This window comes from Rhinoderma darwinii, chromosome 1, assembly GCF_050947455.1.
Source record: "Rhinoderma darwinii isolate aRhiDar2 chromosome 1, aRhiDar2.hap1, whole genome shotgun sequence".
NCBI lineage: Eukaryota > Metazoa > Chordata > Amphibia > Anura > Rhinodermatidae > Rhinoderma > Rhinoderma darwinii.
Window position 1 is genome coordinate 48045870 of NC_134687.1, and position 137674 is coordinate 48183543.

General features: G+C 42.4%; 1 protein-coding gene across 3 annotated transcripts; it reads right to left on the reverse strand.

The window, feature by feature from the left end:
* Positions 1 to 4018: 4018 nt before the first annotated feature.
* FAM184B (family with sequence similarity 184 member B) lies at positions 4019 to 113162 on the reverse strand. 3 transcript variants are annotated; one of them, XM_075858455.1, is made up of 14 exons: positions 112725 to 113162; positions 63117 to 63881; positions 49886 to 50021; positions 49648 to 49796; positions 41085 to 41276; positions 40251 to 40361; positions 37016 to 37113; positions 33963 to 34021; positions 29499 to 29670; positions 26575 to 26718; positions 23109 to 23223; positions 20461 to 20568; positions 6197 to 6396; positions 4019 to 4205 (listed from the first exon to the last, which is right to left on the reverse strand). In XM_075858455.1, exons 1-14 carry the CDS (start codon positions 112845 to 112847, stop codon positions 4115 to 4117), a joined length of 2463 nt encoding a protein of 820 aa, XP_075714570.1. In that variant the 5' UTR covers positions 112848 to 113162; the 3' UTR covers positions 4019 to 4114. The 3 variants fall into 3 exon arrangements, with proteins under 3 accessions (XP_075714570.1, XP_075714579.1, XP_075714562.1); XM_075858464.1 differs by having other exon boundaries at positions 37016 to 37110; positions 49883 to 50021; XM_075858447.1 differs by having other exon boundaries at positions 4020 to 4205; positions 49883 to 50021.
* Between the last annotated feature and the right edge of the window lie 24512 nt (positions 113163 to 137674).

A 137674-nucleotide genomic window follows, 5' to 3' on the forward strand; every position in this document is an offset into this window, starting at 1 on the left:
CCAAGGAACACATTGACTGGCCCAAAGGGAAATGGCGCAACATTTTGTGGACTGATGAAAGCAAAATTGTTCTTTTGGGGTCTAGTGGCCGCAGACAGTATGTCAGATGACCCCGAGCACTGAATTCAAGCCACAGTACACTGTGAAGACAGAAAAGCCTGGTGGTGCAAAAATCATGATATGGGGATATTTCTCATACAATGGTGTTGGGCCTATTTATCGCATACAAGGGATCATGGATCAGTTTGAATATACCAAAATACTTGAGATCATGTTGCCCTTGAAATGGGTGTTTCAACACGACAATGACCAGTAACACACCAGTAAGCGAACAACATCTTGCTTACAAACAGGATTGAGGTAATGGAGTGGCCAGCCTAATATTCTGACCCCAATCCCATAGAGAACTTGTGAGGTGACATAAAAAATGCAGTTTATGAGGCATAACCCAACAATGCAGAGGAACTGTTGAATGTAGTCCAATCTTCCTGGACTGGAATACCTGTTCAGTGGTGCCAGAAGTTGGTCGACTCTATGCAACCCAGATGTCAAGCAGCTGTCAGAAACAATGGTTATGCCACTAAATATTAGTTCAGTAAAGTGAAATCTGAAACATTTTTTTCAGGTTATACATACATTTTTTTCGTTTTTAAAGAAAAATGCTGGCACTGCTATTTTTTTGAACAGCCTAATATTCCTTTTTCTTTACTTTCTTAAAAGGATTAAGACAAACTGAAAACTGTTTGTTATTGCTTTGATTTGGAATTGAATGAGTATTTCCAGTGCATTTGCATTTTGGCAAATAAAAGTTATAATGGTTTTGTTTTTATTTGTTTTTTTTTAAACTCACTGCTATTTTTTTTTAACACTAATGGATGTATACATTGGGATGTTTTTAAGGAAGAATCAGATAATTAGGGATAGATGTGTGTGGACAGGAACACCCTACTCTTCTTAGGTAAATGATTTATGGTTGATCTGTGGGAAAGGATATAAATGCAAGTTTGATGATCCCACTGTTTGTACGGCTGCCCGTGTAATCTGTGATATACCACAGTTTTCGCTGTAACTCATAATAGGTATATCCCCCAATCTAAGGGCCACTATACTATTGTAGATAGGGATAGGAGGATCCAAGCTTCCACCTTCAGGGGTTATCGGGTCCCATAGAGATAGAATAGTTGGATGCAGTATTTTGTCAAAAAGAGGGGAATTGTGAGAGTAATTTGTATAAATTGTATTTTCGTTATCAAAAGGCCTGCATGTTATTCAATTGTATAAGATATATTTTAAGATTCTCTTAAAAGGAGTAAACCCCAACACTGTGAAAGTTGCATTGAAAAGACATTACATCACACAACATTTACCATCACCCAGAGATATAAGATGTAGGTGACGTCATGAGACATTCCAGATAGATATTTTCCAGATGTTCTTGTAAGGTTTTAGCATGGTAAAAAAGCGTTGCCATATATAGAAGTAACATTGGACGTACATATTGTATACTTGGCATCATCTGATAGGCTGTGTGTTAACTGAATGTATACATGGTATACTTGTCATTATCTGATTGGTTGATGTGTATTAAGTGAAAGCATGAACCTATAAATAAAGGCTCCACTCACAGCCATTTTATATTTCTGGACATCAAACCACTGTATGTGCAATCTCTCCCGATCGGTAATTTTGGTAAATTGTATTAAATCCTGGACAAATTCTGTTATTGAGAAAAGGAGCTCAATAAGAGTGAAAATGATGATTACGCTAACAATTTGGAGGCACCAGCGAGATTCCCCAATCACCCCTGCCAGATCCGAACAAAGTGGGGAAAAACACTCTGAAGGACAAAAGAGAAAAACAAAAACCGCGGTGAGTAAGTGATTCTATTACTATTTTTGAATCTCTCCCTCAATGGGGTAAGTCCCGTTTGGGTCTGGTGGGCAGCATGGATTCTCGGTAAATATGTCTGGAATCGTGTACATGTTATATGTGTGTGCTTTATGTAGCTTAAGCGTGTGATTGAATGTATGATTGAAGCATGATCTGTGACCCATATGAGGCCAGAAATGAGAATAGGAAAATGACTGCTAGTCTTGTTACTGTCTTATTTGTGCTGTGCAAATCAATGATGCATAGGTGTAAGCTTCTGTGAATGCATGACAGGAGCCATATCTGAGTCAGTGGAATGGTCCTCTTCATTACGGTGTTAAAAGGGATTATCCCACCACAGATTCTACTTTCAAGCTCTCCAGAACTATTAGTAATCCTCACAGAAAGGGTTAACAGTAAATCTTGTTGTGGCAGCTGAACTTTAGAAAAGATGGAAGGGATCCAGTGGGAGCACATGTGATGGCATTATAAGCCCTGTAATGCCTTGCATGTACTACATCCTGATTGGTCCTCCCACAGCTGCCTTATCTCTGCTTGAAGTCTGCTAGATCTTGTTACACAGTTCATTCGGTTCTGTCCATTCTTATCCCCCTTCCCCCTCCCCTTTTTATAACCCTGAAAGTCTTTGTCCTGTATCTTTATTAGAAAGTAGTAGTCTTTAAGTGGGTATTGGCGTTTGTAGATTTAAATATTTTGGTTGAACGAAAACAAGGTCTTACTACATTCAGGCAAGTGTATGTAATATTTAATTGTCAATCAATTAATTGTCAATCAAACCATTGTATGTGCTATGTCTCCAGATCTGTCATTTTGGTAAATTGTAATGAATCCTGGCGAAATTCTGTTATTGAAAAAAGGAGCTCAATAAGAGTGATGATGATGATTACTCTGACAGCTGCAAGTCAACTCTCAAGATGGTTGTACTCTATAGGGCGCTATACTTCTCCCTCCTGATGGGGAGGAGAAATTAAGAAGGAGGTGGTGGGCTTCAGAGCCCACCTCAATCTACCTGACTGAACAGAATTGGACTGTATTGTATGCAGCGGGAGAGAACATGGGCTCATTCACTATTTTTACCCCTCATAAAGGTCTTGACTACTGATAAGAGTATGCTGCAGACTCCATAGTGCTTATAACCCCCCTAGATTATGTCCTGCCTTGACCACTAGTAAATTATACCCCATTCTCCAATAGAGCACCTAGCCCCTCGTAGATTATGCACCTTTTCCCACAAAACAAGAAATGAAACACATGCTGCAATTAAAGTCTACAGCCATGAAAATAAAATTCAAAATTAAAATTCTCAGGTAAATCCGGATTTATAAAATCCATCAGGATTTTACTGCAAAATATGCAGTGGATTTATTTTTCCTCATTAGCACAGTTTACATCAATAATCTACAACTCATCCGGATCAGAAAAGCATTGCAAATCTTTTGCAGAAAAATGAATATATTCACTTTTACTGAACTATATTTTGTCCAAAATTTTTGGTGCAGTATCCGGAACAGTAACCGGAATAGATATGCCTCTTTCACATGCCCTTATAGAGGTGGAGCGAAAGAGGGTGCATGATGAAGAACTTGTAATGTCGGAGGGCCCGACACTTTGGCTCTATGGAAGCCAGACATTACTGATGGCAACCCTGTCTGTAATATAAAGTGACTGTAGACACCTGTATGTAGTACTACTGTTAAGATAAAACAGTGGGTATGACCCCTTATGGTGAGAACCCTGTCAGACACCATCCACTATTCATCTACTATCAGTATTCCATTTCTATTTACAACCCTAGAGGTTTGTTTTTTCATTACACTCACCCCTCCCTGCACAAAGCCACACTGGCATGCCAGCTCGTTTATACCCTTCTATCTAGGTTGAGCTAGGCATGAACCACCTAGATTAAGGCATTCTCTATCAACTGATGGGATACACTGCTTCCAGTGTGCTGAAATACCAGAGCTGAATTTGTCAGTTGATGATGTACCCCAGAATAACTCACTGAATAAAATATTAGCTAGATATTTTTTTTACAAATTTAAAGCTTGTCTTTTATTTTAACATATTTATATTATTTTGTTAGCAATAAATGATTTCATTTTATATAATGAAAAAGTTCAAAGAATATTTTATTCATAAAATTAAACTTTACAACAAAGATCTTACGACATTGAAATGAGTGCAATCATGATGTAGCGACATATCATCGTGTCTTTTTTTTTTTTCAAAATGAAAAATACTTCGTGAACCATTCTGGACGTTTGGGTTCTTGATCTTTTGCTTCTGTCTTCAATGACACATTGCATGGATTACGCCTTAAAACAATAAACAGAATGCCATTACATTCACAAAATATACAAAAAGACAAGTCAATATATGATACTAAAGGGTTTGGTTCATGTGCCCTATTAGGGATATGACCCTTTATCAAGGGGAATGGTAACACCCAGTTGTCAATTTAGCCATACATTTCCAAAAGGAAGAACAGAGGAACGGCACAATGCAAAGTCCTTTAAAAAGATGCTACAAAATTGTTATTTATGGAGTATTTACTAAAACAGTCATGTCAGGAGAGCAGACAGATCCTCATTATATATAAAAAATGGCAGGGGTTACTCTCATGTCAGAAAAACATTCGTTAAATCAGTAAATTGATTTAAGGGTGGTCTACAAATCTGACTGCCAGATGTCTTTTAGTCACGTGTGAAATCCATCCCAGGGCACTTTTTAATTTCATATAATTTGTGTTTATAATTAGACATAAAAACTAAATTAAGGTGTTGTCCATGGGTATAACATAAAAACATGAAATACAGTAAAAAGTAGCAGCTGGGGCACATGAGACCCTCATGATAATGCATTTTCTCTTCCACCTATGAACAGGTTCATGGAGATTGGGAAAGCAATGTACGCTAGCAAATCAATTATCTGGTTAATTGCTATTAAACTTTACATACTAGAATTAAAAAACCCTCCTTTAAGAGAAAGCAAAGTATATCAAATTATGTGATAAACATGACCTATTTCTCCCTGGAGTATAATTTAGTATAGCAGATCCCCGAGGTGAACTTATTTGGGAGGTACAGTACTTATTTTGACTGTTCAACACCTCAGTTTAGTGAATCATCTGAGCTTGCCCTATCCTTCCAATAGGCCATCAGTAAGTTTCCCAGGCATCGGACCCCCACTGGTCACTCTTCGATGAGCAGAATAAACGGCTTCCAGAACTCTGGAGAAACTTTTTAGGCATTAGAGATCACAGAAGTTAGTAAAATGGTGTTCTTGCTATTTTAAGGGGGCACTGGTGCTGTCACTGTTATGGGAGCCCCTGCAGTTGTCACTGTTATGAAGGCACTGTGAATTTGGTGACACTCTGATTGGTAATTATGAATATACTTTTCCTAGCAATTATAATGTCACTGGGGCTGACACTTGTAAAGATTATGTAGTGTGATCTGACTGCCATTTATGGGGACAGTGACTGAAAATTTTAAGGGCTAAGGCTGGCATCTATGGGAACCTAAGCTGTAGCACAGTGGCTGGCACAATAGGGGACACTGTAGATGTCTTTATTATGTGGGGGTCTGAGGTTGCTACTACATAAAAGCTGCATATGATAAATCTGCCACAGTGTTTTTATATTTCAGAAGGTTGTACAGTATGGTGTGGCATAGTGAGATGAGATGAAAAGTTTTGCTATGGATGTGATGTAGACAGATAAGTACATACAAAGATAGGGACATCTGAATTGACCCCCCCTCCAGCCTCTCAGCCTGAGTCCTCCTCAGATAACAAGCAATGTGTGACTCCTGTTGTGAAAATTTGCATATGACTTTGAAGGCGATATTTATTGGTAAACAGGTGATTTTTAACTCAAAAGAGGGAAAGCTAAGAGGTAGTTCACACAGTTTTTTTGGGCGCTGATTTTGAAGCAGAAACAGAGTCAGAATCAGCCCCAAGAAATGCTTTAAATTGCAACCCATATATTTCTCAGGGATAGGCAGAGGCATTTTTTTTCTGGCTGGCTTTTGCCCACTTGCGGAAAAGAAAATGCGGCATGCTCTTTCTTTGAGCGGTTGCCACTTCTGACCTGCCATTGAGATCAATAGGAGGCAGAAAAAACCTGCGGTACTCATTTGGGGAGTTCTTAGCTGTGGGTTTTTTTTGCATTAGATTCAAACAGCTAAAAAGAAAACTCTGCCAAAAATGCAGTTAAAAACGCGGGAAAAAGCTTAAAAAAATGCTGGCACTTTAAAATTAATGTAATGTACACAACAAAAATTAGATGATATGCTCATATCATTACCTGTTAGGACGTATGATATCTAGAAGCTGTGCAGGTTGTCTAAAAGGGTATCCAGGCTTCACACTGTGGTCTAAACTAGGAGAATTCCGCACTGGATTCATTGTATTTTTGGTGGTAACATTATTACAGAAGCTTTTCTCATAAGCTGCTAAATTTGGAACACTGATAACACGAGTTGGTATCTCACCAATCTTCTTTTTCTGTAAAAACAATTTAATCAATATATTCACTATCTTAAAGGCTTTAATCAGTGGAGTTCTTACAAGGGCTTCCATGATGACCATTACAAGATTTCAGCACTTCTGAGAGTATATGACCTGTATTCTGCTGAGAGTGACACTGCTATAAAGCAAGTTTGTTAGATAATTTTTAAATAGCATTATACTTAAGCTTTATATTGTTCTTGTTGAACATATAGTCCCATGTATCCCAGATCGGACTGGCCCAAAAGAGAACCAGAGGATACTCCAGTAGGCCCAAACTCTGATTTGATACTGAGTTACAGCTAAAACTGGGCCCACGAGGTCAAGTTTAGCAGTGGACAACCTAAACCCTCATATTACAGTAAAGCTTGTTGTAGCGGGTCTTTCACTCTTTTACATACTGAACATATTAGTCCCCATTGATAGTATGGTTTGTGCATGCAGTATTAAAACAGAGGTTACATTTCAACTAAAAGTTGACATGCACATATACTGAATGCTACCAGTTGTTCATTCAATATACCTGTGTTCATCTATTTATAACCATTTCGCAATTGCGTATTTTAACTGTTTTGGATTCACTAATGGGATAGTGATGGGGTCATGTGGGGAGTTCTGTTATTTGAGGTGGGTTGTTCTGTTGACCATCAGGTATTCACCATCTTAAATACTCGTTTTCTCTCCGCTATAATCCTTTTAACAGTCTCTTATATACTCTCTTGATATTATGTATTGTTGATATTTATTGTCTAATAAAGATTTTCTATTTTTTGCAATATATAGGAGTTATTTATTTTTGGTGCTATGTTCCCTTTCCTTTTGCATATAGGTTGTTCAGCTTTACACTGATAGGCAAAAATGAACTGGAATACAGAAGTATTGCAGAGTATTATAAAAGCGATCAAATGATCAGATAGTGAAGTCTCCTAATGGGACTAAAAAAAGTTTAAAAAAGTTTAATAAAGTAATTAATAAACAAATATAAACCCCAAATAAATAAAAATGAAAACCCCACTTTTTTCCCTTACAAAATGCTTTATTATGAAAATGTTTAAATAATTACACATATTTTCTATTGCCGCATCCGTAACGACCCCAACTATAAAACTATTACATTATTTAAAATAAAAAACAATGCCAAAAAAATTATGGCTCTTAAAATATGGCAACACAAAAACAAATAATTTTGAAAAAAAAAAAGGGTTTTTAACTGTGTAAAAGCAGTAAAACATAATAAAACTATATAAATTTGGTATTGCCGCAATCATAATGACGCACTGAAAAAAAGTTATGTTATTTATACCACAGAGTAAGCAGTGGCAATTTAAGACGCAAAAAAGGTTGGTGAACTTTTTCCATTACCCTCCCTCCAAAAAAAAGTTTATAAAAGTTGATCAATAAATTATATATACCCCAAAATGGTGCTATTAAAAAATATAACTTGTTCTGCAAAAAACAAGTCCTTATACAGCTATGTGGAGGGAAAAATAAAAAAGTTATAGCTCTTTAAATGCGATGATGGAAAAACGTTAACAATTTCTTGGTCATTAAGATTTAAAATACCTTCGCTATTAAGGGGTTAATAAATGTGTTATTTTAGGGAGCAGATTTACCCAAACTGTGTAAAAGAAAAACTAATTGTTTTTCAACTAACAACTACTAATCACAGCACAGCTTTCATTTTACCAGAGCAGTTTAATTAGAGGAGAGCTGAGATCTGATTGGTTGCTAGGGCATGACAACATCACCTAGAGACAGACAGCAATGTAATAGAAGTACATACACATGCAGTAAATGAGCCATGGCAATAACAATAACAATAATTTCACTATTATTCCTATTCAGTTAGCCCACGGATGTCATGTAACCGTGAACTAAATGTCAAAGTTCACATGATGTGTGTGTGGGGGGGGGGGGTGAACGCGGTGAACGCACTGCAGACGACAACATTACTTTGATTCTATAAACAATGCAATGTCCAAAAATACAGTTAACGGAAGCAGAACAAGCTGATGCCAAACGCCTCTGAGTCAATTAAGATAGAACAAAGCGGCAACAACGAACTGCAGATGAAAGAAATGCGGAGAGGCGCATTGAGTAGTGAACTCTCCTTGCGTAGGTGTAAAGCGGGTTACGTTGCGCCATTAGAAGGGTATTGAGTAGGGGATCTATCACTATTTGGAGGTTATTGTGTGGATACGGTCATTATAATAGATATGGGGAAGGAAAAAAATAAACAAACTATGAAGCAACACGCAGAAGGGGTCCACGTCTCCTGCCCTGGGAGGATTGTAATACTGCAAATGCTTCCACATTTTGTATTTTAATGTTTCATGAAAAATGAAAAAACTGACCTACACGAGTTTTCTAGGGCCCATTGTATTTTTTGCACAATGGGCATACAGGAAGTAGAGTATTGACACACAGGGGACAGTGATAGCATACAGGGGACAGTGATAGCATACAGGGGACAGTGATAGCATACAGGGGACAGTGATAGCATACAGGGGACAGTGATGACATACCCAAGGGATATAGTGGTGGCATACAGGGAACAATGATGGCATTCAAGGGACAGAGTGGTGGCAGATTAGGGGGCAGACTTCTGTAGAGCCCGTTGTATTTTTTTTCACACAACGGGTTTTATTGCTTATTTATTTTAATCTATGTCCCCAGACTGGCATAAATGATAGCAAAAATCTACGCCAGATAAGAACTGGATTTCATTCCGCAGGACGTAGCAAGGTAGAGGCCCGTACTGGGTCTCATACCTTGCCCCACCCCAATCAGACTACCCCCCATCGGACAATAAGAAAAATATATATGTAAACATCACCTCATTGCTCCTCTTCATTTCTCCCCTCCGGGTCTCCTCAAGCTCCCTCTGCATCAGGTACCTTGTATGAGCTGCGGCCGATAGTGAGTGCATGAGGGGACCTGGAGGGGAGAAGTAAAGAGGAGATAGTGGAGGGAGAAGATGAAAAAAGCGGCACTCACCCAAATGGTACAAAATTCTTCTTTAATGTGGCAAAACAAGGGAGGACATAGACAGCCAACGTGGTAAGTATTTATTTTGGAAGGGGAAAGAAGGGAAAGACTTGTGGTTCAATTGAACAATAGAAAAAATAATAAACTTTATTTATAAACAAATATTATGAATATTTAAAATTATCCAACACAGGTCCAATTGTATTGTAGTGCAGATGACCCCCAATCAGGGGCGTAGCTAGGAAAGACTGGGCCCCATAGCAAACTTTTGACTGGGGCCCCCCCTCCCCTGGGTGTCACACAACCCCCCCTTGTAGATAGTGCCTTTTTTACAGCACCCCCTGTAGATAATGCCATACAGCCCCCCCTGTAGATAACGCCATACAGCCCCCCTGTAGAGAACACCATACAGCCCCCTCTGTAGATAACGCCATTCAGCCCCCCCTGTAGATAACGCCATACAGCCCCCCTGTAGAGAACTCCATACAGCCCCCTCTGTAGACACAAGACGACACGGGCCCCCTTATGCCGCGGGCCCCGTAGCAGCCGCTACGGCGGTAGTTACGCCACTGCCCCCAATCCTACTTAAAGGACACAATTTGCCTCATAAATTGTACGTTATTCAATGTTGCTATCTGGCAGTGAATTAGTGTAAAACAACCAATAAATATTTCTGTAAAAGTATCAGTGCAGGTTGCAAGGGAAGATAGTATCAATGTCTGAATGTCTCCCTTTTATATGAGTTGAAACATGCTTAGACCCTTATTTGTGGCTGTTATTATAGACACAAAGTGACATTGAGTTATAGAGTTGTAGGTCATGTCAAATTAAGCTGCCTGCTCCCTTATAGGAGCTGTGAGTTATCAGTGCCGCCGCCGTGCTGCAGACACGGAGTCAAATGTCAAATCCTCCACACCGCCAGAGACGGGAGGAGCGACAGGCAGCAAGAGAATGAAGTTCCCGGGCTTGGTAAGTGATATAAGCCGCTGACGTGATCCTGAGCCTCTCGTAGTGTGAGCGGGCTCTCAGCCGTCAGTGATGCACGATCACCTGACAGTTTCTCTTATTGCCGTCTATGTCTCTCACATCGCTCCCATCGCTGTCAGCAGAGGCAGCGTGTGAAGAGATATAGTGATTATATTAGATTGTACCACCGTAGCATTTGAAAGAAGTGATGGACATGTGCATTGGATTGTTAAGAACTATACACCCGATGCGCGTTTCGTCGGCATTCCGGCTTCCTCTAGAAATATTTATTGGTTGTTTTACCCTAATTCACTGCCAGATAGCAATATTGAATAACATACAATTTATGAGGCAAATTGTGTCCTTTAATAGTTTTGGATTGGGGGTCATCTGCACTACAATACAATTGGACCTGTGTTGGATAATTTTAAATATTCATAATATTTGTTTCTAAATAAAGTTTATTATTTTTTCTATTGTTCAATTGAACCACAAGTCTTTCCCTTTTTTCCCCTTCCAAAATAAATACTTACCTCGTTGGCTGTCTATGTCCTTTTTTCCCCTTCCAAAATAAATACTTGTACAATACTGGTGGTATACACCTTTGTGGTTCCCATTACCCACTCCATATAATATAAATGAGAGGGTATTTGCAAAATCTTCTATTTCAGCTAACGAGGTAAACCTCGTTGGCTGTCTATGTCCTCCCTTGCTTTGCCACATTAAAGAAGACTTTTGTACCATTTGGGTGAGTGCTGCTTTTTTCATCTTCTGCCTCCACTACTTCCAATGTGATGACTGCTTCTTTAATTGCTGTGCACCACAAGAAAAAAATGGTTATGGAACCCCTGTTGTAAAAATCTAGGGGCAAAAACGTAATCTCTTCCCTGCAGTAGTGCCAACTGCCAACTCATCTTATGTCCAATGGGGGGGGGGGGGGATAGACGGCTCACTTCTGCGGTCGTTGAGCCACAACTACGGCCAGCGGAAAGATGCGACAGATTTATTAAGAGGTGTGGTCCTCTTAATAAATCTGGCGCGCAACTTACTCCAGCTAAGTAGAAAGTGTAAGAGTGATTTGTATTTATTGTATATTCGTTATCAAAATAATCACAGTTTATTCAATTGTATGAGATATGTTTTACGATCCTCTTAAAAGGAGTAAACTCCCACCACTATGAAAGTTGTATTGAAAAGACATTAGATCCACCAAAATTTACCATCACCCAGACATAGGATGTAGGTGACGTCATGCGACATTCCAGATAGATATGTTCCAGATATTCTTGTAAATTTTCAGCTAGGAAGAAAAGCATTACTATATATAGAATAATATTGGACGTACATATTGTATACTTGGCATCATCTGATTGGTTAATGTGTGTTAACTGAATGTATACATGGTATACTTGTCATTATCTGATTGGTTGATGTGTATTAAGTGAAAGCATGAACCTATAAATAAAGGCTCCGTTCACCGCCATTTTAGATTTCTGTACATCAAATAATTGTATGTGCAATCTCTCCCGATCGGTCATTTTTGTGAATTTGAATGAATCCTGGATAAATTCGGATATTGAGAAAAGTAGCTCAATATAAGTGATGATTATAATTACTCTGACAAAAGCTAAGACTGGTGTATGAAACGCCAGTCTTAGTAAATCTGCCCCATATAATCCAAGGACGTGGCTCAAGGAAGACTCAGTTTTGTCCTATAATAAATAAATGGCAGTAAATTCTAGACAAGTACAAATACTTTGTATGGGAACACATGGAGACACTACATATCCATATTATGAACCACTAGGAACTCCTTGTGTTGCTAAATGGCGTTTCCAGAAACAAAACTTCTAGGAGAGAATACTTTCATAATATGGCATATGATGCTGCATGCTACTACTTTTTTTTTTATTATGCGCATCAATTTTGAAAAAATTTATTTTATTTTATTTGGCACATAGCGGATTTTATCACAGATTCCATTAGAATCTGTAACATCTGGAGACCAAATCCCAAAATAAAAGGGGAAATAGCTAAAAATGCCTTTAGTGACTACTATGGCCTTATACATATAGTATATTTGATACATGAATATTATACAGTGCCTTTAAGCGATATTGTCCCAATGCTATGTGCTCTTGTTGTTGCGATTGAATTCCTTTTTCCTGTAATACAGGTGGCACTTGTACATTGGTGAAACCGGCCATTGTCTGACAAAAAAAGGTTATGCTGCATGGGAGAAGAGGGTGATTAATCTGGTCACCCACCATAGATATCGTGTACATATTTCATCTTGTTGAGTTATTTAACATTTATTTGAGTTAAGGTAATGTGCTTGGCTTGTTCATACATTTAAATTTATGGCCCACATGCCATTTCGGGCTGTATTAGCTGCTTTGTAAAAGGGTGATGACATCATGTTCTAGGACAGTGTTTGGACTATAAAAGAACGGTTAACATGCCAGTTAATGTTCAGTGTTCGGAGGAAGTTGCCATGACTTGAGTTGTGTACTGTAGATAAAGGGAGAGGTGAAGTTGCACGAGGGGGAAGGTAGAAAGAGAAAGGGAAACCGACTACTTGGAGCTAGAACTAATTAGCCTGAAAGAGACTGGTGAGGAACAAACTAGTCAGTTTCCATCGTCTGGCCTGGGTGGCCACAGGTCCTAAAGAGCGAGCAGGGGTGGTGTGTGAGGCTTCATTGTACGGATAGCTGGGCTAGCGGGGAAGGGGACGTAGAAGAGACGTGGCCTCAAGTCACTCAGAGGAAAGCGTACCGTTCAGTGGCCAGTGGTAGTGCAAGACTAAGGGAACAGTCGGTTTATGTGAAGACCCGTAGGGCCTGTGTGCAGTGCAGCCAATAACCAGCACAATAACCAGCAATTAAAGGGGAACTAGGCCCGAAGTACACAGATGCAGCCATCCTAATGTCTATTAGGTCCAAGCAAATAGCCCTTGTATCAAGGAGTGGTGCCCTTGACCCAGAGTCCGCCAGTCACTTCAGAACAGGAAAACCAACTTGCCTGACTGAGCAGTAACTAAGCTGGTGCCTTTCAAGCCGTAACTAAGCTGGTTGAATTACAAAGGGAGGTAAACACTGAAAAAATGATTTATTGGTGTAATCTATAGACCCCCCCTCCCCCAATATATATGAGGAAATGGAAGGTCAGCTATATAAACAGATGGAGCGGGCTGCACAGGCTGGTACTGTAGTGATAATGGGGATTTTAATTACTCAGACATTAATTGGTGTCATGGTTCGGCTACAACTGCAAAGGGTAGAAATTTCCTCAACCTGTCGCAGGAAAATTTTATTGCCCAGTGTGTGGGAGAGCCAACTAGAGGAGATGCTCTGTTGAATCCGATCATTTCAAACAATGCAGAACTTGTTTTGAATGTCACTGTTCTTGAAAACCTTGGTAACAGTGCCCACAATATAGTTAAATTTTACCTATATTGTAAAAAACAAACAAACACAGGCTGGGAGGGCAAAAACACTTAATTTTATGAAGGCCAATTTCCCCTGTAACTCAGGACATGGACCGGGAACAACTAATGTCAAATAATGATACAAATGATAAATGGGAAATCTTAAAATCTACTTTGGGTAATTATAGTGTAAAATATATTCCTGTAGGTAACAAGTATAAACAACTAAAATTAAACCCTGCATGGCTTACACCTTCTGTAAAAAGGGCAATATATGACAAAAAAGGGCATTTGAAAAATACAAATCTGTGGGTACAGCTCTAGGCTTTGTAAATTACAAAAAGCTTAATAAAATCTGTGAGAAAGTAATAAAATCAGCAAAAATACAAAATAAAAGGCAGGTGGCCAAAGACAGCAAAACAAATAAAAAAAAATCTTCAAGTATATAAATGCAAGGAAGACAAAGTCTGAACATGTAGGACCCCTAAATATTGGCAATGGGGAGTTGGTCACAGGGGATCAAGAGAAGGCAGAGTTACTAGATGGGTTCTTTAGCTCTGTATATACAACAGAAGAAAGAGCAGCTGATGTAGCCGCTGCCAGTGCTGTTAATACATCAATTAATATACTGAATTGTCTGAATGTAGATATGGTCCAAGCTAAGTTAAAGAGGCTCTGTCACCAGATTATCAAATCCCTATCTCCTATTGCATGTGATCGGCGCTGCAATGTAGATAACAGTAACTTTTTTTTTTTTTTTAAATAATCATTTTTGGCCAAGTTATGAGCAATTTTATATTTATGCAAATGAGCCTTTACTAGCTGGGCGTTGTGAATAGAAGTGTTTGTCAGCATCATATGTCAGCATCATACACTTCTATTCACAACGCCCAGCTAGTAAAACAAGTAAACACGCCCAGATGTTACAAACACAATACACGCCCAGTTGGAAATAAGAGAAAACACACTCCCAGTTGTCCATTAGAAAGGCTCATTTGCATAAATATAAAATTGCTCATAACGTGGCCAAAAATGATCGTTTTTTTAAAAAAAAAACACGTTACTGTTATCTACATTGCAGCGCCGATCACATGCAATAGGAGATAGGGATTTGATAATCTGGTGACAGAGCCTCTTTAAGAAGGACGTTCAACATTATTAAGCAGGCCACAGGTTTCAAGCAATATGGGAAAGAAAAAGGATCTCTCTGCTGCCAAAAAGCGTGAAATTGTTCAAGGTATTGCACTAGGTATGAAAACATTGGATATTTCAAGAAAACGTAGGCGTGATCATCGTACTGTGAAAAGATTTGTGGCTGATTTAGAGCACAGACGGGTTCGTTCAGATAAAGGCATAATGAGGAAGGTTTCTGCCAGCTGCTAAAATGCCATTGCAAAGCAGCAAACAGGTATTTGAAGCCGCTGGTGCCTCTGGAGTCCCGCAAACCTCAAGGTGTAGGATCCTCCAGAGGTTTGGAAGTGTGCATAAAGCTATTATTCGGCCACTCCTAAACAATGCTCACAAGCAGAAACGGTTGCAGTGGGCTCAGAAATACATGAAGACTGATTTTCAAACCGTGTTGTTTACTGATGAGTGCCGTGCAACCCTGGATGGTCCAGATGGATGGAGTAGTGGATGGTTGGTGAATGGCCACCATGTCCCAACAAGGCTGCCACATCAGCAAGGAGGTGGCGGAGTCAAGTTTTGGGCTGGAATCATGGAGAGAGAGCTGTTAGGCCCCTTTAGGGTCCCTGACGGTGTGAAAATGACCTCTGCAAAGTACGTAGAGTTTATGACTGACCACTTTCTTCCTTGGTACAAAAAGAAGAACCGTGCCTTCCGTAGCAGAATTATCTTCATACATGACAATGCACCATCTAATGCTGCAAAGAATACTTCTGTGTCATTGGCTGCTATGGGCATAAAAGGAGAGAAACTCATGGTGTGGCCCCCATGTTCCCCTGACCTCAACACTATTGAGAACCTTTGGAGTATCCTCAAGCAAAATATCTATGAGTGTGGGAGGCAGTTCACATCAAAACAGAAGCTCTGGGAGGCTATTCTGACATCCTGCAAAGATATTCAAGCAGAAACTGTCCAAATACGCACAAATTCAATGGATGCAAGAATTGTGAAGGTGATATCAAAGAAGGGGTCCTATGTTAACATGTAACTTGGCCTGTTAAGTTTTTTTTGATTGAAAGAGCTTTTGATTTCTGTAAATATGACCTCCTGATGCTGCAAATTCAACAAATTACCATTTTAGCTCTCTTTACAACCTTTAAAATGTTTTGATCTCTGTCGTGCATAATAATTTGAGACAGTGCATTTTGAGTTTTATACTTCTAAAAAAAAAACTGTTATCATTAGGAGATTTGTTCAATAAAATTCGCATTATACTCCAACGGTTGATGGCTTGAAGATTATACTGACTGCCATTTGCATAGACTATTTAGGAAAATCAGCGAAAAATAACATTTGCATAATAATTTGGAATGCGGTGTATGGACTGAGACATCAGGGGCTCCCTCTAGGAGCGGAATCCCCGGCCAGAGAGCTCTGACTGGGGATTCCGTTCCTAAATGGAGCTTAGGTGGTGCTATCTACAGGGATGGGGGGTCTGGTGCTATCTACAGGGGGGGTGCAATCTACAGGGGTAGTGGTGCTACCTACAAGGGGGTGGCACCAGGGTCGGCCTTTGGGGTGTGCAACCCGTGCCATCGAACAGGGCGCATCACTCCAGCAGGTGGAAGGGAGCGCTGTGCTGGCTCCCTTCCCCTGCTTGCATTTGTGAAGCGCCCTGGCCCAGCAACTCTTTAGCTGCCTTTCCGTCCAGGCGCTCCTTCTATGCTCAGTGGCGTAACTACCACTGTAGCAGCCATAGCGTGAGCTAGTGGAGCCACTGGGCATGAGGGCGCCCGCACCACTCGCCGGGATGTACCCCCCATGCCTGTGGTGCCGCTAGCAGCCGCTCTGCCTGCTACAGTGGTAGCTACGCCACATTCACTAGTATCTGCGTCCTTAGGTCGTAGATACCATTGAATCCTCTGGCAGAGCAGGGAGGTATCTTCCTGCTCTGCTATTTACTAGGCTACAGGTCATGATGACGCAACTGGATTATGCCGGCCTATGCAAGGATCCCATCAGCGTTGAGGAGTAGCTCCTTTCGCCGCGGGAACGGGCCGAGCTAAGTAAAAGTTTTTTGTTTTATTTGTTTGGTGGGGGCACTGTCTACAAGGGGGAGGTGGGGGGCTGTATGGCACTATCTACAAAGGGGAGGTGGTGGGCACTGTCTTCAATGGTGAGGTGGGGGGCTGTGTGGCAGAATCTACAGGGGGGCTGTGTGGCAGAATCTACAGGGGGGCTGTATGGCAAAATCTACTGGGTAGCACTATATTCAAGGGGGGGCTGTGTGGCACCCAGGGGAGGGGGGACATTATACTGTGGCTGGTCCACTTATGTGGCATTATACAGTGATGGGGCACTACAGGGAGCAATAAACTGACGCTAACTACAGGGGATGGTGCTATCTACAGGGGGGATGATGCTATCTGCAGGGGGGCGCAGTTGCACTATCTACAGTGGGCAATGTGGCACTATCTACAGGGATATTGCGGCACTATCTACATGGGCACTGTGGTGTTTTCAGGTGACTGGGACAAAAAAACCTAACGAATAGAATGCATCCATTTTTTAACGGCAATGAAAAACGGATGGCAAATGGCGGTTAAAAACTGTCAGACAGCTGGGAAATGGATTAAAATTTTGAGACACACTGATGCAAAACAGCCATGAAAAACTGACAGTTGATCCGTTGTTAACTGTCCTTTTTTCCATGTCATGTGAATATAGCCTTATAGCCGTCTTATCCGCTCACAGCGATCCAGGCTGATGGAGAGAGAAGACTAAATGTTACAGAGTGGCAACAGCGTATGTATATGTATGTATATATAAATAAATATATACATACATATAATATAGACAAATATATTTTAAAAATACATAAATTGTGATTAGTCTGCTCATAATAAAATTTAAAAACATGGAATTAATTAAACTAATCTAGAAAGCCTCATACGTCTTGTAAAAAGAAAAAACGGCGTAAAAATAGTTGTGATATTCAAAGCGGTTGCAAAGATATTATCGCTTAAAGAAATGGAACATTTTACCTGAACACCGGGACATCAATGACCCTTGGTCATGAAAGGGTTAACATCCATCGCGGGAAAATTTTTCGAGGGGCTATTGGGGGACTATATACAGGCGTATTTGACAAAAAATAGTATTATAAGTGACAGCCAGCACAGTTTTACTAAGGACAGAAGTTGTCAAACCAACCTGATCTGTTTTTATGGAGAGGTGAGTAGAAGCCTAGACAGAGGGGCCGCTGTGGATATAGAGTTGCTGCTGCTGAATCATCTGTAGCCTCTGGTGCCGATGTGTCCTCGCTCGTCCGACACGATACAGGACCTGTGAGTGACGTCACAGCGTGATCTCTCGAGAACACGGCTGTGTCTGCACTGCCAGAAGCTGGGCGTTCTGAAGAGAAGTGGATGATACTTCTCGTCAGAACGCCCAGCTAGTAAAAGAAGTAAAAACGCCCCGATGTACGCACATAATACACGCCCAGTTGTACTTTTACTTTTCAACACGCCCAGTTGTACTTTTGCAAACCTCATTTGCATAAATACAAAAATGGTCATAACTTGGCCAAAAATTCTCGTTTTTTAAAAATAAAAACGTTACTGTAATCTACATTGCAGCGCCTATCTGCTGCAATAGCAGATAGGGGTTGCAAAATCTGGTGACAGAGCCTCTTTAAAAGAATTAAACCTATTTAGCCTTTAAAAGAGACAACTAAGGGAGGACATGATTAACTTATATAACTATATGACAAAAAAATATAGTGAAATCCTGTTCCATGTAAAACCCCCTCAAAAGACAAGGGGGCACTCCCTCCGTCTGGAGAAAAAAAGGTTCCATCTACAGAGGTGACAAGCCTTCTTTACTGTGAGAACTGTGAATCTATGGAATAGTCACCGCAGGAGCTGGTCACAGCAGGGACAGGAGATGGCTGAAAAAAAGGCTTAGATAATTCCCTAGAACGAAAATATATCAGCTCCTATGTCAATGTGTAGAATTTTTGTTTCATCTCTTCCCTTTCTCCCATCCCTTAGTTGAACTTGACGTACATATGTCTTTTTTCAACCATAATAACTATGTAATAGTGAGACGATTGTAAATATATCTATAGCTATAAATTTTTGTCATTCCCAGAGTGGGAAGAAATGTACATAATTTTTGTGGCCGTGTGTGCCATCAGCACTAGCAAAAGGATTGTATATATTTTTAAAAGCAGAGTTAAAGTTGGCATTCTAACTTCCTGCTTCGTTTCATCTATCCCCACGACATCCCTGCAGGGTATCCACCATCTTGCCTCACCCTCCACCACCTTACAGTTCTGTAGGAAAAAAAAAACTCCATTTGTCACTATATACAACCAGAGGCATGCAGAAGTATACAAAGGGCCTATAGCAGTCTATGTGAGTTGTAATTTCAGATCCGTACCACACAGCCTTACCATATCCTTTAATTCACTGACTTCAACATGTAAGAAATATTCAATTGCTAATGTTTTTCATCTTTTCCATTATCTTTACATAATCATGGCTTTGGAATGGTTTTAGTACTTTGGGTGTAAATTACCTAATACTTCTGTTAACCAATTGAGTTCAAAGGACATACTACATAGGTGAGTTCTGGGGTTTGCTCTATCTATTAGGAAGATGTGACAGTAGCCTAAATTTTTCTAGTGGACAAACAACTGATGACAAACTTTTTCAGCATGTACTATTATTGCAATTGACAACCAATATAGCGATTAATCGTTTTGTCACTTTTGGAAAAATGACCGCTACAAAAGAAAAGAAAACTGAAAATTTTTCTGTAATTAGAAATAAAAATGTATTAATATACTTGTTTATGTAACTGATGATTTATTAAGAAATAAATTGTTTTATATAGGCACTTCACTTTGCATAAATCAGTGGGACAAGCAAATATATTGAAAACTTTGTAATATATCTTATTAGAGAAAAATGCATCTTTCTCCGCTTATCAGACTCCCCCCTCCCTTCCTTTTCATAAAAAACTGTTCACTCACTCTAAATTTACTGCTATATTAGTCTCCTCAAGACAGACAGACTGACTGACGGAGAGATCAAGTTACAGGTAACCATAGAAGTCAATGGGGAGGGGTGTAGGAGCAGAAAGAGAGTTTGGCAGAGAGACACACTCAGATGCGGCTGCAGCTTCTGATAAGTGTTATATATCACCCCAATGCTGGATTCACAGCTATACTGCTCATTACTGCTGTATGATGTTCTCCACGTTGCTGATGTTTCTGAGGGTGTGCTACAAAGAGATAGAAGAGCAGGATTTTTTCTTCTCTATGTGCTGTGTATGGGGGACATGATAGCAGTTAGGCTTCACTCCCCATCTCAGAGAAAACTGAGAATTAGAGATAGAGCCTGCAGAGGCTAAAAGTGCTAAAAAAAATAAATAAACACAAGTAAGATAATGGCCGGAAACAGCATTATTCATTATGTACACAAATGGCAGCTTATTCTGAAAAGTCACCTAAATAACAATTACGCTTTAAGTTTTGGGTGGAGTCTTACCTTAAGTGTGGGTGTTAAGCTTCCAGCATTTGGGTTGCAGGAGAATGACTGACTTCTATGTGTTTCTTGATTAATTGGCATCATATCGTCATTAAAGGTCTGAATTTCCTGTAAGTCAATAAATGTTCAAAATATTTTCTTACTTCCCGAGAAATTTATTAACCAACAATGTTGGAGATTTATCAATACTAGTGTATAAGAAAAGTGGAACGGTTGTCCATAGCAACCAATCAGAGTGCTTCTTTCATTTTTAAAAAAGACCCCAGGAAAATAGGAGCTGGAATCTGATTGGTTGCCATGAACAACTGCTCCACTTTTTATTTGCCCAAATATTGATGAATTATTGATTAGGTATTGTTAGTATATTTCTTTCATTAGATTGTAAGCTTTTATAAGCAGGTTTACTTTTTACAACAGAAAGAATTTTTTTATATATATAATACTATAATCATATAAAGATACACAGAAATATGCAGGAGGGTGAAATCTTATCGACACATACAACTTTAGTTGCAGGGAAAATCTGTGAAGGCTGAAATAACTTTCCAGGTTCCCCCTCGCCTGAGCCTCCTTAGGGTATGGACACACACAGCGTAAGCACTGCAGATTTTCCGCTAAGAAACCGTTCACAAATAGTTTTATTTTTAATCCGCAACATGTGAATTTATTCTGTGGAATAGCTGCTCTCCTGTTGTGGATTTTTTAGATAAAAGCCAAAACAAATAGCATATGTTGCGATTTTTGCAGTGGAAAAAACGCGATTCTACCGTGAAAAACGTAAATCAGAAAAAAAGCTTTTTTTTTTGCTTAACAGCTTGGCACATAATCACGTATATGCACGGCATGGAAAGGCAACAACGCGCGCACTCCGCCATGTATGTAAGTGACTGTGATCGTGCAGGCACAGAAGCTATGCCTGCACGATCACCACGAGAGCCCGACTGTGACTGACAGCTGGGCTCCCACTGTAACGGGTAGGATTGGAGAAACCTCCAATCCCGGCCGTTTAACTCTTAAATGCCGTGGTCAATAGTGACCGCGGCATTTAAGTGGTTTGACAGAGGGAGGGGCTCCCTCTGTTACCGATCAGCAGCCCGCGAACACGATCTCTGGCCCGCCAACAGGTTACCATAGCAGCCCTGCCCTGGCTATATGCCTATTAGGCCATGCCAGACGCATGTCCTACTAGATTGCCTGTGATACCAAAAGTACTCATACCAAAGCATTATATCTGTAATCAGAAGATCGCATTGTAAAGTCCTCTAGTGGAACTAAAATAAAAGTTAACACATTAATTAAACCGCCGGATGAACGCCGCACAAAAAAAAACCACACAAAAACAACGGCGAAAATGCTTTATTTTTCCATTCCCCCACCAAAAAATAAAAGTTAATTAATAAGTCCCATGTACAAATGAAAATTACATCTTGCCCCTGCAAAAAAAAACAAGCCTACATACGGCTACATCGTCGGAAAAATAAAAAAGTTACGGCTCTTGGAAGCAGCAATGCAAATACAAATAATTTTTGTTTAAAAGTGTTTTCATCGTGCAAAAGTAGTCAAATATAAAAAACTTCTACATATGTGGTATTGTCGGAATCATACCGACCCATAGAATAAAGGCAACATGTTATTTACACAGCAAAGTGAACGGTGTCAATTTGAAGCGCGAAAAACAATGCTGGAATAGCTGGGATTTTTTTCAATTCCTTCTCAAATTTTTTTTATAAAGGTTAATCAATATAATTCTTACACCCAAAAAAGCTGCAATTGAAAAATACAACTCATCCTGCAAAAAACAATCACTCATATGACTATGTCGACATAAAAATAAAAAAGTTATGACTCTTGGAAGACGGGGAGGAAAAAACAAAAAGAATGCTTGGTCATTAAGGGCAAATAGGCCTGGTCCTTAAGGGGTTAAAAATAATAAAAAGGTTCATGCTTACAGCCCATCTGCTGCCATAGCAACGCTATCCTCTGTTCTGAGTCCAGCCTGGTCCGCTGGGATGGAGTTTCATCTCATGTGACTGCTGCAGCCAATCACAGGCTGCATCAGTCACATGGACTTCAGCGTCATCCCAGGAGGTCGGGCTGCGTTGCTATGACAACGTAGAACAGGGTAAGTATGATTTTTTTTTTCTAGCAGTATTTCCACAGCAGACATTCTGCCCGAAAAACTGCACCACAATTCGGTGCATTCTTTCCGGCAGAATTCCGTGCAGCTTCCAGGACGAATACGCTGTGTACTTTTATGCAGCGGATCCGCCCTGTGTGCAGGGAAAGTGCAAAACTGGACTGAACACACTGTTAATGTTGTGCTTGGCAAAATATAAAATATATACTGTATATTTATTACAAAATCTGAAGGACTCTTGAATGCATAAACAAGATGGGAGGCTCAGAGAATAATGTTCGAAAGCTATATATATATATATATATATATATATATATATATATATATATATATATATAAAAAATATAAGATTTTGGAAGAACACATCTAGAGCTCCCTTATATGAGTATCCAAAATAAGTCCCAGTTGATCCTGTAGAAACAAAACTACCATGGGGCTCTGACTTTATGATAATCTGCAGTGTAAGATATTCTAATACATAACTGAAGTTTTGGAATAAAAGTCGGCTTACCAGTAAATGTTTAATGATCTGATCTTTATCAGTCAGTTTATCCTGCAAGCAGTTTATGAGATGCAAATCCTCTGGACGGGGCAGTTTCTTTCCCTTATCTTCTATATCTTTAAGCCTGTGTTTTATAAAAATGGAATCAGCTTGTAATCAGAGTCTCAATTTTAATGTGACTACAATCGTATTAAACTGTATCGACATGCACAATAAAAGAATTACATGTAATCTAATAAACTGTATTAGGGCAGATACACACGAACGTTGCGTTTTTGCGCACGCAAACAACGCTGCGTTTTGCGCGCGCAAACAACGCTGCGTTTTGCGCGCGCAAAAACCATTTGACAGCTGCGTGTGTCATCCGTGTCTGATGCGCGGCTTCGTGATTTTCGCGCAGCCGCCATCATAGAGATGAGGCTAGTCGACGCCCGTCACTGTCCAAGGTGCTGAAAGAGCTAGCTCTTTCAGCATCCTCGACAGTGAATGCCGAACACAATATCGAAAAACCTGTTGAAAAAAAAGAAAAAGTTCGTACTTACCGAGAACTTCCCGGCCGTTGCCTTGGTGACGCGTCCTTGGTGACGCGTCCTTGGTGACGCGCCTCTCGACATCGGGCCCCACCTCCCTGGATGACGCGCCAGTCCATGTGACCGCTGCAGCCTGTGCTTGGCCTGTGATTGGCTGGAGCTGTCACTTGGACTGAATTGTCATCCCGGGAGGTCAGACTGGAGGAAGACGCCGGGAGTTATCGGTAAGTCAGAACTTCGTTTTTTTTCCTACAGGTTCATGTATATTGGGATCGGAAGTCACTGTCCATGGTGCTGAAACAGTTTAACTCTTTCAGCACCATGGACAGTGACTATCTCCTGACGTAGCGTACCGATAATTTTTTTGCCGGGTTCGGACAAAACTAGTTCGGCCGAACCCGGTGAAGTTCGGTTCGCTTGTCCGGCTTCGCTCATCGCAAAGACACTCCGTTTGGATGTTCGGAAACAGAAAAGCATGTGGTGCTTTTCTGTTTACATTCATCCTTTTGACAGCTGGTGCGCTGCTTCAGTCGGTTCGCAGGGAAGTGCTTCCGTGCAACCTGCGTGGTTTTCACGCACCCATTGACTTCAATGGGTGCGTGATGCGCGAAATACGCAGAGTTATTGAACCTGTCGCACTTTTTGCGCAGCAGACAAACGCTGCGCAAAAAGCACGGACTGTCTGTACTGCCCCATAGACTTGTATTGGTCCATGCGTGCCGCGTGAAAACCACGCGGCCCGCACGGACCGAATACACGCTCGTGTGAATCCCCCCTTAAAGTACATCTGTCATTATAATATTAAAGTTTTCTCATATGTTAGTACTTTTCCCAATGATACAGTTGAATATTATTTAATAAGGCTTCGTTCACATCTGCGTCAGGGCTCTGTTCCGACGGAGCTTTCCATCGGAATGGAGCACTGACTGACACAAACGGAAACCATAGGTTTGGTTTCCGTTTGTGTCAGTCAGGGCTCCATTCTGATGAAAAGCTCAGACGGAACGTCGGAACGGAGCCCTGACGCACATGTGAACATAGCCTTAGATGGACTATCCGTGTCTACTTTATGTACTGCCTTTAATTTAGAGCAAAAGGAAACATACAGTATCTCCCTAGTGATCCCCCATTAAAGGGAGACTTTAACTCTATTCTATATTGCAAGCAAGGTCACCATTACGGTCATAAACAAGGGTGACTGAATATGACATCACCTTATCTGTTCACAGGAGCACCCAGTTTTAAAGTCCAGAGGGCCCAGTAGGAGGATCTTTGGGAGTAGGGGAGCGTTTGAGTCCTTTGGAGAAAAGGGGTGAACATAACGGTCATAAGGGTAGAACTATAAGCCTCATTGAGGATAGCAGGGAGAGGAAGTTGTCTCATAAGCCTTAGAATAAGCATGGACTTTATATTATATTACATATGTTAAATTACACTATATATATATATATATATATATATATATATATATATATATATATATATATACACAAAGTGCTGGTTACCAGTGCTTTGTGCAAGTATATCTTATTCCTCTTCTTCTCTAGACCAGCACAGCGCATATATGCTAAAAATGAGAGGGGCTTTAAAATCTCCCAACTATTGTGTTAACTCTGAGGGTATGTTCACACGGCCAAATTTCAGACGTATACGAGGCGTATTATGCCTCGTTTTACGTCTGAAAATACGGCTCCAATACGTCGGCAAACATCTGCCCATTCATTTGAATGGGTTTGCCGACGTACTGTGCAGACGACCTGTTATTTACGCGTCGTCGTTTGACAGCTGTCAAACGACGACTCGTAAAAATACAGCCTCGTCAAAAGAAGTGCAGGACACTTCTTTCAGACGTTTTTGGTGCTGTTTTCTCATAGACTCCAATGAAAACAGCTCCAAAAACGGACGTAAAAAACGCCGCGAAAACGGCGCGAGAAGCGCCGCGAAAAATGCGAGTTGGTAAAAAAACGTCTGAAAAGCAGGGTCTGTTTTCCCTTGAAAACAGCTCTGGTTTTTCAGACGGTTTGGTTGACTACGTGTGAACATACCCTTACCTTGGCATTACTTTGCAATGTCATGGGTGTTGGGCATATAGGGGAAATACGGACTGTAGAGTTTCAATTATATAAAATGAGAGGGTTTCATGTTCAGGAATGGCCAGGTTATGAAGCTTGTTTATTTCTCCAGTCAAGGGTCTAACAAGCCACATCAGATTATGTCCAGCAGAGGGCCCCATTTATTTAATGCTTAGCCCAGACAGCTGGCAGAAGAGTCAGCTGTACTGCCCAAATGGTGACCCTGATTGCAAAAAAAGATAAATTCTCATAGTCCTGATCAACAGCACATATGTAATCAGATTTTTAGGCAAAAAAAACACATTAGTTAGACACTTCAGATGTTTGTATAAGGGCTTATTCAGACGAACGAGATATACGTCCATGCAACGGACCTATGCGCGTCGCACGGACCTATATTAGTCTATGGGGCCGTGCAGACAGGTGCGTGATTTTTACGCAGGGTGAGTCCGCTGCGAAAAAGTCACGACATGTCCGTTCTTTCTGCGTATTTTGCGCATCACGCACCCATTGAAGTCAATGGGTGCGTGAAAATCACGCGCACCACACGGAAGCACTTCCGTGGGACGCGCGTGATTCGCGCAACAGCAGTGAAAAGGATGAATGAAAACAGAAAAGCACCACGTGCTTTTCTGTTTACAAACATCCGAACGGAGTGTCATAATGATGCGGCTGTGCGAAAAGCACGCAGCCGCGCATCCTATGTGATGACTCACGGAGCTGCTAAGTGCCCTTTGCGCACGCAAAACGCCGCGTTTTTTGCATGCGCAAAACGCACAAGCTCGTGTGAATCCGGCCTAAATGTAACATGAGCGTATTCTGCTATTAAAATAACATCAACCAAAGAGAAATCATAGATGCGATTGAGCTCACTCGGCTTCTAATGCAACAATCTTCGTCTGAAGAAAAGACTGGGCATTGCTGAACTTGGACACCATGGCTTGGATTTCCTTTTGGTGGGTTTGTCTCAGAATCTCCAGTTCCATTTTTTGCTTCTGTTTCAGTTCTTCCTGATGTCTTTGCATATAACAAAATATTGAAAAAAAAAAATACAGGAAAATGACTTATAAAGAGGAAATAATAATATAATTGGCTGCCTTTTTATGCCACTGCCCCCATAACCATCATCCCCTCAGACATAAGCTACGGGACAACTAGCAGAGGCATTACTTACTACGTTAGTCCCTTTACAGCACCGATCTGAAATACTTTTTTCATTCCAGGGTGAAGATATCAATTATCAAAGAAAAAGACCCAAGTTCTTCATATGCTCAAGTCTTGCTTTCCCATGACAACTCATCTTGTTGACAGTTTACCTTTGTCATAGGGGCATTGGATCCAAATCACCATATATATCCAAGCTCATATGATAAATAGCATGAATATTGGCACTTTGGATGTGAACATTGTTGTGGATGGTGAGTTGGATCCTTTTAATGCTCCTATGACAAAACTGAACTGGCAGGACACAAGAGAGGAAATATTGCCATGAGGGCAGAGCAACTGGAGACTTCTGGACAGTCATGTTTTAAATCCTACTTGAGAACTAGTGGACATGAGAATTGTCAAGTGTAGTATTTGCGCCTTCTCTTTTTGCTGGGGAAGTGTGTGAGACCTGCTAATGGCTGGTCTCACACTTCTGAGAAATTATACTCTGTTCTAGCTTCTAAATGTAAAAATGTCTTATTTAAAGTCCACCTTGGAGCAAGACTTTTGCTCAATGTATGGGAATTTGCTTAAACAGCCCAATTATTTTATAGGGGCCATGTAGTGTGGACAATCGCTTTTTGTCAATGTAGCACTGCCATTCAGTTGTTATTATTAGTGGCATCTGCACATTTCCACTTCAGGTAAAATCTAGTATTACATGGTGCCCCTTCAAATAAATGGGCGATTGTAAAATATGGTTGTGCCGATTCCACCGGAGTGAGAGCAGCTCTTGGAAACATGTCTGCTGCTCTGGTTGATAGGAGTGCATGGTTGATAGACATGTCATAATCACTTACGTTAAAGAAGACTTCCAGTGGTGACACAACTTTCCATCCATGCACCCCCCACCTGACTGTATATAACACTCTACTCTTCTTTTATGTATACTGTACTTACTTACTGAACTGCTGCCTTGTCTGTGCTCTACAAAAGTCTCCATCTTGATTCTTAGATTTCCCCAGCTTTCTCTTCCTTTTTGCTTTGCTATCAATCCCATGATGCTTCAGCACAGCATCACATGACCAGCTAAAGACCATACCATTTCTGCATGCTGGGGGGACACTGTGATTATCATTCTCTCTATATTCTCTAAATAAGCTGAGAAACCATAAGTATACAGACAGGGAGGCTGCACTATATTCTTCTACATTATACCTGTGTGACAGGAACCTGTCTAAGTATGTGGTAGCTGATAATAGAAGTTTCTGTCCCTCCTGTGCAAAACTAGTGTGGTCCAGGAACTGCTGAAGCCTGTGAAGCGCGTCACCGAGCCGGATTCACAATGCTGCTAAGCAACCATCCCAGTCTGATATATAGAGATAGAAGCAGCAAGAAAATAACAGGTGAGAGACTGACACATGGATTATTATAATGGTACACATGGGAAAGTTTAGTTTTGGCCGGAGTGTCCCTTTAAATCTTCTTTATTTCAATATCAGTCAAAAAAGATAAAATACAAATACACGTCTATTTTTCTATATTAACACACTCCGCTCCAAATACCCATAATCACTTATGTTAACAGAGTGTTGGAGGTGTGATACCTTGAGAAGTAATTTCTCTTTGATTCTGTTAAATAAAGTGATTAACTAAAAGAAAATGCTGCTTAATAAAGTGTCTGTCCGATCTACTACAAATCTACTTCACCCGGTGTACTCTGCTGATGTCACTGAATCTCCTCCAACCTTCCGGTTTCCTGCAGATGAAATACGACTTTTGCCAAGAAATCATCTCTGTCCCTCCTTGCAGTAGTCTGGAGTACGCACACTGCCTGTGACATGTTTGCTGCTGCACAGTGCACGGTGTGTTGCCACTCCTGTGTATTTTCCTTTGCCTTAGGGAGGATTTACACGAGCGTGTGCGTTTTGCGCGCGCAAAAAACGCGGCATTTTGCGCGCGCAAAAGGCACTAGACAGCTCCGTGTGTCATCACCATATGATGCGCGGCTGCGTGATTTTCGCACATCATTATGACACTCTTTTTGTATTTTTGTAAACAGAAAAGCACATGGTGCTTTTCTGTTGTCAATCATACTTTTTACTGCTGTTGCGCAAATCACACGCGTCCCACGGAAGTGCTTCCGTGTGGTGTGCATGATTTTCACGCACCCATTGACGTCAATGGGTGCGTAATATGCGAACAGCCCAGAAATATAGGACATGTCGTGCGTTTCACGCAGCGGACACACGCTGCGTGAAAATCACAGACTGCACGGCCCCATAGGCTAACATAGGTCTGTGTGACGCTCGTGTAAATCCTCCCTTAGACTTGTATCTGTGACTCTCTAGCATGCTGCTCACAATTTGTAATGATCTATATAACTACAGGGATTGCTAGATGTGATCTGATTGGTCATCCCTATGTGTTGCCTGGGCAAGGCATCGTGAGATATGTAGTTATCTGAGCTACAGGCTGCAGAAAGTAATTTTCACAACCAAGGTGGTGGACACAGGCTGGGTTATTCTCTTAGAAAAAGCCAGTTAGAGGTGGCATGGAGAATGGTGGGAATTATTTCACGTGTCTGCTGGAGTTTCTCTTTAAGATATATATATTTAGTTTGACCGATGTCACAGCCGTTTTTACTGCACCTGGTTTGCTCTTCATTCAGCTGTAATGCCTCTTGTTGGGATATGGTAACCTCCTTGCTGAGAAGTTCTACTGAACCCCTTAAGACTGCATTCTCCTGTTCCAGTCTGGACATCTCCTTTTCAAACTTTTCCAATTTATTACTTAACTTTTTGAACTGATTCTGTGAATTTTCTTCCTAGAGATGTAAATAAAAAACTTTAAAAACTGTTACATCACATCTAACTTTTTCACACTAGAATATTATAAGACAAAATTGCACAATATTAATTTGCAAACTGTAAATATTTATTTGACTAAATATTCAAAAACAATAAACTTTATCACATACTCACCCAATTTTTTCCCACCCCACCGATTTCCTCAGTCAATCAGTTTCCCCGCCACGCCTTGTTGTCAATCATGCGTGATCACATGGTGTTCATACTATTATGTCACATGACCGCAGCTGCTGAACACTGCCTGCCACTGTGTTGTTTCATCAATAGTGACGTCACATCAGCAATTGGCCATTGGTAATGTGACGAAATTTGCTCATAATATTTTGGCCAGATTAGAGGGGCACTTATCCAACTCATGCAAATTGATGATCTTTATGTTCTTATAATTAAATATCAGAGTATTGAATATATGCAATATTCCTAGCAATTAAAAACCCTTTTAATATTCACAGCTTTTTGCTTCCTTGTGTTACATCAAGAATACCACCAAAGGCTCGGTTCACACTGTACTTGGAGTATACGTTCGGCATGCCTGTTTGAAGTGTGCCACAAAACATATGTGCTAGACATACTGTATGTTTGAGGGATGAGCACCAATGAAAAAAATATATATTTGCTTCTTCTTTGAATATCACACCCATTTAATATGATGTTTACTGCAAATACACAATGTCATACAATGGCAGTGGCACTATGCATAAAGAAAACTTCCGTAATGTACAAATTATTATTTGTGTGGAAGCTCATGTATGACATCTAGTCTTTCTCAGTGGTATTGCATATTTTTAATTAGTATTTTTTTTTCTGTGCCCATTTTTATTTTTTTTGCCGTGAATAACTAAATATTTTAACCATTCAATATTATGTATGAGTTCAGTTAGATGTACAAAGAATTGTGAGCAAAAATATGATTGAGGCTAGCTTTACATTGGCATTTGTCTTTATAGTTTTATTTTAGATTTAAAAGAAAAAAAAACCACAAATTAGTAGATCTATTTACGAGTAAAATTATACAGGAACCCATAGAATTTTTAGAATGTTTAGAAGATGCAAAATATTTTGTCCTAAGAGGTTGGATCATTTGTGCAGATAAAAAAAATGAAAATAATGACCCTAGCTAAATATTCTGTACTTATATAGAAAGCCTATGAGGGCCACAACATACTGAGAATATCCATATTCAGATTGTTTTATTTATCCAGATACACTCTTTTTACGGGTAATGCTGTCTAGGGTTAGGGTTACCCATACCTCCCAGCCGTCCAGTATTCCGCGGGACAGTCCCGGATTCCGGGCGGTGTCCCGCTGTCCCAGGCGGCCGGTGGTATGTCCTGGTGTCAACTGTACCTGTGTCCTCAGGACGCAGATATAGTTGAAGTCAATGCTGAAGCAAGGAACTGTCAGCTCCCTGCTCCAGCATTCACTGTGTGAAACGCCCGTGAGCCCCTTTCGGCACAGATAGGCATGATAAAGTGACTTCATTGCGCCTGTCTGTACTATGAGTGGCTCGATGCAGAGCAGAGAAGCAGAGGGAACGGGGCTAGGTAAGTATTTTTTAACTTTTTTTTTATTAGGCACTATGGGGACATTTTACGGTATGGTGGCAACTAAGAGGGCATTATACTGTAAGCAGGCAGCTAAGGGGGCATTATATCATGGAGGCAGGTAAGGGGGCATTTTACTGTAAGGGGCAGCTAAGTGGGCATTATACTGTATGGGGGCAGGTATTGGCGCATTATACTGTATGTGGGAAGCTATGGGGGCATTATACTGTATGGGGGCATTATAATGTATGGGGCAGCTATCGGGAATCATCTTTATGGTGGCGGCTACGGGGACATTATACTGTATGGGGGCATTATACTGTATGGGGAATTTGTGTTGGAATTATACTGTATGGGGGCATTTGTGTGGGCATTATATGGTATGCAGGCAGCTACGGGGGCATTACACGGTACACGGGCAGCTATGAGGGCATTATGCTGTATGGGGCAGCTAAGGGGGCAAGAATACTGTATGGGGCATCTAAGGCTGCATTATACAATATAGGGGCCGCTAAAAGGGCATTATACTGTATGAGGGCAGCTATAGAGCATTATACTATATGGGGGCTGCTATGGGGGCATTATATTGTATGGGGGCATTATGCTGTATGGGGGCAGCTATGGGGCATTATCTTTATGGTGGCGCTAAGGGGACATTATATTGTATGGGGCCAGCTATGGGGCACTATACATTATGGTGGCAGCTAAGGGGGTATTAAACTGTATTGTGCAGCTATCGGGGCATTATATTGTATGGGGCAGCTGTGGGGGGCATTATACTGTGTGGGGGCAGCTATGGGGCATTATGCAGTATGGAGGCAGCTATGGGGCATTATACAGTATGGGGCAGCTATGGGGGCATTATGCTGTATGGGGGAATTTGTGTGGGCATTATAAAATATGTGGAACATCTGGGTGGGCATTAAACTGTATGGCGGCAGCTAAGGGGGCATTATACTGTATGGGGGCAACTATTGGGGCATTATACTGTATGGGGGCAGCTATAGGGTCATTATGCTGTATGGGGGAAGCTATAGGGTATTATACTGTATGGGGAATTTGTGTGGGCATTATACTGTGTCTGGGCATCTGTGTTGGCGTTATACTGTATGGGTGCATCTATGTGGGCGGTAAACTGCCTATGGAGGCATTATACTGTGTGGAGACAGCTATAGGGGCATTATACTGTGTGTGGGGTTCTATGGGGGCATTATACTGTGTGGAGGCACTATTGGAGCATGATACTGTGTGGGCTAAACCGGGCGTGTTTGGATGGGAATTGGGCATGGTTAGAGGAGTGGCTTAGCAGGGAAAAAATTTACCGCATCAGTTTTCCCTCTTTGCGATATTTGAAAGTTGGGTGGTATAGGTTACCTTTTATTTTAATTTTATTATTTTTAAGTTTTCATTTTTGCCTTGTGGTGAAAAGTTATACTTAAAGGCAATGTAAACCTTTGCACACTGTTTTTTAAAATAAAACAATGTACTATGGAATTTTAAAAAACTTTTGAATTGGTTTTAATTTAAAAAAAAAAAAAATAATTATTTTGAGAAACAGCTTCTATGTATCCTGGATACATAGAAGCTGTATCTTGCGCTCAAACGCGAATCCGTCAGATCTGCAGAAATTTAGATATGACCAATAACAGGTGGATCCCGTGTGAGCCGCTGCCACCAAAGTTGTCAGTCCCGCTAACCTGACGGAAAATGGTTCTATGTATCCAGGATACAAAGAATCTGTATCTCAAAAAGTAAAAAATGTTTTAATAAAGAACAATTAGAACGTTTGAAATACCATGATACATTGTTTTATTTAAAAAAAAAACAAGGGTGCAAAGGTTTACATAGCCTTTAAGGAATATATAAGGAAATCAGTACACAGGTAGATGAAAGCAAGTGAACCTATGACATTTGTCAAAAATATAATATTACCATTTGTTATTAGTCGTTACTGAAAACGGTTCCATTTCTGAGCACAAAATGTTCCAGGAATGTAAATACCTTTGTAATTCTCTGCAAATTAAATATGATTGGCAATTATGTCTTAATGTCATAATGTTAATAGAATGGCACATTGCTTGGTGACAGCAGGAATTCTTAACCTTTTCAAGTACCCCAGTTAAGGCTGTCAGTTACTTCTTCAACTATCTGTGTTTTATTATGAGTCACACATGAGTCACACATGCTGTAAAAAGTCATTTTTGGGGTAGGGTTCCATGGCAACACAGCGTCTGTGAGTTGCGACTTGGAAAAAAATTTGCAAGGGACCTTGCGACATTCCAAAAAATCTGCAATTTCTCTGTGACTGGCAGGTGACGCCGTATCAACGTGGAGTTCTAGACTTGGATACTGAACTATAAATAATAGTATTATTACATTGTTAAAGAGGCTCTGTCACCAGATTAGAAGTGCCCTATCTCCTACATAATGTGATCGGCGCTGTAATGTAGATAACAACAGTGTTTTTTATTTTGAAAAACTTTCATTTTTGAGCAAGTTATGAGCTAGTTTAGATTTATGCTAATTAGTTTCTTAATAGACAACTGGGCGTGTTTTTATTTTTTACCAAGTGGGTGTTGTACAGAGGAGTGTATGACGCTGACCAATCAGTGACTAATCAGTGTCCTGCACTTCTCATTGTTCCCGCCCATTGTTACAGTGTGATTGTGCAGTGAAAGAAAGAAGGGAAAAAAAAGAAAACCTGCCTGTTGTCCAGATGCATTTTCTGACGACTCCTGTGATGAGGCTTGACATTCACATCTGGAAAGAAGAAAAGTTATAAAACATCACGTATTATTACCATTAAAGATAAGACTCAATCTTAATGTACATTGTGGCTCTCGGTATACTATATAATTATTTTCCTCTAGTAGACTTAACACTACTACTACTAAATAGACTTTTTTTTTTTTCGCAAAAGCCTTTTAAAAATGTAGCTAAAATGAAATCAGATTAAACATTTTTTATGTTCGAATCCCTCCAAGTAATTTTTTTTTGCAAATTTTTTTTTAAAACATGTCTACTAACTTGTGTACAATATACATCAAAGCATAAAAATATAGGCACGTATATAAATAAGAAACTCTGCCGAAGTTTTTCAGATTTCAAGTCCGGAAAAAGCAATGTCTCACCGGCTCATCTGAATCAAAGGACTTCATAATATGGGGTGAAAACTTTTTTGCACTTTTACACTATTGCCATAATGTTTTTGTACACCACTATGTTTATACAAAGAATATACCTTTTCGACTTTAAGGGTATGTGCACACGATAACGACCATTACGTCTGAAATTACGGAGCTGTTTTCAGGAGAAAACAGCTCCTGCATTTCAGACGTAATTGCTCGTACTCGCGTTTTGCGAGGCGTCAATTATGGGCGTAATTTTGAGCTGTTCTTCATTAAATTCAATGAAAAACGGCTCAAATTACGTCCCAAGAAGTGTCCTGCACTTCTTTGACGAGGCAGTCATTTTACGCGTCGTCTTTTGACAGCGACGCGTAAAATGACAGGTCGTCGGCACAGTACGTCGGCAAACTCATTCAAATGAATGGGCAGATGTTTGCCGATGTATTGGAGCCGTATTTTCAGACGTAAATCGAGGCATAAAACGCCTCGTTTACGTCTGAAAATAGGTCATGTGAGCCCAGCCTTACAGTTGTTGTTTCTGATTTGTATACCTTCCTATATGCTTATACTTTTACTATCTTTGAGATTATGTGAACCATCTCACTGGCACATAACACACCTATGTACTAAAAGGTCTAGTAACCATTCCTTATACAGTACTTTATACATCAACCATTTTTCATACAACAAGGTGCGTCGTAGCCTTGGACACAGTAAGGGATGTGCAGCAGTGTATGCAGTGCCACTCCTCCACAGGGAATGTTGGACTAGTCACCACTGTTCTCCAGATAGATGAAAGTCCAGCCATTCAAATCAGTGCCGTCAGCACCTGGCGAACCCGGTCAAGAGCCGGGGCCCATTACCCTTGGTGGGCCCACTCGGCCACCGGATGCTGATTCTGCTGTCATGGCTCCTCCAGGAGTGGATTCTCCGGCCAGAGTCTTGCCAGGGATTCTGCTTCTAGAGGGAGCCCCTGTCTAGGAGGAGGCGTAACTACCGCTATAGCAGCCATAGCGGCTGCCACGGGGCCCGCGGCATGAGTGGGCCCGTGCAACCTGCCGTCACAGCTCCCCCATGCCCAGTGGCCCCACTAGCAGCGACTATGGCAGCTACAGCGGTAGTGGACGCAGATACTATTGAACGCTATGGCAGAGCAGGGAGGTATCTCCCCGCTCCACCATTTACTAGGCTACAGACTCTCAAACAGAATGCTAGTAGATAATAGCGCTCTGCCCAGGACTTCGGCTCTGGGGTTGCCCCTGACATTACTGTCCATATATGGACAGTGATGTCAGGAGGAGAGAAGAAGTCTCAAGCAGAGCGCTAGAAGCGGCTCTGCTGCAGGACTCCATCTCAGGGGAAGGCCCTGACAGCACTGTCCATATATGGACAGTGATGTCAGGAGGAGAGAAGGAGTCCCAGGTATAGCGCTAGAAGCGGCTCTGCTCTAGGACTCCATCTCTGGGAAAGCTCCTGACATCACTGTCCATATATGGACAGTTATGTCAGGAGCAGAGTAGTGTTCCAGGCAGAGTGCTAGTAGCGCTCTGCCCTGGACTTTGGCACTGGGGTTGCCCCTGACATCACTATCCATATATAGACAGTGACGTCAGGGGCTTCACCTGAATCGGAATCCCCAGCCAGAGCATCGGCAATGCTCTGCCTGGAGATTCCACTCTTAGAGGGAGCCACAAAGGTGCTACCTACAGGGAAGGAGGCTGTGTGGCACTACCAGGGAAGGGGGTCTGTGTGACACTACCAGGGGGGGCTGTGTGGCACTACCAGGAACCAGGAGAGGGGGGTGTGGCAGTACCTGGGAAGAGGAGGCTCTGTGGCACTTGCTGGGAGGGGGCTGTGTGCCACTATCTACAGAGGGCACTAAATTTATGGGGGTACAAACTGGGGCCTAACTTCTATATGGGGGCATAAACAGGGCCCAATGTCTATATGGGGGTACAAAGTGAAGTTTTCTACCATTTTACTGCCGCAGTGAGTTCTCCCGCAAAGGGCCTACTACGTCTGTGTCACCCAAGGCCCATATAAACCTGGAGCCGGCCCTGATTCAAACATATATGACAAATCAAATTTTTATGCCATAAATGTCTTTCGTGGGGAAGTATGGGCACTGCGACGAGGGACATTTATGGCATATCCTGTGTTCCATATCAGTACTTTAAAGAGCAGAAGAGTACCAGAGATTCTGCCATGCATATTATCTATGGAGAGTAACGGAAACAGCTGTGCGAGAAAGGTTTCCGTTATTTCTAATAGACTTCAACAGAAACTGTGTGGCAAAATTGCTTGTCCCCACATCCAATTTTGACCTGGGTTTAGAAGAGTAACAGGTACATTGTACACCCATCTTCCAATTGGTGGAGTTTCAGCGACCAGCACTTACACTTATGGAGTAACCTATACATATATAACCTGTATATACACATACATTTTTCTTATCAGAATGCCCCTTTAAGAGTTTGGAAACCCAAAAAGACCCAATACTTCTCACAACAGCTAGAGCAGCTGTTTAATTGAGTATAATTGAAAGTTGACTAACTTCCTTATACATTTCATGAGGGATTTGCTAAGACAAGCGATTGGAATGACACCATTACAATAAGTGGTCTACCTCTTTCTTTCTTTTTTTCTCGAATCAGAGAATAGGTTCTCATTTTCTTTAGTTCCAGTACTGGAGGATTCACATTGCTGAAGAATAGCTTTATTCTGCTGAAAACATATACAGTATATATTATTTACATGCTGAACAATCCACTATCAAATACATTATACTGAGTATAATCTCAGCTATAGGGGCTGCAGAGGCAGCAGTCGCACCCAGGCCCTGGTGTCAGTGGGGGACTAAATGTCCTTCTGCTACATACAGATTTTGCAGTATCCAAGAGCTTTAAGTTACGCCTCTGAATTATTAATTTTTTGCCCCTGTTCTGTCGCCAGCGTGTTCTGTGGTGTCTATAAAAATCTACATAGACAGTTGAGAAAAATGTTCAAATACTTTACTTTACAGTTTTAGGATTTCATTTAGATTTTTTACTTTCCCAATCCATTGCTGCTTCCAAACTTCTACTGGGTGCCCATATAAACAGCCAGCAGAGTATCTGCGCTTTGTTGTTATGTGATACATGTGACCTAAATGCTTAGCTCTAAGGACTGATCCGTCCTTGTTGTATGGATCAGTAATAAAATATAAAAAAATAAATAAAAAAAATTCTCCATCGGATGCAATATTATGGAAGTATTCTCACCATATATATGGAGTACCTATCAATCAGTTATATGGATCTGTAGGGACTATGTGTGTCGCCGTACAGGTTCTGTGCACACAATTTTGCTGTGTGCATGAGGTTTAACCCCTTAAGGATTAAGCTATTTTGGCCTTAATGACCAAGCATTTATTTTCGTTTTTTCCTGCCCGCTTTCTAAGTGTGACAACTTATTTATTTTTATGTCGAAATAGCTATATTAGGGCTTGTTTTTTGTGGGACAAGTTTTATTTTTCAATTGCACCATTTGTGGGTGCATATATTATATTGATTAACGTTTATAAAAAAAAAATTGGGAGTGAATTGAAAAAAAAACTGCTATTCCAGCATTGTTTTTTGCATTTAAAATTTACTACTATGCAGTGTAAATAACATGTTCGATTTATTCTATGTCAGTACTATTACAGTGATACCAGATATATATATTTTTTTATGTTTTACTACTTTTGCACAATGAAAACACTTTTAACCCCTTAAGGACACTGGCAATTTTGGCCTTGAGGACAGAGCAATTTTTTTACATTTCCCTCTTTGCATCTCGACGCTCATAACTCTTTTATTTTTTGTACGACGTAGTTGTATGAGACTTTCTTTTTTGCGGGACGAGTTGTACTTTATGTAGGTACCATTTTGTTTGGTACAAATACATTATTGTTTAATTTTTATAAATTTTTATTTTTGCGAAAATGCAGAAAAAAAGCAGTTGCGCAGCATTTTTTATATTTTTTTTTTACACCATACACCGATCATCATAAATAATTTTATACATTTGTTGTACAGGTTGTTACGGTCATGGCGATAGCAAATATGTCTGTATTATTTCATGTTTTGGGACTTATATTTTAAAAAGTTTATTTATTATAAAAAATGTGTGTTTCTGTGTATTTTTTTAACTTTTTATTTATTTATTTGTCATTAATTTTTTTTACATTCATTTAACTTTTTTTTAAATCCCATAAAGGGATTTATCATTTTTATTTTTATTTTGTAACTGTAATGTACTAGCATAGATCTATATGCCAGTACATTAGCCTGTTACTGATCGTACACAGGCAGTTGTTAGGGAAGACCTCAGTATGCCCTAACAACAGGAAATATGTTCAGACAGCCCTGGGGTCCTTCAATGGACCCTGGGCTGTCTGGCCATACAAGTTATGGGCTTTGATCGCGTCACAGTTATTTTCTGTGACGCGATCAATGTGCAGTCCCCCTTCTTTGACGGCGTTAACGGCGGAGAGAAGATGTTTCTCTCCTCTCCGCTGTCAGAGCGGGGCCGTGGCTGTGTATTACAGCCGTTGCCCCGCTCTCGATCACGCACACAGACGGCTGTCACACAGGACGAGTATGCTCGTCCTAAAGCGCGAAGTGCTCGCCGCTCAGTACGAGCATACTCGTCCTGTGTCGGCAACCAGTTAAACAAAAATGATTTGTTTTTGCATCGCCACATTCCAAGGGCCGTAACTTTTGTATTTTTCCGTCAATGTAGCCATGTGTAGGTTTGTTTTTTGCGGGACGAGACGTAGTTGTCACAGGTGCTGTTTTTGAGTACATGGGAATTATTTATTAACGTTTATTTAATTTTTTGGGAGGCAGATTGGGGACAAAAAACAATTTAGATTTTTTTTTTGTGTTTTTGGTACGGCGTTCAACCGGTGGTTTAATTAATGTGTTAACTTTATTGCTGTGGTCGTTATGATTGCGGTGACACCAGATATGTGTGTTTTTTGTTGTTTTTTTACACTTCCAGTAAATAAAACCACTTTTTATGGGAAAACATTTCTTTAGTCCCACTAGGGGATTTTACAATACGATCTTCTGATCGCAGATATAATGCTTTGGTATAATTAGTAAACCAAAGCATTTAAACCAAAGCCATAGACAGGCAATCTATTAGCCCTCTTGCACACGACTGTGTGTGCCGCCCGAGCCCTGCCTGTTGTCCGTGGAAAGATAGGACATGTTCTATCTTTCCACGGGTCAGAAAGTTGAGTCCGTTTTTACGGACCCGATTCATCCACTGAAGTGCGTGGGTCAGTGAAAACGATCGGATGACACTCGGTTGCCGTGAAAAAGGCCTGAGTGGCACTTGGTCATGTGGAAGAGGCTTCCGGCCATGCCTCTGGCACAACCTAAAATGCATATAGCCAGGGCAGTCCTGGGGGCCTTTGTTAGGCTCCCGGCTGCCATGACAACATGTCGGCGACCGACAATCTTGTTCGTGGGCCTCCGATGTGTGATAGAGGGAGCCCCCTCCCTCTGTCAAACCACTTCAATGCCGTGGTCACTATTGACCAGGGCATTTAAGGGTTAAATGGCCGTGATTGGAGGTTTCTCTAATCCTAGCCGTTGCATTGCGTGCTCAGCTGTCATTCACAGCCGGGCTCCCGCGGTGATCGTGTGAGACCAGCTTCTGTGCCCGCACGATCACAATCACGTACATGCACGGCGGAATGCACAAATGGTTGCCTTTTCATGCTGTGCATGTAAGTAATTATGTGCCAAGGTGTTAACTGTGTAACTGTTATCTGAGCTCCCACAATGGAAGACATATTGGTTGTCATTCTGACACAGCCACTGACTCACCTTACATATGGAATCCTGAAGTTTAACATAAAGTGCATCTCTTTCTTCTACCAATTTTTTAATCTCAGATTCGTTATTCCTTTTCAACTCTTCTATGTGCATTTCGTGATCCTGTAATGATCGAAAAATAAGAAGTTGGCACTTAGTTGCATATATATATACACACACCAAAAAGACAAGTCACAATGGTATAAGGAGAAATTACATTTAAAGTAAAAATAGCAGAAATGGGAAAATTACTGTAGTGTTTATATTTGCCTTTTTCCACCATTGTTGGCATGTCTAGTGGGAACGACCTTACATAAGCCTGTGTATCATGCAGCAGCAATCTATTGTACAGCAGGTAGAAAGTTCTGTGACTACTTCAGTACATATAGCTAATTGTACTGAGATGGTGGTCACCCAGACAGGATGTCAAGTAGTGTCTAGGCAACTTGGTCTTATACGCCTTGCACAATACAATAAAGGGAAGTGACTATAAAATGAGCAATAAACATTTAATCTATGTATATTCGTTTTAACTCCAGAAGTAATGTTTTGCTTTAAGGGTACAGCGGTGTACATGAAACAAGACAGGGGCGTAAGTATTTTAAGTGCAGAGGATGCGGTCGCACCTGGGCCCTGAAGTTTGAGGGGGCCCAAATAGTCTTTGCCCCATGTGAGGAGACCAGTATTATTAATAACCCATGATGGTTTGGGGGCCCTGTTACAGATTTTGCACTGAGCCCAGAAGCCTGAGGTAATGCCTCTGTATAATTTAAACTGTAACTAAAACAAGAAAACTTTTATTTTTATCTCTGTGACAGCAGAACAAGGATGAAGATACTATAGTACTTTCTGCAGCCGCCTCTTCTCTTCCGCCATGGATGTCTGGATGGATTTAATCTCAGCTGCATGATTCTTTGCCAAGTCTTCTCGACTCTTCACTAGCTGCTCTTTTAGATGCTTTGTCTCTGTCTCTTTCTGCCGTTTTGTTTTACTGATGTCCTCTTTGTGTTGTTTTGGAACAGAGTGTTCTCTCAAGTACTAATGTATGACGAGAAAGACACATAGAAAGTTTAAATGGAGCTGTTATTCATTCTGATAGGACGACTAACTGTACTGTAGCTTGAAAATTAAATGAGCACTATTAGGTTATGTTCACACGCAGTGTTTTCAGACGTAATTCGGGCGTTTTACGCCTCGAATTACGCCTGAAAAAACACCCCTAATACGCCTACAAAAATCTGCCCATTGCTTGCAATGGGTTTTACGGTGTTCTGTCCCCACGAGGTGTAATTTTACGCGTCGCTGTCAAGATACGGCGCGTAAAAAGACGCCCGCGAAAAAGAAGTGCATGTCACTTCTTGGGACGTTTTTGGAGCCGTTTTAAATTGACTCCATTGAAAAACAGGTCCAATAACGTCTGTAAAATACAGCACGAAAAATGCGAGTTGCTACAAAAACGTCTAAAAATCAGGAGCTGTTTTAACCTGAAAACAGCTCCGTATTTTCAGACGTTTTTGGTCACTGCGTGTGAACATACCCTTAAGCCCATATTTACTATGCAGTTATTGCCAGTTTTTGGAGTCAACTGCTGAATAAAAGTCGGAATTCATGACGTGCGCCTATTTTATATAAAGAAAATTGTAACTTTTATCGTCACTCGTCAAAACTTAAAAGCTGGCGAGAAGAGTGTGCGTGGTCCCTAAGGAAACATAGTTTTAAACAAATTTATTAAGAATAAGACCAGAAAATATGCCAGTTTTAGCAAATGTGGGCCTATGTAAAGAAAAAACTCAAATTGATAAAACAATCCCAGGAATTTCTCCCTTAGAGTATGTTCACACCTTAAAAATATGCTATTTTTGTTCAACGGATTTGCAGATTTTCCATATGAAAAAAGGGTGATATAGTTTTGCAATTGTCACAAGGTCACTTGCAATTTTTTATGCTATTTTATGTGGATTCAATTGACTGTGAATTCCACCTCCTAATGGTGTAAGTGGCTGCAAGGAATTTGAAAAATGAAGCCACCACTAGAACAGAACCTTTGTGTCCATTTAAAGCAGACGTGCGCAGAAATCTTTTCTAATTATATGGAGAATATTTTTAATACACATATTGCAGCTAATTTCTTCAATAAGAGTATAACTGGAGGAATGACGTGAATGTCCACCTTGAACATAATTTAGTTTTTTTACTCTAAATAGGTCCAATATTCTCTGCTGATTAATTTCTTAATACAATCTCAGATTTTCTGATACAGATCTCCAAATCATTTTCAGTTAAATGATAAAATTCTAGCTGCCTGCAGTCACCACTAGAGGGAGCTTAGGAGCTTACTGCATACTATTTCTGCATTAAACGCAATAATAAAAAAGTATGCAACAAGTTCCTACACTCCCTCTAGTGGTGGCTGCAGGATTTGATTGTTTAACTCTGTTTATCCAGGGATTTGGAGCTCTATTTCAGAAAAATGGACCTCTAACCGCTATATTAAGAGATTAGCACAGATTGTACCTAAGAATTATACGGTGTTAAAAGAGCTTTCCTATAATCATTATTTATCACCTATCCACAGGCAGCCACATAGAAATTAATGGAGCGGTGGCCGAAAATGCGCACTATGGCTTCATTCCTTAGTTCCCAGAAACCTCAAAGTAAGCCGATTCTCATGAGCGGTGGGGGTTCCAGCAGTCAGACCCCCACCGATCAGATATTTATCACTAATCCTGTGGATAGGTGATAAAAATCGATTATCGGAAAACCCTTTTAAGAGAAGGTGTTCCTTTAAAATGAATTTTAAATATTTATCTGATAATAAGCTCCAAATTTGTAATGCAGTATAAGGCTATGTTCACACTGAGTTTTTTGCAGGCGGAATTTCTGCCTCAAAATTCCGTTTGGAAGTTTAAGGCATATTTTCCTCTCTCTGCACGCCGATTTTCGCAGCGTTTTTCGCCCACGGCCGTTGAGCGCCGCGGGCATAAAACGCCACGAAATATGCTTTCTCTGCCTCCCATTGAAATCAATGTAAACGGCCAAAGATAGGGCATGTCGCTTCTTTCTCCCGCGAGCCGATTTTACCGCTCCAGGGAGAAAACCGCCCCCGCCTCCCATTGAAATCAACGGGAGGCGTTTTCAGGCCGTTTTTGACGAGTTTTTTGGTGCGGTTTCCGCATCAAAAAACTCGTCAAAAAACTCAGTGTGAACCCAGCCTAATGGATCAGTAAAGTGGATCGGAAAGGACTGTTGCTGCAGATTGGTAAATTTGTCCATCTACATCCATCCATATAGCTGTCAGGATTCTGTTGTTGTACTGCAAAATTACCACTAGTGGCCGCTGTTTTACACTTTGAGGAATTGTGCTGCACCTTTACTCCTTACCACTGGAGGCTGCTGTTTTTTTGCCCTTAAACTTGCCCTTAACCAAGATGGCAAATGTTGCATCGTGTGAACCACCTTGTTTCCTGTTTGGGCCTACTTCAGACCACATGGAATACCAAACAGTGCTTGAGTATTGTGTCTTGTTCCAGTCTCCTGCTCCTGAGAACTGTCTTTGCCAGACTGTTCCTACTTCCTTGCTGCTACTACTACTACTCGTGTTCCACCCGCCAAGCACTGTTCCTGGGGACGTCTCACCGGGCTCTGCACTGTGCTCCGCTCGCTACTTCTGACCATAGGATTCCAGCAGTGTTCGCCAGTATCGTAACAGGATACTCAAGCCATTTCCATGGAATCCGCCAGAGAAGCAAGTTTGGAGGTTCGTGTGAACAATATGAACTGTTTGCTTACTAACATCTTTGCTGACATGCAAACTTTAAAGACTAAATATTTGGCGTTTGAAAATCAAACAACCCATGATGTTCAAGTTTATGGACAAGCTACACAGGGTTTACAAGGCATGGTGGCTCAGCAAGCAGAGCTGATCCGGGAACTTCAGAATCGAGTTGTGACCCCAGCCTCTTCATCTACCCTGCCGCTTCCACCATTCAGGTTTGGTGGGGATCGTGACAAATACCGTGGATTTATAAACCAATGCAAGTTATATTTTGGTGCACATCCTGCTCACTTCCCTACTGATAATTCAAAGGTGCTGTGTATTATTATGCTTCTGACACATAAGGCTGTAGCCTGGGCAAGCCCTCTTATTGAAACCAACGATGCTCGGCTTGATGACTTGGACGCCTTCCTAGCAGCCATGAGCCAAGTATTTGATGATCCTAAGCGGTGTACTACAGCAGAAGCAGCGTTGATGGCTCTACGTCAGGGCAGACGCTCTGTTGCCGAATATGCCACAGATTTCAGACAGTGGGTGATGGATACTGAGTGGAATAATGCTGCAAAATTAACATTCTTTAAAAAAGGACTATCTAGTGCACTTAAGGACGAGTTAGCACGGGCTGAAGCTCCCACAGAGTTTGATGATTTTGTACACCATTGTATTCGAATAGACACTCGGCTGTCAGAGCGTCGACAAGAAAAATGGGGTTCTACCTGGTCCCGTAATAATAACTATTACTCGTCTGCTTCAGCTCCCACTCCTAGAGACTCTGAAACAAAGAATTACCAAGAACACCAAGCTGAACCTATGCAAATTGACAGTATACAAAAGCGTGAAAGTGCCGACAGAAGAGAACGAAGGTTTAGAGAAAATCAATGCTTCTATTGTGGTAAAACTGATCACTTCCTTATCAATTGTCCATGTCGTCAACGCAAGATGGTGGCGGTAGTAGCAGATCATGACCTCTCTGATGTAGAATCTGTTTCTTCTGAACAAGTGCCACCAGTGCATGCACTCATTCATTCAGTCTCCTGCACAGCACCCAATATTAAAAAAGAACACAAAGACACTCATTGCTTTATTCCCATCAAGTTTAGAATTGATTCTCAATGGATATCCGCCTCTGCCATGGTGGACTCTGGAGCAAATGGGAATTTTATGGACATTTCTTTTGCTAATAAACATGGTGTAAAATTTCAAGAGAGACTGTCACCCATTCTTATGGAAACTGTAGATGGATCCCCTCTGAACTCAGGTCCAGTTGATCAAGAGACTGAACCATTGGAGATAATTATGAGACCTAATCACCATGAGGTTCTATCTTTCCTATTAATTTCATCCCCACATTTTCCAATTATTTTTGGACTACCATGGCTGCAGGCTCAGAACCCTACAATTGACTGGGAAACCAAAGAAGTGTCTTTTCCATCAGAGGTCCCCTCCTCAGAGTCTTTACCAGAACAATCTCACGAAAAGATTGAAGGGGAGCTTGAAGTATCTCCTAAATTACCTCCTCTATATGACGAATTTACCGATATATGTGACAAAGAGAATGCTAATAAACTCCCTCCACATCGACCTTACGATTGTCCGATTGAACTGTTGCCTGGAGCAGCTATACCTTTTGGATGCATCTACCCATTAGCAGAGCCGGAACTGAAGGCTCTTAAAGAATACATAGATGAAAATTTAGCTAAAGGTTTTATTCGTCCATCTTCATCGCCAGCAGGTGCACCTATATTTTTTGTTAAAAAGAAAGACGGCTCTTTGAGACCTTGCGTGGACTATAGAGAATTAAACAAAGTCACAATTAAAAACCGTTACCCTCTGCCATTGATTCCGGAGTTGCTGGATAGAGTTCGTCAAGCTAAAATATTCACCAAATTGGATCTTCGAGGTGCATATAATTTGGTTCGCATTAGACCAGGTGATGAATGGAAAACAGCGTTTAGATCACGTTATGGACATTATGAATACCTAGTCATGTCTTTTGGACTTTGCAATGCTCCTGCAACCTTTCAGCATTTTATTAACGATATCTTCAAGGACTTGTTAGATCAGTTCGTAGTCATCTATCTGGATGACATATTAATCTTTTCTAATTCTACAGAAGAACATCAGAATCATGTGAGAATGGTGTTGGAACGTCTGAAAGCATATCAACTCTATATCAAGTTGGAGAAATGTGAATTCCATCAAACAGAAATACAGTTCTTGGGTTATATCATTTCTCCCCTAGGGTTACACATGGATTCTAGCAAGATTCAAGCAATTAGAGACTGGCCAACTCCAAAAAATGTGAAAGAGGTCCAACGATTTGTAGGATTTGCTAATTTCTACAGACGTTTTATCAAGAATTTTTCGGGCATTATTACACCAATTACCCAATTAACAAAGAAAAGGATACCTTTTGTGTGGTCTCCTCAGACACAAGATGCTTTTTTCAATTTGAAAACAAAATTCACAACAGCCCCTATACTGGTTCATCCTAACCCTGAAAAAGCGTTTATTGTTGAAGTGGATGCTTCAGACTGTGCAATAGGGGCTATTCTATCACAGAGAACTGGAGAGAAAGAGTTGCTGCACCCTTGTGCTTACTTTTCTCGAAGTTTGACTGCTGCTGAAAAGAATTATGACGTGGGGAACAAGGAACTCCTAGCCATCATTGCTGCTTTCAAAGAATGGAGACATCATTTAGAAGGCACAGCTCAACAAATTGTGGTTCTAACTGATCATCGTAACCTTGAATTTGTTAGATCTGCCAAATGTTTGTCTCCCCGCCAAGCCCGGTGGAGTCTGTTTCTAAATCGTTTCAACTTTGATCTCTTACAGGCCTGGTTCCCGAAATGGTAAGGCCGATGCCTTATCTAGGTTGTTCTCCAATGACTCCTCCTCGACAGTACCACCAACAACTATTCTTTCCGAGTCCAATTTCCTGGGGGTGATCCATAGCAAGGACTTGCTTGATGAGATAAAGGAAGCCTATGAGACCGACCCAATTCTTTTGCACCCACCAGAGGAAGTGTCCCTAACTTTCAAAAATCAAGTATGGACTAACAAGCACTGCATTTACGTTCCAGAAACTGTAAGATTAAACGTGCTAAAATTAATGCATGACTCTAAACTAGCAGGTCACAAGGGGATTCAGAAAACACAAGAATTTCTTTCCCGCTTCTTTTGGTGGCCCAATTATCAAAAAGATGTGAAGAAATATGTTTCTTCTTGCAACACCTGTGCCATGTACAAAACTCCTCGTACCTCACCCATGGGATTATTGCAGCCTCTGCCAATTCCATCTCGCCCTTGGGGATCTATCTCTATGGACTTTATTGTCGACTTACCAGTCTCCAAAGGGAAGAATTCCATCTTAGTAGTGGTTGATCGGCTCACTAAAGCAGCCCATTTTATTCCTTGCCCTGGACTACCTTCTGCTAAAGAGACTGCTGATCTTATAATTCAGAATGTGTTTCGTCTTCATGGAATACCAGATGAAGTGGTTTCGGATCGCGGAGTACAATTCACATCAAGATTCTGGCGGAGTTTTTGCACAGCACTCGACATAAATGTCAGTTTGTCTTCTGCTTTTCATCCCCAGTCTAATGGTCAGACTGAGCGCACAAATCAAACGTTAGAACAGTATCTCCGATGCTACATCTGCCATTTACAGGATGACTGGGTCGATTTGCTTCCAATGGCGGAGTTCTCCTACAATAATTCTCAGAATGCCTCCACTAAACAAACACCGTTTTTTGCAAATTTGGGTTACCATCCCAGTATTCTTCCCAATCTTCCCAGAGAAACTTTTATTCCTGCAGTGACTGACAGAATACAATCACTTCAACAGAATCTGGAAATGCTAAAAATTACATTATCAATTGCCCAGGAGAAATATAAAGAAACAGCAGATAAATCTCGTAGACCTTCTCCAACCTTCAAAGTGGGAGATGAAGTATGGCTTTCCACCAAGAATCTGAAACTTCACTTACCTTCAGCAAAATTGGGCCAAAAATTTATTGGTCCTTTCAAGATTATTGGACAAGTAAACTCAGTGGCTTTTCGTCTCAAACTTCCCAGACCAATGAGAATACATCCAGTGTTCCATGTATCCCTACTGAAACCTGTTGTTTCAAATCCATTTCCAGGACGCCACCTGCCTCCCCCTGATCTTATCGAAGTTGATGGACAAGAACATTATACTGTTGAAAACATCCTGGACTCCAGGGTATTCAGAAATCGGTTGCAATATCTAATAAAATGGCAAGGATATGGCCCTGAGGATAATTCATGGGAACCCGTAGGCAATCTCAATGCTCCTCGACTGGTTAGGGAATTTCACCAAAGATATCCAGATAAACCAAGTCAAACATCGTCCTGAGGCCGCTGTCGAAAGGAGGGAGTAATGTCAGGATTCTGTTGTTGTACTGCAAAATTACCACTAGTGGCCGCTGTTTTACACTTTGAGGAATTGTGCTGCACCTTTACTCCTTACCACTGGAGGCTGCTGTTTTGCCCTTAAACTTGCCCTTAACCAAGATGGCAAATGTTGCATCGTGTGAACCATCTTGTTTCCTGTTTGGGCCTACTTCAGACCACATGGAATACCAAACAGTGCTTGAGTATTGTGTCTTGTTCCAGTCTCCTGCTCCTGAGAACTGTCTTTGCCAGACTGTTCCTACTTCCTTGCTGCTACTACTACTACTCGTGTTCCACCCGCCAAGCACTGTTCCTGGGGACGTCTCACCGGGTTCTGCACTGTGCTCCGCTCGCTACTTCTGACCATAGGATTCCAGCAGTGTTCGCCAGTATCGTAACAATAGCAGTGTATTAGGGCTAGTTCACACAGAGTTTTTTGGAGCTGTTTTTGACGCAGAAAACTGCATCGGAAACAGCGCCAAAAACCATTCAAAATCTCCTCCCATTGATTTTAATGGGAAGCAGTAGTGTTTTTTTCCCACGAGTGGAAAAATACGCTCGCAGGAAAAAAAACCTTCAAGCTCTTTATTCCCGCGTTTCCGTCTCTGACCTCCCATTGACAATGTCAATGGGAGGCAGAGAAAGCAGTATTCACTGCATATTTTGCCGCAGCGCTCAATGGCCGCGGAAAAGAACGTGCAGGCAGGTTTGTGTGAACATACCCTAAACGTATAGCTTCAGTGTTTATACATTTGCTAGAATACAGTTAGTGCACATTATCACCTGTAAAGCGGAATTTTTCCACTGCAAATGTTGGTGCAGATTTGGGGCAATTACGCAATGAATCTGCACCAACATTTGCATATTTGACAGGTAATTCAGACGTTGCAGAAAAAACAGCGGACTTGCCACAGATTTCAGTTTTTGCATTGCAACGTCTGAACTAAGTTTCCTAAAAATATATAGAAAGAAATCTAAAAAACGGCTGCTGCAGAATTCCACTGCGGACTGTCCGCACCGGAATTCAACAGCAATTCTGCCACGTGTGAACGTGCCCTAATTCTACAAGATGCCAGAGTTTCATTTTTGCAGATCTCAAATCTGGAGCGTATATTCTACCATCTCTGATAAATACAGACATATCATCATGTTCTTGATGATATAACAAAAAGTTCTTGGATTTTCAATTGTTTCGACTCTATGCGGTTATTACAATACCTGTTTTGAATTCACAACGTCCCCGCTGTCTCTCTTGCTTGCAGTTGTTTTACGTGCCGGTTTCTGCTGCTGTTGATCTATTTGACTTTTTAATTCAGCGAGTTCAGCGAGAGCTGCTTTATGTGCGCTTGAGATGCTCTTCATCTGTTCTGTCAGAACAAAGCAATGTATTATTGTTTTACCACATTGCGGACAGCACAATATACAGACTGCAGCACAAAGGGTTAACACTTACTACCTGTCATCTTCTGGATGTCACTTTCTTGCTGCGATAGTCTCTGTTTTGCCACTGAAAGCTCCTCCGCTGCATTTCTCTGAATGCTTCTGGACTCGACTAGCTCCTCTTCTTTCTGTCTCAGTTGGGCTTCTAAATCCTAACAAAAATAAAGGTCTAATTCTGTTACGATTACTTTTTTATATCAGTTTAATTGTACGTACTGTAGAGTGGTCGCATTTTAACGTTTCATTAGAGCGAATTTCCACGTACGCCATTTTAGGTTCTTGATATTCAGTTTTTTCTTAGTTACATTTTTTTTTGCCGATAACAATCGCATTTACAGTTCCTATAGTGGTTGTTACCTAGTTTTTCCAGAGCACTGAGTGCCAGTTATTAACATACAGTGATATAGTAGTGGGGAATGTGCGTATGTGTACGCTTCGGAAATACAAATCAAGAACGCCACGTGTGACTTAACCCTAACTGAGCTTTTTAAGAAATTTGCCCAATGATGTAGAAACTTTACAACGTATGCCTATGGGAAAAATATTCCGTAATGCAAGAACTAGAGAAATCTTCCTGAGTTGCAGAATATTTCCTATAGGCATACTGTACATTGAATTTTCCACAGATAGCATGACTGCACCATTAAATCACCTGCGGGAGCTGTACAAGCAGTCTTGTTGGTTTCCAACCAGATTTCAAAATCTTTGTTCACATCTCTATGCCGGTTTTCCATTGTACTGCTCCGTCACAGGAGTAAAACAACGGAAAAACAAAGTCGCCGGATCTGTCGCATGACGGAAACCCACGGCGCCTGCCGAAACCCATTGACTTAGTTCATTGGTCATTCGTCCAATTCATTCATCCCTGTTCACCCATTGACCTAGTTCATCATGGTGTTTCCGTCATGGTGTCCATTTTGTTTGCCTGACAAAATAGCGCAGCATGCAACTGAATCCTCACGGAGCCTCCGACCCATGTGTGTACAGAGCCTTAGAAAAAGCTGAAATAAATGTTTACCATGCACTTATGGGTCATATGGTCTGCAATAAAATTGTTTTTAGTTTAAATCCTTCCTAGTTCTAACCCACAAGGCTACATGCACACGTTGCAGAAGTTAACGTGGAAAATCTGCATAAAACCGCAGATAAATGCTGGTAATTTCGTAGGTGAAATCCGCACATAATTTTGCGTTTTTTATATTTTGATGCAGAAACAGCTGTGGATTTTGCTGCGTCTTCTATAAAATTGTCCGACACAATTCTGAGACAGAAACACAAGATACATTGGCATGCTGTGGACGTTAAAATCCGCACCGCAGGTCAATTTACTGGCAAGAAAATTCTGAAACGTGTAGATGAGATAACTTCAAATCTTATTTACTTTGCTGGTACTGTATTACGCTGCGGCAATCCTGCAAGTAATACACATCGTGTACAGGGGGATCTCTCATAAGGGAAATCTCTGTCCATATGCATATTGGCGCACAATAGAAGAGTCAGAATGGAGGGCAGAGCAGTAAGATGTGCTCCTGCTCTGGCAGACCTAAGCTGTCCATGTAGGGGACATGTCTGGCTTGCGGTGGCTTCAACGTCAAAATCAGCTGTTTGCTGATGGTGCCAGGAGCAGAACCCATGACAACTAGCTGATCTCCACAGCATCTCCTATGTAAAACGGATAAGACGACCTCTTCAAGTTGCACATAAGCTGAAAACACTCTGTGAAAGGGTGAATCTGAATCCCCTGAATGCAGTAAGGGGTTTCTCTTACTTCTATATGCTATCACAGTGCGATCGGTGGGGGTCTGACTGATGTGACCCAACAAAATTGCTAGAATGAGAAAAACACTGCGCCGCCGTGTCTCCTGTCAACTCCGTTCAGCATTTTTTGTGGTCAATGGTCAACCATGCTGCGTCTGGAAAAAGGAGGCTGCACGATAAATCGCTACACTTTATGACATGACTTGAATTGTCTTTCAAGTGACTTTTTTGGGTGACTTTTTAGTATACTCTGTCATGTGTACATGATAAATAGAAATATTTTTTGCCATTTTATATGGCATTTTAGAGCAGCTTTTCCTTTTCTGCAGGCTCCATATTTATTTATTTTTTAAAAAAGCACAAAAAGATGATAGCACAATTTTCCTGGTATAAAATATAGAGAAAATATCGTAATAGTGATCCATGTCCAATGAAAAAAACCAAATAGGCCCAAAAAAACGAAACAATATTATGAGCGATTAAGGCTAAGCACTCAAGCTGGGATTATCTCAGCTTGAGTGCTTAGCTTTAATTGTCCATAATATTGTTCAGTGTTTTTTTTATCCATATCAAATTGTCAGTTTTCCAGAATCCAGCACTAGTGTGAGATAGCAGGACCAGCATCTGTGTGTCTGTGTCTCTGTCTCTCTCTGCAGCTGCTCCCTCCTCCTCCCTACAACACTGAGGAAATTAAAATGTGCAACATCTTACCCCTGAAGTGATTACAATTTTTCAATGGACCGTGTGAAGGGTCCATTGAAAAATAGAACCTGTCCTATTATCTTCCGTTTTCACGGATCCCTCCATAGGCTCAAGTCTATGGGGATTCGTGAAAGTGGGACCCAGACGGGGGCACCTCGGACATGAGAAACGTCACTTTTTCACGTCTGAGTTTCCCCACGCTAGTGTGAATCTAGCCTTAGTTGACATAGGTGGACAGAGAATCAGGTATAAGCCTCATGAGTGCTAATATGGAAGTAGCGAATTGTATAGTTTTAATGGATGCTATAGATTTTAGGTGGAAATATTCTTTAAGGCCTTTTTCACACATGATGTAGTTTTTGGTGTTTTTTTATTCGAATGATCAAATCAGCAAGTGTGAATCCAGACTAAAGATGTATTTGTTGTTTTTTATTTAGAAACAGCTACCATACATATAAGATTTTTTTGGGAACACTAGTGTATCGCAGCCTCACCTTGGCCCAGGCAGACACATCTATTCAAGCCATTCATTATTTGTGTTAAGTGTGACCCTTTTTCTCTATTTAGTAGGTGCTGAACTACAGATGAAAACCATCAAGTCCTATTTAAATAGAGCATGAATTTTTACCCGGAGCTGAATGCTTTTTTCTCTTATTTTTCGGCATTGATGGTGTACCGCATCATGCTGTAGTCAAAGTATCTTAAAGGGAATACCTTTTAAATGGAAGAGGATATGTTAGGAAGCAGGTTCATGTCTGGACACCTACATAGTATTAAATACCATAGCTTAGTACACCACAATTTAACCTAGCCTTGAAGGGGTTGATCAACGAAAAACATTTGTCATCTGTGGATAGGTAATCAATGTTTTCCATGGGCCAACTTCTTTAAGGGTGTATTCACACTGTGCGTTTTTGCTAGGTTTTTTTTTAAGAGCTTTTGCAATGCATCTGAAAAATGCATTCGATTTTACCGCGATTTACAAAATCGTGACAAATCACTGTAAAAACGCATGCATTTTTCTCTGTTTTTTGGATGCATGCCTAGAAACGCAGCAAAAACGCAATACATCCTAAGGTTCACACCATGTTGGTTTGTACGTTCAGTGTATGTGCTTGTAAATGGGTCCTTTTGAGTGTCTTTTACATTGGTATTTTTGTTTTTTAGGGTATGTTCACACGCCATATTCACGGACGTAATTCAGGTGTTTTACGCCTCGAATCACGCCCAAAAAAACGGCTCCAAACCGTCTGCAAACATCTGCCCATTGAATTCAATGGGTCTTACGGTGTTCTGTGCAGACTGGCTTTTTTTTTTACGCACCGCTGTCAAAAGTAGGGATGTAATTGGAGCCGTTTTTCATTGATTCCAATGAAAACCAGCTCCAATTACGTCCGTAAAAGACGCCGTTAAAAACACGTGCACTTGTCAAAACATCTGAAATTCAGGAGCTGTTTTCGCCTGATCTAAGGCCGGATTCACACGAGCGTGTGCGTTTTGCGTGCGCAAAAAACGCAGCGTTTTGCGAGTGCAAACAGTCCGCAAAAGGTTTGTGTGTCATCGGCATATGATGCGTGGCTGCGTGATTTTTGCGCAGCCGCCATCATTATGACACTCTGTTTTTATGTTTGTAAACAGAAAAGCACGTGGTGCTTTTCTGTTTTCATTCATAGTTTTGACTACTGTAGCGCGCATCACGCGCGGCACACGGAAGTCCATCCGTGTGCCGTGCGGGGTTTTCAAGTATCCATTGACTTCAATGGGTGCGTGCAGCACGAAACACGGTCAAATATAGGACATGTCATGCGTTTCACGCAGCGGACATACGCTGCATGAAATTCACTGACAGTCAGAACGGCCCCATTCAGTAACATAGGTCCGTGCTACGGCGGTAGTTACGCTACTGGGTGGCAAGTTTGCTGTAAGTAAAAAAAATATCCATTTCCATTCACACAGAATGTGTTTTTGTTTCCCTAGGAGCGACTTTTTTTTATGGTGTTTGGCCCACATAGACCTCCATTTTGCGAAAAAAAATTTGTACAAAAATAATCCTGCATGAAGGAACCCTTAGGGCATGTTCAGACGTGGCAGAATTCTGCAGACACTGTCCGCATCAATGCCGCACATAATCTGTGTTGCAGATTCTGTTGCGCCTTTGCCTAAAATGTACAGTAAAATGCTGCGGATTAGTCGTTCTGGATTCAGATGAAGAGTACTTCCTGCTCTCTTTTAAAACATTCCATCTCAGTCTAGCTATAGACCTCGAAACACATAGATCCAGTCAGAATGATGAAATATCCTGTTCGCGAAAGCAATCCGCAACGCAACACACATAACATCTGCGGATTTCATTGCATAATCTTTCAACTCCATTGAAGTCAACTGAGAAATTACGCCACAAGTACGCATCAAGTCCGCAACAGCCAGTGTATGCTGCGGACACCAAATTCCGCACCGCAGCCTATGGTCTGCAGCGGAGTTGTCCGCAACGTCTGCACGAAGATAACTAAAAAGGTGTGGAAACCAATGGACAGACTGTCTGCTGCGGATTTCCAGTGCGGACTGTCCGCAGCGGAATTCAACAGCAATTCCGCCACGTGTGAACATGCCCTTAGGGCACATTCAGACGTGGCGGAATTGCTGTGGAATTCCGCTGCGCACAGTCCGCAGTGGAATTCTGCAGCAGCCGTTTTTTACATTTGTTTCTATACATTTTTAGGTAACTTAGTTCAGATGTTGCAGAAAATAACTGTGCGGAAATAAGGCTGCGGTGCAGAATTTTCCCTCCGCAGCATGCTCATTACATTGCGGAGAAGCAGCAGAATTTCACTGCGGATCTCAGCATTTGCATTGCAAAGGCTGAAATCTGCAGCAAGTCCGCTGTGATATCTGCAATGTCTGAATTACCTGTCAAATATTACAATGTTGCTGCAAATTCGCAAAGAATCTGCAGCAACATTTTCAGCGGAAAAATTCTGCCACGTCTAAACATGGCCTTAATGTTATTTTCATGCATAATTTTTAAGCCGAGGTTTGATTAAAGTGAAAGTCCCACGACGCTGCATTCACACAGCTGTGATGCGGCTGACAAATGTGCCAGTGTGATGTTCAGCACTTTTCAAATTGCTTGTTAATGGCTGCACGGTGTTGTGGGTAAAGCAGCTGTTTACCTGTAAAATCGTGCAGCCATAAAGTTCAATTCATTAACCCCTTCTCGCACCTTGGCGTACATGAACTCCCAGGTGAGCAGTAACTTTGCGCACCTGGGCGTGCAGTTACATCCGCGCTTTAACAGTTAACCGCCGCGCGGCGCTACACCGCAGCAACGGTTAACTGTGCAGGATGTCTGCCCTACTCTCCCCGTTGCCGATCAGTGGCCTGTTGTCGCTGAAATCGTCAATTAACCCCTTCGATGCGGTGGTCGATTGCGATCGCAACATTGAAGAGGTTTAGAGAAGATCGGCAGCCCCCCACATGCATTTGAGGGGGCTGGCGATCCTTATCACGGCAACCAGAGGCCAAAGAATGGCCTCCGGGCTGCCATGTATGGAAGCCTCGGAGGAGCAGCCTCCGGCCGGTTCACCGAGGCTTCCTGTCAGTGTGACTGTCACGTCACAATGACAGTTAGAACACATTACACTAGATATGTAGTGTAATGTGTTCCAGCAGCGATCAGAGCTGCAAGTCTAAGTGTCCCCTAGTGGGACAAGTAAAAAAAAGATAATAAAAATGTTTTTAAAAAGTGTAAAAATAAAAGTTATAAGTGACATAAACAAGAACTGCTTTTTTTCCTAAAATAAGTCTTTTATTATAGGAAAAAAAATAACACGTTAAAAAAAGTATATATATTTGGTATCACCGCGTTCGTAACGACCCCAAATATAAAACTGTAATATTATATTTCCCGCACGGTGAACACCGCGAAAAAAATAAATGAAAAACAATGCCAGAATCACAATTTTTTGGTAACCACCCCTTCCAAAATATACAATAAAAAGTGATCAAAAAGTCGCATGTACGCCAAAATGGTACCAATACAAACTACAACCTGTCCCGCAAAAAACAAGCTCTTACACAGCTTTTTTGACTGAAAAATAAAAAAGTTATCGCTCTCAGAATATGGTGACACAAATTTTTTTTTATTTTATAAATAAGTGATTTTATTGCAAAAACGCTGCAAAACATAAAACAATTATATACATCTGGTATCGCCATAATCGTACCGACCCGCAGAATAAAGTAAAATTGTCATTTATAGCCCAGGGTGAACGCCATAAATAAAAGAATAAAAAACATTGTCAGAATTGATGGTTTTTGGTCACCTTGCCTGCCAAAAAATGGAATAAAAAGTGATCAAAAAAATTTCTGGTACCCCAAAAAAACTACAGATTGTCCCACAAAGAATAAGCCCTCATTCCAGGGGAGAAAAAAGAAAAAAGTTTTGGCTCTCAGAATATGGCGATGCAAAATGTGCAGAGTGTTCCAAAAGCGTATAAGATTGGGCACCATTTATCAGTGCGACACCGGCCACATATCTGCGAATTATTATTTATTTACCCCATTATTATACCCTCTTATTATTCCCTGATGTACTACGCACAGTTTACATATACCCTGATGTTCTCCACACAGCTTACATATACCCCCACATTATAAACTGAAATACCAGTAAAACGCCAAACAGACCTAACAAGCTAAATCTGCACGCCAAATGCCGCTCCCTCCCTTCTGAGCCCTACAGCGTGCCCAAACAGCAGTCTACGTCCACTGATATGGCATCGCCATACCCGGGAGAACCCTGTTAATATTTTATGAGGTATTTGTCTTCAGTATCACAAACTGGACATAACATGTAGTGCACTAAAATGTCATATCATTGGAAAATTTTAATTTTCACTCTGCACCATCCACTGCACATTAACCCCTTCGCACACCACGACATAGCATGTCGTATTGTGGGGGGTGATGTATGGAGCGTCTCACGTGAAAAATAAAGAATTTAAAACTGCAAAATCGCTGTTTTTTGGTCACCTTGGCTCTACCAAAAAATGTAATAAAAAGTGCTCAAAAAGTTGTATGTACCAAAAAATGGTACATACAACTCTACACCACTCTATTGACGGTAAAATAAAAAAGTTATGGCTCTTGGAAAGCGGGGAGGGAAAAACTAAAAAGGAAAAGAAAAAAAATGGTTCAGTCCGGAAAGGGTTAATTACTTTCTCATGAAAAAAACATTTATGACCACATGTGAGGTGTAGCCGTACTCGGGAGAAATTGCTTTACAAATGTTGGGCGGCTTTTTTCTCCTTTATCCTTTGTGAAATTGAAAAAATGCTGATTTTAAGTGGAATGAATGTTGATATGTATTTTCACGGGCTAATTCTAATAAATCCTGCAAAAGACTTGTGGGCTCTAAATGCTCACTATATCCCTAGGTAGATTCTTTAAGTGGTGTAATTTCCAAAATGGGGGTCATTTTTGGGGGGTTTCAACTGTTTTGGCCTCTCAGGGGCTTTGCAAATGCGACATGGCACCCAAAAACCATTTCAGCTAAATTTGAGCTCCAAAAGCCAAATAGCGCTCCTTCCCTTCTAAGCCCTGTTGTGGGTCCAAACAGAAGTTTATTACCACATATGGCATATTTCCGTAATCGGGAGAAATTGTTTTACAAATGTTGGGGTGCTTTTTCTCCTTTATTCCTTGTAAAAATTAAAAATGGCTACCTTTTTTCAGAAAAAAAGTAGATTTTTACCTTTACAGAATAATTCCAATGAATTCAGCAAAACAACTGTGGGGTCAAAATGCTAACTTTACCCCTAGAAAAATTCCTTGATGAGTGTAGCTTACAAAATCAGGTCACTTTTCGGGGGTTTCCACTATTTTGTTCCCTCCAGTGCATTGCAAACGCGACACGGCACTGAAAACAATTCCAGCAAAATCAGAAATCCAAAATCCAAATGGTGCTCCTTCTCTTCTGAGTCCTGCTGTGGGTCCAAACAGCAGTTTATTACCACATATGGGGTATTGCTATAATCGGGAGAAATTGCTTTACATATGATGGGGTGTTTTTTCTCTTTTACTCCTTGAAAAAATTAAAATTTTTCAGAAAAAAGTAGATTTTCATCTTCACATACTAATTCAAATAAATTTAGCAAAAAAACTGTGGGTTCAAAATGCTAACTGTACCCCTAGATAAATTCCCTGAGGGGTGCAGTTTCCAAAATGAGGTCACTTTTGGGGGTCTTTATTGTTTTGGCCCCACAAGACCTCTTCAAACCTGACATGGTACCTAAAATATATTCTAAAAAAAAGGAGGCCCCAAAATCCACTAGGTGCTCCTTTGCTTCTGAGGCCTGTATTTCAGTAAATTAGCGCACTAGAGTCACATGTGGGATATTTCTAAAAACTGCAGAATCTGTGCAATAAATAATGAGTTACATTTCTCGGGTAAAACTTTCTGTGGTATAGAAAAAAATGTATTACAAATGAATTTTGTAAAAAAAAAATGAAATTTGTAAATTTCACCTCTACTTTGCTTTAATCCCTGTGAAACGCCTAAAGGGTTAAAACACTTTCTGAATGCTGTTTTGAATATTTTGAGGGGTGCATTTCGCAAAATGGGGTGATTTATGGGGACTTTCTAATATATAAGGTCCTCAAAGCCACTTGAGAACTGAACTGGTCCTTGTAAAAATGGCCTTTTGAAATTTTCTTAAAAATATGAGAAATTGCTGCTAAAGTTCTAAGTCTTCCAACGTCCTAGAAGAATAAAAGAATGTTCAAAAAACAATGCAAACATAAAGTAGTCATATGGGAAATGTAAACTAGTAACTATTTTTTGTGGTATTACTATCTGTTTTACATGCAGATACATTTAAATTTAGAAAATGCTAATTTTTGCAAATTTTCTTTAAATCTTGGTGTTTTTTACAAATAAATATTGAATTTATTGACCAAATTTTTTCCCTAACATAAAGTACAACATGTCACGAGAAAACAATCTCAGAATCACTTGGATAGGTGACAGCATTCCCAAGTTATTACCACATAAAGTGACACGTCAGATTTGAAAAATCGTCTTCGTCCTGAAGGCCAAAACAGGCTCAGTCCTGAAGGGGTTAATGTCCGCATGATTTTGTAAGTAAACAGGTGTTTTATCCGAAACACTGCGCAGCTATTAACCAGCAACTTGAAAACCGCGCTGAACAGCATTCCGTCGTGGTTTTCGGCTGCATCGCAGGCGAGTAAATATCTTGCCCCTAGAAGATAAATGTCACACAGGGCTGAGCCTGTTTTATCTATCTTTGACAATGAACCTGTCATTTCCAACCGTCGTTGATTCTGCAGCAGCATCAGCGTTTGCAGGTAAGTAGCTACATCGACTTACCTGCAAACGCTGATGCTGCTGCAGAATCAACTGTAGCCTCTGGTGCCGGTGTCCTCGCTCGTCTGACACGATGCAGGACCTGTGAGTGACGACACAGCGTGATCTCTCGAGAACACGGCTGTGTCTGCACTGCCAGAAGCTGGGCGTTCTGAAGAGAAGTGGATGATACTTCTCATAAGAGCGCCCAGCTAGAAAAAGTATTAAAAACGCCCCGATGTACGCACATAATACACGCCCACTTGGACTTTTACTTTAAACACGCAAACTTGGACTTTTGCTAGCCTCATTTGCATAACTACAAAAATGGTCATAACTTGGCCAAAAATGCTCGTTTTTTAAAAATAAAAACGTTACTGTAATCTACATTGCAGCGCCTATCTGCTGCAATAGCAGATAGGGGTTGCAAAATCTGGTGACAGAGCCTCTTTAATGACCAACCCATTTTTCTCGTTTTTCCATCGTCTCATTCTAAGAACTATAACGTTTTTATTTTTGCGTCGACATAGAAAAAAAACAGCAATTTCGGCACACTTTTTTGCGTCCTAAATTTACGCCATTTACCGTGTGGTATAAATAACACAATAACTTTATTCAGTGGTTTGTTGCGATTGCAACGATACCAAATTTGTATAGTTTTTGTATGTTTTACTACTTTTACACAGTGAAAACACTTTTTTTTCAAAATTATTAGTTTTTGTGTTTCCATATTTGAAGAGCTGTAAGGTTTTTATTTTTTCGCCAATGCAATTGTAGGAGGGCTTTTTTTTGCGGGACGACTTGTAGTTTTTATCGGTACCATTTTGGAGTAGATGCGACTTTTTGATCACTTTTTATCACATTTTTTTTAAGGCTGGATTCTAAGAAAACAGCAATTTTTGCATGTTTTTTTATTTTATTTTTTACGACGTTCCCCGTGCGGGTTAAATGATGTAATAAATTTATAGTTGGGGTCGTTACGGACGCGGCAATACCAAATATGTGTAACTTTTTTACTTTATTTTGTTTGTTAATAATAAAGCAGTTTGTAAGGGGGAAAAGTGGGTTTTTCATTTTTTTTTTTCACTTTTTATTAAACTTTTTTTTTTTCACTTTTTTACTAGTCTCACTAGGGGACTTCACTATACGATTATCCGATCTCATTTATAATACACTGCAATACTTTTGTATTGCAGTGTATTATGCCTGTCCGTGTAAAACGGACAGACATCTGCTAGGTCATGCCAGAGGCATGACCTGGCAGGCATTCACTACAGGCAGACCTGGGGGCCTTTATTAGGCCCCCGGCTGCCATCGGAGACACAGACACTCAGCGATCTTATCACAGGGTGTCAGTGGGATGAGAGGGAGCTCCATCCCTCTCTTCAAAACCACTCAGATGCGGTGCACGCTATTGAGCACCGCATCTGAAGGGTTAAACGGGTGAGATCGATACTATATCGATCTCACACGTTCGAACAGGGATGCCCCCAGCCCAGGAGATTTGACAGCTCCCTGCTCTGTTTATTTATTCCGATGCAGCAACGTAAAAAGTCTATTGCATCGGAATAAAGCCCTATTAGTGACCGACGTAAAAACACTATGGGCAGTCACTAGCGGGTTAAAGTAGATCCTCACTTTTGTGGAGCTTCAAGAGACCATATTGTATAGCTCCTGTGGTCTGTTTGAAGTTAGGGCTACACCTAGCACTTTTGTAGTAAGACTTTTTTCTTTCCATGTGATTTTCATATTACTCAGAGCAGAAGGAACAACACTTATTAAATCCCAGTATGTAGCGATTAAAAAAAGTAAACGCTAGTCACCCATTTGACTGGAGCGATTTTTATGAGATTTTCCAGCTACTGAATGTATTTTTATGGACAGCGATTTTTCCACGGATAGTGAACAGTAACATTTCTAGGTGTAGCACTAGCCTAAAATACTACCCCAATGAAATAACAATGCAGGAGCATCTTTTTTTTAGAATTCCACTTTGTGACTTTTCTTTTATCCTCCTGGAAATGTATAAATAATTTGATGGCTCAGTGTTGTTATTCCCATTGTTAATGGGGCGTGTTCCTACATTTTGACACTGTCCAATCTCTGCAGGGACACCCCCCAATAACAAGGGGAACGGCAAGACCCAGTTGTCAATTTATTTAGAGGAATGTCACAATTATTTTTTTTCGGTGCTCCAGAATTGTTATATCATGGAGAATGCAAGTATTTACAAAACCAGTCATGTCAGGAGAGGTGACACAGAGAGATGAGACAGTAAGGGTATGTGCACACACACTAATTACGTCCGTAATTGACGGACGTATTTCGGCCGCAAGTCCCGGACCGAACACAGTGCAGGGAGCCGGGCTCCTAGCATCATAGTTATATACGATGCTAGGAGTCCCTGCCTCTCTGCAGGACAACTCTCCCGTACTGTAATCATGTTTTCAGTACAGGACAGTAGTTCCACGGAGAGGCAGGGACTCCTAGCATCGTATATAACTATGATGCTAGGAGCCCGGCTCCCTGCAGTGGGTTCGGTCCGGTACTTGCGGCCGAAATACGTCCGTCAATTACGGACGTAATTAGTGTGTGTGCACATACCCTAACACTAGGGGTCAGTTCACACTGAGTTTTTTGGTGATGATTTTTTTTTCATTTTATCTTACTGGGAGGCAGAGGAATTTTTTTTCCAGGACGGTTTGGGACGCTTGTGGGGGAAAAAAGTGGCAAGTACCTTTTTTCCCGCTTCTGACCTCCCATTGAAATCAATAGGAGGCAGAGAAAACCTGAGTGTTTTTTGTGTCATTTTTTGCCCGTGGTCCTCGCATTAACTACAATGGCTGCCAGCAAAAAACACTGCAAAAAAATGTGGAAAAATAAGTGCAAGAAGTTCCAAATCTGCCTCAAAATTTCTGAAGGAATTCTGAGGCAGATTTTTCCTGTGTGAACCGGGCCTTTAAATGATAACATGTGTGAATAGTCTGATCTACAGCCTGCTACGGATATCTCACCCTCAAGCCCTTTTTAAGGCCAGGATCACACACACAGTTTTGATGCAGTTTTTGTGGTCGTTTTTGGCTCCATCTTTAGCCAAACACAGAAGTGGACACAAAGAAAGAAGATGTAAAAGTATTTTCTTTATACCTTTCCTTCCTTTTGGATCCACTTCTAGCTTTGGTTAAAAAAAGTGAGCCAAAAACAGCATCAAAACTGTGTGTGTGACCCCGGCCTAAGCAGGACTGTGGAAATGGTTTACAATGGGCACTTGCTCACTCATTTAACCCTTTATAGGCATCTCATACATGCCCTTATTTAAAACACCTGCTGATAGTGGCTCTTTTAAGTATCGTGAGCAGGAAGGAAACATTGGACAGTGGCAATAATCACTACTCCACCCTCCTCAGGAGATTTCCCGCTTTACCTGTACCAGGTCTTTCATGTTATTAGAATGTTGTTTGACTTCGAGCATTTCAAGCTCCTTTGCCTCCAGATCATCTTTCAGCTGTTGCAGTTCCTGTAGTGTCGCAGCTTCCTTAGCTTGGCTCCCCTTCTTCTGCTCTTGCTCCTTCTGCTGAAGCTGTTTTATCATTTCCGTAACGGACTGCTGCAGAGTTTTTCTTAAGTTTTCCTTCTCTTTGATATAAGTGCTGTGGAGTTTGCTCGTCTTAAGTGTATAGTCCTCGGTTAATTTGCGATTCTGCGTTATTAGAGTCTCTATTTCTTTGCTTAGCACCTGGATTTCTTTTTTAAGTTTCTCATTTAGTTTTTCTACAGACGTCTCTTGGTCACTTGAGGCACGTTCTTTTCTTAGGGCATCGGCCGCCTCCGTGAGTTGCTTCAGACGGTCTTCATAATCAGTCTTCATAGAGAGCATTTCCTTGGACAAGGCAGCAATCCTTTCCGCTTGCTCACACTGGCTCTTCAGTTCCCTCTCTTCTGATTGTTTTTTATACATGGCAAGATCAGCTAAGCTTTGTTCTTTTATCACATTATTTTTCTCCAGGGACTCCTCAAGGTTCTTTATCTGTAGTCGTAGGTTCTTCTCCTCCTCTACCATGTTCTCGTATTGGAAAACTTTTTCTTTTGTCTCGTTCGAAATTAGGTCAATATCATTTTGATGGGATTCTTTCAGAGTGAAAATATTCCCTTCATATTCATCAATCTTGAGATTCAAAGAGTAAATTACCTATAGAAAAAGAATACAGGATAAAAACTGCATTCACTTAATAATACCATGAATATGGTGTGACATCATAGTGCAGTCAGCATGATATAACATCTAAACTCTTTTACCAACTCTTATCGAATCACTATTCTTATGTGGTAGGGTGGTCTATGCCCCCCTACCAGCATTGGGTTGCAGTTGTGATTGCTACCCCTACAACCTCTATAGCTATGTTACTGTGCTGGCCAGACCAAAAAGTTCATACAGACTTCAAATTCCCATTAACATTTTTATGGGTTTGACTCGACATTTTGCAACGTTGTTAGGAGCTACAAACAATTGTCATTTACTCATATGAAGGACCTTAAATGAAAATGAGACAACCCCTTTAACCTTTGTCTATTAGGGCATATAGATATCATGTAGGGAGGTAGCTCGCTGGGGAACCCCTCTCTATGAACCAGAACAGAGAAAGGCTCCCAGGCCCATCCAAGCATTAGGTGCATGCCATGAAATGCTACATTTCACCTGCAGCGTTCTCACACATGGTTTTCCCCTTCGATACCAGCTGATTAATTGGGGTTAGAGAAGCCGGCACTCCCTAAAAAGACACCCACTTTAATCACATCTTATGCAAAAAGCTGACTGCGGCCACAATGATTTTAGAAATCGATTGGTCAAGACTTATTTTGTCATTCTCATTGTCCATTGATCTCAGTGAATCCTCCAGTGCTTATTCGATATGATTCCAACCTTTCTTCTTAGGAGGTTTTTATGTTTTTAAACATATGACACATAGTGAGGGATTATCTGTAACAAAAATTCCTCAACACTGGTAAGAGTTAATTGAAGCATTGCTTAACTTGGATCAGTATTATTATGAGTAATATTGGTGCTCATCTAAGGTACAAACATGGCGATTAGCAATGTTGAATTACAAGTAAAAGTGTAATTTTTACATAGCATTTGCATATTTAAAGGTTACGTCTAATTTTGAAGGAAACATTTTTATAAATTTTTTTAATAAATCAATGTTCTATTTGAATTTTGAACACCTTCTGAATTGGTTTATTTAAAAAAATAGTTTTTAAGATACAACTTTAAAACCAGATTCGTCAAGTCAGCAGGACTGACAGCTTCGGTGAACGCTGGTACTGACTTGTCGGATCCAGCTATTATCGATCACATCTATGATCATAAACTTAGATGTGATCAATAACGGCAGGATCCTGAATGTATAGTGTTCACTAAAGCCGTCAGTCCTGCTGACCTGATGGATTCAGCTTTGACCGCAAGGTATAGCTTCTATGTATACACGATTCATAGAAGATGTATCTCGAAAAGTAAAAACTTTTTTTTAATAAGAACCAATTCAAAAATTGTTCTAAATAAAATAAAACTATCATTTATCAAAAAAAAACAACAATAATAATAATTTGCCTTCAAAAGTGTACATACCCCATTGCTTATTCTTTCTTATGTGCTTGGTATTTCCAATTCATTTCATAATTCATTTAATCTTTTAAGACAGACACAATATCAATCAGTAACATCATAATTTACGAGTGCAGTCGTATAAATACATTGAAACATAATATAGATTTGTACAATATAGATTTGTACAAATTTAGACAAGGGCATACATAGTGCAAAGAGCACCAACAATTTTAAGGCCGGGTCCACATGGGGATTTTGCTGCAGATTCACCGCAGATCTTACCCCTGCTACATTCAACAGAAATTGAAGATTTTACCTGCGCAAATCCAGAGGTTAAATCTGCAGGTTAAATGGACATCTGTGTTATCGGCGACATCTCCCTCCTGGGAGACGCCGGTACTCACTTCCGGGTCCTGGGACTGTGTCCCGCAGGGCGGGCGCGCCCGCGCGTGCACGGCCTTAAAGGGCCAGTATGCATCCAACTGTCATCACTCAAAGAGTGCTGCTGGACTATAAAATGGGCTCTGCCCACTTGATCCTTGCCTGAGTGTTGTTGTCTACCTTAAGTTTGTCTTGCAAATGGTCTCCCAGTGTTTTCTAATTCCCAGTGTTACCAGTTCCTGCTGCCTGTACCCTGCATCCCGTGCTATCATATCTACAGAGAGAGTCAAGTCGTGTCTTCCGCTGCATCTACTGTGCCAGCTACAGTGAGAGTCAAGTCGTGTCTTCTGCTGCATCTACTAGCCTTCTACAGTGAAAGTCAAGTTGTGCCTCCGCTACTATCTACATTGCTTCAGGTAACCATTCTGGACTATAGACATTGTTTTGTACCTAGTTGGCCAGCTGCTTCCCTGCTACGCGGTACGGCCCAGTGGGTCCACACCCCACTCCGTGACATCCTGTCAGCTGATTGTGGTGGTGGCTTGCATTGAGACAACCCATTTAATGCTTACAATGTTTACTGTCAGTCATACCTCAAAATTAGGGCATAGTTCTGCAACAGACCAATATATCCCTCTTTACGAAATGCAGCATGCTGACGGTATAGCGTTTTTTCTAGACTTTTCAATATAACTTAAAAAAATGCATTTACAAAAAAAGACACTGAAAAAATAAAACTTCACTAAAAACGCATATAAAAAAACAATACAAAAATCACACTTCAAACTATCGTACAGGCGTTTTTGGTGCCTTTTTAACCCTTTAGTGACCACTCACTAGTGTTCTTACGGCGGCCACTAACAGGCTTTATTTCTATGCAATTTTCTTTTTACGGCACTGCATCGGAATAAATGAACACCGACATGAGCAGTTAAATCTCCCTGCCTAGCTATCTCCGGTAGCTAAGGGCTGGGAGCAGACCTGCTCGAATGTGCGAGATCGAAATAAGTATCGATCTCGACCGTTTAACCCCTCAGCACATCTGAGTGGTTTTGACTGGGCTCCCTCTCACCCCACCGGCACACTGCGATAAGATCGCAGGGTGCCGGTGTCTTCTATGGCAGGCGTGGGCCTAATAAAGGCCCCCAGGTCTGCCTCTAGTTAATGTCTGCTAGGCCAGAGACATGGCCTAGCAGATGCCTGTCCGTTTTACACGGACAGGCAGTAATACACATTGCAATACAGAAGTATTGTAGTGTATTATAAAAGCAATCAGATAGTGAAGTTCCCGTAGTGGGACTAGTAAAAACATTTTTGAATAAAGTTAATAATAAATAAATAAAAATCCAAAGTGAAAAAAAATGAAAAACCCACTTTTTTCCCTTACAAAATGCTTTGTTATTAAAAAACAAAAAAAGTTACATATATTCGGTATCGCCACGTCCGTAAAGACCCCAACTATAAAGTTATTACATTATTTAACCCAATCGATGAATGCCGTAAAAAACAAAATAGAAAACAATGCATGCATCATATGTCCTAGGGCAGGGGTCTCAAACTCGGCCGGGTAAGTGGGCCGCATATAGAAAAAATGGGAAGTTGACGGGCCGCATTACTTTCAAATTTGATACAATACAAAATTATTGTTAATCAATTAGTTATTTGAACTACTATAACACTATATTACTAGAATAATAATACTACATTACTATAATAATAGCGCTAGGTTTAAAATTTGAGATATTTCTCCACGTGCTTATTTCAACAATCCAGCTTTCCAGTTTAAGTGTCGCTAAATGCAGTCCGGCGGCTCAGTTAGCACACATGTCAAGATTGGGCAGCCCCTTGTTAGATAGTGCCGCAGTGCCCTCTGTGGATGCTGCCACAGTGCCCTCTGTATAATGCAACACACCCCTAGATAAGGCCACAGTGCCCTCTGTAGATAAGGCCACAGTGCCCTCTGTAGATAAGGCCACAGTGCCCTCTGTAGATAAGGCCACAGTGCCCTCTGTAGATAAGGCCACAGTGCCCTCTGTAGATAAGGCCACAGTGCCCTCTGTAGATAAGGCCACAGTGCCCTCTGTAGATAAGGCCACAGTGCCCTCTGTAGATAAGGCCACAGTGCCCTCTGTAGATAAGGCCACAGTGCCCTCTGTAGATAATGCAACACAGTGCCCTCTGTAGATAATGCCAGTGTCCTCTTCAGAGGCTATCACACACCCACTTGTAGATAATGCCACAGTGCCCTCTGTAGAGGCTGCCACAGTGCCCTCTGTAGAGGCTGCCACAGTGCCCTCTGTAGAGGCTGCTCCAGTGCCCTCTGTAGAGGCTGCCCCAGTGCCCTCTGTAGAGGCTGCCCCAGTGCCCTCTGTAGAGGCTGCCCCAGTGCCCTCTGTAGAGGCTGCCCCAGTGATGTCAGGGGCTTGCCCAGAGCTGGAGTCCCAGGCAGAGCGCTAGTAGGCTCTTCCTGGGACTCCAGCTGTGCTCCTGACATCACTGGGACTCCTGCTCTGGGGAAGCCCCTGACATAATTGTCGATGTATGGACAGCGATGTCAGAGGCTTCCCCAGAGTCCCGGAGCAGAGCCGATAATAGCGCTCTGCCCGGGACTCCGCTCTGGGGAAGACCCTGACACACTGTCCATATATGGGCAGCGATATCAGGGAATTCCACAGAGTCCCGGAGCAGAGCCGACACCAGCGCTCTGCTCGGGACTCCGGCTCTGGGGAAGCCCCAGACATCGCTGTTCATATGTGGACAGCGATGTCAGGGAATTCCAGAGTCTCAGTGCAGAGCCGATACTAGCGGCTCTGTGTCCCGCAGGCAGCAGATGACAGCCCCAGGGGCCGCATGCGGCCCACGGGCCGTGTGCTTGAGACCCCTGTCCTAGGGGGAGCTATACTGGGGGAATCACTTGTTGAGAAGGATCTGGGTGTACTTGTAGATCATAAACTAAATAACAGCATGCAATGTCAATCAGCTGCTTCTAAGGCCAGCAAGATATTGTCGTGTATTAAAAGAGGCATGGACTCCGCGGGACAGGGATGTAATATTACCACTGTACAAAGCATTAGTGAGGCCTCATCTAGAATATGCAGTTCAGTTCTGGGCAAAATATGGTGAAATCCTATTCCATGTAAAATTTCCTCAAAAAACAAGGGGCAATCCATCCGTTTGGAGAAAAAAAGGTTCAATCTGCAGAGGCGACAAGCCTTCTTTACTGTGAGAACGGTGAATCTATGGAATAGTCACCGCAGGAGCCGTCACAGCAGGGACAGTAGATGGCTGCAAAAAAGGCTTAGATAATTTCATAGAACAAAAAAACTTCAGCTCCTACTATATGTCAATGTGTAGAAATTTTTCCGTTCCCTTTTCCCATCCCTTGATTGAACTTGATGGACATGTGTCTTTTTTTAACCGTACTAACTATGTAACAATGCAAGTATTGCTGTTTTTTTTTTTCATTTTTTTTTAATCCTGCCTTAAAAAAATGTGATAAAAAGTGATCAAAAAGTTGCATGTACTCCAAAATGGTACCAATAATGGTGCTATTAAAAAATAGAACTTGTCCTGCAAAAAATACCTTATACAGCTATTTCAACGCAAAAATAAAAAAGTTATAGCTCTTTGAATGAGACGTTGGGAAAAACGTGAAAAATAGCTTGGTCATTAAGGCCTAAAATAGGCTGGTCACTAAGGGGTTAAAAAGTGAAAAAGAAAAACTATATGATCCTGGCCTTAAATGGATTTATTCCTTTTAAAAAATGTCAAGTAGTAGAGCATTAGACAAACTTGCTAATTTATACTATTAAAATTTAGTCCCGAAGCACGCATCTCAGAAACTCGGTGTCGACTGTGCTATTGCTGTTTACATTTACTCACTCATACATATCATTACAGTATCCTGTTTGCAGTTCAATGTTGAAATAAATCTGAGGTTATGTCTCTCATTTGCAACCATTGCTATTGCTCCAATGCATCTAAAAATAAAAATGTAAACAACTAAGCAGTTTTGATTAAAATTATCCCACTGTTTTGTGTATGCACCTCCAATGCAGACCAATGTGTTTCCATGGTTACAAGCTACAAACAAAACTTGTGTGTAGTCGAATCCTGCAGTCATGTGTTATTCCATCTTCTACTGTCTGTAGGTTCAGGGTGAGAATCAGACCACACACAAGGTTTGTTTGTAGTCTGTAACCACGGAGATGCGTAGCTCTGCAAAGTAGCCAACTTTTTGCAAAGTTGCAATAAAGTAATAAAAAATATTGCAAAATTGTACATACCCTTTCAGTCAGTAATATAACAGGGGCGTAGCTAGGGGGGGGGGCAGGCGGGGCACATGCCCCGGGCGCAGTTTAGAGGGGGGCGCCAGCGCCACCTCCTCCTGCACTATAATTGTACCTGTGTCGCAAGGACACAGGTACAATTAGAAGCAATGAATGACCGGGCACGTTCCGTGCCCGGCCATTCAGCGCCTTTCCACGAATTAAGCAACTGGTACCTTTTGTACCAGTGAAGCTTCCGTCGATGAAAGGCGCTGACTGACTGACTGGGAAAGTCATCCTGCCCAGCCAATCAGCGCCTTTCATAGACGCTGTGTTCAACCCCCAGGAGACCTGCGCAGAAGAGAGCAGGTCTCCATGGCTGCCGGACGGCGTGAGAGCGGGAATAAGGTGAGTTTGAATATTTTTTATTTTTTTTTAACTGTAATAGACGTGTGTGTCTGTATCTACAGGGGGACTATATCTACAGGGGGGCTATATACTGGGGTGGGCTATCTACAGGGGGACCATATTTACACGGGGTGGGCTATATACAGGTGGACTATATCTACAGGGGGTGGGCTATATACAGGGGGACTATATCTACAGGGGGGTTATATTCTGGGGTGGGCTATCTACAGGGGGACCATATCTACAGGGGGTGGGCTATATACAGGTGGACTATATCTACAGGGGGTGGGCTATATACAGGGGGACTATATCTACAGGGGGCTATATACTGGGGTGGGCTATCTATGGAGCAACATATACAGGGGTGGGCTATAGCTACAGGGGGGCTATATAGTATATAGCCCACCCCTGTAGATATAGCCAACCCCTGTAGATATAGCCCCCCCCTGTAGATATAGCCCACCCCTGTAGATATGGTCCCCCTGTAGATATAGTCCCCCTGTAGATATAGCCCACCCCTGTAGATATAGCCCACCCCTGTAGATATAGCCCAGCCCTGTAGATATGGTCCCCCTGTAGATATGGTCCCCCTGTAGATATAGCCCACCCCTGTAGATATAGCCCACCCCTGTAGATATGGCCCACCCCTGTAGATATAGCCCACCCCTGTAGATATAGCCCACCCCTGTAGATATAGCCCACCCCTGTAGATATAGCCCACCCCTGTAGATATAACCCACCCCTGTAGATATGGTCCCCCTGTAGATATAGTCCCCCTGTAGATATAGCCGACCCCTGTAGATATAGCCCACCCCTGTAGATATAGCCCACCCCTGTAGATATAGCCCACCCCTGTAGATATGGTCCCCCTGTAGATATGGTCCCCCTGTAGATATGGTCCCCCTGTAGATATAGTCCCCCTGTAGATATAGTCCCCCTGTAGATATAGCCCACCCCTGTAGATATAGCCCACCCCTGTAGATATAGCCCACCCCTGTAGATATAGCCCAGCCCTGTAGAAATAGTCCCCCTGTAGATATAGTCCCCCTGTAGATATAGTCCCCCTGTAGATATAGTCCCCCTGTAGATATAGTCCCCCTGTAGATATAGCCCACCCCTGTAGATATGGTCCCCCTGTAGATATAACCCACCCCTGTAGATATGGTCCCCCTGTAGATATAGCCGACCCCTGTAGATATAGCCGACCCCTGTAGATATAGCCGACCCCTGTAGATATAGCCCACCCCTGTAGATATAGCCCACCCCTGTAGATATAGCCCACCCCTGTAGATATGGTCCCCCTGTAGATATGGTCCCCCTGTAGATATGGTCCCCCTGTAGATATGGTCCCCCTGTAGATATAGTCCCCCTGTAGATATAGCCCACCCCTGTAGATATAGCCCACCCCTGTAGATATAGCCCACCCCTGTAGATATAGCCCACCCCTGTAGATATAGTCCCCCTGTAGATATAGTCCCCCTGTAGATATAGTCCCCCTGTAGATATAGCCCACCCCTGTAGATATAGCCCACCCCTGTAGATATGGTCCCCCTGTAGATATGGTCCCCCTGTAGATATAGTCCCCCTGTAGATATAGCCCACCCCTGTAGATATAGCCCACCCCTGTAGATATAGCCCACCCCTGTGTATAGCCCAGCCCTGTAGATATGATCCCCCTGTAGATATGGTCCCCCAGTAGATAGCCCACCCCTGTAGATATAGTCCCCCTGTAGATATAGTCCCCCTGTAGATATAGCCCACCCCTGTATATAGTATCCCACAAATAGCTCCCCCTATAGTGGTCCACAGAAAGCCCACCCCTGTATATAGTGCTCCACAGATAGCCCACCCCTGTATATACTATATACAAGGGTGGGCTATCTGTGGAGCACTATATACAGGGGTGGACTATCTAGTGGAGCACTATATACAGGGGTGGACTATATGTACAAGGGGGGCTATATACAGGGGTGGGCTATCTGTAGAGCACTATAGGGGGAGTTATTTGTGGGACACTATATACAGGGGTGGTCTATATGGCAGGTACTATCTACAGGGGGCTCTATGGCAGGCACTATCTACAGGGGGCTCTATGGCAGGCACTATCTACAGGGAGCACAGTGTGTGTGACACGGTGTATGGTGCTATTATAATTAGAGGTGCAGTGTATGGCACTATTATATTTAGGGGCGTAGTGTGTGGTATAATGATAACTTTATATATATTTATAGGTGCAGAAATGTTGGAAAAGTGAGAAGCTGAAGACATGTGAGCAGCAAACTGCAGAAATGGTCTGTGACCGGGAGAAGTCATCATAGAGGTCTGGACCGGATGGAGAAAAAGAACTAGAATCTGAGACGTCACCGGTGAGTCACTTAATGTAAATGTTTATTCTGCCTCTAATCAGTATTGTAGTCGCTGTATGATCTGCAGTGAGATGATTATGACAGGATTTATTTTTTGTGAAACGGCATCTCCCAGCATATCCTTACCATTGTTCGGGCCATGCTGGGAGCTGTAGTTTTACGCCGTACACACCTATACGGCAGGGGTTGCACTAAATTGAGCTGTATTTGTGCTGGTGTTGTATATATGTAGTGAGCTTGCTTCTGATGCTGTATATTTGTACTGAGCTTTGTTCTGGTGTTGTGTATAGAACCATATTGCTTGTAAAATGTACAAATGTTTTTATGCTCGCGATTGGTAGAGAAAACAAACACGGCGAGGGGGAAGGAGATGTCGGGAAAGAGGTTGGTGGGGGGGGGGGCGCCAAACTGAATCTTTGCCCCGGGTGCTGGAGAACCTAGCTACGCCTCTGAATATAATTATATACAAAATGTTCTTCAGACTGGTTGGATGTAAAGCTATGTGGTTGTGTGAATGTCTCTCATTGCTGGAAAGGGCATATTTTGGATCTGTAAAATGCTAGGGTCAACCATTGGCCATTAAATAAATAGCCAGACTAAGTAGAATCTATATCGGTGCCCCAGGTCTCTAGTGTTGGCTTTGTACCAGGCAGCACATCTCCAGTTACATCAAAATCCATGTAAACCTCTTTTTAGGATATGTCTAGCCATGGCTTTAGTAAAAACGATGTTAGTTATTTAAAATCAATATTGTTGTTAGTTTTTAAAATAAATTTCTTTGCCTCATTGGATACGTCTCACTCTGCACTGGGTTTGCTGGTAGTAGGCTTCGTTCACATCTGTGTCAGGGCTCCGTTCAGGGGTTCCATCAGAGCTTTCCCTCAGAGAAACCCATGAACGGAACCCTGACAGAAACAAACGGAAACCATAGGTTTCCGTTTACATTACCATTGATTTCAATGGTGATTTATCTGGTGCAAATGGTTTCCGTTTGTCTCCGTTGTGCAAGGGTCCTGTCATTTTGAAGACACATAGGTCTGCATTGGAGCAGTTTACACTAAAGTGTGGAATATTTTTAATAAAGACTACTTTGTTATATTTTTGAGATGTAAGTTGTTGAGGTGACATGATCTGTGACTTCATGTTCCTGTATTTAGCTCACTGGTAACTTGGGTCTAATAGGCAGTTATCAGTTATATGTATAAAGAGACATACAGGGAACACACAGATCATGTACATACAATAGTTCATTAATAAATTAAACATATATAATGTGAATTTTTTTTTAAAAGTTACAAATATTTTTTATTTTACATTTTTTTATTTTACAAAATAAAAGTAGTCAGCGGTGGACAAATGCCTCTGTATAGGTATGCATTTACATCTTGGTTTTTTTTTGCATATATTTACAAAAATTTTTTGCACACAGTTGAATATGTTTTTTTGCATACAGTTTTTTTTAGGGAAAAAAAAAAGTGGTATTCATAGAGCCTTGCTTAGGACTTTGCAATCACTGCCATAGTTCAGATGTATGTTCTGTGATCACTACAGTATTAGATAATTCCAGGGAAAAATTCAAAAAAAGCTAAGAAAGTAAAGATAAATGAAAACACTAAAACACCGTAAAAAGGGATAGATCAGTGTGGGTCTGAATGCTGGGCGCCCACAGTTCTTAATTGCTCCCAACCATTGTGACCAAGGTGTGGAGAAGTTATATGGAGTAGTAGCGCGTGCAGCAGCCCTATAGGAGGTGCAGAAGCTGCTGAGTATATTTCTGCATCTCCCATAGAGTTGTATAAAGTGGCAATGTGCATGGCTGACCGCTGCTCCATATAACTCCTTACCACAAACGTGAAGTTGAGGAGAGACTAGGGTCTCCTGTTCTAACGATCGTAGAGGTCCCAATGCTTGGACCCCCACAATCTAATATTTATTAATATTGTATTATTTGTATAACAATCAATAGTAGGCATATGGAGATCAAACTATAAACTGGATGTAAAGCAGCCCATAGCCTACTGAAACTGAAGCAGGTAAGCTTTGTGGTATTAGAATTGTCTGAGGCTGTGTCAATTGAAATTGGTGTAGTCCTCCGAATCTGAAGTTCTATCACCATGCTGCCCTACTAGACCAACTCAAAGAATGGTGGCTCCCTCATTCTGATAAGAAATGGGTAGACATAGAAAAAGCTTCCCTAGGAGTAGATAACTTAAAAAATATATTGTACTCAAAAGCCATTAAATATAGGCCAGAACACGGCTCCACATCTACAGTACATGCTACTTTACAAATTTGGAACAATTTTACTAAATATAAGCATCTTGATATGCCTACCAAAATAGAGAAAATCCCATTCCAAATCTTGAATGAATTTCTTCCAGATCTAGACATAAACAGCTGGATAAACGCAGGCTTAACATATATAGATGATCTATATGTGGAAAATAATCTCTGTTGCTTCTCTGACTTATCATTCAGATACAAACTAGATAAAACTCAATTCTACAAATTTCTGCAGATAAGAACGATTATGAGAGAAATTCCATATCCATTAATCTCCCTACCTATGCCGGCTTCTATGTACTTAAATAACCAATTAAAAACAATTAAAGGTATTCACACGTTTTATCAGATTGGTTCCCAATCACTCACCTTTGAAAATCAAACACATATATCTAAATGGCATAGAGATCTGAACGGCCAATTTTCAAGAGATCAGTGGTTAAGAGCATTCTCCATCTCTCTTAAGTCCTCTTCCTGTACTAATCATCAAGAATTATATTATAAAATATTCTATAGATGGTATCTCACTCCATATAAACTTTCCAGAAGATATAGTGATGCATCGCCCCAATGTTGGGGAGGATGTAACCATTTGGGATCCATACTTCACATATTTTGGGAATGTCCTTTATTATTAACCTTTTGGCAATCTATTAGCGCACTACTAAATGAGATTACAACTCAAAATATCAACCTCACGCCGGAACTTGGGTTACTACGGCTTGGAATTGATGTTATTCCCAAACAATTCCAAATTGTAATATGTCATATTTTAATATCTGCCACATCAGCTGTAGCGTTCAGATGGATAACATGTAACATCCCGACCATCACAGACATCATTAAAAAAGTCAATACAAACTATCAATATGAATATATTTATGCCTGTAGCATACAAAGACATGACCGGTTCTGTAAAGATTGGATGTGTTGGAATAATTCTGTATATGCCGTACCTCTCCCTTTCTAGTGGGAGCCCATACTTTGTCTGTTGTATACATTTTATTTTTTCTTTATGACCTGTATACGTTCTTCACAGCATTTATTTTATTTACCTTTTATTACCCATATTACTTTGAATCCCATTTTCCCAAAATGTTAAAACTTATAGGAATTAACGATTTAATTATTATTTGAGACTAACTATTTACTTCTACCTTCGAGTAGAACTGTTATACACATATATTTTCTGATGTCTCAACTGTTTAATAAAGACATATTGAAACAGAAATTGGTGTAGTCCTATCCACGTCCAGTACACTATGCTAAATACTACAATCTGCTTTCTAAATATACTGAAATAACTGGCACATAACTTTTGTGTACATTCTGGGCATAAAGTTAGCACATGTATTTATTTCACAAGAGTCAGCTTGTCTGGTCTTTTATTTGTAGTCTGTTTAAACATGTGAAACATTCCAGCTAATAGCTCCCTAACACCGCTCACTACACATACTATAAAAGGGAAGCTACAAACGATGACACCAACATGTCCAACCTGTTGAAAAGGTCACATGATCACTCAGTTGCCCTTTTCTTGGAGAATCCCCTGCGGTCGCATAGCAATGCTTCCGCAATTACGGATGGCTACGGATGCAAATGAGTTGTTTCAATCTCTGCAGATTCATTGCAATTAATGGACACCCAATGATCTTCACATTTGGGCACCTATTTATCTCAAGGAGTCCTGCAATATAAAGAAGGTGTTGTTCAAACCCACCAATCTTTTTGTCAAAACAGAACAGCATCTTCTCTCTGACCTCTGGGAAACAATTCCATGAAAGTTATAGAGTACCTTTCATTCATCACCTGTACTGGGTTGTTACAGGGGAGTTTATAATTTAAGGCTGAGGACTTGAAGAGAACATTTCATGTTAAAAATGCAGTCAAATCTGCAGACAGCATGTTATACATCAGAAGGGGCTGATTAGATTGATATACACCGCGTTCCAAATTATTATGCAAATGTTATTGTTCGCTGATTTTCCTAAATAGTCGATGCAAATGACAGTCAGTATAATCTTCAAGCCATCAACCGTTGGAGTATAATGCAAATTTTATTGAACAAATCTCCTAATGATAACAGGTTTTTTTTTAGAAGTAAAAAACTCAAAATGCACGGTTTCAAATTATTATGCACAACAGAGATCAAAACATTTTAAAGGTTGTAAGGAGAACTGAAATGGTAATTTGTTGAATTTGCAGCATCAGGAGGTCATATTTACAGAAATCAAAAGCTCTTTCAATAAAAAAAAAACTTAACAGGCCAAGTTACATGTTAACATAGGACCCCTTCTTTGATATCACCTCACAATTCTTGAATCCATTGAATTTGTGAGTATTTGGACAGTTTCTGCTTGAATATCTTTGCAGGATGTCAGAATAGCCTCCCAGAGCTTCTGTTTTGATGTGAACTGCCTCCCATCCTCATAGATATTTTGCTTGAGGATGCTCCAAAGGTTCTCAATAGGGTTGAGGTCAGGGGAACATGGGGTCCACACCATGAGTTTCTTTGCTTTTATGCCCATAGCAGCCAATGACACAGAGGTTTTCTTTGCAGCATGAGATGGTGCGTTGTCATGCATGAAGATAATTTTGCTACGGAAGGCACGGTTCTTCTTTTTGTACCACGGAAGAAAGTGGTCAGTCATAAACTCTATGTACTTTGCAGAGGTCATTTTCACACGGTCAGGGACCCTAAAAGGGCCTACCAGCTCTCTCCCCATGATTCCAGCCCAAAACATGACTCCGCCACCTCCTTGCTGAAGTCGCAGCCTTGTTGGGACATGGTGGCCATTCACCAACCATCCACTACTCCATCCATCTGGACCATCCAGGGTTGCACGGCACTCATCAGTAAACAACACGGTTTGACAATTAGTCTTCATGTATTTCTAAGCCCACTGCAACCGTTTCTGCTTGTGAGCATTGTTTAGGGGTGGCCGAATAATAGCTTTATGCACACTTGCAAACCTCTGGAGGATCCTACAACTTGAGGTTCGCGGGACTCCAGAGGCACCAGCGGCTTCAAATACCTGTTTACTGCTTTGCAATGGCATTTTAGCAGCTGCTCTCCTAATCCTATTAATTTTTCTGGCAGAAACCTTCCTCATTATGCCTTTATCTGAACGAACCCATCTGTGCTCTGAATCAGCCACAAATCTTTTCACAGTACGATGATCACGCTTACGTTTTCTTGAAATATCCAATGTTTTCATACCTTGTCCAAGGTATTGCACTATTTCACGCTTTTCGGCAGCAGAGAGATCCTTTTTCTTTCCTATATTGCTTGAAACCTGTGGCCTGCTTAATAATGTGGAACGTCCTTCTTAAGTAGTTTTCCTTTGATTGGGCACACCTGGCAAACTAATTATCACAGGTGTCTGAGATTGATTACAATGATCCAAAGAGCCCTAAGACACAATACCATCCATGAGTTTAATTGAAAAACTAATAATTAAATGTTTATGACACTTAAAACCAATGTGCATAATAATTTGGAACACTGTGTATATTCCTAATTATTCTCGCCCCATTCCTTCTATGCCAAACTATTTTGCGACACAATAACATGTACACACTGAGCGCTCCTGTGCTCTCCTCTCCTGGTCTGACAGCCAGCTTGTTATGCATCGGAGCCTGGGAATGCGCTGCTGGGTTCCTATAGCGACACCACGTCACCATCGCAGTCCCCCCCCCCTGTCTAAGGCTGTATAGTTTTGTTGGAAATGTTGCTGCTCATTCTGGGCTTAGGAGTACAACTCAATGACAGATTTCTGTGCATACAGAGAAAACTGTCAATCACAAAGAAGAACCGGACTACCAGGTAATTTTTATGACAATGATTATTGTTACCCTATGACTGATTATTGATATTTCTGGAATCCCAGGTGTCTGATTAATAAAATTTGGCATGTATCAGTACAGCTTTCTCATTACGCTGATAGCCTATTTGATTCCCCCTCTGCTCTCCTCCCTATCTACACTTTGATACTGAAAAGCCTGTAATAGCTGCCCTACTTGAAAACGTATATGCTTTCCTCCCTCTCCACACTCTGATATGCCATGTACAACCTCCTCCCCCTCGCTGCTGTCTCTAAGGGCTTGTTGACACGAACGTGGGGGAAACTCTGACGTGAAAAACGGCCGATTTTCACGTCCGAGTTGCACCCGTGTGCAGGGGCGTAGCAAAATTCTCATGGGCCCCGATGCAAAGGTTCTTCTTGGGCCCCACCCCCCAAACTTCTCATGGCCAATGGCCCACAGCTTTCAGCTGCATAGCTGGGTCTCCTAAGTGACCCAACAATGCAGCAATAGCAGCCAGGGTCGTCGCTAAGGTCTTAAAACGTCAGGGGAAATAGCCCCAATACATATGTCCCCCCCAAAAAATGTCTACGCTTGTATGTATATGTGTATATAGGAGACAGCATATCTATAGCACTACGACCCTATAGCTATAGATAGGATTAGATACAGTGCCTCAGCAGTCAGTATCACACATGATGGGATTAGATACAGTGGCTCAGCAGACAGCATCACACATTATAGGATTAGATACAGTGGCTCAGCAGACAGTATCACACATGATAGGATTAGATATAGGGCTCAGCTCGCTGACATTGCGGCTCCAGCGCTGGACCCAGGAAAGGTAAGAATAATAATTGTTTTGCTTTTTTATGTGTTACTAATTATTTTTGTGTGTTTGTGTGTTTTTACAGGTTCGGTGTTGAACTACTTCGGATTCGAGGACTACTTCGATAACAGCGTTTTGTTTATTCTCAATAAAATGGTTCATGAGGGATGTGTGTGATTTTTATTTCAATAAAATATTTTTTCTATGTCTTTGTAGTTTTCTAAACTTTATTACTACCACCTTAGTAATGGCTGCTGGCTGATTGACAGTGCCCATTACTAAGGTGGGGCTTAAGGTTAGCCGGTGCAGAGGCTATCACTAACTCCCAATATTACCCCGATACCCACCACCACCAGGGTTACCGGGAAGAGCCGAGTACGATCCTGTACCCGACAGTCTGTAGTGATGGTCGGGCACTGGCGCGGCCACAGGCTGGTATTATTAGGCTGGGAAAGGCCAAAACAGTAAACCTTCCCACCCTGTTAATGCTAACCTGCTGCGGCTATGTTGTATCTGGATGATTACCTAGAATGGGGGGAACCGCACGACGTTCTTTCCAATTATTTATTTATTTATTTTTAAAAATGACGTGGGTCCCCCCCTTTTTGATAACCAGTCAGATACAACATAGTAGCAGCAGCCTAACATTACCAGTGTGGGAAGGGCCACTGTGTTTGGCCTTTCCCAGCCTAATAATACCAGCCTGTGGCCACCCCAGAGCCCGACCTGCACTACAGATGGTCGGGTACTGGATCGTACCCGGCTCTTCCCGTTACCCCTGGTGGCCGTGGGCACTGGGGTAATAATGGGGGTTAGTGGTAGCCTCTGAATCGGCTAACACTAGCCCCGCCTTAGTAATGGACGCTGTCAATCAGCCAGTGGCTATTAATAAGGCAGTGGTAATAAAGTAAAAAAAATAAATACAAAGACATAGAAAAAAATGGTTTATTGAAATAATAAACCCCCCAAACATCCCTCATTAACCATTTCATTGATAATAAAAAAAAGCCGTCATCAAAGTAGTCCTCGAATCCAATGTAGTCCAATGACTGAACCTTTAAAAAAAACACAAACACAAAAAAAAAACATTAGTAAGTGCCTGTTCACATCACCGCTGCCCTTCCGTCGGAGGTTACCATCGGGCAACCGCTCAACGGAAAGTCAAACTGAAACCTCAGCTTCCGTTTCTCTCACCATTGATCTCCATGGTGACGGAAACATTGCTATATTATTCCGTTTGTCACTGTTGACAGGGATCCGTTGTTTTGATGGAATCAATAGTGCAGTCGACTGTGCTGTGCTGCGTCAAGAACAATGGAACTCTGTCACAATGCTGTGACGTCAGGACCGCCGCTGCGCTCCAGAAGGAGGAATGTAAGTACTGTCAGTTACTATAGTAACGGGGGCCTCAGTTTATTACATAGGCCCCAGATACTATAGTAACTTTTCATCGATGTGGTGCTGGGGGCCATGGTCCCCCCTGGCTTCGGGGCCCGGTCGCAATTGCGACCACTGCGACCCCCATAGTTACACCATTTGAGTCTATTGAGGGATCTGTGAAAACTGAAGAAAATAGGACATGTTCTATTTTTCAACGGACCCCTCAGACGGTTCGTTGAAACAACGGCCATGTGAACGGCCCCATTGAAATACATTCGTCCGTGTGACGGCCGTTGTTTTAATGGCCGTCACATGGATGTATTCAATGTTCGTGTGAATAAGCCCTAACACTAAGAGAAGAGAGGGGGAGAACAGATTACGGCACCCCTGTCAGGAGCAGTGGACTGACGAATTTGAGTTAGAAGCAGCACAGCCAGTTATCTACAGGTGCTGCACAGGTCTTACAGCAGCAAAATGGTAGGACATTTTTAATGAGGACTATTTAAAATGTTGCATAATTTTGCATTTAGGAAGAAAATGAACCAAAAAAATTCAGTGCAAAGGAGTTAATAGCTTTTAAGGCCCATAAGATGAGAATTACTCTCCGCCTGTCTGTCAAGTAATCCAACACTGCAAGGATTGACAAATGCTGGACTATCAGGTAATTTTTATGATAATGATTATTTTTACCCTTAACCAGATTATTTCCACACTCTCAGGTGCCTGATTACTGGATTTTTTTCTGTATATTCAGTTCAGGTTAAAATTTAACCTACACTTTATCATAAAGGCTATATACAGATACAAATACAGGTCAGGCATGCAGATAGTTGAGAATTCTTTACAGCAGTGAGAGTCTAGAGTACTTGCTGTGGACATGTCATAACTAAATAACTAGTTATTGTCTGCAGGATAATCTTTCCGTAAGTTACATACTTTATTGTGTATTTTGGCTTTCTGAATGCTGGTAACAGCTGTCCTCCTAATTCACCATAGAGCTTTAAAAGAGCACTTGGCTCATGATATTGAACTTAGCAAGTTTAGACATTAAAGGGGTATTTCCAAAATCATAAATTATTACCACCGATCGTGAGGATGGGGGTCCCAAACCCCCAGATACTCCTCACTGCACCCCTCACAGTGAGGAGCTTAAACAGAGCATTTGCCTGCCGTTCCATTCACTGTCTATGAGAATGATGGAAACAGCCGAGCGCTGTACACGTCTGTTTCCGTCAATCCCATAAACTTTGAATGGAGCGGCAACGTTCATGCTCAACTGCCGCTTAATTCAATGGCCTCCTCACTGCGGTCGAGCAGCGAGGAGGAACGGGGGGTTCGGGAGCCCCGTTCTCACAATTGGTGGGGTCCCAGCAGTGGGCCCCCTAGCAAATAGAAAATTATCACCTATCCTATGGATAGGTGATAATTTATGATTTTTGGAAAACCCCTTTAAGTAAGGAATTCTATATACCTGGGGAGGTTTTACTATAAAATTTACTACCTATGCACTTTGAATGATGATTGCAGGCATTTTTGCAAAAGTGAAAAACAGGGAGTGCAGCCAAATTGGTTGTCAGTGTTGTCACCTTGAAATTAGCTTCCCAGAAAATGACCAACAGCTGTTATTGTGTCAGCATGTTTAACTCGGGACCCCCCTCTATGAGCCAACAAGCAGTGATTCACGCTCTGATGGACCCAGTCTATCTATTCATTACATGGACAACCATTATTGAATAGCTGCATGTATTATTACATTTCCCCAGAAGCGAGCGCTGCAAAGGAGATGTATCGTTGGCCGCATCTTCCTCCAGCAAAATCAGACTGATGGCTTGAGCTGAAATGTATGTAAGGGGTTGGCGTCATCCGGATGACCACCATTACTTGGGGTAATAAATCATTTATATACCTTTTTAGCTTAGGTCGTCATACTGTTTTGAATTGTTTTGCATTGTATCTATACATCAGGATGTCATCCTTTGCTACTAGATTTATGTAATACCTACTTGTCTGATTATGTACCTATGATGTTGCCAACAATATCCCCAGTTTGGTTTGTTTTATGTTTTAACACAGTTATAGTAAACATTAATAAAGATTATTATGATTAAAATTATTTTTTCGTGGCTTCTTTGCACTTGTTCATGTTTATAGGTTCGGTCTATAGCAAAATCAGCTGTTTGCCTGAGGTCATAAGAGCAAGACCTACGGTGATTACTGAGGCGGCTTTCATATTAAAGGAGTGGTCTGTGATGTAACAACCACTTTAAAGGGGTTATCTGGGAAGTGAACATTTTTTAGTAGGGGCTGCAAATGAAATAAATAAACCAAAACATAAATACTTTCCTATCTTGGCCTCCGGCGATACAGCGCTGAGGCTCCGGTGGTACTCCCGGTGGTTGTTTATGTGAAAGTACCATGTGACCGATGCATCCAAATAGAGGGCTCAGTGGGGCTCTAAGCGCTGGATCGCCATGGGCAAAGTTTATTTAGTTTTCAGCCCCTAGTAAAAAAAAACTTTAAGAAAATAATACTAGAGAAATTATGTAGGGGTAGTAATCTATTTTCTGAATGTGATCATCGTATATACTGTGTCAAAATAGATTGATAACAACCCCTCTAACCCCAATGATAAGATATATATCTTTTTATACACCTTTTTACGGTTAACACCTTTCATACTTGGCATTTCGGAGAGGTCACCTTTTCATTATCTAGATAACATAGACTCCCTTGTGTACTACATAACAACCCTGTTCCATTATTTCTTACAGAGAATGAAACATGAACTGACATTTCCGAGTTTCTACAGGCTAAATTTTATCTTTGTATTAAATCCAATGTTAGATTCAGTTACTTGCTTTGTCACTGCTTAGCAGCCATGCTATTTCACCATATATATGACAATTATACCAGCCTGCGTGAACTTTTACACTTACAGGTGCCAATTCTGTCCAGGCTGTGGCAACTGTGGTCCCATTTCTGATAATAGGTTAAAGAGGATATTCCAACATGAATTATATATTTCTAGCATAGTATCTATCTAGGTTTAGGCAGTAGGATGAGGGGCTCCTGGTGAATTCTAAGGAAATGCCAAAGTATTTGAGTTCCCCATGCAGCTTTGTTGTAGATTGGAATTACTCTTAACCATAGAAGTAGCAATTATTTTAAAATCTAAAAACAAATGTAAGCAATACACTAATATTTTCTGCAAATTAGCAGAAAAGTTGAGCTTTTAGATAACATCAATCTACAGTATTTGCTGAAAAGACTTCGTTTCAAAGGAGTGGAAGGCCATGTACACCTTTGAAATAAAAAAAATTCAAATAAAAATGTATATCAGTGTGATTTGTGCAACTTTCAAAATATTTTTTATTAAAATTTATTTTTACTTTTTGAGATACTGTACAGCAGCTTTGTATCTTGTATACAGAGCAGCTGTATAGCTCGCTAAGACCTGTATCCATCAGGTCAGCGGGACTAACGGGTTCAGTGAAAGCAGGCCCCGCGTGTCTGATACGCAGGATCCACCTGTAATCAATCACATCTAAGTTATGAACTTACATGTGATCAATAGCAACTCGATATACAGGATACAAAGCAGCTGTATCTCAAAAGGTTACATTTATTTTTAATAAAAAGTATTTTGAAAGTATATATATATATATATATATATATATATATATATATGTCTATTTCAAAGGTGTCCATAGCTTTTGAAGTAGTTATGCACTTCTCAAAATTTATGGCATTCCTCTAAGATATTATCATTGTTGTGAGCTAGGTAAGGATCTAACTACTGGGACATCCACAAATCATAAAAAGTGAGTAAGTGGTAAATTACTGGTGCTAAACCTGTCTGTAACTCTATCAGAGATATAGGGTAGGCATATGCATTGTGATTGGGCATGGGCCAGACACCACATGCAGCCCCCAGCCTACCAGTTGAACATCCTGCTCTAAATGTATTTTGGAAGAAACACAGAGGTATACTAAAAACAAAAATATTTTAAGTGGACATCATAGATTTCCCCATAAAATGCATAGTTATTTGTAACATAAATAAATAAATACGTACACCTTGTTTCTCTAATTAATTTATAAAAAGATTCTTTTGTAACAGGTTAGTGGATTCCTAGGTAAATACTTCATATTTTAGCAATGACATCACTCCATTACATATACACCTGAAATATGAAAGAGCTTACCCCACGATCATTTCAGCCATGTCGGCTGTACACTGTGACATTTATAGTTTGAACTTTCTTGTTCTTTGTTTTTGTTGTTTTGATTATTTTCAACAGGTCACCATACTACAAGAACACCACAGGAAAACAGAACGTAATATTCCATCCAACTATCAATCAAACATCACATCTCAATACAACATGAAATCCTATTGGTCAAATCCGATGCAGACTCCTCTAAACTGCAAGTATATTACACTACACAAAGCTGTCAAGTATTCCAAAACAAATGACTATTAAAATCTTATCACTCAACACGAAGGGTCTTAATCACCCCTTCAAAAGATCCTCGCTTTGGTCTGAAAGCAAGTTAGAAAATGTTGACATTATATGCGCTCAAGAGACTCATCTTTTAGAAGCAGATGCCCACAGAATCAAACATATCAATTTCCCACATATATACCATGCCCATACCACACAGAAAAAGGCAGGAGTATTGATTGCTTTTAAATGTACCTTAATATTTGAAGAATTAAATGTATTTGCTGACCCAAAAGGGAGGTTCCTTGTGCTGGTATGCAAACTATATAACAGAATATACACAATTTGTAATGTATATGCTCCTAACAGCAAGCAAATCAATTTTCTTAATAAAGTACTTAGGAAAATTAAAAAAATACAAAAAGGCAGTTTAATTCTATGCGGTGATTTAAATCTAATTTCAGATCCATTAATGGATACAACAGCTAAGCACAAGAGACCGCCCTCAACATTATTGTCATGGTTACATAGTAACAACTTGTATGATACTTGGCGATGTCTTCATGCCAACGAAAAGGACTACACATATTATTCTTCTCCACATAGAACATACACAAGAATAGACTATTGTCTCACAGATAAAAATTCTCTGCAGCTATGCACTAAGGTCAAGATAGGTGACATAACTTGGTCTGATCATTCACCTTTAGTTATAAAAATGAATGAACCTCATATTCCACAAATAGAGAATGTATGGAGACTAAACAACTTTCTACTAGCACATACCGAAACCCAGAAACTCATTCATAAAGAGATCAAGGACTACTTCGAACTCAATCCCACACCTGATATCAGTGTATTTACTCTCTGGAACGCTCATAAGGCGTACATACGAGGTATTTTTATTAAAATATCAGCATTCCACAATAAAAAGAGGAAAAAACAATTGAATGATATTACCACAGAACTGAGAAGTCTAGAAACACAACAAAAAAATAACCCATCATTTCTTACCCACCAAAAATTAACTCATACCAGAGACAAACTCAGATCCTTACTACTATACAAATATGAACATAACTTAACTAAACTCCTTATGAAATACTATAGCCTAAACAATAAAGCCAATGCTTTCATGGCCAAAAGAGTTAAAAATATACAGATGAAAAATAAAATTGCCCATCTGATCTCACCGACCACATCTAAGAAAATTCTTAATCCAAAAGAAATAGCAGATCATTTTGGAGAGTATTACTCGTCATTATATAATTTAAAATCTGACCCTACAATTTCACAACCAACTACTGAAAATATTCAAAAATTTCTTGACAAAGTCAATCTTCCTACTTTATCCAACGATCAACTGAATAACCTAAACAAACCAATCACAAACGTAGAAATTCTTAGAGCTGTCACAACACTCAAAAGATCTAAAGCCCCAGGCCCAGATGGCTATACAAATGAATACTATACGACCTTCAAAGACATCCTTTCCCCTCACATGGAAACCTTGTTTAATAAAGCAATGCTGTTAGGATCATTTCCTAAAGAAATGCTTTTAGCTACAATTACAACCATACCTAAACCTAATAAAGACCCGACTTTAACCACCAATTATAGACCCATCTCTCTGCTAAATGGAGACATTAAACTCTATGCAAAAATTCTATCACATAGATTGGAAACTATACTGCCTGGTCTGATAAACCCAGACCAAGTAGGCTTCATTAAAAACAGACAAGCCTCTGATGCTACAAGGCGATTTATTGACATAATAGATTGGGTGGAGAGGAATAGAACGCCCTCTCTGCTCTTATCTTTAGATGCAGAGAAGGCATTTGATAGAATAAACTGGACATATACTTTTCAGACTCTAGAAAGGTTTGGGTTTCATGGCCTGATCTTACAAGCATTTCAAAGCACTATACTCTAACCCCTCAGCGAGGGTACTCACAAATGGAATGTTATCCAAACCATTTGACATATCCAATGGCACAAGACAAGGATGCCTTCTTTCCCCTTTAATATTTGTATTAGTAATAGAACACTTTGCAGAACTCATAAGATCACACACTCAAATACAAGGTGTACAAATTAATAATTCTACTCATAAAATTGGCTTATTTGCAGATGACATTATAATAGCCTTGAGAAATCCATTATCTTCCCTCCAAACTGTATCAGAAACAATCAAGATATTTAACTCCATCTCTTACTACAAAGTCAATGATAATAAATCATTACTTCTAGGTTTAAACATACAACCGCAAATGAAGGACATTATAACCCATTCCTTTCCATTTAAATGGCACGATCAATATATCCCATATCTAGGTATAGAACTAACCTCGTCAATCAAGGCTTTGATTGATAAGAACTTTAAGCCTCTAATTGTTCAACTTCAGAAAGATTTAGATCATATGAGTAAATCTGAACCATCCTGGTGTGGTAGAATTGCGTTATATAAAATGATGACCTTACCTGTTATACTATATAAATTACGAACAATTCCCATTCTTATCCCCCTCCATATAATAAACCAACTACATAAACAAATGTCTAACTTTATCTGGTCGGGAAAAAAAACAAGGATAGCTTTAAAAACGATGTCACAACATAAATCTGATGGAGGTTTTAGTGTTCCGAATCTGAAGTTATATCACCATGCTGCCATACTAGACCAACTCAAAGAATGGTGGCTCCCTCATTCTGATAAGAAATGGGTAGACATAGAAAAAGCTTCCCTAGGAATAGATAACTTAAAAAATATATTGTACTCAAAAGCCATGAAATATAGGCCAGAACACGGCTCCACATCTACAGTACATGCTACTTTACAAATTTGGAACAATTTTACTAAATATAAACATCTTGATATGCCTACCAAAATAGAGAAAATCCCATTCCAAATCTTGAATGACTTTCTTCCAGATCTAGACATAATCAGCTGGATAAACGCAGGCTTAACATATATAGATGATCTAAGTGTGGAAAATAATCTCTGTTGCTTCTCTGACTTATCATTCAGATACAAACTAGATAAAACTCAATTCTACAAATTTCTGCAGATAAGAACGATTATGAGAGAGATTAAATATCCATTACTCTCCCTACCTATGCCGGCTTCTACGTACTTAAATAACCAATTAAAAACAATTAAAGGTATTAACACGTTTTATCAGATTGGTTCCCAATCACTCACCTTTGAAAATCAAATACATATATCTAAATGGCATAGAGATCTGAACGGCCAATTTTCAAGAGACCAGTGGTTAAGAGCATTATCCATCTCTCTTAAAGGAACAGTGTCATGGCAAATAATTTTTTAATATGTTAAAGATGTTAGTGCTGTAATAAAAACGTTTATATTCATTTGTGTGTTTGTGTTTTACTGTTTCTTATTTTTACACTTTTTCTTGTCTATGGGGGCTGCCATTTTTTGTTCCATTTCTGTGTGTGTCGATTAACGACACACACAGACATGGAGTACGGCAGCCACAGTCCCATAGGGACTGTGAACGGCTCCCGTCCCATTCACGTCCGTGTACGGCGTCTGTGTGGGAACTGCGCATGCGCCGCTCCCACACAGTCCTATTCGAAATTGGCGCCGTCCGGCGCCATTTTCCTGTGGACCGGAAGTCGCGGCCGGACTGTAATATTACTACTTCCGGTCGCGGCTTCCGGACTTGTGCACATGGAACAGCGGCAGCAAAGGGAGCGGACGGGCCGGAGGGAGCCGCGGCGGCAGGAGCAGGTAAGCGATTTCAATGTATGTTAGTGTTTGTGTGTGTTTACTACTGTATGTAAACCTACTACACTGTGGGTTACCTCAAAAAATGGCGACACACAGTGTAGGAGGTTAAACCTTTCAAACCCCTCGTTTATCCCGGCACTAGCCAGGATAAAGGAGGGGGGGATGCTGAGAGCTCACTAGAGCGAGAGCTTTTAACCCAATGTTGCAATGCTGCAATTTTGGGAACTAGCTCCAACTAGCTCCATCTAGTGACCAAAAATGGGTAGTATTATAAATTTGAAAAAATTTATAATATTTCCTGACTCGCGAAAAAAATAAAAAAAATTTGAACAATGTTTAATCACCCACACACTAAATGTTTAAATTTTAAAAAAAAAACATGTTTTTGGGGCGACACCATGCCTTTAAATCCTCTTCCTGTACTAATCATCAAGAATTATATTATAAAATATTCTATAGATGGTATCTCACTCCATATAAACTTTCCAGAATATATAGTGATGCATCGCCCCAATGTTGGAGAGGTTGTAACCATTTGGGATCCATACTTCACATATTTTGGGAACGTCCTTTATTATTAACCTTTTGGCAATCAATTAGCGCACTACTAAATGAGATTACAACTCAAAATATCAACCTCACACCGGAACTTGGGTTACTACGGCTTGGAATTGATGTTATTCCCAAACAATTCCAAATTGTAATATGTCATATTTTAATATCTGCCACATCAGCTGTAGCGTTCAGATGGAAAACATGTAACGTCCCGACCATCAGAGACATCATTAAAAAAGTCAATACAAACTATCAATATGAATATATTTATGCCTGTAGCATACAAAGACATGACCGGTTCTGTAAAGATTGGATGTGTTGGAATAACTCTGTATATGCCGTACCTCTCCCTTTCTAGTGGGAGCTCATACGTTGTCTGTTGTATACATTTTATTTTTTCTTTATGACCTGTATACGTTCTTCACAGCATTTATTTTATTTACCTTTTATTACCCATATTATTTTGAATCCCATTTTCTCAAAATGTTAAAACTTATAGGAATTAACGATTTAATTATTATTTGAGACTAACTATTTACTTCTACCTGCGAGTAGAACTGTTATACACATATATTTTCTGATGTGTCAACTGTTTAATAAAGACATATTGAAACAGAAATATGAAGATCAAAGAAATATAAAAAAGTTGTAAATTTTTTTACTCACAGCTTGAAATAAAGCAACAAAAATGACATCTTTAAATTTATTACACATACCAGACTGTAAAAGACACTTTGCTTCAACCGATCATTATAACATGCTTAGAATTCTTTCTTAAGAAATTGTTTCCAACTTTTATATATCGTCATGTTCCGCAGGAAGGTCAGCATGTTTACTGCAATAATTTATATTTAAAAGAAGGTTTATTCAATAAATTACAATATGTACAGTGAGTACCATGAGAAAATCGTAGTACAAAAATCATGTGGACAAAACGTAGAACAAGTAACACATTTGGTCTTTGAAGTACAACATCTCATTATATCATAATAGATACAATACCATAGTAAAAGCGTCATTTTCTTTTGAAAGAAAATCTACCCAACACGAAAGCAACAGGGGTATAAAAAGGAAGGAAAATAAGGTTCAGCGCAATAAACAGAGGTTAAAGAGGCTCTGTCACCACATTATAAGTGCCCTATCTCCTACGTAATGAGATCGGCGCTATAATGTAGGTAACAACAGTGTTTTTTATTTAGAAAAACGATCTATTTTCATCAAGTTATGAGCGATTTTAGCTTTATGCTAATTACTTTCTTAATGCCCAACTGGGCGTGTTTTTACATTTGACCAAGTGGGCGTTGTGGAGAGAAGTGCATGAAGCTGACCAATCAGCGTCATACACTTCTCTCCATTCATTTACGCTGCACATAGTGATCCTGCATTGTTCACTATGTGCAGTCAAATACACACACATTAACGTTACTGAAGCGTCTTGACAGTAAATAGACATCGCGTCCAACCAAGACTGGATGTCTATTCACAATCTCGACACTTCGGTAACGTTTGAGTGTGACTTACAGCACAGCAAGCGTAATCTCGCGAGATCATGCTGTAAATTACAGCACAATGTGATCTCGATGTGCTGTGCTGTAAGTCACACACAAACGTTATCGAAGTGTTGGGATTGTGAATAGACATCCCGTCCTGGTTGGACGCAATGTCTATTTACTGTCAAGACGCTTCAGTAACGTTAATGTAAAGGATCTGCCAGGTACAGCTTCTGTGTCAACGCCCATAGGTAATCGGTAGAGGAGTATTGTTCTGACTTTAGGAAGTGGTGCGTAGCTTCTCGGTGGAATGACCCTGCCTTAAGGTGGCAGTTTAGGTTGGGTCTATCGAACGCCCTGAAAGACCTGCTAGTTAGCTATCCCTCTTCTGACTCCCTAGACCAGGTTATGGCTTTAGCGGTACGACTTGACCGACGTCTCAGGGAACGACAACTTGACAGTTTTTGTGTTTTCCCGTCTGAATCCCCCATGATGCCTCCCGAGGTCCCGTTGCTTCGCTCTTCCACGGAAGACTCGGAGGTACCTATGCAACTCGGGGCCTCCGTGTCCCCCCGACAACATAGAGCGTTCCGCAGGAAGAATGGTCTCTGCTTCTATTGTGGGGATGACAAGCATCAAGTGAACACCTGTCCTAGGTGTAAGAATAAGCAGCCGGCAAACTTCCGCGCCTAAGTGATCATCGGGGAGGTCACTTGGGCGCACAGGTATTTCCCGTAAATATGAAACGTAATAAAATCTTGCTTCCCTTTCAGGTCTCATTTGGTGGTAGGTCTGCTACCGGCAGTGCCTTCGTGGATTCAGGGTCTTCTGCTAATATCATGTCTGTGGAATTTGCTATGTCTCTAGCTATGCCTTTGATTTATTTGCCTAAACCTGTCCCGGTGGTGGGTATCGACTCCACTCCTCTTGCTAATGGTTATTTTACACAGCATACCCCTGTTTTTGAACTCCTTGTTGGCTCCATGCATTTGGAGCAGTGCTCTGTACTGGTGATGCAGGGATTATCGTCCGATTTGGTTTTAGGCCTTCCCTGGTTGCAGTTGCATAATCCCACGTTTGACTGGAATACTGGGGAGCTTACCAAATGGGGTAATGAATGCTTGACGTCATGTTTTTCTGTTAATTCTATTTCTCCCCCTGAGGAGATGAACACGCTACCTGAGTTTGTTCAGGACTTTGCTGATTTCTCTAAGGAGGCCTCCGAAGTGTTACCTCCTCATAGAGAATACGATTGCGCTATCGATTTGGTACCAGGAGCTAAGCTCCCTAAGGGTAGGATATTTAATCTCTCTTGTCCCGAACGTGAAGCCATGAGAGAGTATATCCAGGAATGCCTGGCCAAGGGTTACATTCGCCCCTCTACTTCTCCGGTAGGTGCTGGCTTCTTCTTCGTAGGGAAGAAGGATGGTGGTCTTAGGCCATGCATTGACTACCGTAACTTGAATAAGGTCACTGTAAGGAACCAGTATCCCCTTCCTTTGATTCCTGATCTCTTTAATCAGGTTCAGGGGGCCCAATAGTTCTCTAAGTTTGATCTACGGGGGGCGTATAACCTTATCCGCATCAAAGAGGGGGATGAGTGGAAGACTGCGTTTAACACGCCCGAAGGTCATTTCGAATACCTCGTCATGCCCTTTGGGTTGTGTAATGCTCCCGCGGTCTTCCAGAATTTCATAAATGAGATTTTAAGAGATTACCTGGGGGTATTTCTTGTAGTGTACCTTGATGACATACTTGTGTTTTCCAAGGACTGGTCCTCCCACATGTCAGGAAGGTGCTCCAGGTCCTTCGGGAAAACAAACTGTTTGCGAAGACCGAAAAATATGTGTTTGGGGTGCAGGAGATACCATTTTTGGGTCAAATCTTCACTCCTCATGAATTCCGCATGGACCCCGCCAAAGTCCAGGCTGTGGCGGAATGGGTCCAACCTGCCTCCCTGAAGGCGTTACAGTGCTTCTTGGGGTTCGCTAATTATTACAGGAGATTTATTGCTAACTTCTCGGTCATCGCTAAGCCTCTTACGGACCTCACTCGCAAGGGTGCTGATCTCCTCAACTGGCCTCCTGAGGCTGTCCAGGCTTTTGAGGCCCTTAAGAAGTGCTTTATCTCGGCCCCGGTGTTGGCTCAGCCCAACCAAATGGAGCCATTTATCGTGGAGGTTGACGCGTCCGAGGTGGGAGTGGGGGCTGTCTTGTCCCAGGGTACCAGGTCCCTCACCCATCTCCGTCCCTGTGCCTACTTCTCCAGGAGGTTTTCGCCTACTGATGGTAACTATGATATTGGCAACCGCGAACTCCTAGCCATTAAATGGGCATTTGAAGAGTGGCGCCACTTCCTGGAGGGGGCTAGGCACCAGGTAACGGTCCTTACCGACCACAAGAATGTGGTTTTCCTAGAATCGGCCCGGAGGCTAAACCCGAGACAAGCTCGATGGGCGTTATTTTTTACCAGATAAAATTTTTGGGTTACCTATAGGGCTGGGTCTAAAAATATTAAGGCTGATGCACTGTCGCGTAGCTTCATGGCCAGCCCTCCTTCGGAGGAAGATCATGCGTGTATTTTGCCTCCAGGTATAATCATTTCCTCTATTGATTCTGATTTAGTCTCTGAAATTGCTGCTGATCAAGGTTCAGCTCCCGGGAACCTTCCTGAGAACAAGCTGTTTGTTCCCCTGCAATTCCGGCTAAGGGTACTTAGGGAAAATCATGACTCCGCCCTATCTGGTCATCCAGGCATCCTGGGTACCAAGCACCTTATTGCCAGAAACTATTGGTGGCCTGGGTTGACTAAAGATGTTAAGGCCTACGTCGCCGCTTGTGAGGTTTGTGCTAGGTCCAAGACTCCCAGGTCCCGACCAGCGGGCTTACTACGTTCTTTGCCCATTCCCCAGAGACCTTGGACCCATATCTCCATGGATTTTTTCACCGATTTGCCTCCATCTCAAGGCAAGTCGGTGGTGTGGGTTGTAGTAGACCGCTTCAGTAAGATGTGCCACTTTGTGCCCCTCAAAAAACTACCCAATGCTAAGACGTTAGCTACCTTGTTTGTCAAACACATCCTGCGTCTCCATGAGGTCCCTGTCAATATTGTTTCTGACAGAGGGGTACAATTTGTTTCTTTGTTTTGGAGAGCCTTCTGTAAAAAGTTGGAGATTGATCTGTCCTTCTCCTCTGCCTTCCATCCTGAAACTAATGGCCAAACCAAGAGGACTAATCAGTCTCTAGAACAATATTTAAGGTGTTTTATCTCTGACTGTCAATATGATTGGGTCTCCTTCATTTCCCTCGCCGAATTTTCCCTTAATAACCGGGTCAGTAACTCGTCAGGGGTCTCCCCCTTTTTCTGTAATTTTGGGTTTAATCCACGGTTCTCCTCCGTTTCACCTGGTAGTTCCAACAATCCCGAGGTAGAGGTCGTTCATCGGGAACTGTGCACAGTCTGGGCCCAGGTTCAGAAGAACCTAGAGGCGTCCCAGAGCATACAAAAAACTCAGGCAGATAGAAGACGTTCTGCTAACCCCTTGTTTATGGTCGGGGATCTGGTGTGGCTATCGTCAAAGAACTTGCGCCTTAAAGTCCCGTCCACGAAGTTTGCTCCCCGGTTTATAGGGCCGTACAAGGTCATTGAAGTCCTCAATCCTGTCTCCTTCCGACTGGAGTTGCCCCCATCTTTTCGAGTACACGACGTGTTTCATGCCTCCCTCCTTAAACGCTGCTCCCCGTCCTTGGCTCCCTCGAGGAAACCTCCTATTCCTGTTCTCACCCCTGAGGGGGTAGAATTCGAGGTGACCAAGATTGTGGACAGCAAGATGGTCCAAGGCTCCCTCCAGTACCTGGTCCATTGGAGAGGATACGGGCCTGAGGAGAGGACTTGGGTACCCGCCCGGGATGTTCACGCTGGGGTATTGGTCAGGAGGTTCCACCTTCGTTTCCCCAATAAACCAGGTCCATCTAGAAAGGGTCCGGTGGCCCCTCATAAAAGGGGGGGTACTGTTAAGGATCTGCCAGGCACAGCTTCTGTATCCACGCCCATAGGTAATCAGTCTGCACCTGCTTCTATGTCTGTGAGACTGACTCCATCTTTCACCACTCAGGATGGCAGGCTTAGGAGTGGGAGAGCCTATCACAGCCTGGCCAGACGGAGCTAGCTCCCACCCTCTGTCTATTTATACCTGCCTTTCCTGTTCCTCCTTGCTTGTGATTCTTCTCTGTTGGTTTCCTGGCCCTGCTGCAGCTTCTTGAACTACTTGTCCCTGCTTCGTATTGACCCTGGCTTACTGACTACTCTTCTGCTCTGCGTTTGGTACCTCATACACTCCTGGTTTGACTCGGCTTGTTCACTACCCTCCTGCTCTGCGTTTGGCACCTCGTTCTCTCCTGGTTTGACTCGGCTCGTTTACTACTCTTGTTGCTCACGGTGTTGCCGTGGGCAACTGCCCCGTTTCCCTTTGTTCTGTGTTTCCTTGTCTGGTTGTCTGTCGTGCACTTACTGAGTGTAGGGACTTTTGCCCAGTTGTACCCCGTCGCCTAGGGCGGGTCGTTGCAAGTAGGCAGGGACTGAGTGGCGGGTAGATTAGGACTCACTTGTCTGTTTCCCTATCCCTGTCATTACAGTTGTTATGAAATATTTCATTTGAAATTACGGAACCAATAAATGAACGTTGGGATACTATAAATACAACGACTCTGGCTACACTTGCCAAATGGCTCTGAGGAAATCCCGTTCAGGGATGAAATGCGTCAGCTGATCTAATCAAGCTGGGCAGGAAGTGACGTCTAAACCTTGCCTTGCAAATCCCTGACTAAGTTTGGAGACATCATATGGAAGGGGATACCATGTGAATTGAGATTTACCTTCTTTCCGGCATATGCTCTTACCCTCTCGGACCTTGTACCTCTTGGTGTGCGGTGCGGAGTGAGTGGACACACTGGAAAATAATAATTCACCTGATGTGACGGTGGAGCCTTGAAAGTATTGAGAAATATATGACCATACAGCTCGGAACTGACACTCTCCTTCATAACATGGACATTTCATGTAGAGCTTTGGCCATAGAAGTGGCTAAACTTATAGCCCCAGATATTACAGCTTCTCTGGAGGCGACAGTGACGAAGTTATTGCATTAACTACAGTCTGATGTCGCAGTTCATGCGGAACGTATTACTGACTTGGAACAACGTCTCAGTTTAATGGAGGATGAGTTGGCGGGAACACAGGCGGAGGTGAAGAGGATGCTTGCCACAAATATCCAGCTAGTAGATAAAGTGGATGACCTGGAGAATCTCTCGAGAAGGAGCAATCTGCGCATTATTGGTCTCCCAGAATCTATACCAGCAGGTCAGTTGCTAAAGTTGTGTGCGGTGGAATTGCCTCAGGCGCTGGGATTGCCTGCCCCGCTGAGATAGCTCATAGAGTGGGACCAATGCGAGGCTCTGCCCAAGATGGCGCTCCAGCAAGACCGCGGCCAGTTATTGTGAAGTACCTGGACTATGCGAATAAAACAAATGTGCTACAGGCCTATCGACGATCCTCGGCACAAGTGAGAATGCGAGGCAACAGAATTTTAATGTTCAGAGATTACTCTGCTGAGGTTACACGCAAGCGGCGTGCTTTTAGCTCAGTCTGTTCTCTTCTAGTCCAGAAACGCATTCGTTTTTCTTTAATGTTTCCCACCATTCTCAAGATATTCGAATCCGGTGGTGGGGTGGATTCGTTTTCTTCTCCAGGGGAGGCGGCGAAATTTGTGGACAGCCTGCTCAGAGCCAACAATGGGGATCTTCAGCCACACAGAGATGGATTGCCTCGCAGGGGTCGATCCAGAAACAGGAGCTCCAGGAGGGGTCTTACTTCTTCTTCCCCGGACTGAAGGGTGATGTCCAGGCGGTGGCGGAAGGGGACTCATGTTATTCCAAGTCTCCCATTGTTTGAATTGCAATTGTCATACTTACCTGTGTTTCTGATGATGATGATTTCGGGTTCTATGGGTAGGGGATTCAACAGTTACAGTGGGGCCTGAGGGAATTTCGGCATGGAGTCGGGTGGAAGTTCAGTATACTGTTTTGTCATTGCTTCCAAGGTATATAGAATGTTCATGGTATACCGAAGTTGTTATAGCGGTGGAATGTGCAGAGATTCCACGCTAATATGTGCGAAAAAAGTGAAGTCTGAAACTAGTAATGATCTGCTGTTGGGGTTTCAGTCTTGTTTTATGTTCAGGGAGGGAGGAAGGGTGGGGGGAATAATCTCGGTGAGTGAGGTCTGCTTTGCCATTTCTGTGGGATGCCTAAAGTAATAACGTGGAATTTGAAGGGGCTGCAGTCCCCACATAAACGCATGATGGTTCTTCGTCACCTGAAAAAGTGATTTCCAGAGACTGCGTAAGCTATGGGTGGGTACAGTATTGGGTTCCCCAGCAGTTAATGGCAAGGCGGGCATCTTACTCCTCATACACAAAAAACTGGATTGTTCGGTGGTTTCTTCTGAGTAGGATGTAGGGGGCAGATATTTGCAAGTGATTCTGGAAGGCGCATTGGGTAGATTGAGTTTGTATTGTATATACGCACCGAATGATAACAATCAGGCCTTTTTCAATTCATAGAAGGCAAACTTCTAGCAGACAAAGAACCTCAGATTCTTCTGGGAGGGGACCTTAACTCAGTATTATGCACAACAGAGGACAGGAGAAGGGGGGACGGTAGGGTACTAGCTGAAAGGTCGCATGATAAGGTACTGGCTCTATTACTATCTTCCACAGGTATGGTGGATGTATGGAGAACACAATTCCCATTGGGGAGGGAATACACACATTTTTCCCATACACATACAGCATGGTCTCGTATTGACTATTTTGTGGCTTCTCCGGTGCTCCTCCCTCGGATCCTTAGTGATCGGATAGAGGACCTGGTGATTTCAGATCATTCACCGGTTTCTCTTATCTCGACAGATACATTTAAAAGAGGTTCGGATATCTTGTGGAAATTTCCTTCTTTCTTGGCGAATGATGAATCCTTTCATTTGCGTTTGAAAGGATGGTCATTGGAATATAGTCAGGAGAATCAGGCTCATAAAGATGACAGTCATTTGTTTTGGGATACCGCCAAGGCAGTGCTGAGGGGGAGAATTATCTCTTTTGTGCCGTCGCTTAAACGTAAGACCAACAAGATGTATAACGATTCTAGTAATACCCTACGCATGAAATATACAGCATACATGGCGAATTCAACATTAGCGCTCAGAGCTGCCTGGCTTGCAGCCAAAGCTGATTTTGAAATGTGGCTAGACAGAAAGGAGAGATTTCAGAGGGAACAAGCAACGGCGCATTTTTTTAGATATGGTAATAAAACGGGTTCACTGTTGGCCAGATTGGCGAAAGGACAATTTCGCCCGACTCATATAGGAGGGTTCAGAGATGGGAAAGATGAAATGCAGAAGGATCCAAAGATAGTCAATGATATACTGGGTGATTACTACACTGCTCTATATGCAAAGGATACTTCGGATATGGAGGAGGGTAGGGCGTTCCTGGACTCTTTAACGATACCTTCCCTCTCAGACTCTGATAGGGATTCGTTAAACGCTTTGATCACGGTACAAGAGATAATATCAACCATTAAATCATTGTTGAATAACAAAGCACCAGTGCCAGATGGATTTTCTAGTGACTTTTACAAGATTATAAGAGAGGAAGTCACGCCCATTTTATTGCCGGTGTATAACCATATGCTCCTAAACAAGGAGTTCCTGAAATCGGGAAATGTAGCATATATCAAAGTTCTGTATAAGGAAGGTAAAGATCCGACTAACCCGGGCTCGTATCGCCCAATATCTTTGATTAATCAGGATGTTAAAATATTGTCTAAAATATTGGCCGATAGGTTGGCTCAGTTTCTCCCAGATCTGATTGCGCCACACCAAGTGGGTTTTATTAAAGGAAGGTCAGCGGTCAAAAACATACGAACGGTTTTAGCGGTACAAGATGCAGTGAAGTCTACTAATATGGAGGGATACGATTTGCCAGCACTTTTGATGTTAGACGCCGAAAAGGCCTTCGATAATGTCCATTGGGACTGGCTGGGTTTAGTTCTAGACCGGTTTGGGATTCAGGGATTGTTTAGGAATTACCTAGAAGCGTTATACTCAGATCCACAAGCCAGGGTGTTTACCACAGGGTTTCTTTCAGCACCGATTCACTTACAGAAGGGAACAAGACAGGGCTGCCCCCTTTCTCCATTGCTGTTCGACTTGGCCTTAGAACCGTTGGCAAGACATTTTTTTGTCCTCCAACGATTTCGAGGGGACAAGGGTTGGTAGCCAGGAGATTAAATTGACCTGCTTTGCTGATGATCTTCTGCTATTTTTGGGATCGCCGGGTGATCAGTTGGGGGGGGGGGGTGCTGGAGAAGCTACATGACTTTGGGTCGTTCTCAGGTTATAAAGTAAATGTGCTAAAGAGTCAACTACTTTACTTGAAGAAATCAAGAGCGAGACTACCCTTACAAGGTACGGTGGAGGTAGCCAGATCTTATATCACATACCTGGGGATTAAAATAGGCAAATTTCCCTCTTCTCTATATAAAGTCAATTATTTACCCTTGTTTGAAAAAATTCATAAGGAGTTACACCGCTGGTCGTCACTGCCGTTGTCATTGTTTTTAGAGGGCTGCTCTTTTAAAAATGATACGTTTTGCTCGCCTACTGTACCCAATGCAAACTATACCCATATTGATCAAACACCTAGACAGCCAAAAATTGCAGTCTGCATTTTTACAATTCTTGTGGCAGAAGAAAAGTCCTAGGATTGCATACAAAAAATTGGCACTGTCCAAGGTTGACGGTGGTATACAACTACCACTTATACGTTATTACAACCTAGCAGCAATCTATAGACACATAGGAGATTGGCTGCATAATACGAATTTGTACTCCAATGTTCAGCTGGAACAGAATCTGGCAGGATCGGTTCCTTTGACAGCCCTGTTGCACCTGTCTTATGCTCAGCTGCCTAATACTGTTAAGTCTAGTATGTTGCTTAGAGATACAATAAGTGCCTGGAAGGCGATACGGAAGCTACTTGGCCTTCCTTATGGTCTTTCTAAATTTTGGCCGCTGTGGGAAAATCCCATGTTCCCACAGGGGAGACAGAATAAATTATTTTCTCAGTGGAGATCTGAGGGGATCACTGTCCTGGGTCAACTCATGAATGTTGACGAGGGGAGATGGCTTACATGGCAGGAGTTCACTAGTAAGTATAACTTGGGTGATAATCAGTATTTGCAGTATGCTCAAGTAACAGAGTTATGCAAAACTAAAGTCTGCAATATTGATGCAGTGGAGATACGGGAAGCATTTGATGGGACGGTGCCGCAGGGCGCTATGGGAAGAAATCTAGCCAGTTTATATGGCAAACTTAGGAATATTCACCTTAATTCCTTTAGCACCTCTTGTTTTCGGACCTGGGAGGTTGAGCTTGATGACCCAGAACTCTCAAGTAAAATCCGGGAGGGGTGGGAGAAGGTGAGGAAGGTCATGATAAATGAGCAGTGTCGTGAGATGCACTTTCGACTTATGTATAGAGCAACTTACGCCTTTAATCTATCTTATAGGGACGCTCCAGCACACTATCTGCGTAATTGTCCTAAATGTGACTTATACAAAGCTAATCTATTACATGGAATGTGGCTGTGCCCACAAATAAGGGCTTTTTGGGATATTGCTCTACAATTTATTAAAGACACCTGGGAGGAAGAGGTGCCCGCAAGTCCACAGGCGGTGCTGTTTCACTACATACCCTTAGATCCTGATGGGGGGACCACCTCTATTAGCCCGAAAAGTGATCCATATAGCATTATTGGCAATTAAGAAGTGCATCTTGCGCCACTGGTTACAGGCCTCTGTTCCGGAGATTGCGGAGGTAGTGACTACTCTCAAAACTCTATTGGGCTATGATAAAATGGATCTAGAACGACACAAAGAAAGGTCTACAGAACAGTTCCTTAAAATTTGGCATACATTTATTGAAAAGCATTATTCCACAGTAGAGATTGGGGTTTTCATGCGTACATTCCAATACACATCATGGTATAATTTACAGAGTGTTCAGGGCACCCTAGGCATGCTACAGGCTAGTTAGAAGATTGATCACTGAGAGGGAGGAGATTTGGGAGGGGGGGGGGTGTTGGGGTTTTATTATGACTTATTCATGGCCTTATGACTTGCTGATTACAAGTAAAATGAAAAAATTATTTTGGAGTGGGAACAAACTGTTATACGATGCACATTGTAATGTAGGTGTGACACACACCTTGTACCTGTAAATGTTCTGACTTTGAACAAAAATATATTTGAAAAAATATATATATCAGGGATGGAATGCATGTTTGTGCAAAATTGTCCCTTCTGTATTTCCTTATATACTGTCCCCTGTACCAATGTATTTGTAAGCTTGATTTTTATAAAAACATTAAAAATCATTTGGATCTAAGGACAGTTTAAGATAATCATATGGTAGTCAATGAGGCATAAATAATATACAATACATTTTTACATCGGTTTTACAAACCAAAGCTTACCAGAAAAACTGCCTTCAAGCAACTTCTTATTCTAGGTTCAATTCTAAAACCAAGATTACATGCAGATACATATTTATTGTTAATGAATACTCCAGGGCTGAATAAAACTGCAGATAAGCCAATGTATGTCAAGAGCATTGTAAAAATAATATCATTGTGGGCAACCTACTATATCACAGACAGCAAAAAGGGAATTAATTACAGAGAACACATAAGAAATATTCCTTGAAAGAATGATTCAATTAAACATAAGAAGAATTTGTTAATATTTTATAACAAAATAGATGTAAAATTCCAGTGAATTTGTATCTACAGGAATTCACTATCAAACATTGGCGGGATTTATCTAAACTGGTCCCAGAGAAAAGTGGTAACCATAGCAAAAATGTTACTTGAATTTTTTCAATGAGAGCTGGAAACCGATTGCTATGGGCAACTCCGCCACTATTCTATTGCATCAGTTTTTATAAATGTCCCCGATTCACCACAACTCAATGCATTCAATAATAATCAGCTGGTAAGCGTTTTATTAAATGCAAATTTAGCGTTAGGGCTCAAACCCACATCAGTATCCTGTGTAAGGAGCCTGTACGGCAGTGCACGGAGCCTGTAGCGCTCATTATGAAGTCGTACAAGCGCCGTGCTCTACTGTACAGGCTTTGTCGGACTCTGTATATGGAGATGTGGCACTGCTTCTAGCGGAGAATATCTCTATACACACAGAAACCGTCAAAGACTGTACATTAGTGCATAGAGCCTATACGGCTCTGTACTAAAGAAGGCTGATGTACAGCCCTGAGGGTATGTTCACATGGCAAACTAAAAACGGCTGTAAAATACGGAGCTGTTTTCAAGGAAAAACAGCCTCTGATTTTCAGACGTTGTTTTAAGCATCAAGCGTTTTTTTATGCGTTTTTTTATGGACGTTCTTGGAGCTGTTTTTCTATTGACTCCATGAAAAACGGCTTCAAAAACGGGACTTCTTTTTACGGGGAGTTTTTTTACGCATCGTTTTTTCAAACGGCCGCGTAAAAAGACGCCCAGTCGGTACGAAATGCAGTTTTTCGCATTGAAATCAATGGGCAGAAGTTTGGAGGCATTCAGCTTCCTCATTTTCAGCCGTTTTTTGCGGCCCGAAAAACAGCTGAAAATAAGCCATGTGAACGGAATCTGATGAAGCATGCCACTTTTTTTTTTTACGAAACCCGACAGAAGAAAATCTCCATATGCCTCCAAATGAAAGAGGTTCAGTAGCAGGCTCATGCACCTCTATGTACCTCTACGTACACAACAGAGCTGTAATACGGCCATGTGCATCAGACCTTAGATATTACATACCATAGCAGAGATTGAAAATTTTGAGCAACTGTAGTGAAAACTGCCAAATTTGCAGAAAAATTAGGAAATCCACTCAAATTAAACTGTATGCAAATCACATTGTGCAATATGAGTAAATAATGGCTGGCTCATGGCTTATATACCGAAGTGATATTTATTTAAAGTGGCTTTGTCATGTCGACCAAATCCTACAGAAAAATATGCAGCTGCTCTTCTAAAATAATACTAAAAGTAGTACAAAGGAGTTATAACCAGGGCTAGCTTTTACACTTTACAAGTCAGCCGGATTCATGAGACCGGGATTGCCCCCATTCTCCTAAGGCCTCCCTATACAAGTTGATACAGATCCTGCCATCACTCAGAACTCTCTATGGTTCGCTATACTGATTTTAGCATTAGGGCACATGCACCTAGCTTGCATGGCGGGTGGCGGCACATCCTGTCCTCCTCTAGAATAGTATAGCAAGCTATAGGGGCTGTATTATAGGACCATACTACAAACATCGCTAATACAGTAGGGTACATGGACCCTTATTTTACAAACACGGCTGTATATTTTTTAGCGGACCCTTACTTATAATATGCTGTCCTAATTAGGGCAATATTTAATATTAAAGTGACAGCATCGTTTAAGAATAGAACTGCATGGCTACGTACAATTCCTGATGCAATGATGTCACTCAAGTCAATACTAGTCTACAACGGGTGATGCCTCAAGCAGCATACTAGTATTGATTTATTGGTAAGGGGCATGATATTACATCTACTTTGAATTTACATTTTTATTACTGCATTGTAATATGTCCTCTTTATTAGTTGCTCACAAACTGTATATATAAGCTAAAGACATCACTCATTTTTAACACCATTTCCAATTCGAAAATTTTGAATGAGCACATCAGGTAAACTTCCAGCTATACAAAGGTCGTGAAGGTTCAAACAACATCTGATAGTTGTGGGGGTCAGTATTAATAATCAATAAAGAGTTGAAGCTACTCTCTTGTAAATAGAAATTACTGTAAGATGTACTGTATCAACCTTGAGTTCTGTTTTATGAAATATCAAACTTGAAAAGAAACCTTCCCTTTATCTGCAATGTTACAGCAACCGCCTAGACACAAGGGCACTGTATATTATACTGTCGTTATTTTAAATGTAGATTATTTGTGCTCTGAATGAAAATCAATGTGATCCTGTGCCTGAAAGCTTTCAAGAGGTAATTGTGTCTTACAATATTAAGGACATATTTTACGATTATGCTTTGTAGAGAGAACAGATAATGTTCTACTGTCAGTGTCCTTCCTGTGTCTTTGTATATGTCTATAAGACCTCACATTTCAAAAGGGACAGACAACCGGCTACAGCAGGAACACTAATTCTACAACATAGAGCACAATGCATAATTATGAATGCAGTGCTTTGGGTAATGGACAATTAAAGCAGACCGACAACATTGTGCTATTTTCGGTAAGGTTTCCGTGATTTTATTCTGTATGTAACTGTGCTGAGTTATGATAATTCCAGACTGCATAGTGTTAAATGCAATGGTATATGTGTCCTTTGATCAGAAAGAAACACAACTGGGGCAGAGGATACACAAATCTCCATATTTTTCTGCATACACGATTTTCATGAGAAAGGATACTAAGGGTATAGTCAAGGTGTACATAGAGATTACAGGGCCCATAGCTGGGTGGGGGTGGGGGTTGATAACTTCTCGATGCTAACACTAACCTTTGAGCCTTATATCAGTCTCTTGGTCTACAATCTTTTGGGGTATGGCATTGGGTATAGTACTTGTATGGTGGGATAACACATAGCATTGAATAGTTTGTATTCACAGGATAAGAATAGCACTCAACCACAATACGTGGGAGCCCACATGCTCTCCTGCTATAAAAGTGGATACTAAAGAGATAATCAAACATGTCCTTAGTACACAATAATCTAGAAGTACACTATATGGCCAAAAGTATGAGGACGCCTCTCCTAATTATTAAATTCAGGCGTTTCAGCCTTACTCATTAGAAACAGGTGCACACAGCTATGAAATCTCCTAAGACAAAAGTTGCTAGTAGTATGGGTTTTATTGTAGAGGTCAGTGACTTTAAATGTGGTAGTTTACGAAGTTTCTGATCTGCTAGATCTGCCTTGGTCACCTGTAAGTGCTATTATTCTAAGGTATAAGAGTCTAGGAGTAGCAACGGACACTAAACATCACCTATCCTCTGTTCTACAGACTTTCAAAATGCCTCTGGAAAGGACATCAGCACAAGAACTTGGTGTCAGGAGCTTCATTAAATGGGTTTCCATAGTCGAGTGTAACGTCTATGGCTGGGGGCCGTCGTTCAGACTTACCCTATGACGGCCCCGGCCATGGACATCTGTCTTCTCGGTGTCAGCTCCCTCCAGGGAGACGCCGACACTCACTTCCGGGTCCTCGGACTGTTTCCCGCAGGGCGCACTCGCCCACGCATGCATGGCCTTAAAGGGCCAGTACGCGTCCAGCTGTCACCAACCATTAATTAGCCCAAATGGCTGCTGGACTATAAAAAGGGGCTCTGCACACTTGTTCCTCGCCTGAGCGTTGTTGTATACCTAAGTTTGTCTTGCAAATGGTTTCCCAGTGTTTTCCAGTTTCCAGTGTTACCCTTTCCTGCTGCCTGTACCCTGTATCCCGTGCTCTCGTATCTACTGAGAAATTCAAATAGTGTCTTCCGCTGCATCTACGGTGCCACCTGCTGTGAAAGTCAAGTCGTGCTTCCGCTACTGTCTACATTGCGTCAGGTACCCGTTCTGAACTATAGACATTGTTGGCCAGCTGCTATACCTCTACGCGGTACGGCCCAGTGGGTCCACACCCCGCGCCGTGACATCGAGCAGCTGCACACAAGTCTATGATCACCATGCACAATGCCAAGCATCAGCTGGAGTTGTGTAAAGCACGCTGCCACTGGACTCTGAAGCAGTAGAAATATGCTTTCTGGAGTAATGGATCACATCTTACAATATGGCAGTCTTATGGATGAATCTGGGCTTAGCGGATGCCAGGAGAACGCTACATACTGAAATGCATAGTGGCTACTGTGACATTTGGGCTTTGGCTAGACCCTTTATTTCCAGTGAAGGATAATAATAATGCTACAGCATACAAAGATATTTTAGACAAATGTATTCTTCCAACTGTGGGAACAGTTTAGGGTTCTGTCCTTTCTTGTTCCAGTATGACTGTGCCCCTGTGCACAAAGCGAGGTCTATGAAGATATGGTTTGACACATTTAATGAGGAGGAACTGGAGTGGTCTGCACAGAGCCCTGACCTCAACCCCATCCAACAATATTGGGATGAATTGGAACTGATTCCCGGTCCAGGAGCTTCAAGTAATGAAAAAAAGCACACAGTACCAAATGTAAAAAATGTGATCACACCCTTTAATGCCAGATCATAATAATTTTTTATATTTAAATATCGGATTTTTCTAATCAATGTTCTCATTGTGTGATAGAATAAGAAAACCGATGCAAAATTATATGAATTTTCCCAAATATACTGCAAAAAAAGTGAGAGACCGGTTTTAGATGGCTGTACACATTGACTCCCTCAGTTCTACTGAATTTAATTTAAAGGGGTTATCTCTTTCAGGAAACCCATTTTTAAATCACCTATTAGGGCATTCTGAGTTTCTAGAGGAGAGTTTCTCATTCATAAATTTGCTAAACAGAGTGGAGAGCAGCTACAATAAATCTTTCACTTTGGAGTCATGCCTGAGCGTTACATGGATAGCCCATTAATTTCAATAGGTACCATGTAATGCTTAATTTCACCTGTGTTGGCGCTGCTGCCAGTTTCCCTCTATGGTGATATGAGTTCTGTTCACTATGACCACATGGGTCCAGGTGTTGCAGCCGTTACAAAGAACCTAAAATGTAGCCATATTGCAGCCATATGAAACCGGCCTGAATTGAAGAAATTCTGATTCGTAACAACAAATATACATACTGCATGGTAAAATGTTTTGTTTTTTACCTCATCCAGCAGTAATTTGAAATATAAAAAATACATGAAGGGGCTCTGTCCATTGAGAAGGAATAATAGGATAATTGCTCATTGTGACTCAGCTGTTTGTCATTCTGTGCAGCTCCATCTTCAGAGATAAATTTATAGTTCTGTCAAAACAGTGTTTTGCAATCAAGTTCATTTTCAATACAATGACATATACAATTTTCACATCAGTATTCTATATATATCACACACAGATAATTTGGGAATTTGTCTGCATTTTACAAATCTTTTCCAAAGAATGCACAAGTGACATTGAAACAGTCCTGCAATATAAATAAGGTTGTCTACTGGGATTCTCATTTGGACTGGGGTAGTTTCCTTCATAGCACAGAGGAACCAAAGTATGTCGAAATATTTCACAGAGTAGAAAGAGAATTTCACAAGAACATTCAAACAGGATTTTCTAATTTTAAGTCCTCTTTACATCCAACGCATCCCACAAAAGAAATAAAAAGTCCAAGTCTCCAGGAACTTGTTCCATTACATTAAGTTTTAGGCTTTTATCTTTTATGTCAGACAAATACAGATATATATATAGTGTGTGTGTGTGTGTGTGTGTGTGTGTGTGTGTGTGTGTGTGTGTGTGTGTGTGTGTGTATACATCTGGATACCTAGAAAGTACAGAGGAGTGTAGGCTTTGACATTTAGTAAGAATCACAATATAATTTTTTTTAAAGCAGCGGTAGGCAACCTTGGTGAGGTAGGGATTCACAGTAATAATGCTGAAGGTACTTAAAGAAGCACTCCGGGTTTGTGTTTTTCTGCCTCCTGTTTGTAAATGTAATGTAGTGTTATGTGGTAAAGTGTATTGACTTACCTGGTGTTGTATTTCATGGGCCGCCACTTCGTTCCGGGCCACCGTATTGAGACAAGACTTGTGTTGAGAGAGCCTGACTACCATCCCTATAGCAGATGCTGTAGGATACAGACAGTTAGACTGAATATCACGTGACCCTCACGGCGGCCTGGAACGGAGCGGTGGCCTGTGAAATACAGCACCAGGTAAGTCAATACGCATTACTACATAGCACTACATTACATTTACAAACAGTGGGGGTGGAAAAACACAAACCTGGAGTGCTTCTTTGAAGAAATTTTTTCCTTAGAAATGGATGGAAATGTATTAATAAATTGACAACGGGGCATTACAATTTCCCTTGTCAACAGGATGTGTCCCTAGACACTCTGAGGGTATGTTCACATGGTTAACAAAATACGGCTGAAAATAGCTCCTGATTTTCAGCCGTTTTTAATCAAACGCGTTTTTTGCTGCGTTTTTTTACGGCTGTTTTTAGAGCTGTTTTTCTAATGAGTCAATGGATAATGCCCGGTCGGAACCGAACGCCGTATTTCCCATTGGAATCAATGAGCAGATGTTTGTAGGCGTTCTGCTTCCGAGTTTTCAGCCATTTTTCAGGATGTTTACGGCCCGAAAAATGGCTGAAAATAGCCTGTGTGAACATCTGACACGGTCTAATCATTGCTGATAGTGTCACAGGGATGTATCCCTTCCCTTCCATTTTCACTTCCTTTTAGAAACCTATCCTGGGTTTGGCCTAAAAAAAAGTCAGCAATATTGAACAAGGCCTTATAAGTCTTTTTTTTATTACAATTCAATGGGTTTTGAGACAAATTTTGCCTATTGATGCCACGCTCAGATGTGACAGATTTATTGCAGATTTTTGGTGCAGATTTTGAATCGCAAATCTTCAACAAAATACAGTATAATACATAGGAATGGTGTTTTCAAAACCCCATGCACCCGTAGAAGAGTTCTCCACTGCGGAATTTGAGAGCATGCTGCAGATTTGCAAATCTAAAGCATGCTTATTAGGCTATGGTTACACAGCGACTTTGGATGCGACACAGGTCGCACGTCCAAAGAGCCCTGTGTTGCGGTGCATAAATCGCAGTAATGTAAGTGAATGTGTTTGCCTTGCGACCTGCAAGTTGCCGCGACCGTCGCAAGAAATCCAAACCTGTTAAGTTGCAATGCGCACGGCTCCCACATTCACTTAAATTACTGCAATGTACGCAGCATGACCTATGTCGCAGCCAACGTCACTGTGTAGTCCTAGCCTTAGGCCTTGTTCACACGAACGTGTTTAACGCCCGTGATACGCGCATGAAAATCACGCGCGCCGCATGGACCTATGTTAGTCTATGGGGCCTTTCAGACATTCCGTGATTTTCATGCAGCGTGTCCGCTGCGTAAAACTCGCGTAAAACTCACTACATGTCCTATACTTGGGTGTTTTTCACGCATCACACACCCATTGAAGTCAATGGGTGCGTGAAAATCACGCGCAGCACACGGAAGCACTTACGTGTGTCGCGCGTGATTCCCGCAAATGTAGATCAAGAAATGAAGGGAAAAATAAAACCACTTCCTTCATTTCTTTTTCTAAACATCAAAACCGCGTGTCATAAGGATGGCATATGCGTGAAAATGACACAGCCACGCACCAAACACTTATGACACACGGAACTGCAACGTGCAAAAAATGCAGCGTTTTTTGCGCACGCAAAACGCACACTTTCGTGTGAATAAGGCCTCATGCTGCAGATTTGTCATGGATTCTTGCTGTGAAATTGTGCAGAAATATCCGTAGCAAAACCTGCAAATAAGACAAAAGATTTCCACATTATCATGCAGATTTTGTTGTGGTTGACTGCTTCAATTACCTGCTTTTTATAATAAACTTCTATGAGGCTCAAGGACATTCACATTAGGGGTAATACTCAAGCAATATGTAATGAAATAAATCATTTCTAAAATACCCACCCTCTTTCCTTTTATCTCGGTTCTTTAGAACAGGTGCCTGAATCAGTATTTGGCTCTCCATTATATTAAACCAGCAATTGCTTTTCAACGCATGTGTAAATTAAACCTCCGCGAACAATGCCATATTGCTTTAAAGAGGACCTTTGACTAGGTCCTATAAGTTGAACTGGTTTACTGACTTGAATAGCAGTACCTCCCTGATTCCAGAGGTGTTTTTCTTTTTTTTCTGGACCCCACATTCCAGTAATATGGCCCACTTTTGTATTGGCTCCCTCTATGCTAATTTGCTGTAGTTAGCCAAAGGGGTGTAGCTAGCTTTTCTGCCTCTCATGATGACCTATCAGTTTGAGGCAGCATGAGGGTAGTCCACGCCCTGTTGGCTAAGTGAGCCATATCTCTATGAACGGGTGGGTGCAGGAAAAACAAAAACAGTGTTGGAATCCGGGAGACCGCGCTATTCATGTCAGTAAACCAGTTCAACTTATATGACCTAGTGACAGATCCTCCTTAAAACAAAAAAAGTTTAGGGAGAAACCAATTTGCAGTAATTTCGAGTGGCAATATAAGAATTAGTCCATTACCAGGGATTCATTGACGTAACCCATTAAAGGGGTTGTTTCATGAAGACTACGCCTTTCCATATGACCTTTTAGGGCATACGGACATCATAGAGGGAGGTGCGCCACTAGGGATCTCACTGTATTAGTCAGAGTGGAGAGCCTATAAGAGTGGGTCCTGCTCTGGCGGGCATGTCCCTTCTATGTATTACATGGTCATGTAATAGTAATATTGGCCAGGCACAGCTTCCCAGGTGATAACAACTCATAGTTGGGGGTTAGAGAAGCTGGAACCCACAGCTGAATGTCCAAACCAGCTTCTAATTGAAAAGGATATGTATTCAGGGTTTATATTCATGAGACACTCCTTTAAAGAGGATCTTTTACCTCTCCTGACATGTCTATTTTAGTAAATATTTGTATTCCCGATAAAAAAAAACTATTCTGGAGCATTTTTAGAACTTTGCATTGTGTTATTCCTCTATTATTCCTCCTAGAAATGTATAAATAAACAACTGTTACCATTCCACCTGTTAATGGGGTGTGTCTCTACACATTTTCACTATGTCAGCACTGGGGACATTGTCAGTCTGTGTACGGACACACCCTTAACTGGTAACACCCAGGTATCAATTTATTCATAAGTGCCCAGGAGGAATAACTGAAGAAAGGCACAACGTAGAGTTCTAGGAAAAGATGCTCCAGAATTGTTATTTAATGGGGAATGCAATTATTTACTAAAACAGACATGTCGGGAGAGGTGATAGATCCTCTTTAAGAGAAGAAATTTACATTCCTAGATCTCAGGGTGTATGTAAGTGTTCTTGCCTTCAAAGAAGACACATTGCCATGCAAGTCTGTTTATGCTTGTACGTATGACCAGAGACAGCTCTCCATAGCATCCAAAATGGCCGCCCTCAGTTGTTGCTAATCTTTAAAGAAAAATACCTTCCAAACTGAAAAGAGTGCATGTAAGATTTATAATATTAGTATAAAAGTGCTTTATTAATGTTTCTATACACAGACCTGGTGCTTCAACTGTTTTTACATCTGTATTGGACTTTGAAACTTCTAAAGTATTTGGGAGATCCCAAATTAAAATTGTCAGACTATTTTGAAGTCTACTGTACCCTCAGGAACTCTCCTCCGTTGGCTTCCAGATTACAGGTTGATATGTTGTCACCATGTCTCCATGCTTCTGTCCTGCCCCTGTGATATTTCATGCAAATATTTGTATACACTCCTGTTATCTATGACTAATGCCGGGCAGTAACCAACAAGTGTGTGTAAAATGTGCAAAAAATTAACACAATCGATTTTCTTTCCTATATATAATGTCAACATGATTGAGGGTTGTTGAAGTCTATATAAAATGCACATTCTAAATCTTCTATAGATATTGAATCAGTTGATGTATGACCAGAGATGTTCAGCCCCGTTATCTAATGTGCCTGTACGATGAACAGTCAGTGATACACATAGATAGAAAACACATAAAACATACAACTACAGTATTTTGTTAGGTATTTTTCTTTTTCTTGATTTATATTGCAAACATACTCAAATTTTTTCTTTGTCTATATCTGTATAGTGACATTTTTATAGCTGCACCCATCCATGTACTCCACTCTTCTGTAATGTAAATTAAATGTAATGACTTTGGCAGTCTTTTATTTTATCACCTTCAGTATAGTCTACTGCACTGCCACTGCACCATTTTAAATATGGATAATACATTAGGACGGTATTTTTACCCAAAAAATTTACATTAAATATATTTACACTTTTAACACCCTGTCTACAGAAATCTGAATCCGATAAATTACAATTTACACACCCGTAAAGGCGAAAACAAGTTTCATTTGGGTATAAATTACCATTAAAAAAAACAAGAAACGTAGAGAGAAGTCTTTGACCTCTTTAAGGTGCAAGGACGTTCAATGAAGTATTCAGTTGTCCTCAAGTGTATTGAAAAAACATATTAAGTAACGTAAATCACAAATACGAGTGTGTAATAGGAGTATGAAATATGAGCGAGCTGGCATATCATACCCCTGTATCACTGTCTCGTGTCTATTAAATGGATTTTTGGCACATCAGGTGGCATGACGGATGGGATGGCTGTTATCTTACCTTAGTTAGTTGAGCAATTTTCTTACACATCTTCACATGCAGTTCTTGAGTGTATTCCTGTGATAGCAATGGGCTCTGTTTGGATCCATTATACATGCCATGCTGATTTTTTCCTGAGGCCATTCTTCTGTTCTTGCCTCTTTTTAACACAGATCAGCAAGTGGGTTTCGGACTACGCACACATTGAAGAGGGTTTTGTATACACAGTGGCTGCAGAGAAGAAGCAGCCAAGGCCTCCGCACGCTTCTCCTGTAACTGCAGATGTCCTGATCCTTCAGAAAGCAGCCAGGCTAGAGAAGCTGCAGCATGTGTTGTATATCTGTGCTTTCCTTATTGGACTAAAAGCTGACAGGGAGATGCCAGGAATTCTTTTTAGCATGCATTTCAGGAGACTAGCAGACAGAAGCTAGTACTGAGCTAGACACAGGAATATGTTCAGTCAAAACACATATAATATTAACACCACATTTAGTGCCTGAGACTTTTTCTCCTTCCCTTGATGGATAGAGTGGCATAACACAAGGCTTATTTTTGTGAAGGTTTTTCGTGATTTTTTTTTTTTCTATTTTTTAATCATTTCTATTAAGGAGATGATATTTTTAAGCCATATATCTAATGGATTTTTTTGTTTTTTCAAGCAGAAAAATAAACTTTGTGATTTGATTTACAGAACAGCTCCAAGCCAATCTCTTCATTTTTATTGCATATAATTTTTATTGTTACTATATATTGTTGTGAGCATCAGCAGCTCTCCAGGATGTGTCTGCAAACATTTTATTTCCATTCTGCAAAGATACATTTAAAACGGAAGATTGTAAAAGACCTGCTTCTCGGAAATGCTCATTTTATCATGTCTACCATAGGCAAAAAGTAACTTGCTTAAATAACAATTCCTCTATATAGAATTATTTTGATACTTCTCCACTAGTGCAATGTGCAGTGTCGATAGGAATTTCACATTTTCTACCGTTGCTCTGTGTGTCTGCCAGCCTGGGCAAGGCAGCTGCACCAGGCACCCCTGTGGCGCATCACATATTCATGATATTATGCATGAGGAGCCTAAGACTTAGTGAAGCGGCCCAGCCCCGCAGAGAATTTAAGCACAGGCTGGGTCCTGTTGGATATCAGTGGTAGTTGTCATCTGAGGCTAAGGCACTGTAAGGGCTGGCACAGGGGGCATCGGTGGCTCACATTTTGGGAGGCATTTCTGGTAAACACTCTTGTGGCATCTAGGGCCAAGGCATTGTATGAGGGTATCTTTGACTGGCACTCGAAGGCATTTGAGGCAAGCACGATGGTGGCAATCTCTTTGGCAGGTTGTGTGGGGGCAGATAACTATCTAACAATGCCCGATTAGAATAAATATAGTCTCAGTATAAACGATACTGTTTGTGGTGGAGAGGATGTTTCATCTTGACAAAGGGGTTATCTTATTACCTGAAAACCTGAGAAGTTTCCGTTGGCTGCTCAGTTCCCCTGCAGCGGCCACTACAGGAGAAATGTAGTATTACATGGGGCCATTAAAAAAAAATGTCAGGGGCTTCCCCAGACTCGGAGTCCCGGGCAGTGATGTCTGGGGCTTAAGTCTCTTTCCTGAGACTCTGTGTTATCCCCTGATATCACTGTCCATATATATATTTTCTATATGTGGCCCACTTACCAAGCCGAGTTTGAGATCCCTGCTTTAACCTTATATTATGTTCATTTTCATCCTCTTAAAAAGTGTTGGATTGAAAAACAATAGTATGCAGCCATTACTTTGTGTATGACAGATATTGAACTAACTACAGCTGTATAATGTGTAAGTATGTGAAGTAAAATCAGCACTATTCTTTAGTTCCTTAGATTATAATGCATGGCTTCTGATATCTAGTTTCACCACAAAATATTAAGTCTCATAACATATTGAAAGCCATTCCATAATGAAAAGGTGTCCTGTTAAGTGGGTTAGGTAGGGGGCTTTAGCTCATATTCCACATTGAATATCTGCACCAAATGTGCAAACTCAACGTCACAGACCTTTCTATAGTTGCACCAATCTCAGGTTTAGCAACATTAACTAACTAACTAACTAACTAACTAACTAACTAACTAACTTCTTTTGTGCTTATTTTAGTGTTACACTGGGTTCAGGAAGCAAATTTTAAGATTAAGTTAATTTTTAAAGATTTTGTCATGGACTTTGACTAATGTTGAAGCCCAGGCATTACCATGTCCTGGCTAATGAAGCCCCAGTAGAAGAAGATTCAAAAGCCGTGCTATATGATCAATTAAGATATACACTACCGTTCAAAAGTTTGGGGTCACCCAGACAATTTTGTGTTTTCCATGAAAACTCACACTTATATTTATCAAATGAGTTGCAAAATGACTAGAAAATATAGTCAAGACATTGACAAGGTTAGAAATAATGATTTTTATTTGAAATAATAATTTTCTCCTTCAAACTTTGCTTTCGTCAAAGAATGCTCCATTTGCAGCAATTACAGCATTGCAGACCTTTGGCATTCTAGCTGTTAATTTGCTGAGGTAATCGGGAGAAATTTCACCCCATGCTTCCAGGAGAGACTCCCACAAGTTGGATTGGCTTGATGGGCACTTCTTGCGTACCATACAGTCAAGCTGCTCCCACAACAGCTCTATGGGGTTGAGATCTGGTGACTGCACTGGCCACTCCATTACAGATAGAATACCAGCTGCCTGCTTCTTCCCTAAATAGTTCTTGCATAATTTGGAGGTGTGCTTTGGGTCATTGTCCTGTTGTAGGATGAAATTGGCTCCAATCAAGCGCTGTCCACAGGGTATGGCATCGCGTTGCAAAATGGAGTGATAGCCTTCCTTATTCAAAATCCCTTTTACCTTGTACAAATGTCCCACTTTACCAGCACCAAAGTAACCCCAGACCATCACATTACCGCTACCATGCTTGACAGATGACGTCAGGCACTCTTCCAGCATCTTTTCAGTTGTTCTGCGTCTCACAAATGTTCTTCTGTGTGATCCAAACACCTCAAACTTCGATTCGTCTGTCCATAACACTTTTTTGCAATCTTCCTCTGTCCAATGTCTGTGTGCTTTTGCCCATGTTAATCTTTTCCTTTTATTAGCCAGTCTCAGATATGGCTTTTTCTTTGCCACTCTGCCCTGATGGCGAGCATCCCGGAGTCGCCTCTTCACTGTAGACGTTGACACTGGCGTTTTGTGGGTACTATTTAATGAAGCTGCCAGTTGAGGACCTGTGAGGCGTCTATTTCTCAAACTAGAGACTCTAATGTACTTTTCTTGTTGCTCAGTTGTGCAGCGGGGCCTCCCACTTCTCTTTCTACTCTGGTTAGAGCCTGTGTGTGCTGTCCTCTGAAGGGAGTAGTACACACCGTTGTAGGAAATCTTCAGTTTCTTGGCAATTTCTCACATGGAATAGTCTTCATTTCTAAGAACAAGAATAGACTGTCGAGTTTCACATGAAAGCTCTCTTTTTCTAGCCGTTTTGAGAGTTTAATCGAACCCACAAATGTAATGCTCCAGATTCTCAACTAGCTCAAAGGAAGGTCAGTTTTATAGCTCCTCTAAACAGCAAAACAGTTTACAGCGGTGCTAACATAATTGCACAAGGGTTTTCAAGTGTTTTCTAATCATCCATTAGCCTTCTAACACAGTTAGCAAACACAATGTACCATTAGAACACAGGAGTGATGGTTGCTGGAAATGGGCCTCTATATTACACCTATGTAGACATTGCATTAAAATCCAGACGTTTGCAGCTAGAATTATCATTTAGCACATTAACAATGTATAGAGTGTATTTCTGATTAATTTAATGTTATCTTCATTGAAAAAAACTGTGCTTTTCTTTCAAAAATAAGGAAATTTCTAAGTGACCCTAAACTTTTGAACGGTAGTGTATATTTCTAAAGTACTGTCTGATTTTTTAAACGGTATTCCCAGAATCAATATTTATCACCTATCAAAAGGATAGGAGAGAAGTGTCTAACTGCTGGGACCCCATAGTATTATTATAGTAATATAGTATTAATGTAGTAATGTAGTATTGTTATAGTAATGTGGTATTATAGTAATATAGTATTAGTATAGTAATGTATTATTATTATTATGGTAATGTAGTATTATTATAGTAATGTAGTATTATTATAGTAATGTATTATTTTTATAGTAGTTTAAATAACTAATTGATCAACAATAATTTTGTATTATATCAAATTTGAAAGTAATGCGGCCCGTCAACTTCACATTTTTTCTATATGTGGCCCATTTACCAGGCCGAGTTTGAGACCCGTGCACTAGAGTGAGAGCCAGTGCTTGACAGTAGCTCTCTAGTCTGGCTCATAAAGTTGGATTTTGAGTACATGACCCTTCTCTATAACATCTACAGGGTGGGCCATTTATATGGATACACCTAAATAAAATGGGAATGGTTGGTGATATTAACTTCCTGTTTGTGGCACATTAGTATATGGGAGGGGGGAAACTTTTCAAGCTGGGTGTTGACCATGGCGGCCATTTTGAAGTTGGCCATTTTGTATCCAACTTTAGTTTTTTCAATGGGAAGAGGGTCATGTGACACATCAAACTTATCGAGAATTTCGCAAGAAAAACAATGGTGTAATTGGTTTTAACGTTACTTTATTCTTTCATGAGTTATTTACAAGTTTCTGACCACTATAGTGGGGCCATTCTTCATCAATGGAAACCTCAAGGCCACGGGATATCTGAAATTGCTACATGATGATGTGTTTCCCTCTTTATGCACTGAAGCTGGCACGTTCCCTGAGTTTTTCCAGCAAGATGGTGCACCACCACATTATGGGTGTCAGGTCCGAGCATTCCTAGATGAATAGTTTCCTGGAAAGTGGATTGGTCATCGTGGGCCAGTTGAATGGCCCCCTTGGTCTCCCGATCTGACCCCCTTAGACTTTTATCTTTTGGTTCATCTGAAGGCAATTGTCTATGCTGTGAAGATACGAGATGTGCAGCAACTGAAACTACGGATACTTTAAGCCTGTGCTAGCATTTCTTCTGCGGTGTTGCTATCAGTGTGTGAAGAGTGGGAGAAGAGGGTTGCATTGACAATCCAACACAATGGGCAGCACTTTGAACACATTTTATAAGTGGTCAGAAACTTGTAAATAACTCATGAAAGAATAAAGTAACGTTAAAACCAAGCACACCATTGTTTTTCTTGTGAAATTCTCGATAAGTTTGATGTGTCACATGACCCTCTTCCCATTGAAAAAACTAAAGTTGGATACAAAATGGCCGACTTCAAAATGGTCAACACCCAGCTTGAAAAGTTTCCCCCCTCCCATATACTAATGTGCCACAAACAGGAAGTTAATATCACCAACCATTCCCATTTTATTTAGGTGTATCCATATAAATGGCCCACCCTGTATATACCCTAATAGGGCATACAGAAAAGGGTTATCAAGATGAGACAACCTTTTTAATTTCAGCAACTACGACCAGAATCAGAGTTTGGTTGTGTTTTTGTGGTCATAATGTGTTTACATGTATTTTGTACTGCAATGTATTTTGCACCAAAATATCAGTGAACAATAGCTGTTGAGAGGTAAAGCAAACTCTAGGATTGCCCATTAGTCTACATGTGCAGCCTGTCAGTCAGAAATGCTAACCATTTATTCAACTAAATGCCCTTTCACAGGATGCATTGGTTATTGGCCAATAAAGAGGAAAATATGTCAATGCTGGAAAGAGTTCTGCCAACTATAGTAACTAATTTAGAGTCTCTGAAAAGCGCTTAAAGCGTACCTAACCTTTTAGGTGACGTTTCAGAATAAGCTGTTGTATGTGTGTTCATGAGGAATAACACTATTTCTAGCCATTATATGACTCGTGTCGTGCATTATTTAGCTGTTTTCCCCTCTGCAGGCTCTATCTCAGTTTTCTCTGAGCTAGTGGGTGGAGCCTGACTGCTATCATGTCTACTATACACTGCACACAGAGAAGAGGAGAATCCTGCTCGTCCATCTCTATCTATCACAAATATAGAAGCTGAAGCAGCATGGAGGAAATCATACAGCAGTAATGAGCAGTGTAGCTGTGAATCCAGAACTGGGGTGACACATAACACTTACCAGAAGCTGCTGCAGAGTCTATGTGTCTCTCTGCCTCTCCCTCACTTGGCTCCTTCGCCCTCCTAGACTTCTATGGACAGCTTTAACCTGATCCTTCAGTGAGCTGAGAATCCGCCTCCTCTTGAGGAGCCAGAATTAGGGTCCTTTCACTTCTAAGCATCCTGTTCCAATCTCAGTTTTTGAGGTTTTTTTTTCCTTTTCAAATGGATCTGTTAAAGGATTCATAGGTTTCCAATGTGGCTTCCGTCATGGTTAAAAGTGTCCTTTTGGGTCCATTTTACAAGTTTCCATCAGGATCTGTTTTTTCAACAGCTCCTGGCGGATCAGTTTTTCTGTATAATGCAATTTTAGGGCAACAGGTTGCTAGGGGATCGGGTATCCTGTTGCGCCATCCCGCTTGCTGTCTTTTTTTTTAACATTTAAAAAAAAAGGACGTTTTAACAGTATGCTAAATGTGATGTGAACCTAGGCTTAGTGAATTCAGAATGTGTGAACAGTTGAGGGGGGGGGGGGGGGGTTGACTGATAAGTGGCGAAAAAGGTATTTTTTCCCTAAAGAGATATATTACAAAGCTGCTTATATTTGCTTGTGCTATTAATATATGCAAAGGTTGTTGAAAAGTTAGTGGTCATTTAAGATTAATACCATTTGGAGAGATTTTTTTTCTAATTATTGTAGTGAACAATGAGCATTGTGGCCACATAGAGGTCTAAGTTTGTGCAGAATTTTTTTTAGTCCGCAAGTTCTCCAATGGTCATGTGTTTTGTTGCCTCCCTAGGCATGACAAAGTAGTAGTTATATTACTTTCATCAATTCTATTTTTCTTTTTACAGTGAAGTTTTGTTTGCTTATTGCCACTATTATGACACTGCAAAAAAAAAAGTTTTCTAAGAAATATTATTCCATTGCTCAGTTCATTTTATATTTGCATTAAATGCTGAATTTGCACTTTTTGGAACATTTTCTACACACCCTTTAATGTTGCATGTTTTTATTTATATTACCACAGGGATATTAACATCTTCAATATACCAAAATATGATAACACTGAAACTTTAGCAGCTGGCTCTCAAGTACCTTTGCAGTTTCATTGAGCTGACACATTCTCTTAGGTTAGTATATGTAGAATCTGGAACGTTCTCTCAATACATCATCAAATACATTAATTAAAGTGCCAATTTTTGCTGCATCAAGAACACTCCGATTTTGTGCAATGCAGTGAATGCCAAGAAGAAGCTTTATTTTGCTAAACATCTTCTGCACTGGACTAGTAGTCTTACCTATCATGATGGCTGCCCCATTTTAAAGCCAATTTATGCACTACTGTCAAACTTAAAAGAAAATCCAAGCTTAAAGGGGTTGGCCACTTTGTAAAAGTATTTACTAAAAGTCCCTAAACTGTATTGTTTTGCACATAGATATGTAAAATTCATCAGACATTACCCCAGCTGCTCAGCAAAGGACCCCCGGCTGCATATGTATGGCCTATGTAAACACTGCAAAGTCTCAGCCGCCGCATCCATAGGGTGCAAGATTGTGGCAGTCACGTGATTTATTCACGACAGAAGAGTCTCTGCTGTCTGTATCTACGCATTTGCTGAATGTGTTTATTCATCGTTCAATGCCTGTGCAGTAGGGAATGTGTTGAGCAAAAGCAAAGAGAGCAGTTACACAGGTAAATCCATTGAAGCCGCCATCTTCACAGCTCTGCAGTGTTTACTTAGTGTCACGGCGCGGGGTGTGGACCCACTGCCGTACCGCGTAGCGGGATAGCAGCTGGCCAACGTCTATAGTCCAGAAAGGGTACCTGAGGCAATGTAGACAGTAGCGGTGATTCAGGCTGAAGATAAGGCTCCGGCAGTAGACGGACACCCGGCGGAGTGTGACACAGTAGATGCAGCGGAAGACACAACTCGACTTCAACTCTAGATGGCACAGAGGCATGGTAGCACAGGATACAGGGTAAAGGCAGCAGGAACGGGTAACACTGGGAACTGGAAAACACTAGGAGACCATTTGCAAGACAAACTTTAGGTACACAAAAACGCTCAGGCACTGATCAACAGGGCAGAGCCCTTTTTATAGTCCAGCAGCACTCTGGACTTGATTGCAGATTTCCTGCTATTGCACGCGCACTGACCCTTTTAAGGCTGTGCACGCGTGGGCGCGCGCGCCCTGCGGGAGACAGTCTCTGGACCAGGAAGTGAGTGCTGCCGTCTCACAGGAGGGAGATGCCACCGAGAACTCACATTTCCATGGCTGCGGCCGTCAGAGGGTAAACCAGAACGACGGGCCGCGGCCATAGATGTTACAGTATCCCCCCCTCTTACGCCCCCTCTTCTTGGGACCACAGCGGGAGAGAAACCTCTTCACGAGGACAGGAGCGTCTATGTTCTCCTCTGGCTCCCATGACCTCTCTTCTGGGCCAAATCCCTTCCAATCCATCAAATAAAACGCCTTTCCTCCCACTTTCTTGGTGGCCAAGATCTCCCTTACTTCGAAAGTCCCTGACAAGCCGCCAGGAGCCACTGCGGAACTAGGAGTCCTGGAAGAGCGGTTCAGGACCACGGGTTTCAGCAGGGAGACATGGAAAGAGTTAGGGATCTTGAGGGTAGGAGGCAGCCGAAGCTTGTAAGACACAGGGTTAATTTGTAGCAGAATCTCAAAGGGTCCATGGAACCTGGGAGCAAACTTGCAAGACGGCACCCTCAGCCGGATATTCCTGGAAGATAGCCGGACCTTCGTACCTGGAAGAAACTGGGAAGGCTCTCGTCTTCTAGTGTCTGCCTTTTCTTCATGCGGTCCACTGCCAGCAGAATAGAAGATCAGATCTGTTGCCATATCTGTAGAAAGTCCCTGAAGGTCAGCTGCAGGCACCTGGGACATAGTAGAGACAGGAAGAGGTATTCGAGGATGTTGGCCATAGACGACGAAGAACGGACTGGAGGTGGTGGACTCACTAGTATGGTTATTATAGGAGTACTCAGCCCACGGGAGAAGCTGCACCCAGTCATCATGCCGCCTAGAGACAAAGTGACGCAGATAGTTCTTCATAATCTGGTTAACCCTCTCAACTTGACAACTGGACTGGGGATGGTACGCCGAGGAGAAGTCCAACTTTACACCGAGGAGACCGCAGAGTGCTTTCCAGAACTTCGAGGTGAACTGGACCCCTCGATCCGAGACAATATGCAGAGGCAAGCCGTGCAGACGGAAGATGTGTTGAACGAAGAGATCGGCCAGACGAGCAGCAGAAGGCAGACCAGTCAGGGGGACAAAATGAGCCATTTTGGAAAATCGATCCACCACCACCCAGATTACACTGCATCCAGCAGAGAGAGGCAGATCAGTAACAAAAGCCAACACTATGTTGCCAGGGGGTATTGGGCACAGGCAGCGGTCTGGAGTGGGCAACTTTATTTGCTGCGCATACCGTGCAGGAGGAGACAAAAGCCATGATGTATTTGGGCAGCGTAGGCCACCAGAACTGATGGGCAATTAGGTCTCGGGTCTTACGGGCACCCGCGTGACCTGCCAGCTTGGAACTGTGACCCCAGCGAAGGATTCTTCCACTGTCTGCCAGACGTACAAAAGTCCTTCCCGAAGGAATGTCTCTAACTTGCAGAGGGTTGACAGAGAAGATGCAGGAAGGATCAATAATATTCTGTGGGGACTCCACAGTGTCCTCTGTCTCAAAGGACCTAGACAAGACATCAGCCCTCACATTCTTGTCGGCAAGTCGGTAGTGGAGTTCGAATTGGAACCGAGCAAAGAACAGCGACCACCTGGCTTGACGAGGATTCAGCCGTTGAGCCGTCTGAAGATAGGTCAGTTTCTTGTGGTCCATGAAGACCAGGATAGGATGAGCTGTGCCTTCTAGTAGGTGTGTCCACTCCTGCAGGGCAAGCTTGATGGCCAGTAACTCCCGATCCCCAATCGAGTAGTTGCGCTCTGCGGGAGAAAACAGCTTAGAATAGTAGCCACATACCACAGTCTTGCCTTTCGAACCTCTCTGGAAAAAAAGTGCACCAGCACCAACAGAGGAAGTGTCCAACTCTAACGAAAACTGTAGGGATATATCAGGGTGATGAAGAATAGAGGCTGACGTGAATGCCTTTTTAAAGGTTTTTGTAAAGGATCTGCCAGGCACAGCTTTGGGGTTAACTCCCATAGGTAATCAGTCTGCCCCTGAATCTACGTCTCTGAGACTGACTCCATCTTCCACGACTCAGGATGGCAGGCTTAGGAGTGGGAGAGCCTATCGCAGCCTGGCCAGACGGAGCTAGCTCCCGCCCTCTGTCTATTTATACCTGCCTTTCCTGTTCCTCCTTTGCTTGTGATTCTTCTCGTGTGGTTTCCTGGCCTAGCTACAGCTCCTAACTATTTGATCCTGCTCCATACTGACCCTGGCTTACTGACTACTCTCCTGCTCTGCGTTTGGTACCTCGTGCTCTCCTGGTTTGACTTGGCTCGTTCACCACTCTGGTTGCTCACGGTGTTGCCGTGGGCAACTGCCTCTTTCCCTTTGCTTGTATTCCCTTGTATGTTTGTCTCGTGCACTTACTGAGCGTAGGGACCGCCGCCCAGTTGTACCCCGTCGCCTAGGGCGGGTCGTTGCAAGTAGGCAGGGACAGAGTGGCGGGTAGATTAGGGCTCACTTGTTCGTTTCCCTACCCCCGTCATTACATAATCACAAGCCCATACCTAGTCTACCCTGGTCCCTGACACCACTATGGACCCCCTTGAGACCCTGGCTCAGCAAATGCAGGGTCTCTCCCTACAGGTCCAGGCCCTGGCTCAGAGGGTCAACCAGCCTGATGCTACCTTGGTAGTTCCCCTCACCTCACCTCCTGAACCCCACCTCAAGTTGCCCGACCGGTTCTCAGGGGACCGGAGGGCTTTTCTCTCCTTTCGGGAGAGTTGTAGGCTGTACTTTCGCTTAAAGCCTCATTCCTCAGGTTCTGAGAACCAGCGGGTGGTTATAATTATGTCCCGGCTCCAGGAGGGGCCCCAAGAGTGGGCCTTCTCCTTGGCTCCTGACGCCCCTGAACTTTCCTCCTTTGATCGTTTATTTTCTGCTCTCGGACTCATTTATGACGAGACTGACAGGACTGCCTTTGCCGAGAGTCAGCTGGTGACCTTACGTCAGGATAAGAGACCTGTTGAGGAGTATTGTTCTGACTTTAGGAAGTGGTGCGTAGCTTCTCGGTGGAATGACCCTGCCTTAAGGTGCCAGTTTAGGTTGGGTCTGTCGAATGCCCTGAAAGACCTGCTAGTTAGCTATCCCTCTTCTGACTCCCTAGACCAGGTTATGGCTTTAGCGGTACGACTTGACCGACGTCTCAGGGAACGACAACGTGAAAGTTTATGTGTTTTCTCCTCCGACACCCCCATGATGCCTCCCGAGGTTCCGTTGCTTCGTTCCCCCCCGGAAGACTCAGAGGTACCTATGCAACTTGGGGCCTCCGTGTCCCCCCAACAATGTAGAGATTTCCGCAGGAAGAATGGTCTCTGCTTCTACTGTGGGGATGACAAGAATCAAGTGAACAACTGTCCTAAGCGTAAGAAGGCAGCCGAAGAACTTCCGCGCCTAAGTGATCATCGGGGAGGTCACTTGGGCGCACAGGTATTTCCCGTAAATATGAAACGTAATAAGATCTTGCTTCCCTTTCAGGTCTCTTTTGGTGGTAGGTCTGCTACCGGCAGTGCCTTCATGGATTCAGGGTCCTCTGCTAATATCATGTCTGTGGAATTTGCTATGTCTCTTGCTATGCCTTTGATTGATTTGCCTAAACCTGTCCCGGTAGTGGGTATCGACTCCACTCCTCTTGCTAATGGTTATTTTACACAGCATACTCCTGTTTTTGAACTCCTTGTTGGCTCCATGCATTTGGAGCAGTGCTCTGTACTGTTGATGCAGGGATTATCGTCCGATTTGGTTTTAGGCCTTCCCTGGTTGCAGTTGCATAATCCCACGTTTGACTGGAATACTGGGGAGCTTACCAAATGGGGTAATGAATGTTTGACGTCATGTTTTTCTGTTAATTCTATTTCTCCCCCTGAGGAGGTGAACACGCTACCTGAGTTTGTTCAGGACTTCGCTGATGTTTTCTCTAAGGAGGCCTCCGAAGTGTTACCTCCTCATAGAGAATACGATTGCGCTATCGAATTGGTACAAGGAGCTAAGCTTCCTAAGGGTAGGATATTTAATCTTTCTTGTCCCGAACGTGAAGCCATGAGAGAGTATATCCAGGAATGCCTGGCCAAGGGTTACATTCGCCCCTCTACTTCTCCGGTAGGTGCTGGCTTCTTCTTTGTAGGGAAGAAGGATGGTGGTCTTAGGCCATGCATTGACTCCCGTAACCTGAATAAGGTCACTGTAAGGAACCAGTATCCCCTTCCTTTGATCTCTTTAATCAGGTTCAGGGGGCCCAATGGTTCTCTAAGTTTTATCTACGGGGGGCGTATAACCTTATCCGCATCAAAGAGGGGGATGAGTGGAAAACTGCGTTTAACACGCCCGAAGGTCATTTCGAATACCTCGTCATGCCCTTTTATGTTGTGTAATGCTCCGGCGGTCTTCCAGAATTTCATAAATGAGATTTTGAGAGATTACCTGGGGATATTTCTTGTAGTGTACCTTGATGACATACTGGTGTTTTCCAAGGACTGGTCCTCCCACATTGAGCATGTCAGGAAGGTGCTCCAGGTCCTTCGGGAAAACAAACTGTTTGCAAAAACCGAAAAATGTGTGTTTGGGGTACAGGAGATACCATTTTTGGGTCAAATCCTCACTCCTCATGAATTCCGCATGGACCCCGCCAAGGTTCAGGCTGTGGCGGAATGGGTCCAACCTGCCTCCCTGAAGGCGTTACAGTGTTTTTTGGGGTTCGCTAATTATTACAGGAGCTTTATTGCTAACTTCTCGGTCATCGCTAAGCCTCTTACGGACCTCACTCGCAAAGGTGCTGATCTCCTCCACTGGCCTCCTGAGGCTGTCCAGGCTTTTGAGGTCCTTAAGAAGTGCTTTATCTCGGCCACGGTGCTGGTTCAGCCCAACCAAATGGAGCCATTTATCGTGGAAGTTGACGCATCCGAGGTGGGAGTGGGGGCTGTCTTGTCCCAGGGTACCAGGTCCCTCACCCATCTCCGCCCCTGTGCCTCCTTCTCCAGGAAGTTTTCGCATACTGAAAGTAACTATGATATTGGCAACCGCGAACTCTTAGCCATTAAATGGGCATTTGAAGAGTGGCGCCACTTCCTGGAGGGGGCTAGGCACCAGGTAACGGTCCTTACCGACCACAAGAATCTGGTTTTCCTAGAATCTGCCCGGAGGCTAAACCCGAGACTAGCTCGATGGGCGCTATTTTTTTACCAGATTCAACTTTTTGGTTACCTATAGGGCTGGGTCTAAAAATATTAAGGCCGATGCACTGTCGCGTAGCTTCATGGCCAGCCCTCCTTCGGAGGAAGATCCTGCTTGTATTTTGCCTCCCGGTATAATCATTTCTTCTATTGATTCTGATTTAGTCTCTGAAATTGCGGCTGATCAAGGTTCAGCTCCCGGGAACCTTCCTGAGAACAAGCTGTTTGTTCCCCTGCAATACCGGCTAAGGGTACTTAGGGAAAATCATGACTCCGCACTATCTGGTCATCCAGGCATCCTGGGTACCAAACACCTCATTGCCAGAAACTATTGGTGGCCTGGGTTGCCTAAAGACGTTAAGGCCTACGTCGCCGCTTGTGAGGTTTGTGCTAGGTCCAAGACTCCCAGGTCCCGACCAGCGGGCTTACTACGTTTGTTGCCCATTCCCCAGAGACCTTGGACACATATCTCCATGGATTTTATCACCGATTTGCCTCCATCCCAAGGCAAGTCGGTGGTGTGGGTGGTAGTAGACCGCTTCAGTAAGATGTGCCACTTTGTGCCCCTCAAGAAACTACCCAACACCAAGAAGTTAGCTACCTTGTTTGTCAAACACATCCTGCGTCTCCATGGGGTCCCTGTCAATATTGTTTCGGACAGAGGGGTACAATTTGTTTCTTTGTTTTGGAGAGCCTTCTGTAAAAAGTTGGAGATTGATCTGTCCTTCTCCTCTGCCTTCCATCCTGAAACCAATGGCCAAACTGAGAGGACTAATCAATCTCTAGAAAAATATTTAAGGTGTTTATCTCTGACTGTCAATATGATTGGGTCTCATTCATTCCCCTCGCCGAATTTTCCCTTAATAACCGGGTCAGTAACTTGTCAGGGGTCTCCCCCTTTTTCTGTAATTTTGGGTTTAATCCACGGTTCTCCTCCGTTTCACCTGGTAGTTCCAACAATCCCGGCGTGGAGGTCGTTCATCGGAAGCTGTGCACAGTCTGGGCCCAGGTTCAGAGGAGCCTGGAGGCGTCCCAGAGCGTACAAAAAACTCAGGCTGATAGAAAACGTTCTGCTAACCCCTTGTTTATGATCGGGGATCTGGTGTGGTTATCGTCTAGGAACTTGCGTCTTAAGATCCCGTCCAAGAAGTTTGCTCCCCGGTTTATTGGGCCGTATAAGGTCATTGAAGTCCTCAATCCTGTCTCCTTCCGGCTGGAGTTACCCCCATCTTTTCGTATACACGCTGCTCCCCGTCCTTGGCTCCCTCGAGGAAACCTCCTGTTCCCGTTCTCACCCCTGAGGGGGTGGAATTCGAGGTGGCCAAGATTGTGGACAGCAAGATGGTCCAAAGCTCCCTCCAGTACCTGGTCCATTGGAGAGGATACGGACCTGAGGAGAGGACTTGGGTAACCACCTGGGATGTTCACGCTGGGGTATTGGTCAGGAAGTTCCACCTTCGTTTCCCCAGTAAACCAGGTCCACTTAGAAAGGGTCCGGTGGCCCCTCATAAAAGGGGGGGTACTGTAAAGGATCTGCCAGGCACAGCTTCGGGGTTAACTCCCATAGGTAATCAGTCTGCACCTGAATCTACGTCTCTGAGACTGACTCCATCTTCCACCACTCAGGATGGCAGGCTTAGGAGTGGGAGAGCCTATCGCAGCCTGGCCAGACGGAGCTAGCTCCCGCCCTCTGTCTATTTATACCTGCCTTTCCTGTTCCTCCTTTGCTTGTGATTCTTCTCGTGTGGTTTCCTGGCCCAGCTACAGCTCATAACTATTTGATCCTGCTCCATACTGACCCTGGCTTACTGACTACTCTCCTGCTCTGCGTTTGGTACCTCGTGCTCTCCTGGTTTGACTTGGCTCGTTCACCACTCTGGTTGCTCACGGTGTTGCCGTGGGCAACTGCCCCTTTCCCTTTGCTTGTATTCCCTTGTATGTCTCGTGCACTTACTGAGCGTAGGGACCGCTGCCCAGTTGTACCCCGTCGCCTAGGGCGGGTCGTTGCAAGTAGGCAGGGGCAGAGTGGCGGGTAGATTAGGGCTCACTTGTTCGTTTCCCTACCCCCGTCATTACAGTTTTAAATGCGGCTTCTGCTTCCTGAGCCCACACCTTGACATTCATGCCCTTTTGGTGAGGGTAGGGATGGGAGCTGTCAATGAAGAAAAGTTGGGGATGAACAGCCGGTAGAAGTTGGAAAACCCCAGGAAACATTGTATGGCCCTTAACCCCTGTGGGCGTGGCCATTCCAGGACAGCCTTTACCTTCTCAGGGTCCATTTTGAGACCCTGATCGGAGATGATACAGCCCGGGAAGGGTAGAGAATTTTTTTCAAACACGCACTTCTCCAGCTTGGCAAAAAGATGATTCTCCCTTAATTGAAGCAAAACCTGGCGGACATGACTCTGATGCGTTACAAGATCTGGGGGAAAAAAATCGAAATGTCATCGAGATACACCACAATACAGACATAGAGAAGGTCACAAAATATGTAATTGACAAATTCTTGAAACACCGCGGGTGCGCTTCACGGGCCGAAGGGCATGACCAGGCATTCGTAGTGCCCATCACGTGTATTAAATGCAGTCTTCCACTCGTCACACTGACGAATCCGGATTAGATTGTAGGCCCCCCGCAGGTCTAGTTTAGAATAAAACGTTGCCCCCCGTATGTGATCAAACCATTCCGAAATCAAAGGCAATGGGTACCTGTTCTTCACCGTGATCTGGTTGAGGCTTTGGTAGTCAATGCAGGGTCGGAGAGATCCATCTTTTTTCTTGACTAAGAAAAACCCGGCTCCGGCCGGGGATGAGGATTTACGTATGAAGCCCCTCTCCAAGTTCTCCTTATTATAGGCCGACACAGACTGAGTCTTAGGTAATTAGAGAGGGTATACTCTACCGTGAGGAGGGGACGAATCAGGAACAAAGTCGATAGGACAATCATATGCTCGATGTGGTGGCAACGCCTCTGCTTCCTTCTTGTCGAAGACATCTGAGAACAGAGAGTAACAAGGAGACAACCCTGCCAATGACTGATGCGGAGGAGACTGAGGCAGATGGATATGCCCCAGACAGCGGTTGAGACACTTGGGACCCCACTGGAGAACTTCCCCGGAGTTTTAATCCAGGACTGGCCCGTGTAGACGGGGCCAAGGCAAACCCAGCAGCACGGAGTTGATGGCCTTGGGCAGGACAAACAGGGAGATTGTCACGAAGGGTCTGTGGACCCACTGGGCCGTACCGCCATGGCGGTAAGGCAGCTGGCCAACAGGGAGCAGGTGAGGGTCTATAGTTCTATAGGTACCTGTGGCAGCTCAGACAGCAGCAGGGCAGGCTCAGCTGGGACTTAGGTAGCAGGCGAACGTCAGGTTAGGTGAAGCAGGTCAGACGTGGATGCAGCACGGCACGACCTCGGCACAGCTCAGTGCTAGACCAGGAAGGTATGGATTGCTAGGAACAGGAACTGGAAACAGGTATAGGGACAGGGACTGGAACAGGATACACACTAGGAGGCCATCACATAGACAAACTATAGGGAACACAACAACGTTCAGGCATTGAACTAGGGGGCTGGACCCCTCTTATAGTCCAGGGTACTCACGGGTCAAAGTTCGTCTATGAGGTCCGGTGCGCGCGCTGCCCCTACGGGATCTGGCAGAGGTGAGTGGACGCGAGCGCTGGCATCTCCTGAGGAGGAGGCTGGGGCCAGCGCTTGCCGACTCGTGGCTGCAGCTGTCAGGGGAGGTTGGAGCTGACAGCCCGCAGCCACGGACATTACAGTATCCCCCCTCTAACGCCCCCTCTTCTTGGGACCAGGGCGAGAGAGAAACTTCTTCAGAAGAGTAGGGGCATTGAGGTTCTCCTCTGGCTCCCAGAACGGTGTATTCCAGTAGACTAGCTGGTGTGATTATTGTAGGAGGACTCCGCCCATGGGAGCAGCTGCACCCAGTCATCATGCTGCTTGGAGATGACGTGGCGTAGGTAGTTCTCCAAAATCTGGTTGATCCTCTCGACTTGACCATTAGACTGAGGATGGTAGGCAGAAGAAAAGTCCAACTTCACGCCAAGAAGTCTGCAGAGGGCTCTCCAGAACCTCGAGGTAAACTGAACCCCCCGATCAGACACAATATGCTGCGGCAAGCCGTGCAGGCAGAAGATGTGTTGGATAAATAATTTGGCCAACTGAGGAGCAGAAGGAAGACCGATCAGAGGAACGAAGTGGGCCATCTTCGAAAATCGGTCCACCACCACCCAGACAGCACTGCATCCGGCAGAGAGAGGCAGGTCCGTGATAAAGTCCATCGCTATATGCTGCCAGGGAGCATTGGGCACAGGCAATGGCTAGAGCAGACCAGTAGGTCTGGAGTGGGTGGCCTTGTTGGCTGCACATACAGCACAGGAAGAAACTAAGTCCACAATATCCTTGCGCAGAGTGGGCCACCAGAAATTACGAGCAATCAAATGACGGGTCTTACGTAACACCGCGTGACCTGCCAGTCTAGAGGAGTGTCCCCAGCGGAGGATTCTTCCACAATCAGCCAGGTACACAAAAGTCCTCCCTGGAGGAATGTCCCCAATTTGCAGGGGATTGACCGAGACAATGCAAGATGGATCGATAATGTTCTGTGGACTCTCAATGGTGTCTTCTGTCTTGAAAGACCTGGACAAGGCATCTGCCCTCACATTCTTGTTGGCCGGGTGATAATGAAGCTCACACTGAAACCTTGCAAAGAAAAGTGACCACCTGGCCTGACGAGGGTTCAGCCGTTGGGCCGTCTGGAGGTAGGTCAGATTCTTGTGGTCCGTAAAAATCAAGATCGGATGAGCTGCGCCCTCTAGTAGATGTCTCCACTCCTCCGGGGCCAAGGCAAACCCAGCAGCACGGGGTTGATGGCCTTGGGCAGGACAAACAGGGAGATTGTCACGTAAGGTCTGTGGACCCACTGGGCCGTACCGCCTTGGCGGTAAGGCAGCTGGCCAACAGGGAGCAAGCGAGGGAATATAGTTCTATAGGTACCTGTGGCAGCTCAGACAGCAGCAGGGCAGGCTCGGCTGGGACTGAGGTAGCAGGCGAACGTCAGGCGAGGTGAAGCAGGTCAGACGTGGATGCAGCACGGCACGACTTTGGCACAGCTCAGTGCTAGACCAGGAAGGTATGGATTGCTAGGAAGAGGAACTGGAAACAGGTATAGGAACAGGGACTGGAATAGGAAACACACTAGGAGGCCATCACATAGACAAACTATAGGGAACACAACAACACTCAGGCATAGAACTAGGGGTCTGGACCCCTCTTATAGTCCAGGGTACTTACGGGTCAAAGTTCGTCCATGAGGTCCGATGCCTGCGCTGCCCCTTTAGGAGCGGGCACGAGCGTGCACGCGCACCCTACGGGATCTGGCAGATGTGAGTGGACGCAAGCGCTGGCGTCTCCTGAGGAGGAGGCTGGGGCCAGCGCTTGCTGACTCGTGGCTGCGGTTGTCAGGGGGAGGTTGGAGCTGACAGCCCGCAGCCATGGACATTACAGAAATGAGCTCAGAGTGAAGGGCTCCCACTTGAAGTCTCAACGGCTTGGTCACTGACAAAACTGATTCAGGCAGCGGCAGTCCATCTACAGAGGCAACGGTCAACGGCCTTTTCAGCAGAACAGTGGGCAACTGAAGAAGCTCCACAAGGTCTTGACAGATGAAATTGGCGGCAGAGCAGGAGTCCAGGTAGGCAGAGACTGGATGGAGCCTCTCGCCAGTGACGATGGTCACAGGAATAAACAATTTGGAGGCGTTTCATCTATTAAATGCAGTATCACTGTAAAGGATCTGCCTGACACAGCTTCTGTGTCGACGCCCATGATTAATCAGTCTGCATCTTCTCCTAGGTCTGATAGAGTGACTCCATCTGCTACCACTCAGGCTGGTAGGCTGAGGAGTGGGAGAACCTATCACAGCCTGGCCAGACGGAGCTAGCTCCCGCCCTCTGTCTATTTATACCTTCATTTCCTGCTCTTCCTTGCCTGTGATTCTGTCTGGTTTCCTGGCTCTGCTGTTCCTGCTAGTACTATTGACCTCTGCTTCAAATTGACCCTGGCTTTACTGACTACTCTCCTGCTCTGCGTTTGGTACCTCGTACACTCCTGGTTTGACTCGGCTTGTTCACTACTCTTGTTGCTCACAGTGTTGCCGTGGGCAACTGCCCCATTTCCCGTAGCTTCTGTGTACCCTTGTCTGTTTGTCTCTCATGCACGTATTGAGCGTAGGGACCGTCGCCCAATTGTACGCCGTCGCCTAGGACGGGTCATGCAAGTAGGCAGGGACTGTGTGGCGGGTAGATTAGGGCTCACCTGTCTGTCTCCTTACCCTGTCATTACAATCACCCAGGGTTGTCTCTCCAACCAATCCTAGGCATTGGGGTTTTTTGGCTTCTGGGGACACAGACGCACGACATGGCCAGCAAGGCCACAATATAGACAGAGTCCAGAGGTGCGCTTGCTCTGCTTCTCCTGGACTGACAGTTTAAGCTGGTCCACCTGCATAGGCACCTCAGGTGGAGCAGTAGAAGAAGGTAAGAGGGGTTGCTGGAAGTTGGGCGCCAGTCTAGGAAGCCGTCTCTCTTGTCAAACTTCTTGAGATCTTTCTCTGAGCCTTATGTCCACTCGAGTGGCAAGTAGAATCAGGTCATCCAAGGTAGATGGTAGATCCCGAGCAGCAAGTTCGTCCTTGATCTCCGCTGATAGGCCATGCCAGAAGGAAGCGACCAACGCCTCGTTGTTCCAGGACGGTTCCCCTGCCAGGATCCGGTACTGGATTGTGTATTCGCCGACGTAGGTGTCCTCCCGGCGAAGGTTAAACATAGCAGTGGCTGCCGACGAGACTCGCCCAGGCTCCTCGAACACCATACGGAATAACCGCACGAACCCCTGGAAGTCTCGGGTCCCTGTCGTTCCCAGATTGGGTTCGGCCATGCCGGGGCCTTGCCGGCAAGTAAAGAAATAATGAAGGCAATCCTGGCTTCGTCCGAAGGAAATGCTCGGGCATGCAGGGTGAAGTGGATATGGCATTGGTTCGGAAATCCCCTGCACATATTTGCGTCTCCATGGAAACGAGGTGGCAATGGCAGCGAGAACCGAGGATCCGAACCGGAGCTTCCAGGAGGTTAAGCAGGAGGATCAATCGGAGGAGCTTGAATAGGAGCCGAGAAGGAAGCAACTAGCGCTCCTAGCTGCTGTGCCATGGAGTCTACTGCCACAAGAAGTTGATCCTGTCGTGCTCGCAGGTCCTGCAGGTCTGCTTGCATTGCTTGGGAGGGCGACAGGCCCTTGAGTTGGCCAGCGGGGTCCATGGCCTGAGCGTACTGTCACGGTGCGAGGTCTGGGCCCACTGGGCCGTACCGCGTAGCGGGATAGCAGCTGGCCAAACAGGTACAGTACAAAGTCTATAGTCCAGAAAGGGTACCTGAGACAATGTAGACAGTAGCGGTGATTCAAGCTAAAGATAAGGCTCCAGCAGTAGACGGACACCCGGTGGGGTGTGACACAGTAGATGCAGCGGAAGACACAACTCGACTTCAACTCTAGATGGCACAGAGGCATGGTAGCACAGGATACAGGGTAAAGGCAGCAGGAACGGGTAACACTGGGAACTGGAAAACACTAGGAGACCATTTGCAAGACAAACTTTAGGTACACAAAAACGCTCAGGCACTGATCAACAGGGCAGAGCCCTTTTTATAAAAAAAAAAAAAAAAAAAAGAGCCCTTTTTATAGTCCAGCAGCACTCTGGACTTGATTGCAGATTTCCTGCTATTGCACGCGCACTGACCCTTTTAAGGCTGTGCACGCGTGGGCGCGCGCGCCCTGCGGGAGACAGTCTCTGGACCAGGAAGTGAGTGCTGCCGTCTCACAGGAGGGAGATGCCACCGAGAACTCACATTTCCATGGCTGCGGCCGTCAGAGGGTAAACCAGAACGACGGGCCGCGGCCATAGATGTTACAGTATCCCCCCCTCTTACGCCCCCTCTTCTTGGGACCACAGCGGGAGAGAAACCTCTTCACGAGGACAGGAGCGTCTATGTTCTCCTCTGGCTCCCATGACCTCTCTTCTGGGCCAAATCCCTTCCAATCCATCAAATAAAACGCCTTTCCTCCCACTTTCTTGGTGGCCAAGATCTCCCTTACTTCGAAAGTCCCTGACAAGCCGCCAGGAGCCACTGCGGAACTAGGAGTCCTGGAAGAGCGGTTCAGGACCACGGGTTTCAGCAGGGAGACATGGAAAGAGTTAGGGATCTTGAGGGTAGGAGGCAGCCGAAGCTTGTAAGACACAGGGTTAATTTGTAGCAGAATCTCAAATGGTCCATGGAACCTGGGAGCAAACTTGCAAGACGGCACCCTCAGCCGGATATTCCTGGAAGATAGCCGGACCTTCGTACCTGGAAGAAACTGGGAAGGCTCTCGTCTTCTAGTGTCTGCCTTTTCTTCATGCGGTCCACTGCCAGCAGAATAGAAGATCAGATCTGTTGCCATATCTGTAGAAAGTCCCTGAAGGTCAGCTGCAGGCACCTGGGACATAGTAGAGACAGGAAGAGGTATTCGAGGATGTCAAGAGGTCAGAGCTCTTTTTATTGTCCAGCAGCACTCTGGACTTGATTGCAGATTTCCTGCAATTGTGTGCGCACTGGCCCTTTAAGGCCGTGCACGCGCGGGCTGCGCGCCCTGCGGGAGACAGTCTCTTGACCAGGAAGTGAGTGCCAGTGTCTCACAGGATTGAGATGCCGCCGAGAACTCACATGTCCATGGCCGCGGTCGTCAGAGGGTAAGTCAGAACGACGGACCGCGGCCATAGACGTTACACTTAGCCCATACATGGGCCGCCGGGGGCCTTTGCTGAACAGCTGCGTTAATGTCTGATAAGATTTACATATATATGCTCACAACAATACATTTAATAATAGTAAATATTTTTATAAAGTGCCCAAACCCATTAAATTCCTTCTAATAAAACTGTCAATCAGCCCTTAGAAGTGGCATCCTGTCATTTCAACGGCGACTTAAATGGGTTTTACCAAGATCAAAAAGCGGGCTCTATTTTTTTCCAGAAGCAGCTGCACTCTTGTCCATGGGCTATTTAAGGTATTGCAGCTTATCACTATTCAAGTGGTGTGGTTGCTGGGAAAAGACCTTTTATAAAGTCCTATATACCCATTTTAAAGGGCATATAGGAGAACCAATCAGTAAGTGTTCACTTTCCCTACAATGCCACCAAAGGAGAAATTAAGCATTACATGATTCTCATTTTACTATATGGACTGTACGTTAAATGCAGAGATTTTTAGGTCATATCGCTCTGCCAATATATGTAAATGTAATTGACAGCTGTGCCTATATTGATGAAAATGTATAAGTAACTTTTAGGGTATGTGCACACGAGAAGTGGCTTTTACGTCTGAAAAGACAGACTGTTTTCAGGAGAAAACAGCTGCCTCGTTTCAGACGTAAAAGCTCCTCCTCGCATTATGCGAGGCGTCTTTGACTCTCGTAAATCTTGAGCTGCTCTTCATTGACTTCAATGAAGAACGGCTCAAATTACGTTGCAAAGTGTCCTGCACTTCCTTGCCGAAGCAGTCAATTTACCCGTCGTCGTTTGACAGCTGTCAAACGACGACGCGTAAATGACAGGTCGTCTGCACAGTACGTCGGCAAACCCATTCAAATGAATGGGCAGATGTTTGCCGACGTATTGTAGCCCTATTTTCAGACGTAAAACGAGGCATAATACGACTCGTTTATATCTGAAAATAGGTCGTGTGAACCCAGCCTTACACTGTAGCTACAGAACCTGGTATAACACCAAAAATATAAACTCAGTTGCTATCACAAGCAATAGTATGTCTAGTAGATGCATAGCAGTAGAGTTTTAGAGGTGCAGATACAACTGAACCCGAATGCCCAGATTCTCAGCCACATAATCGTTCTTCTTATGCCATTGGCACTGCAGTCCAAGGTGGGCTCTCTGCAATTCCTCTCTCAACTGTGCAATGATTCTCTAACTCCTGCACCCATTGGTTCTCCCCTTTTTCTTATTCCACCTGACTTACTTTAGGTCATATAAACATCATACAGGATCCTCTGCTCGGGACCCCCGACTATGAGCCAGAATGGAGATATGTGATAGTTTGGTTACGCTACTGCTAAAACTAATGGAGGAAGAGTGGCACTACTGTTACTACTGGGAGAATACTGCTCTAATTATTATTTGGGCACGGGGACACTTATGTGACTACTGTACAGGGAGGGGGTACTGCATTGAGTAAAGGAAAGTAGAGGGACTGCTGTGACAACTGAAAGGGAGAAAAGGTATACTGCTGTGACTAGTAGAAGGAAGAAGGTCGGCATTGCTGCGTCTACTTTTGCGAGGCACTACTGTGAGAACTTGGTATAACGGGCAGACACTGCTGCATTTTCTATTTAGGTGGGATATACCTATTGCTAAGTGGAAACATGATCTTGTTGTGACTACTGCACGTGAGGGGGAAATCTGCAAGTGACATGGAAACGCAAATCCCAATTGCAGTGCATTTTGGTTAATAGTTTTCAAGAAGTCTAGGAAATAAAGGTATTGTTTCATTAACACCATGACTGGTTGTGTTTGCCTTGGTGACTAGATGGTACTTGTGATTGTATTTTAATCCCTGCCCTTAATGCTTTTGGCAACTGGTTGCCAAATGTATTGAGGTGGATGAAGTCTTTGACAGCAGGGAGTGCCATATTTCCCTCTCCCTTCGCGATGCAGGAAGCTACATACAGCCACCGGTTGCTTATACACATCAGAAGGCTGCCTATATGTATTTTACTGCGAGCAGAGGACACATGACGGGAGTTGAGTACAAGAGTGAGGAGAAGTTTTAGTTTGAAAACTGGGACATGGGAAGGGTTGGGTAAAGTCCCCAGATGTGACTGTGGGGCGGAGGTACCTGCCGTGATTGGAGAGTGATGGCTGGTGACTTCTTCATGGGAGCTTGCTTTGACTACTGGGGAACTGGGACGCTGCTATAACAGGGAAGTGGGGAATGCTATGACTACTGGGGAAGTGGGAGAGAACAGCTATGACTACTTTGGAAATAGACTGCTGTGACTACTGGGAAAAGAGGGAGCGGTCAACTAGTTGGGGGGCAGCTGTGACTAGTGGAGAAGTGGGGGGGGAGTGGGGAATACAGATTTTACAATTAGAAGGGGGGGGGGGAGGCACAGCTCGGATTACCATTACAGTGAGTTCTGTTCTGACTACCACGGGGGCAAAACCGCAAGTGGTGAGTTAGGCCAGGCCAGCACATTCTTAGTTGCAGTACATTTTTTTAAGGTTCTGTTTATATTTTTTTTTAACTTTCATCAATCTATCATGCACTTTAAAAAGCTCATAGAATTTAACATTTCAACGTCACTACCAATATGATCATTCTCAAAATGATGTACTTATCTAGG

Excerpts from the sequence above, each read along its gene's own strand:
- FAM184B (XM_075858447.1), bottom strand. The coding sequence starts at position 112,847 with ATGGCCTCAGGAAAAAATCAGCATGGCATGTATAATGGATCCAAACAG. Across the intron at positions 50,022-63,116 it reads ACATGAAAGACCTGGTACAG|GATTTAGAAGCCCAACTGAG; the intron begins GTAAAGCGGGAA and ends TATTTTTGTTAG. Across the intron at positions 20,569-23,108 it reads AGATCATTAAACATTTACTG|GAAATTCAGACCTTTAATGA; the intron begins GTAAGCCGACTT and ends ATTGACTTACAG.